This window comes from Dermochelys coriacea, chromosome 25 (assembly GCF_009764565.3).
Source record: "Dermochelys coriacea isolate rDerCor1 chromosome 25, rDerCor1.pri.v4, whole genome shotgun sequence".
In the NCBI taxonomy this organism is placed as follows: Eukaryota; Metazoa; Chordata; order Testudines; family Dermochelyidae; genus Dermochelys; species Dermochelys coriacea.
In genome coordinates, this window is record NC_050092.1 from 2234426 (window position 1) to 2377981 (window position 143556).

The 143556-nt window shown below is 45.3% G+C and overlaps 2 protein-coding genes and 1 long non-coding RNA gene across 7 annotated transcripts; all 3 read left to right on the top strand.

Moving 5' to 3' along the window:
- The first annotated feature begins 11464 nt into the window (after positions 1-11464).
- On the top strand, positions 11465-71142 carry HNRNPM (heterogeneous nuclear ribonucleoprotein M). Of its 3 annotated transcripts, XM_038384495.1 has the most exons (16): positions 11465-11654; positions 30484-30653; positions 40997-41049; positions 41882-41889; positions 41970-42063; positions 48952-49149; positions 50678-50831; positions 53232-53281; positions 54321-54381; positions 60185-60286; positions 61696-61740; positions 62331-62405; positions 63519-63617; positions 67798-68576; positions 68909-68960; positions 70704-71142. In XM_038384495.1, the coding sequence occupies exons 1-16, from the start codon at positions 11563-11565 to the stop codon at positions 70865-70867; spliced, it is 2196 nt and encodes a 731-aa protein (XP_038240423.1). In that variant the 5' UTR covers positions 11465-11562; the 3' UTR covers positions 70868-71142. The 3 variants fall into 3 exon arrangements, with proteins under 3 accessions (XP_038240423.1, XP_043358806.1, XP_038240425.1); XM_043502871.1 differs by lacking the exon at positions 63519-63617 and having other exon boundaries at positions 11499-11654; XM_038384497.2 differs by lacking the exons at positions 11465-11654; positions 40997-41049 and having other exon boundaries at positions 30520-30653.
- LOC122457507 lies at positions 15374-18699 on the top strand. Its single transcript, XR_006277067.1, has 3 exons — positions 15374-16245; positions 16279-16935; positions 17119-18699. It is a non-coding gene; the product is annotated as an uncharacterized LOC122457507 (long non-coding RNA).
- A 5687-nt stretch (positions 71143-76829) lies between the features above and the next one.
- On the top strand, positions 76830-126268 carry TIMM44 (translocase of inner mitochondrial membrane 44). Of its 3 annotated transcripts, none has more exons than XM_038384499.2 (13): positions 76830-76986; positions 81769-81876; positions 82464-82634; positions 89507-89587; positions 90421-90570; positions 97655-97791; positions 98543-98628; positions 101913-102005; positions 102365-102489; positions 104347-104397; positions 106876-106965; positions 118010-118120; positions 124959-126268. In XM_038384499.2, exons 1-13 carry the CDS (start codon positions 76960-76962, stop codon positions 125076-125078), a joined length of 1350 nt encoding a protein of 449 aa, XP_038240427.1. In that variant the 5' UTR covers positions 76830-76959; the 3' UTR covers positions 125079-126268. The 3 variants fall into 3 exon arrangements, with proteins under 3 accessions (XP_038240427.1, XP_043358807.1, XP_038240430.1); XM_043502872.1 differs by lacking the exon at positions 76830-76986 and adding an exon at positions 78469-78566; XM_038384502.2 differs by lacking the exon at positions 76830-76986 and having other exon boundaries at positions 82469-82634.
- Positions 126269-143556: the final 17288 nt, after the last annotated feature.

Sequence of the window (143556 nt, forward strand, 5' to 3'; positions counted from 1 at the left end):
TCTCTGTCAGTGAGAGGCAGCCACCCCATCGCAGGACCCCTCCCCCTGCACTGCCCCATGTGCCAGGACAAAGGCCAGGGACCCTTCCCCAGCCCTGCCCATGTCATGGGTGGAAATTCCTTCTGGAGCTTGGCTGTGAAGAGCAGCCTGCCCCTCACTCATGCATAGGCCTCACTAGCGTTTGCCTCCGAAGTCCAGCTGGGGCCCCCGATGCCGCTGGGGCCTATGCCACTGTCCTTGCATTTGCGCGCCTGGGGATTGGCTTCTGCATGGCAGCCCTGGGCAGAGCCCAGCTAGGCTTCTTTGCCTTTCTAAACCTTGCCAGGGCATCCATGCATTGTTCTTCCCTGCCGAGTTCAAATCCATCCTCCTGTGAATCTCTGAGATCTTCTTAGGTGGCTCATCCCCGCCCCTTCCCCCTGCAGCCCCCTCTGTCAGAGCTTTCAGCCTTTCCTCAGAGCCAGGGCCCCCAGTGCTTTGCCCAGTTGAGCAGCTTTTCTAGCTACTGGCACTGCCGGGGTTGGGAAAGTGTCAGCATCTCCCTGGGGCCCAGTCTTCTTCACTTGCCACCCAGGCTCCTCTGGCCCAGCTTTGCAGCAGGTGCATGGAGCATGCCACCCGCCTGCTTCTGGTGGCCAGAACCTGCACCCCTTTCGGTGTCAGCACCTTGTGCCTGGAGCAGCCATGCAGAGGATGCTCTACGAGCCTGAGATCCAACATGTGTCTCTGTACATTGACTCCTGTTAAACACGCACGTATCCCCCCCACCACACGTTACATGATCAGCGGTGCTAGGCACAAGACTGCCAGTGCTGGGGCCAACAGCAAGGCTTACCCATCCCCCGCCCATGCTCATTACATCTTACCCAGTGCACCACTAGGGAGCCTTTCCTGTCTCCCCTGCACCCTGGAAGGCCTGGTGTAGCTCAGGAGGCCTTTTCCTGTGGCCAGCCTCTGCCTCGCGGTCACTCTCCTTTGCATTTGGGGGGTTCTTGTGGCCCTGCGTGCCCATGTGCTCATTGTCCGCTGCTCCCCGGCCACCGGGGTGGTCCCATTCTCATGGGCGGGGTGAGACATGGCTGGGCTCTTCTCCACTCGTCCTGCTTTGGAAGCAAGATCTAAAAAGCAAAACCAGAGACGTCCTTACCCTGCCTGACCCCAACACCCACTGAAGCTGTTTGCTCCATGGTTTTGCCAATCCAGGCTGAGAACGGCCCATGCCTGCATCTGCACTAGCAGTTTACTGCTAATCCTGGGTAAAGCAGGGTGGGGGAGGGGAGCTTCCCCCATGCAGACCCCAGCTCTGACCCTCTGCCAGTGCTCATACAGTGCCCCAGCCCAGCTGCACATGCCCCCATCCCTGTGTGCCACCCATTCACTGGCTTCCCTGTAATGTGGGTCCCCAGGGTGGTGGGACTAGGCAATTACCGTCACATCCCCCCATCAGCACATGGCCACACACCCAGATGGCTTCTGCCCCAGAGCCAAAGGTCCCTGCCTGGAGGCCCCAGTACTCCGGGATTCTAGTTATAATCCCCAGGGAGGACCCAAGGCAGGTGGCAGGACAGCAACTGGAACCCCCACATTACCAGTTCCTGTGCCCTGGGGAACGCGCCGCTCCCATCAGCAAGCCTTGCTGGCCTGTCAGCCTGAGCCAGAGCTGCAGGAAGGGATCTGCTCCATGCAGCTTCCTGTAACTCCTGAGCACAGACAGCAGGCGCCCAGCAAGGAAGCGGGGAAGGGCTGGCACCTGACCCCAGCAGATAACAAGGCCAGAGGAAACCCTGTCTCCTTCCTGCCTGAGTCAGGACAGTGGGGCGGTTTGCGTAGGGGAGGGGGAGGAAGAGCTGAGCAAGGAGAGCAGCTGGAACAGTCAACCGGTATCAATGGGCCTGACTAACCCAGCACTGCACTGGAGATTGAGACCCACGAGTCTGAGCCACCCAGAGCCCTCCCTCTGCTCCCCCGGCTCATCCCTCTCCCAGGAAAAGCCTGGGGGAAGACATCCTACTAGCCTGGGGCTCACATGCCCAGTCACTGTGCTAGGTGCTGAATGAACGCATGGCAAGACAGGGGCTAGATTCACAAACGGACTTAGGCGCTGTTCAAGTCACCTCCCTCCTACTGCCACCCAGTGTGATTTACAGCCCCAGGTGGGCACCCAGGCTCCCTGTATGATGCCTGGGGAGAGTCAGCGCCTAGGAAAGGGATTCTCTATAATCAGCATGCTGCGCCGGGAGCTGCCTGAGCCAGCCAGTGGGCGATGCCGAGGACAGGGGGAGGCTTAGGGCCCAGATCCCCCAAGGGACCTAGGCACCTCACTCCCACGGATCACAGCCTTAGGAGCTGACAGTCGGACCTGAGAGAAGCACCTCCATCTGCTCAGGAGTCTCAGCCACAAACCCTCTCTGAGTCAGCCCCATCTCTCTCTCCACACCTTCTCCCCCTCCCCCCAAGAGCCCCAGACCCATAGTCCAGGGGCCAGTGCCTGCACCTGGGGTGTGGTGGGACCTGGCTCCAAATCAAGCAGAGCTGATTGAACCAGCCTGGCTGCTCTTCCGGGCTGGCTCTCATTCGGTCTCTCCTGTTGGAGGTGTCCCTCTTGGCATGAATAATGAAACAGTTGTTGGGCTCGGGCTTTGTCGCCCAGTGACTAGGAGCACTCACCTGGGAGCTGGATTCAAGTCCCTGCATTTGAATCCAGCCCACAGTTCCTGTCCTTAGAGCCAAGGGCCCAATTCTGCAAGGCTCATGCAAATTGCTTTATTCACGTGAGGAGTCCCTAAGTCTCTGCAGGGTCAGAACCTGATTTAAGACAGGAGCGGGGGTGGGTAAGCGAGGCAAGCGGGTTAGGATATCCCCCAGCTTGGGATGAACATGACTTGATGAGGCTGAATCATTTGTAAGTTTTATTCCCCCTATTTCTATTTTGTTTTTCATTCCTCTGCCCACTGGGGTTTGGAGATTTGGAGCAGGAAGCACATTCCAGAGACAAGGGCAGGTCCTGCCTCTAGGGTGATCAGGTGTCCCGATTTTATAGGGACAGTCACAATATTTGGGGCTCTCTTTTATATAGGCGCCTATTACCCCCTACCCCGTCCTGATTTTTCACACTTGCTCTCTGGTCACCCTACCTGCCTCCAACCCCATCTCAGTTAAACCAGGGCTTGCTCAAGTCAGTGCGCTGATGCCCCCAGGGCTGTGTGGTCCCACCTGGGAGAGACACGACCCAACCCAAGACAACGCTTTGGGATGCCTTTCCTTCCTCGGGAATTGAATGTGATGGGCCAAACTCAGCCGGGGAGTGAGGTGGACGGGGGCACCATTTGCACCATGACTGAATTTGGCTCAGTAGTTTATTCCCAGGCTGAGCCCATATACCTGCTCTAGGGGTGCCTGATCTATCACAGCCTTGCCAATCCCCAGGGCTCAGAAATCCTGAGTCAGGGCACCCAAAATCATGAGATTTTAAAAATTAATCATTTTGGGGTCTTTGTCTTCAGGTTTTTGAGCCTTTGGCTGTTCTGCAAAAGCTGGAGCATCTTGGGTAATCATGTGACTCCAGAAGCTGGGGCTTTAGAAAATCACTAAAGATCAGGAGCCTCGCAATAAAACCATGACAGGAGGCTGCACAGCTATTGGAAGGTGGTTTTCTGAGCACTATGGCCAGTTCAGACTAACTGCTTCCTCCGGTTCCACAGGTAAAGAGCCATTCTGCAGCCAGGTAACTTTTATTGTTTAACTTTGCAACTTTAGCATTCTTCTTATGTAGTTTTTACTTGTCTGTAGTAGACAATGAGTTGTGTTGCCATTATAATGAATAATAATCGGTTACTTAACTAAAACTGTGTCCATTTTGTAGTACTGTTAATACTGTCATTCTTAAAAGAAATGGAATTACTTAGTAATTTTAAAAGAATTCAATTACTAAGCAAAATATACTTAAGTAATTTAGGTTTCAGAGTAGCAGCCATGTTAGTCTGTCCACAAAAAGAACAGGAGTACTTGTGGCACTGAGAGACTAACAAATTTATTTGAGCATAAGCTTTCGTGGGCTACAGCCCACTTCATCAGATGCATAGAATGGAACATATAGTAAGAAGATATACACACACACACACACACACACACACACACACACACACACACACACACACACACACACACAGAAAACATGAAAAGGTGGAGTAAGAGGCTAATTAAGATGAGCTATTATCAGCAGGAGAAAAAAAAACTTTTGTAGTGATAATCAAGATGGCCCATTTAGACAGTTGACAAGAAGGTGCGAGGATACTTAACATGGGGAAATAGATTCAATGTGTGTAATGACCCAGCCACTCCCAGTCTCTATTCAAACCCAAGTTAATGGTATCCAGTTTGCATATTAATTCAAGCTCAGCAGTTTCTCGCTGGAGTCTGTTTTTGAAGCTTTTCTGTTGCAAAATTGTCACCCTTAAATCTTTTACTGAGTACCCAGAGAGGTTGAAGTGTTCTCCTACCGGTTTTTGAATGTTATGATTCCTGATGTCAGATGTGTGTGCATTTAGTCTTTTGCATAGAGACTGTCCGATTTGACCAATGCACATGGCAGAGAGGCATTGTGGCACATGATGGCATATATCACATTAGTAGATGTGCAGGTGAGCGAGCCCCTGACGGCATGGCTAATGTAATTAGGTCCTATGATGGTGTCACTTGAAAAAAAATGTGGACAGAGTTGGCATTGGGCTTTGTTGCAAGGATAGGTCCTGGGTTAGTGTTTTTGTTGTGTGGTGTGTGGCTGCGGGAGAGTATTTGCTTCAGGTTGGGGGGCTGTCTGTAAGCGAGGACTGGTCTGTCTCCCAAGATCTATGAGAGTGAGGGATCATTTTTCAGGATAGGTTGTAGATCTTTGATGATGCGCTGGAGAGGTTTTAGTTGGGGGCTGAAGGTGATGGCTAGTTGCGTTCTGTTATTTCCTTTGTTGTGCCTGTCCTGTAGTAGGTGAATTCTGGGTACTCTTCTGGCTCTGTCGATCTGTTTCTTCACTTCAGCAGGTGGGTAGTGTAGATTTAAAAATGCTTGATAGAGATCTTGTAAGTGTTTATCTCTGTCTGAGGGATTGGAGCAAATGCGGTTGTATCTTAGAGTTTGGCTGTAGACAATGGATCACGTGGTGTGTCCTGGATGGAAGCTGGGGGCACGTAGGGAAGAATAGCAGTCAGTAGGTTTCCGGAATAGGGTGGTGTTTATGTGTCCTTATTAGCACAGTAGTGTCTAGGAAATGGACCACTTGTGCGGATTGGTCTAGGCTGAGTTTGATGGTGGGATGGAAATTGTTGAAATCATGGTGGAATTCCTCAAGGGCTTCTTTTCCATGGGTCCAGATGATGATGTCATCAATGTAGCGCAAGTAGAGTAGGGGCGTTAGGGGACGAGAGCTAAGGAAGCGTTGTTCTAAGTCAGCCATAAAAATTTAGACATATCTTGGGGCCATGTGGGTACCCATAGCAGTGCCGCTGACTTGAAGGTATATATTGTCCCCAAATGTGAAATAGTTGTGGGTGAGGACAAAGTCACAAAGGTCAGCCACCAGGTTTGCCGTGACATTATCGGGGATACTGTTCCTGATAGCTTGGTCCCCATTGAAAATGGCCTTGTTTGACAAAGTGCAAAGATACTGCCAGATAGGTTGGCTTGTGTTACCTAATCATTAAATGCTATTGCAAATGTCTCTCTAGAAAATGGTTTCTAAAGATAATGAAAGATTGGACAGGTTGATACCGAATGACTGATTTAGCTTGGGAACTCTTGAGAACAAATTAAGTTTACTCAAAAAATGAAAAACAGGCAAAATTGTGTCTAACTCCTTACTCAGCTCACAAAAGTTAGGAAATGCCAGAATTAAGGTGCCTGTGTTTTCATTCGGCCCCGTTGTGGGTGTGCGTTATGATACAACCTTTAATTACATGATCACATGCTATTTTTCCACAGGATCCTGCCTCATTCATTTCCTTAGACATGTTCTCCTGCTTCAATTCCACATGTGGGGAGTGTTGAAGGTTATGTCTCGAGATGGGCCCCTTGTGGTGAGGGCAGGTGTCTTGCTTCCCTCGAATGTCATTCTCTGGGCAGCAGCAGCCCTAGGGTCCCATTCTGGGACATGGGGTACAGCCCTCCGGCTGCATCTCTAAGTGGTCCAACCCCTGAACAGATATGGAGCAGTCCTAATAAGAGGAAAATACTTCCACAGCCCTTAGGAGGTCAGACCCCTTCCTCGTGCCAAGGTTGGGGAAGCTGCAGGCCATCTCATCACCCACTCTTCTGTATTACTAAAGGTTGGACTGGGGTTTAGTTCTGGGGTCCAGCTTCTCAAGCCACCCTTCCATTAGTACCATAGAGCCATTGCCAGGGGCCCTAGCTCTCCTTGCTTCCCAGCACCACCCCAAACTGCACAGAGTGTCACCCACAAGAGCCAGCCCCCGGGCCTGACAAGCCTCACAGATGCGATGGGCTGAAGCTGACCATAGGAGTTCTTTAACCCCTTCTTGGCTGTTGGTGTGGGACGGGTCATCTGCTCCTCCACAGGATGATTTAGAAATTCAGCCTCTGCACGTCATTAAGGACAATTGATATTGTTCTGTCTCTTGCCCTTTCCAAAGATTCAGGCTCTGCAAGCTCATCTCAACACCTTCTGTGGGAGAGGTGATTTTCCTTCTGCCAGACTAGGTACAAATGGAGAAAGGCATAGGCGCCGACTCTGTCAGTGCTCTGGGACTGGAGTACCATCAGGGAAAAATTGGTGGGTGCTCTCCACCCACCGGCAGCCAAGCTCCCCGCCCAAGCTCACCTCCACCTCCGCTTTGCCTCCTCCCCTGAGTGTACAACATCCCCACTTCTCTCCCTAGCTCCTAGTGCTTCCTGCCACAAAACAGCTGTTTTGTGGCAGCAAGTACTGAGAAGGAGGGGGGAGGAGGGGGAAAGAGGTATGCTTGGGGAAGAGGCGGAGCTAGGGCGGGGATTTGGGGAAGGAGTCCAATAGGGGCAGGGAGGAGGCAGAGAATTTGGGGAAGGGTTTGGATGGAGTCGGGGCAGGGCCGGGGGGGGTTGAGCACCCACCGGCACTGGGAAAAGTTGGCAGCTATGGAGAAAGGTGCCCTTGTCTTACAGAGGTGTCTGATTTTGTAACAGTCCTGTTACACAAAACCCTAGATTTTTAATATAAACATTATGAGCCTGATTCTTACTTCCCACAGATTTTACACCACTGTAAACTCATGGACTTCCACAAAGTTATTAACAATTGACACTCTCCAACGCATCATCAAGGATCTACAACCTATCCTGAAGGACGACCCATCACTCTCACAGATCTTGGGAGACAGGCCAGTCCTTGCTTACAGACAGCCCCCCAATCTGAAGCAAATACTCACCAGCAACCACACACCACACAACAGAACCACTAACCCAGGAACCTATCCTTGCAACAAAGCCCGTTGTCAACTCTGTCCACATATCTATTCAGGGGATACCATCATAGGGCCTAATCACATCAGCCACACTATCAGAGGCTCGTTCACCTGCGCATCTACCAATGTGATATATGCCATCATGTGCCAGCAATGCCCCTCTGCCATGTACATTGGCCAAACTGGACAGTCTCTACGTAAAAGAATGAATGGACACAAATCAGACGTCAAGAATTATAACATTCAAAAACTAGTTGGAGAACACTTCAATCTCTCTGGTCACTCGATCACAGACCTAAGAGTGGCTATCCTTCAACAAAAAAGCTTCAAAAACAGACTCCAAGGAGAGACTGCTGAATTGGAATTAATTTGCAAACTGGATACAATTAACTTAGGCTTGAATAGAGACTGGAAATGGATGAGTCATTATACAAAGTAAAACTATTTCCCCATGGTATTTCTCCCCCCCACCCCACCCCCCACTGTTCCTCTGATATTCTTGTTAACTGCTGGAATTAGCCTACCTGCTTGTCACCATGAAAGGTTTTCCTCCTTCCCCCCCCCCCCCCCCCCCCGCTGCTAGTGATGGCTTATCTTAAGTGATCACTCTCCTTACAGTGTGTATGATAAACACATTGTTTCATGTTCTCTGTGTGTGTGTATATAAATCTCTCCTCTGTTTTTTTCCACCAAATGCATCTGATGAAGTCAGCTGTAGCTCACGAAAGCTTATGCTCTAATAAATTTGTTAATCTCTAAGGTGCCACAAGTACTCCTTTTCTTTTTGCGAATACAGACTAACACGGCTGCTACTCTGAAAGCTGCAAGAGGAATCCGGTCCAGCCAGTCTACCCCTGCAAGGGCATGTGAAGCCAGCAGCATGGCTAGATCCTTCGATCCAGAATGGGGATATCATGATGTACCTGGCAAATTGGACAGCTGCTGCAAGGGAAAATGTGGATTTTTATCACTAGCTATTTCAGTACTAACAGGATTCTCAGTCCCTGGCCATAGGACACCTGCTCAAACCAGGCAGGAGAGGCAGATCCAATGACAACTAATGCGATCGCTAGACACACTATATACTCCTGGCTATACGTGAGAAAAAGGAAAGAGATCATTTCAGCTCTGCACTGTGACTCCATGCTGTCAGCATAGTGAGGTCAACACTGAGATCAGCACTGGGCCCACCTTGTACCTTTCTGGAGGACTGCCCAGTGCTCCCATTAGGAACTGAGCCCTTCTGTGCAGTTTCTTGGCTGGGGGGCCAAGAGGGGAGAGAGAAAACCGCCATGAATTAATAGAAAGGGATTCAAGAGACAACGTTGTTCAGCAGGGGGCTCTCCTTCACCCTCTCTCAAACTCCCCTGTTTGTGGTTCCTTGATCGCTTAGCCACTGGCTTTTAAGGCCTTCCCTCCTAGGTCAGGCCTACCCCCTTGTTAATCATACAGGGGGAGGATGATCTCCAGGATAATTAAGGGAACAAAGGCTCAGACTGTCCCCAACCACACAATCGCAATTGACCCCGTAACTGAAATAACCTGGAAGAAAAAGAAAAAGACAAACAGCCAAACAAACTCACTCACCCCAAGGTTAGTACTCGCACCTTATTTGTTCAGCATGGGGATCGCCTTTGCCCTCTCTGAAACTCCCCTGGTTGTAGTCCCGTTTGCTAGCTCCCCTTGGTCACTTAGCCTCTGGCTTTTAAGGCCTTCCCTTCTAAGTCAGCCCGTTATCTTCTATTATAATGCTCAGTTTCAGGCATTTATACAATCTAAAATATGTGCTGACATTTCTGAAGCTTGGTTGAAGCCTAAATTTTTTTTTTTTAAATAGAGCTTAAGCCTTAGTGAAATTGTGTTAGGCTGATTCTGAAAAAACAAATGGACTTTCGCACATGAAGACTTTATCAGGGTCCTTTCTCATGTGCACTCGAGTAACTAAACCCCAGGTGATTTACATGTAAGCAGAGTCTGAATGAGCTCTCCCCTGACATCTAGTGGTGAGCAGTGGAAAAAGACTTCAGGAAGTGATCTCATTTGCATGCACACACCCACCCTGCCTAGGTGCTCAGCATGATGGGATTGCTTGCCTAAACGATCATTTGAGGTTTATGTTGGATTCCCCCCGGTCTCCCTGTTATTGGGGCAGCAGGTTTGTAGAAATTTTGGTGGTGCCCAGAGGGGGCCCCCCTTGCACCTGCATAAGGGTCTGCAAGGGAGTTTGGGTGCGGGGAGGAGGTCTGAGGTGCAGGCCCTGGGCTGGGGCAGGGATTGGGGTGTAGGATGGTTGAGAGGTTGGGCTCTGGGATGGAGTCTGGGTGCTGGGTATAGGCTCTGGGCTGGGGGTGCAGGCTCTGGGATGCAGTTTGGGTGTAGGCTCTGGGTTGAGGCAAGGGGTGGGGGTGCAGGCTCTGGGAGGGAGTTTGGGGAGGGAGGGGGTGCAGGCTCTGGAATGGAGTTTGGGTGTAGGCTCTGGTCTGGGGTAAGGGGTGGGGGTGTAGGAGGGAGTTTGGGTGCAGGAAGGGGTGTGTGGGGGTACAGGCTCTGGGATGGAGTTTAGGTGCTGGGTGCAGGCTCTGGGCTGGGGTAGGGGCTGGAGGTGCTGGAGGGGGTGAGGGGAGCAGGCTCTGGGAGGGAGTTTGGAGGTGGGAGGGGGTATGTGGGAAGGGGGTGCAGGCTCTGGGAGGGAATTTGGGGGCTGAAGGGGGGGTGCGGCGCTTATGGGGAGGGGACTGCCATCACATGTGGTTTTCTTCCTCCCCTGCTGCCCCTCACCATAGCCACACTGGGGTGGGGGATGGGGCTGTCCCTTGCCCAGAGTTGGGCAGGAGTTGTTGCTGTGGGGGGGAGGGGGGCAGATCACAGGGCCAAACACTCACCGAAGCCCCAGCAGCTGCTTGGGTGAGTGAGATCCACTCCAGATGTCTCCCGCTGGAAGCCCCCTCGGCGTCTCTTCTGGGTGGGTGCAGGGGGAGGGGAGGGCTGCCAGCATGTGTGTGCCCCCTCCTGACGTGCAGCAACAGCAGCTGCCTCAGCCTGCCACTGGCACTGCTCTTGTGCTGTGCTGTAGCCTTAAGCAACAGCCCTATTGGGATTCAGGAAGTGGGCCGGCAAGGGAGAGCCATGCTGCTTTCATTCAGGCAGGGATGTTCCAGGTCCCAGCGAGGTATGTGGTGGGGTGAGGCAGGTGGGGGCTGCTCCAGGCAGGGTTGGGGGAGAGACCCAGTTCCAAACATTGGTGGAGCAGAGCCCCCAGCCATGGTGCCTGGGCACCACGGGTCCATACAACTTGCCGCCCCTGGGGGCAGGAGTGATAAAGGATTGTTAACCTTGTTGTGTGAGCTCAGGCCGCAGAACTGTACCTGGCGTATCCTGATGGAGGGACTCACCCTCAACTCAACGGCACTTGCTTGGCAGGGACATGGGTTCCAAGGCCCAGTGAACTGAAAGAGTGAGTGAGTGAATGGACGGTTTAAGGGTTCTTGAACGTCTTTGATCTTTTCTCTCTCCACAGAATACTAAAAAAGCTTGTTGAGACTCAGCTGAGAGTCTTGTTAGGTGCTACAGAGCTGAAGTCACCGCTGCCTAGGTCCAGCTCTTAGGCCCACTTGGGGACAGTGCGCATCAGCAGTGACGCCCCCCCCCCCAACAGCTAAAATCCCCCCAGAGCTGTGTTCAGGGGGAGCCCTGAAGCCATCCTGGCGGGGGGCTGGAGGAGAGGGCCTGGCCCCGCAGCCAGGTGTGCGATGGGGAACTAGCTCTTTGTTTGGCCCCTTGCACAGCTCCAGGCACAGGCCGACCCCCCCCCCAGCACCGCACGACCGCGTCCCTGGCGTGTACCCCACGCATAGTCCGACCCCCGCAGACACCGTCCCACCCCGCACGGCGCCGCCGCCAGGAGCACGAGACGCGCAGGGCCCCAGCGCCGCCCTGGGTCTCGCGCTCCCGCCAGAGCCCGGGAACGGCCCCCCCCCCCCGACGTCAGCGTCCCGAACCACGTGCCCGCAGGGGGGGCGGGGCCGCCAGGGGCGCGGCCCCGCCCCTTTCCCAGCGTGCTCCGGGGCACGGCGCGGGGCGGCCGCTGCTGACACAAAGGGGCTGCGCGGAGGAAATGGCGGCCGTGGGGACTGAGGGCAGCGGCAAAATGGAGGAGACGGCGGCAGCCAACGGGGCGGGTAGCGCCGGGGACGGGCCCCCCAAGAGGTGAGGCGCCGCCGGCGGAACCCCGTCCCCACGGGACTCGGCCCCGGGCGCGTTGTGGGCGGCCGCCTGGCCGGGAGAGCAGGAGGCCGCGGCCCCGCGTGTGGGGGCCGGGGCCTCGGGCCGGCGCGGCTGCGGGCGGGGGCTCGGTGGATGGAAGGAGCCGGTGCTGGAAGCGGCGGCCTGGGGTCTGGCGGAATAGGAGTGTGGGAGCTGGAGCGGTGCGGGGGGGTGGGGGTCTGGCTGGGTGAGGGCATGTGGGGTAGGGTGGCATGGGCGCGGGGGGGTGGGGGTCTGGCTGGGTGTGGGCGCGGGGGGGTGGGGTAGGGTGGCATGGGCGCGGGGGGGATGGGGGTCTGGCTGGGTGAGGGCACGGGGGGTGGGGTAGGGTGGCGGGGGGGTGGGGGTCTGGCTGGGTGTGGGTGCGGGGGGGGTGGGGGTCTGGCTGGGTGAGGGCATGTGGGGTAGGGTGGCATAGGCGCGGGGGGGGTGGGGGTCTGGCTGGGTGTGGGCGCGGGGGGGTGGGGTAGGGTGGCATGGGTGTGGGCGCGGCGGGGGTCTCGCTGGGTGAGGGCACGGGGGGTGGGGTAGGGTGGCGGGGGGGTGGGGGTCTGGCTGGGTGTGGGTCTGGCTGGGTGTGGGTGCGGGGGGGGTGGGGGTCTGGCTGGGTGAGGGCATGTGGGGTAGGGTGGCATAGGCGCGGGGGGGGGTGGGGGTCTGGCTGGGTGTGGGCGCGGGGGGGTGGGGTAGGGTGGCATGGGTGTGGGCGCGGCGGGGGTCTCGCTGGGTGAGGGCACGGGGGGTGGGGTAGGGTGGCATGGGTGCGGGGGGGTGGAGGTCTGGCTGGGTGTGGGTGCGGGGGGGTGGAGGTCTGGCTGGGTGTGGGTGCGGGGGGGTGGGTGGCATAGGCGCGGGGGGGTGGGGGTCTGGTTGGGTGAGGGCATGTGGGGTAGGGTGGCATAGGTGCGGGGGGGTGGGGGTCTGGCTGGGTGTGGGCGCGGGGGGTCTTGCTGGGTGAGGGCACGGGGGGTGGGGTAGGGTGGCATGGGTGCGGGAGGGTGGGGGGCTGGCTGAATGCGTGCGGGGGGGTGGGGTTGGATGGTATTGGCATGCTTTCCCTTCCTCACAAGGTTAGCTTGCTGCATTTTTATTTAAAAAGAAAAGTGTTCATGGGCATTGCTTGGGGCGCTGTCCTCTTAAGCTTTTTACCTTTTCCTGATGCCGGTCCTGCTAGATTACTTGATTATATGGCTATTTTCCCTGTTTTTGGTTAAGTGGCATGGCTGAGGCAGCTAGGGATGTTAAATTGAGACCTGTGTTTCATGCAGTGAAGTAATGTCATTAGGGTCCCATGTTTTTGGTCTCTAAGATCAGGTGGGACCTTAATAAATCCCTGCTCTTCATTATTGAGCCTGTTAAGCAGGTTTGGGACTTCAGATCAGCTTCTTGACATCTGGACATTGCTCCCTGCTTGGAGGGTGAAGCAGAAGAGTCATGGTGCTGACAAATTCTCTTGCTCCCATCTTGATGTAAAGGAGGGTGCAGGTCTTGGTGTCTGTGATGAAGCGGGACTGTTCCTAATGTTTCCTCTGAATATTGTGGGGGTGCCTCAGTTTCCCCTATGCAGTTCTTAAGTATCTAGGTGGTGGGATAAGGGTGTATGGTCCTTGTAGAGCCCTGGAGGACAGGTGTGTGCAGGGGTCTGGACACAGAGAATGGCTGACACCCTGTTTCCTGGCAACTGATGGCCTGGGCCCTTCCCCCCTGAAAGGTGAGAGCTAAAGGGTTGGCGAACAAAGGAATCAGGTGACCTCCTGGCCGGGGAAAGAGACAAAACCCAGAGGAGGAGGGACTGGAGGGGGAGTCAGTTTGGGGCTGGCTGGGGACATGGAGTGAAGTGCAGACGTGGTTGTCTGGCTCACTGCCCCCCAAAATGGACCTGGCTGAGGGGTCCTGTTCTCTGCACCTACAAGCTCTGTGTTAGACCGTGTTCCTGTCATCTAATAAACCTTGTTTTACTGTCTGGCTGAGAGTAACGTCTGACTGCGGAATTGGGGGCAGGACCCTCTGGCTTCCATAGGACCCCGCTTGGGCGGACTGGCTGTGGGAAGCACACGGAGAGACAGAGGATGCTGAAAGCTCCGAGGTCAGACCCAGGAAGGTGGAAGTTGTGTGAGCTGTGTGTCCTGGAGACAGAATTTGTTAGTCTCTAAGGTGCCACAAGTACTCCTTTTCTTTTTGCTTACAGAAAGGAGACTTCCCCAGAGTCCTGACTAGCTTTGTAGGGAGCAGTTCCAGAGCATCACCTGGGGACTCCGTGACAGCGTCCACTGCTAATTTTTCTGTGGTATTGTCTTGGTATCAGGGACTCTGGAAGCTCTGCTAAAGTAACCTCAAAAAGAAAAGGAGTACTTGTGGCACTCCTTTTCTTTTTGTAAATACAGACTAACACGGCTGCTACTCTGAAACCTGCTAGTAACCTCTGATTCTTCCTCTACTAGGAAGACTGAGGAATGCATGCTAATGTGCCTCCATTGATATAAAAAAGATTAGTTATGTCATATTCAGTCAAGCCTAGCTTCTACCAGTTATTTTTTGTAGGTTTCAGCATCAGGAAAACTGAGATGCTGGTTCTCAGTGAATGCCCTATTGCTGTTAGAGATGCAGCTTGTGCCATGGTTTCCTGATGCCTTGAATCAGTCAGGCCTTATTATCCTAGCTTTATTAAGTCAGACCATAATAAGGGTCATTACTCTTAAACACAGAGGCAAAGTAAATACTGTTTATCTCTGGGGTTTAAACTGCATAGATTCTTATACCAAACTCATCACCATACTATCTGAGCATCTTCCAATAGTGCATTTAGCAACACGACTAACATCTGCAATGTGTTGTGTTCTCACATTCTCTCTTGAGGGAGAGAAGTGTGTGCAGTGGTGTCTTGTTTTGGAATTCTTTTTAATATGGATATACACAATTTTTATTTTTGTTAAACAAGGGATGGTAAAAGTGATGTGCCTTGCACTTCGAGTGGAAGTGCGGAGGTATGTGACAGTCCTTAATTCCTGTGAGAGTTTATTCTAGTCTTGGGTCAGCCACTGAGTTCTGTCTCGTGCATAATTACTCCTGAGGGAATTCTGTGCTAAAAAAATTAAAAGTACTGCTCTCAGTATTTTAAAATTTTGTAAAATTCTGTATCTTATTTACCAAAACACAATATAATCACATTTTCAATTATTTAAAATACCCATCAGCAAGTATGTTTGTAACAATACAAACAATAAAAAAGATTCAGGAAATGTCTTTTGATTCCTTACTAGGCATATTAGCACATCTCTATGGTTCCACAATGAGACAGAGTGACAGTCATGCATACCCAGCCCTGCCCCCCTCATCCAGGTGTCGGGCAAGCAGGCCCAGCCTGGCAGGATCCAAATGTGGAGGGGCTTAGTGTGTGTAGGGGGATCGAGGTGTGGGATGAATTCTGTATGAGGCAGTCTTGGCGTGAGTGGCTTGGTGGAGGATCTCTGTGTGAGGTGAATCTGGAAGTATTAGGGCTTGTTGGAGGTGCAGGGGGAATGGAAATTCCTGGGGGGTGGGTCCAAGTGAAGGTGGTTGGGGCTCAGTGGGGAATGGGTGTTGGGGCTTGGCAAGGGGGTCCAGGTACAGTAGGGGGTCTGGGTGCATAGGAGTTGGGCAGATGAGGGGCAGCTCCCCATACAGTGACCCCTTCCCCTGTGGTTGGGAGCAATGGGGTCAGGAAGTGGGATGTGTGTGTGCAGAGCTTTCTGAAGTTGGGGAGGTTCCTGGAGGTGGGTCTGACCTGACCCCAGGAGCAGAGGAAGTCATGTCACCGTCTCTCCTCTCCTCTTCTTCCCCTCCCACCCAACCTCCTGAGGTGGTGATTTACATCTCCCCCGGCTGCTCTTAATGCCCAAACCAGACGTGCCCCCTTCTCCCCCCGACTGCTGCTTGGAAGGTGCATGTGAATCAATTTATCTGCGGGGGACATTAATTCTGCGCTTCTGCAGTGATGAAGAATTCCCGCAGGAGTAATAGGTCACCTTCTCTTATTGTAGAAAGCTCACTTGTTCCTGAGGAGTGAAGTGGTTGAGAATAGTCTTCATCTTAGAACTTTAGAGCAACCTCTTAGATATACTGGGCCCAGGCCATCAAATTCCTTGAGGATAAGGACAGAGACCTTGAACTTGATCTGATATTCTATGAGAAGCCAGTGTAGAGAGCAGAGGACAGGTGTGATGTATTAATGGGAGCCACAGTTTCTGAGGAGATTGCCACAGCATTCTTTATCAGTTGGAGTTCTTGAAGTGTGGAATACTGCATGCCCAGCTATATTGTATTGCTGTAGTCCAGCTGAGAAGTAGCAGGTGTTGTTAATGGAGACTAGATGGTCATGATGGTCCCTTCTGGCCTTAAAGTCTGAGGCCAGTTTGCCTAGTGGCTGCATGCAGATGTTCAATAGGAATGGGGAGAGATCCTTGTGTTTTCTGCCATTGACTCTTGAGTTTTCATCCATCTTTTCATATGGTCCAGGATGTCAGAAAACTAAGAAGAGGGGTGTGTGTGTGTGTGTGTGTGTGTGTGTGTGTGTGAGAGAGAGAGAGAGAGAGAGGAAAGGCTGTTTGGAGGCCAGCATACAATGGTAGCCAAGTCTAGCATATAACTTGTCAGATCCTTGACTCCTTGTCCTGTTGGTGGAGAACAGCTGTCCCTTGGCATGTTTTGGAATTTGGAGTCCGTGAGTTCTTGTGGTTGAAATAAGATCATGGGACTGTCTTGTTGCCTTGGAGCTGGAAGAGCTCTGACCATTGACCCTAGGCTTTCTGGCTTATCATAAATTTATGGCAACCAAAATTTGGTTTGTAAACAGCTGTCATATCAGTCTTAGGGGCTCAGTAAAACAGGAAGATGAGTATGTGGAGGATGAGCCAGAAACAATTCTTTCATCTTTGTCCCCACCAGAAAAGCAGCTAGTGCTTCCCCTTCTAGTGATATGAAGGCCTTTCTGAGGCCTTAGACTTAGAACTCACTGATTCAGTAAAAAAAAAAAAGCCCATAGATTTCTTATATTCTGCAGAACAAGCAATTGGGAATGTGACACCTTTATATGTGGCTCATTACCCCCAGTGTCTTTCCTCTTCCCTCACTCTCCCCTCCCTTTTAGAACCAAGCACACCAAATTCGGTCCTTGAGAAAAGCTTGAATATTTTCCCTTTTATGATTTTTTGGCTCTGATAGTGACTAGAGCCTCTTGGGATGTAAGGTTTCAGAGTAGCAGCCGTGTTAGTCTGTATTTGCAAAAAGAAAAGGAGTACTTGTGGCACCTTAGAGACTAACAAATTTATTTGAGCATAAGCTGAAGTGAGCTGTAGCTCGCGAAAGCTTATGCTCAAATTTGTTAGTCTCTAAGGTGCCACAAGTACTCCTTTTCTTTTTGGGATGTAAGCTTAGATTTTGGCCACTTCGCAGGTGAGACTTGGCAGTTATTGAGCAGCGATGACAAGATGACTGCCTTCAGTGAGACATGTTGCTTTATAAATAAGGACATCCACCACTTTTTGGTTAGAGAAGCAGAATTCTTCCTTACTTCATGTGAGACTGAACTTTTTTCCAGATGGAGGTTCTCTGCCTTTAGGGGCAGGTCGTCAGTTGGATCAAGCTCCGTGCAGCAAAGTTGAGTCAAGATATGAAAGGCACAGTCATTGAATATGTCTCCAACCTTGTCCAGGAGAAGGACTCTACCAATACTCCTTTCTAACCTTTGGTGTCTTCACCACGAGGTTTTTATGAAACAGCTGTCTGTGGCAACGGGCTTTCTTGGATGTTTGAATATTTGTATCCGACTGTAGCTAGCACACGCTGCAAGATGTACCTCAGGCCAGCCAGGTCTACACTCAAAAGTTAAGTCGACCCAGCTACGTTGTTCAGGGGTGTGAAAAATCCACACACTTGAATGACAGTTAAGCCAACCTAACCCTCGGAGTAGATAGTGCTAGGTTGCTGGAAGAATTCTTCCATTGCCTAGTTACCTCCTCTTGGGGAGGTGTGGGAAAGTGTTTACAATGAAGTACTACAATGGCATAGATCCAGTGCTGCAGCTGTGCCACAGTAGCATTTCAAGTGTAGACAAGCCCTCAGAAAAGTGTGTAAAGCATCCTGAGTCCTTAGGGTTTGCCTGAACAAGTTCACTCATTCTACCATAAAAGGCTGAATTCACTGAAGCCTTAAGAGGCTCCATAGCTGAAAAGCTTGTTTAAGAGGATTTTTCATACCATTAGGGAGACAGTGTCCTTTGAGAGGTTCCCATCATAAACCTGTAGCTTTTTTTTCTACAGGTGGTAAACCTTGTGTTCATGTGACACTATTTGCCAGGCTACATCTTGGGAGTCTGCATGGTGTACTGCCTTAACCACTTGGATACCTGGGCCACAGTACCTCAGAATATTAAAGATTCTCTTCTGTTCGGGATGAAAGAGGAACATTGCTATTGGGGTTTCCATCTTATCTACCTCACTGGCTTTTTTGCAGTATTAGTCATGTCTCAGGGTGGTTGGAGGTACTCAAACTCGCCTTGGGGTGTCCGATATGGCTTGTTCTTCCAAGATTTGGGGATTCCTGGGGACAGTTCTTAAAGGAAAATAACTCTTAAATACCATAGTTACTGACCTTTTTAGACTACCCAAATGGATCCCTGCTCATGTTCCCCACTTCAGAGCATCCAGTTAAAGATTCCTGAATCGCTTGAAAGAAAGTAGTTGAAGCCACTTCTTTGAAGTTGGTTGTCCGAACAGACATTGGTTTCTAGGAGAGCTGAGCATGTGTACCATGATTGCACTCACCCAAAGAATTTGGACTTCTATAGTCAATCGTCCTAAAAAACCACACTGAGGTCTTGTCTATGCTACAGAGTTTTGTCAACACAAGTTACGCTGACAACCAAAAACCAGTATAATTACATCGCTTGTGCATGTTCATACAATGCTCCTTCTGTCGGCAGAGCCCGTGCACAGTTGGTGTTCTAGCATTGATGGAGAGCAGTGCACTGTGGGTACCTATCCCACTGTGCTACTTGCCACCTTCTGCAGCAATGAGTTGTGGGAGGTGGAATGGATCATAGTGCATCATGGGTGTGGGCTCAATGTCCCATAATGCTGTTTTTTTTCTGTCCCATTGTTCCATGGGTTTCTGACTGCATTTTGTGGCATTTTTCAACAACCCCCGTTTACTGTGTGCCTGACAACTCTGTCTGAAAGGATGGATCCTGCATTGCTCTCAACTGTTGTGATCACTGTTATGAACCCATTGTGGCTCATCATGCAGTATATGATGAGAACCCAATCTGAAAAGGAATCGGAGGTTCCTGATCTGCTGTGTGCTATGGAAAGAAACACCAGATTACTTTTTGTATTCATGGAGCAGCTGCACATGGACTGTTGCTTTTCGACTGAGTGGTGGTATCGTAGTGTTATGAAGGTCAGTTATGACTAGCAGTGGCTGCAGAGCTTTCAGATGCAGAAAGCCATCTTTCTGGAACTTTGTGCAGAGCTTGTCCCAGCAGTGCGGCTCAAGGACACCAAAATGAGAGCTGCTCTCTTGGTGGAGAAGTGCATGGTGATCATTGTGTGGAAGCTGGCAACTCCAGACTTCTACCAGTCTGTTGTGAATCAGTTTGGTGTTGGAAAGTTGACTGCTGGAGCTGTGTTAATGCAAGTGTGCAGAGCCATTAATCACATCTTGCTATGAAGGACTGTGACTCTCTTGGTAAAATCCATGAAATGATGGATGGCTTTGCAGCAATGGGTTTTCCTAACTGCAGCAGGGTGATAAATGGCATGCATATCCCAATTTTTGCCCCGGACCATCTTGCGATGGAGTACATCAATAGAAATGGGTACTTCTCTATGGTATTGCATATATGTTTTCAGTGACTTTAACGTGGGGTGTCCAGGAAAGTGCACGACGCACGCATCTTCAGGAACACTGGCCTGTACAGAAAGCTCCAAGCAAAGACTCCCTTTCCAGACCAGAAGATCCCAATGGAGGGATGTTGAAATGAACATAATGATCCTGAGACTTAGCGCACCCTATACTACCATGTCTCATGAAGCCTTACATGGGAAACCTGGACAGCCGCAAGGAGCGCTTCGATAATAGGCTGAACAGGTGCAGAATGATTGTAGAATATTCCTTTGGCAGATTAAAAGCACGCTGGTGCTGCCTTTATGGCAGGTTAGACCTAAATGAGGAAAATATTCCTATGGTCATAGCAGCCTGCTGTGTGTTCCATAATGTTTGTGAAGCTAAGGGTGAAAAGAATTCTTTGAGGGGATCAACAAGCATGTGGACCAAGGGGATCCAGTGGATTTAGTGTACTTAAATTTTCAGAAAGCCTTTGACAAAGTCCCTCACGAAAGGTTCTTAAGCAAAGTAAGCTGCCACAGAATAAGAGGGAGGGTGCTGTCATGGATTGGTAACTGGCTAAAAGATAGGAAACAAAGGATAGGTATAAATCCGATAGGTCAGCTCTCAGAATGGAGAGAGGCAAATAGTGGTGTCCCCTGGGGTCTGTTCTGGGACTAATCCTATTCAACATGTTCATAAATGATTGGGGAAAAAGAGATAAACAGTGAGATGGCAAAATTTGCAGGTGATACAAAATTACTAAAGATAGTTAAGACCCAGCAGACTGCGAAGAGCTACAAAAGGCGCTCTCAAAACTGGGTGACTAGGCAACAAAATGGCAGATGAAATTCAATGTTGATAAATGCAAAGTAATGCACATTGGAAGGCATAATCCCAACTATACATATAAAATGATGGGGTCTAAATTAGGTGTTACCACTCAAGAAAGAGATCTTGGAGTCATTGTGGATAATTCTCTGAAAACATCCACTCAATGTGCAGCGGCAATCAAAAAAGCAAATAGAATGCTGGGAATAATTAAGAAAGGGATAGATAATAGGAAAGAAAATATCATGTTACCTCTATATAAATCCATGGTACGCCCACATCTTGAATACTGTGTGCAGATGTGATCGCCCCATCTCAAAAAAGGTAGATAGGAATTGGAAAAGATTCAGAAAAGGGTAACAATTATTAGCAAAAAGAACTTGTGGCACCTTAGAAACAAATTTATTTGCACATAAGCTTTCGTGAACTACAGCTCACTTCATTAGATGCATTCACTGGAAAATACAGTGGGGAGATTTATATACACAGAGAGCATGAAACAATGGGTATTACCACACACACTGTAACCAGAGTGATCACTTAAGCTGAGCTATTACCAGCAGGAGAGCAGGGGGGAAAAAACCTTTTGTAGTGATGATCAAGGTAGGCCATTTCCAGCAGTTGACAAGAAGGTCTGAGGAACGGTTGGGGGGGGGGGGGGGATAAACCTGGGGAAATAGTTTTACTTTGTGTAATGACCCATCCACTCCATCTCTATTCAAGCCTAAGTTTGATTGTATCCAGTTTGCAAATTAATTCCAACTCAGCAGTCTCTCATTGGAGTCTGTTTTTGAAGTTTTTTTTGTTGAAGTATTGTCACTTTTAGGTCTGTAATCGAGTGACCGGAGAGATTAAAGTGTTCTTCAACTGGTTTTTGAACATTATAATTCTTGATGTCTGATTTGTGTCCATTTAGTCTTTTACGTAGAGACTGTCCAGTTTGACCAATGTACATGGCAGAGGGGCATTGCTGGCACATGATGGTATATATCACATTGGTAGATGTGCAGGTGAATGAGCCTCTGATAGTGTGGCTGATGTGATTAGGCCCTATGATGGTGTCCCCTGAATAGATATGTGGAACCTCTCAAAAATTATTAGGGGTATGGAACGGCTTCTGTATGAGGAAAGATTAATAATACTGGGACTTTTGAGCTTGGAAAAGAGACGGGTAAGGGGAGATATGATTGAGGCCTATAAAATCATGACTGGTGTAGAGAATATAGATAAGGAAGTGTTGTTTACTACTTCTCATAACACAAGAACTAGGGGTCACCAAATGAAATTAATAGGCAGCAGGTTTTAAACAAACTAAAAGTATTTCTTCACACAAGTGCACGGTCAATCTGTGGAACTCCTTGCCAGAGGATGTTGTGAAGGCCAAGACCATAACAGGGTTCAAAAAAGAACTAGGTAAAATCATGTAGGATAGGTCCATCAATGGCTATTAGCCAGTATGGGCAAAGATGGAGTCCCTAGCCTCTGACAGGTTTCAGAGTAGCAGCCATGTTAGTCTGTATTTGCAAAAAGAAAAGGAGTACTTGTGGCACCTTAGAGACTAACAAATTTATTTGAGCATAAGCTTTCGTGAGCTACAGCTCACTTCATCGATGAATGCATCCGATGAAGTGAGCTGTAGCTCACGAAAGCTTATGCTCAAATAAATTTGTTAGTCTCTAAGGTGCCACAAGTACTCCTTTTCCCTAGCCTCTGTTTGCCAGAGGCTGAGAATGAGCATCAGGAGATGGCTCACTTGATGATTACCTGTTCTGTTCTTTCCCTCTGGGGCCCCTGGCACTGGCCACTGTCAGAAGACGGGATACTGGGCTCCATGGACCTTTGATCTGACCCAGTAGGGCCATTCTTATGTTAAGCTTGCTCTGGAGTGGTGTGCAGATGCAGCTTGCCTTGGAGTTGATTTTGAGTAGCCAGATACTGGGACTTTTTGAATCACGGAGGCTTTGAGGCACCTTTTTGACAACGAGCTCTATGATGTTTTTCTATTCAGCACTCTGCAATGCTTTAACATGCCACCTTGTATGAAAATTTTGATTCCTGACCGTGATTTGTACTCAGCAAATGATCAAATTGCCACTGTGTATTGATTTTAGTGCCAACTACTGTGTGTAGGAGACAAAGATTGGTTATCTTTCAGAGAGTATATTTTTATTAAATACAAATTAACACATTGTAACAGTGCTGGTTCTGGTGGGACCCAACTGAGAGTGCCCAATTCAGGACCAATTGCTTAAAGCAGGGTAGTTACAGCCCAAGGCTGGGGTTTTGCCACCTCTAAGGCAAACCAAACCAGCCAAACAGAGAAGACTTTGGTTTTACCCCACTGGCTAACCACAAGTCACACAAGCAATTCCCTTACACTCCAGTTTCCCAGTATCGCCACCAGTGCTACTCGTTATGGGGATGAATGGTTATGAAAACCAATACTCCAGTAAAAGAGAAAAGGTTATCTTGATCCCAAAGGACCAAACGCAGGTCAATAAACAAATGAGATCTTACCCACAAATCATGCTGTTGCCAATCCTTTAGAATCAAAAGGTTTATTCATAAAAGGAAAAAGATATAGAAAAGAGCAAGAATTGGTTAAATGGAATCAATTACATACAGTAATGGCAAAGTTCTTAGTTCAGGCTTGTATCAATGATGGCATAAACTGCAGGTTCAAATCAAGTCTCTGGAGTACATCCACAGCTGGGATGGGTCATCAGTCCTTTGTTTAGAGCTCCCATTTGTAGCAAAATCCCTCCAGAGGTAAGAAGCAGGATTGAAGACAAGATAGAGATGAGGCATCAGCCTTTTATAGTCTCTTGCCATGTAGTCGCAAAAAGAAAAGGAGTACTTGTGGCACCTTAGAGACTAATCACAAGTACTCCTTTTCTTTTTGCGAATACAGACTAACACGGCTGCTACTCTGAAACTTGCCATGTAGTCTTTGCTTTCTTTGTCCCAAGGACATGCTATCCAGCACATGACATAGAAAAACCTTAGAGTTTTGTCATAGGCAGGTCCCTGCATGCCTTGCTGAGTCACAAGGTGTCTGCCTTCCCTCAGTGGGTCAATTCAATAGCTGATGGTCCTTAATGGGCCATCAAGCAGGCTAGGCAGAGCTGACACCAACTTGTCTGGGGTGTCACCCAGAAGCATAGCATAAATTTGAAATACAGACAGTATAGAACCAGTATTCATAATGTCAACTACAAAAATGATACACACCTACAGATAGCATAACTATAACCAGCCAATCATAACCTTCCCATAGTCACCTCACATGACAGCCTTTGTAGAATATTTGCTGCAAATATATACCAATGGTTGCAACAGCGATCTATACAGTTACAGATTCTCAGTAACATCTCACACTCTCACACGACTTTGGGGAAGAGGGGTAACTGTGAAGGGCAGTGTAGGCTCTTATAGCTTTGTGTAAGTCCAGCTATTATTTTGGAAGAGGTCTGAAGGGGTGGAATGAATGGGGTACCGAGAGAGCCCAGGAAGTTGCAAGGAATTTGGGGAGGGCATGGAAAGCAGTTCTGTATTGGCTGCAGGGGGACTGAGCACACATAAATTCAGCCTGCAGCATGATTAGGGACTTCAACATCTCCTTTTGCTCTTCCATCACTTTTATCATCTGCTCATGGCCTATTAAAATTCGCTCCTGGCTCTTCTCTGTTCTGCTTGTCTATTTTATAATTTTTTTTTAAAGTCTCTCTCCATGCCCTGCGTTCTTGTTTTTCGCCTTCTGAGGATTAGAGCACCTCTTGAAACACGTCCTCCTTGGTCGCTTCCTTATCTGGCAGAGGCGCTCCACTGGTGCGTAGGGGAGGCCCTAAAGGCCACATCTGCAGAAGCACAATAAACTGAATCATAATGGTTAGTGTATGGACCATTGAATTGTTATAATAAAATGCACCCCCTTTTTCTTTTTTAACATCAGTTTCTCTCTGTCCTTTGGCAAGCACACAGCTTGGTGAACACCCTAAACATGGTGAGTTTGGGCATGGGAGGGAAGCAGGCACTGAAGAGGGGGCAAAGGATTTTGAGGGTTTTTTTTAAGATCACAACAGGCAACTAGGGTCAATATTGTAAATTTTGCCATGATTTGCCACAGGCAGGGGTCATTGAAACTAATATGTCACTCCTGAGGGTAAGTAAGGATGCATCTCCTGCGTGTGTGTGTGTGTGGCTTCGGACCAGGTTCCTGTGCTGCTCACCTGAGTACTGCTTTGGTACCTGTACAAATGACTGCTGATTGGCATGGGAAAGTTTCCTACAACAGAGGAAGGAACAAAGCAGCTCTGCTAAGGACTTTTTGGCAGAGGATTGGTGGGTACCTCCAGGAAAGTGTTTCCTAGAGATCTCTCTCTCTGGAGGATTCCTGTGAAATGTGTGCATTAACACACTGTTTAGTTGCACAGGGGAATGTGAAGCACATGCAAACACAGCTAGTCTTGTACATTTCTATCCCTTCACCCACTTTTAGAATATACAAAGCAAAGGACAGCTCTATGTCATGTAACCAAGTGGAATCAATTAAAAAAGATCACTTACCAGGGCTCTTCTCTCATGCATCATGGACACCAGAGAGAGACTGCTGGGATTGGCTAAACCCCTCCAGAGTTGATAAGGGGTCCTGACTTGCCACGCCACCGGATGAGCCTGTCATGCTCCACATCATCCTTCAACTCGACCTCTATGTCCTTGGGATTGAGTCTGCTGTTCGCTGTCTCCAGCCCTGCCGAAGTATTCGTGGTCCTCTTAACGGTGGACGTGGGGTCGCTGCTGAGAATGGCATTCAACTCCTTAAAGAAGCGGCAAGTCTTTGGCACAGCACCAGAACGATGGTTTGACTCCCTTGCCTTCTGGTATGCTTGCCTCAGCTCCTTTATCTTCGGACGGCACTGATGTATGTCCCGTTCGTAGCCTGTATCCAACATGCCTCGAGAAATCTGCCTGTACGTGTTGAAGTTCCTACAGGTGGAGTGAAGCTGGGACCAGATAGCTTCCTCTCCCCACTGTGACAGCAGATCCAACAACACAAGTGTGCTCCAAGTGTGAGAGTATTTATTTGCTACGTGGAGCTGCCATGGTCATCTGGGAAGATGCGATGTGAGCTGTCCATGTCAAATAAACAGAAGTGGAATTTCAAAAATTCCTGGGCCTTTAAAGGGGGAGAGGCAGAAGCCTGTGTACCTTGGTGCAGGGCAGTGGAGTTTGAACTGTTGACTAGAGAGTCCAGGATGAGCATTGTGGGACACCTCCTGGAGACCATTTACAGTGACATTAACCAAGCATGGTGTCTACACTGACACTTTGTCAATATAACTTTGCTGCAAAAAGTTCTATGCCTCTCGTTGAGGTGCTTTTATTTTCTCAGCAAAGCAGGAGAGGTTTGTCGGCAGAAGGAGCATTGTAGTGTGTACACCTCCACTGTTTTGTCAACAAAAGCTGACTTTTTTTTTTTTGTCATGAAAACCTCTGTAGTGTAGACAAGGCCTATGGGTATAACTACACCTTTAATCTTGAGATATAAATTCCACCTTGAGGAGACATTTCTATGTTAGTTCTGATCAAGCTGTCACGCTAAAAATACCAGTGTAGCCATCGTGGCAGGCAGGACTAGCCGCTGCTCCTATATTTTTAGTGAGCTAGCTTCATTGGCTAACAGATGCATCAAGTTGCAGTTTATACCTCAGACTTGAACTGTAGACGTACCCTTACTCTGAGGGGAGGAGGAATGTTTGCAGTCACAGGTACTAGGATTTGTCTTAGCAAATGAAGCCTTGCAGCTGTAAAACTGAAGCTCTTAAGTTTTTATATGTACAAACTGGATTTGCGTGTAATGGGGGGGGCGGGGAATGAAAGGTACCTGGTCTAGTGTTTGGAGAGTGGCTGAGGAGCTGATGAAGCAGTAGCTATGTCATCTAAAATTGAGCACTCATGGTTTTTAAAAACTGCAACTGATGTTCCAGCTTGTGGCGAACACTCAAAGCTTTTTCATACAAAGTAGGAATGTGGTGTCCAAAAGAAAGTTTTGAGCCCTAGCCAAAGTTTAAAAGAGAATACTACTTTGAAGCTAAATTGCAATCCTTAATGAGGCCAAACCTCCTTCTAAAGTTGTTAGTGGAAAGTATTCTGAGACACACACACACACACATCTCAAACTACGCTTTTTAGTCAAGCACAAACACTAAAGAGAAAATAAGATTTCTTCCATAACTCTGTTTAATCTCTTCCAACCCTCATTTCTACAGTACTCCTGCCTGATTAGGTACGGAGACTAGACAGTGTGCAGCAATTGAAAGGAGTCCTGTGGATCTATGCCTCACTTGCAGTTAAAATTGTAAATGGAGGAAATGTATTGAAATTATTTTACTTCTGATATACACCAGTGAAACTGAGCAGAACTGGATTGGAGAGCATAGTATTAGAGTGCATGTAGTGAAAATGAGGGGTCTGCTCAATGTGGACATTACTTGTTTGTTTCATTGCACAACATCCAACCTGTGCACCAAATGAAATGGGGGTCCTATGGAAAGAATAGTATATATTGGAGACTTCATCAAGTTCACGCCTGTGGGAGAAAAAGCTAGAATTACCTGTACAAACCTTTAATCCTGGGTGCTTAAAGGGACAAATTACTCAATTTTAGAATTAAAATTTATGGAAGATACATGTGAGTCTTTTTTACCAATTTCTGTAGTTCACAACTTGTTTTCTTTCTTTCCATTTTCTCTTTGAACGCTGCTGTCAAATGCACAAAATAGACTGGAAAAAAAAAATCTCATCCTCCTACTTGCATCCAGAATTACTACACATTTTCACATTGGAGTGACTTCTTAAATTGATGTCCTTTTCACTTAAATGACTTTTTGAACTAACACTTGGTGATCAGTGGCAATTGGCCTTATGTTAATATAGCATGGAGGGTGAATTTTAGGCCTAAATGCTCACCTAGTTTACCAGAAAAATGCCAGCTTCAGGCTTACTTTATAATAGCTATTATAGCGGAGCTGCCTCTGCTGTAGTTTTTTTTTTTAAGTGTTACTTTCTGTTTCGAGGTGGACTACTGTAAGCGCTCTAAAATCTTCATGCGGACTCCAATTTTACTTTAGTAGTATTGTCAAGGAAATTCGCATTAATTAGACTAGACTCTAGTACGCAGTGTTGTTGTAACCATATTGGTTGCAGGATATTAGAGAGACAAGGTGGGTGAGATAATATCAGATAACAGAGGTTATTGGACTAATCTCTGCTGGTGGGAGAGACAAGTTTTCCAGCTTAGACAGAGCTCTTCTACAGGTCCCTGTGTAAGCTTGAAATCTTGTCTCTCACCAACAAGTTGGTCCAATAAAAGATATTACCTCACCCACCTTGTCTCTCTAAAGACTCTAGTAAGCAATCAGGGTAACATAATCATCCCGAACAACAGAAATAAGTAATAAAAAAAAAAAAAAAAAAGCAAGTTGTAGGGTCACTTGGCCAAGGTGTTCCTGATTAGTGGGTTTTTGGAAGTGGAGTGGAAAGGAGGGGGTATTGGAGGCAGATTATACCTATTTTCCTCCCTTCAAAAAAGTCTTCAACTCCATGCTATTCCTTACACTGTCCTGCATCCTCTATCCTGCTCTTCAACCTGTGGGTGTCATGCCAATGACTGCTTGGGGAAGAGGCAGAACCAGCGTATGCTGGACATGCAGAACAATGGATAAGGAGATGATGCAGGGACAGTAAAGGGACTAACATTCAGCCAGTGCATTTTGTACCCATGCTAATCAGTTTCAAGGAGCTAGTGGGAGTGGAGGGGGAGAGCAGGGCAATTGTGTGTTGTAGGGATGGGGTGTACTGAAAAATCCCTTTATTAAAAAAAACAAACCAGGGAATTAAGTGCCCCCAAACTTAAGTACAGTTAAGATTGGCCAGTGGTGCCTCCTGCTCTTGTAGAATGAGGAGAGCAGCTAGACTTAAACCTCTGAAAACCAAGAAAGGAAGAGTTACAGTACACAACCTTTGCTCTGCAGTAGCCCCGGGAATGGGAGTGCAAAAGTTAACAAGCTACTAAGGTGAAGATGGTTGGGGCTCAGTGGAGGGGTCGGGGGGGAGAAGGGGGGGGTCTGGATGCTGAGAGCGGGGTTGGGTGCAGCTTGTTGGTGGTCAGGGGTATGAGGGTCTGGATGTGAGGCTCAGGGTGGTGCAGAGGGTAAGGCATCAAGGTAGCAGGTTTGAGTGCAGCGTGTTTCAGTATGGGGTGGTCTGGCTGCCGGGGTGGGGGTCTGGGTGGAGGTCCGGAGCAGTGTTCCCTCTAATTTTTCCCACCCATGTGCAGAATGAATTTTGTCTATCAATATGGAGGTGATGAGACACATCACCTTTATATTGGTGCACATAACAAAATTCATGTGGTGGAGGTGAGGCTGAGGAATGCTTGTTGGAGGGGTCTTGAAACTGGGGCAGGGTTGGGGTACAGGGGGTTAGGTCTCTGGCTGGGGGTGTGGGCTCTAGGATGAGGCTGGGGATGAGGGGTTTGGGATGCAGGAGGGTGCTCTGGGGCCATGGTGAGGAGAGAGGACTCCTCACAGCAGCATCTGGGCTGGGGGGGAGAGGTGTTCCCTGCCCCCATTGTGGGGGGGGCAAGGGCTGCAGTATAGGTGCGCCTCCCCCCCAGCAGGAGGGTGGCCCAGGTTGTGCCTGGGTCTGTGCTGCTTCCCCCCCCCCCCCCAAGTTGAAGAGCGATGTGGGCAGGAAGCCAGGGGAGGATGCTGAGCTTCTTGCAGCTGGTGGTTTCTGCCGGTGGATCTGATATAGCCACAGCAACTCCTTGCAGGGAAAGAGGAAGTTCCGTCCTCTCCTGCCTCAGCCCAGCCGTGACTAGCTGCTGATCCCAGCTCAGGATAGGAGCCACTGGCTGGGGTGTCTCCAGCCCCATCATGATTTACCTCTCCACTGGCTGCCTGAAATGATGTACCTGCGCTGCTAGGAAATGGTGCATGATTGCTCTTGCAACTTTCCTTTGCTTCCCTGTCAGTCATTTTTCTGAGGGGAAGCAAAGAAATCTGCTGGGGACATCAATTCTGGGTACATGCAGTGGTGCAGAATTCCCTCAGGAGTAATGTTAAAAATAGTTTTAAAGAGTGAATAAAAATCACTTTCTTCATACCTGACTCTCCAGATGCCCATGAACTCTTCCAGGACAGATAAAAATTAAACTTTCAATTTTTTAAAAATACTGCTGTTGGTGAGAAATTTTTCTTTCAGGCTCACTCTAAATTAGAGCTGAACAAATAAGACTTTTCAGTTCGGCAGGTGAATCAAAATTTAAAAAAAAAACAAAAATAAACCAGTTTGATTCAAACCAAAACAGTGGTGGTTTTTTTTGTTTTTGTTTTAAATCTCCTCAAACAAAACACAAATTCATTTTGAAGTTACAAAAACAATCTCGTTTCAACTTGCCATTTTCTGGTGGTGTTTTCACCTTTTGTTTTTAAAAATTGACCAAATTTGAAAACGAAATGCTGATTTGAAAGAGAGTCAAAATGTTTCTATATGAAGTATTTTTGGCTGAAACTATTTGAGTTCTGACTGAATTTGCCAAATAGTTTAGGAGTCCTGAAAAAAGCTTTTTTGGCAGAATTTCTACCCAGCTGTACTAAATACATCATAAAATGGTTGCAAATCCAGATGGGTATGTGTGTGTGGTTTTTTTTTTCTTTGTTTTGTTTGTGGAGGGTGGGTCACCTTTAATTATGTCCCAACTTGGGAAAAGAGAGCCATTAGGTTAGGTATGTGTGGCCAGGGGGTAGACGGTTCACAACCTCTGGGACCTACTGATCTGAGCTGCTGCAGGTGTTCAGTAATTAATGTTAATGAGAACCTGCAAGTCATACTTTTATCATTAAACCAAAACTTCTGAACTGAAGTTAATATTAGTTACTAATTGCTATAGTCTCAAGCAACATAGTGATGTATGTGCATGAACTGTTTCCTTATGTATTTAAAGGTATAATGTACTGACTTCATCTAATGCTGTAATTGTTAATATGATGTTTGAATACTTGTATTTTTCTTGCAGTGAAGGTGAACGACCAAGTCAGAATGAAAAAAGAAAAGAGAAAAGTGTCAAAAGAGGGGGAAATCGTTTTGAACCATATGCCAACCCTGCTAAAAGATATCGAGCTTTTATTACAAATATTCCATTTGATGTGAAGTGGCAATCTCTCAAAGACCTGGTCAAAGAGAAAGGTAATGAATGCTTTGGGTGGCAGAGTGGTGTCTGTCATCTTAATCGTGGCTGACTTTGTTCCGAAAATTTTAATTTATTAGTTGATGATGATCTGGATAGTATTGGTGACATGAGTTTTGTAATGGGTCTAGATTAAAGCCTTTTTGGTGTTGCATGATATCTATTCTTAGGCAGCTTTCCACACAGGATAGTTCCTGTGTAGGCATGTTGGCGTGTGGTTAATAGTGCTTCATCAAAGCGTGAAAGGTGCCATTGTCTCATGGAAAACGTCAGACTTCCTACATCAGGACTTGTTTTTGAGATACTATAACATGCTCTGAAGCATGTAATGTTTTTGGGTAATGTAGGTTGTCCATCTACTGCTGATTTAGTATATGTAGTTGTGTCCTAGAATTGAAATTTAATAGTCTGACTTGTGTTTTAGATAATATCTGTATTGTTGTACAATATTCAGGAGAACTTAAATGTATTTAAGGGTGACCTGCAAAGGAAGAAAAATTTGTTTGTGCCTCAGCATTTGCTGCATTACATTTAAAGGAGGCCGTGAAAAAATGTTCATGTCACACTTCCCCTTTTTCACCCCCTCCCAAAACCTTTTTTCATACTGAATGGACTGATTTGTGTATTTCAGAATTCTCTCATTGATAGTCAGCATTCTTACCTCCTCAAAGGTGAAAAAAATCAGAATTACTTTGAACTTTGGCCAATATTCTAAAATGCTTCCACTCAAGTTTTACTTGTTTGCTTTTATTGATATTGGACTTACTCGTTTCCAGTCTTCCTAGAAAAGCAGAGAAGTCAAGATCTGAATTTCTAATGTAGTACAGTAGGGGCTCCCTACTTATGATTTAGAGGTCTCCAATTTTTTAAAGATGCGTAAAAGCATACAGATCATTCTCTCTTGTAGGTCACTTCTTAAATACATAGCAAGAGAATGATCCATAAATTGATATGTCTTGCAAATTAGTAACCAATGTGGCATAAACTAGGTAAGGAATGTTAGGTAATGTGCTCACAGGCTGTGGCCTAAATGAAAGAGAACACAAATTTCCAAAGGGTTCTTAAATGTTTTTTTTCTTTGGAGGAAAACTGGAATTGAATGCATATAACTAAATCTTAAGGATTGTAGGCCATGGGGAACATTCATAATTAAATGTCTTGACATGAAACCATAAAATAGTGGTACCTGACTCTAACAACTGAACTACTATCTGTAATCTTAGTTATATCTCTCCTTTCAGTTGCCTTTGCCTGCCTGTAGCATTGTTACATTAATTATGAATGATCCTATGTTTTAGAACTCTATTATAATTTTTCTTGGATGTGCAAGAAACACTGGGTAACAGGAGTATCTCTATGTGTAGATGTCTTTAAGTACTACGTTGAATTCCGTTCCAAGTGTCTTGTGGTTTTTCTCCAGTTCACGTGGATGGAAAAGTCCGATGTGAGATTGTTTCCTGCCTTGCTGTTCAGCTACTCATTCCTGCAAATGCTCCTAGGGGATCAGTGAAACCTCTTCATTCTGTCTGCAGGGCTTGTCATGTTAAATATCCAGATGCATTGTTCTTGGTTTTTGGGACTGCTCAAACATATTTAACAGTTTAGATTTGCTGTGTAGTTGGGATCCATTCTAACTAGTCATTGATTTTACCCAAATTGGTGTTCTTGTGCTGTGCTTGAACTTGCTGAATTAGTATTTCTTGATGCAAGGCGTAGTAGTTCCAAGAACCAGGAATGTGGCTTTGAAAATTCTGTTAGAACTCTTGGGCTGTATGTGTAAGAATTACAGGCCCAAATGTAATGTTTTGGAAGCATGTGAAACAGCTTTGAACATAAAGGATAAAATGTAGGTGATGTTTTCACTGTCCATCACTCAGCAATCATGTAGAAGATTTTAAAGCTATTCACAACAATGGCATAGCAGGTTGCTGAACGTAGAAGCAATTCACCTCAATCAGCTGTTTTGTGCCAGTAAGTATGGTTTAGGAGACACGAGCTTTGAGGTCTGCTCATCTCTCCAAATTTGGTTTTCAGATGTGTACATCTGAAATCTTTAAAAGGTGGCATATTGCTCTGAAGAGTGATGCCTTGGTTCAGTCATTTCAGTGTATTGTTTGTTGGTGAAACTTAGAATTACAGGTGTGCAGTATCACCATTTTTAATAAAGCTCACAGATGTTCTTGTTTGAAACTCCCTTGTATTGGTTAACAAACTCTGTTGAACTAAATCGATGTCAGTGTCATTGTACATTGGTAAAAAGGTTCTGCAGATGAGTGAGGCTACATATCGCTTTTACTGAAATGCCAGTTTAGTATGTATGTGAAGTCTAAAAGTGAAAAAGGTTGAATGCCAAATAGCTCTCTATCCTGTCCACCAAACAAATGAAAAAGTGGGAGAGAAAAGCTAATGTAGTTTCCCTTTTCATCTGATATTTCAGAGCAGTTAGTGGCTCAGAACTGTTAGCAGTTCAGGTTACTAACTTTCTCATCTGGGGTGTGATGACATGCAACATATTTAACTCACTTTCACATGAAGTATTTGATCTGATTCTACTAAAATACTAAATGTTCTAATAGTTTCCCTGGGAGGAAGTAGTTGGCTAGTACCCTCAATTGCGAGATGGAGCCACAATATGTTAATAAGAACTTAAGAGAAAATAACTAGCTGTTGAAGAAGCAAACTGGCAAGAGCTGTAATTGGAAGTACCCTCAAGTCCTATTTAAGACTGCAGTAGATAATGGTTATGAATCATTGACTACATCTCCAGTAACCCTCACTGCATCTTTTTTCCTAATTGCAAGAAATAACACGCTGAATTTGTATTCGGGGTAGGAAGAGAAGCAATATGTAAAACTGTTTCTTGATACGATGTATTCAATAGATCTATGTAGATGAGCAAACATGCATAAATTTCCAAGAGTGAACATACACAAACTTCATTGTTTAAACAGTCTCCCCACTCACCCCATCAACTCTTCAGATACTCTTGTTGACTTTTCTTTTGCTGACTCAGTATGTACTGATGTCGCTCATGCCCCAGGTTTGTGGGTGGTGTGTGTGGTGTTTTTTGTGTGTGGTTTTTTAACATCTCGAATTGTGTACACTGGTCTCAATTTTGTGTGCTCTGAGTTTCACTTCCTGTTAAACATTTGTATTACAGTAGCACACACAAGCCCTAATCACTATTGGAGGTTCTGCCATAGAGTGCCTACCACACACACACCAGTCTGGTTGGTAGGCCCATGTCTTGTTCTCTCCTTTATTTAAAACAACTTATTAATTTTTAAACTCTAGCCTGTTTTTAACTCCTATCTATCCTTTTGTTGAAATAAATCCATATTCTAAAATGTATTTTCATCAGTTAACCTTGGAAACCAGCATCTTGGCTGTAACATCATACTCTATACCCCTTTAACATACTGTGGTCATTGCACGCTAGGGGACTTGTAGTGTGCAGGGGCAGGGTCCACATAGATAATAAATTTGTGGAACCTGGAGCTCTGTAGATGTATAGTCCGGATTGCCATGCAGTAAAGGTTCATGTAGCACACCTGTAGCCATAGTAACTCTCATTACACTATTAAATACAGTTTTGGGATAGCTAGCTCCAGGAATTTAAAGCAGTTCAAAAGACATAAAATGCCCTCATAACTTGAGAAATAAGTTTGCATAAGTGTTGCATCACAAACCCTAAAAATCAAGGTTTCAGAGTAGCAGCCGTGTTAGTCTGGATTCGCAAAAAGAAAAGGACGACTTGTGGCACCTTAGACGAATAAATTTATTAGAGCATAAGCTTTCGTGAGCGACAGCTCACTTCATCGGATGCATTTGGTGGAAAACAAATTTCCACCAAATGCATCCGATGAAGTGAGCTGTCGCTCACGAAAGCTTATGCTCTAATAAATTTGTTAGTCTCTAAGGTGCCACAAGTACTCCTTTTCTTTTCCTCCTAAAAATCAAGGAAATCACAAGTTAAGGACACAGTTTAATTCAGCACAGTACCAGTTTTAGTGTACTTCCATCATGAAGGTGTTAGGGGTGCTGCTTTCAGTGTCTTTTTTTTTTATTATTTCTAATTTTTATTACTGAATGTATTTGGCAATGCTGATTCTCAGTCAATGAATCTTTTTATGGTAACACATTTCACCTTTCCTTTATCTGATGCTCAAAGCTTTTCGTATGAAACTGGGGGAGAATGAAAAGCTTTGAGCACCATCTAGCAACTGCTTGAGCAATACTTGCACTTCTCTGTTGGAACTCTATAAACAATCTCAGATATGGCCAAACTGATTTGCTTCTGAATGGTATCAAAAGCTATGGTATTGATTACTTGGAAGCTTATTAAATGGGGATCTGATTTAACTGTTGGTCATATCATGGTTATAGTTGACAAATTTTCTGGTAAGGATATGCTCCATGATCTAGGCTTCCATATAAAGTTTTCTAAACCTTTTTAACCTTCATGGCTGAAAAATGAACCAAGTATAACCAAGGTTCTCGTTTTCAGGTTTGCTAAACAACCGTTAGGGCTTGGGTGGATTAGATATCAACCTTTTATAAAAGCAGTGCCTCTGGAATATATAATTCTAACTTCTCTTGTCGGCCTGCTTCAGACCATGACATTTGGTAATCAGTTCCTGAAATAACACCTTATTTCAGCTCTTACTATATTGCATATGTCTGGAATAGTCTAAAAATTAATGGTTGAGATCTAGCAAAACTTGTTAGGAAGACCCTGCAAAAGGCAAATGTGTCTTAAAACAACACTTCTTAAAGGCTTTCTGTACAAAAGTGACCATTTTTAAACTTCAGAAATCAAAGAAAAAAATTCATTACCAAGCCTGGAGACAGCATTCAATCAGTAAGTAAGTAAAGTATAATATGATTTTTAGCCCTGCTTTAACTCCATATGTAGTTTGCATTATGATTTCCAATTAATCACTGTTTTGTAGTGTGCATGTATATCTTGGAAGTCTTAATTAATATCCATTTATGGCATCTGTTTAAAAAGAGCTTCAATGAAATCTTAAATCAAACCATAGTGAGATGAGGGTTGTTTTTATAATGGGACTCGTTATGAGTCAAATGTAATAAGAAAACTTAGTTTTCTTATTAAAGTTTGGATTTATATAGAATAGTGGACAGATTTTTAAAAAAAGGAAAAGGAAGATGAAATCTCCTTTTTTTTTTTTTTTTTTTTTTTTTTGAGAACTGCACCCATTTTGCTCAGAGCAGGCTTTGTGCTTTAATGGTTATTTCTGAGCCATCATCTTGTAGGAAGGGCCAAATTTTGTGGAAACTTAAATTGCCATGATCGTCTTCTATGGCAAAATTCAAATGAATGAACACACTTGTTTAATAAAATCTTCAATTGACTTTAAAATAAAAATGACTATGCATCCTCTTCCTTCTCCCCCAGACTACTTCTTTCCAAACAAAACACAAATGTACAGTAGGTAATAATCCTTTATTGGCAGGGAGATGGAACAGACCTATTAGTTCTCCTGTTATTTCATGTTTAATAAGGTTTTCTCCCTTCCTTTCCAAACTCTTATGTTGAAAACTTATAACAAACAAACTTGGATATTGTGCCCTAACTTAAATCTTTAATATTTTTAAACTTCATATCACATGTCCTTTCAGATGAATCCAAGATGATTGTCAGTTCATGCCTCTGAGCTAGTCTCTCTGTAGACTAAACTTGTAATTTCCTACATGGAAGAACTTTGCAACTTGGAAACTAACTTCAAATAAATTAAATTCTGCCAAAAATGACTATAGCAAATACCCACATACTCACTAAACTTGTTACAATGCAGAATTCCTGGGGCATGTATTTTCAGTTGCTGTAATAACAATTCTTTCTTCCAACTTTGATATTTTGCATTTTCATAACACTTTAGTTCCTTTCATTGAGCTTCCCAGCTTTTCTTCAAAATACGGTATTCAAAAGAGATTCTCTTACTCCAAGTAAAGTCTTTCAAGTACCAAACAGAGGGGTAGTAGAAATATATGTAGATTGTTAGATCACTGAGCTCATACTTTTTGAAAGTGTAGGTTGTTATCCCCTGGTACTAGTCCTTAAGCTTTAGTAACCCTTGCATATCCTTATCTGGTACCTGTATGATATTTCTTAACTCGGTAGTCGTGCATGCAGTGGTTCTTTCCTATGTGAACAACTTTGTGTGTTTTTTTTTAAGAGGTTCTAACAAAGATTAAAATAAACCAAAAAAAACCAAACAACCTTCTGCCAGGTCCCATAGTATATTAGTCTACCATTCAGGCAGAAAAACACTGATCAGATAGCATTGCCTCTGTACAGTAGCTGAAAGGGCAGGTTCCACATCAAGGTTCATGTACCATTCTGTGTTGGTGGCCTAGTGCAGTCTGACTTTCTGGCTACTGGCACAGGAGAGAATTGTGACCCTTCCTTCCCTTATAATAGTGTTTTTTTTTTTTTTTTTTTTTTTTTGCCTTTCCTTTTTCTCTTCACCCACTCCCAACAAGGGAAAAGGAAATACAGTTCTTGGAGCAGGAAATGGTGTGCCGATATGTGGTAAAAATACTTCTGTGACTGACCTCTCACTCTCCTAGTGTACTTTGCAAGTGGTACTTGCCTGCTACTCACTAGCCAGTAATTCTTTTATCCCTGATGCCTGTCTGCTCGTCTAATAAACAGACTTCATGTTAACAAAAATATTGCTTAGTTTTGCATCTAGAATGGGTCTAAGGGGGCCTTTTCTTTACCTTTCAGGTTCTAGGAACCGGATTTTTTTTATGCCATCTCATATAAACCATAGTTTCTCCTGTAAGAACGTCACCTGGACCATATCCCATTACTTACTAAGTGCAGAATGCACCTCTCACATTTCTTCTGTAATCTGGACTTGCTAACTTGGATGTTGGGCTAGCATGTCACTTGTCACATGGTGTCCCTATTCTAAAATTTGGCTGCTCTTAGAAGGAGGCTCAAATAGGATTTTTTTTAAGTGTAATTTTTGATACAGATGACTTTTTAAATGTGAATATATAAAACTTGAACACTGAGAGCTCGGAGCAAAATTGGTACAAACTTTAAGGTTCTCTGTAAGATATGATATAGCCACAAGAGAAGGCTTCAGTAAATTTTGTGGTTCAAAGGTCAGAACTTCCTTTAAAGGCCATTAGGCTGATTACAGGGACAAATGTTAAATCAGCTTCTGACTTTGTTGAGCCTATGATCGAGGGAAAAAAGCTTGTTTGGAGGAGTTTGTGTAGATTATGTATCAGTTGCAGCTGATTTGATAAGTCGTTTAGAGTGCAAAGCAATATCTTGCCAATGGACCAATAGTGCTGCTGAGAGCATTAGGTCACTACCAATTTCTAACCTTGTGACTTTAACTTTTGGCCTTTGTGAAATGGATTGTCTGTGGTGCAGGTTATCTGAGAATTAGTTTTTTTTTTTTTTTTTAAACTACATAAATTGTCAAATTAAATTTTGCATTCTTGTAAAAACACAGTGTGGTTGGACTCTGGCTGCTGCTGTTTAAACAAATGGCTTTCGGAATTTCCTGGTCATGCTGAATATTTATGCCCAAAGTAGTTGGAAGCTATTTTTTAGCTGTATTGGCAGGAGCACTCAAGGACTGTGCTTAGTGTGTACACAAAGCAAGTGGAGGTTGCCCTCCCAGTACAGAGGTGTAGACCATAGAGACTTCAGCTCTAGGTTTACGGTGCTCTTGATCTAAGTGACCTGGCTATTTGGATCCAAATGTTGCAACTGTAGTCTCCAGAGATGGTCCAAATATTGAAGATGAGAATGGTAATGTAGCTTAGAACCTTGGCTATAAACAGACACTTGTTTATAAGTTTCTACTAGGTTCATAGTAATTAATGTAATTCTGGAGTGTATTGACATGAGGTAATCTGCTCTATTTGGCATCGGAGAGGCCACAGTACTCCATCTGAGTCTCCTTCCGGGCACCACACTTTAAAGAAGATGTGGACAAAATATAGAGTCCAGAGAAGAACAACAAAAATGATAAAAGGTTTAGAAAACCTGACCTCTGAGGAAAGTTTAAACAAACAAACTAGAGATGAGTATCAGAAGGGTAGCCATGTTAGTCTGTATCCACAAAAACAACAAGGAGTCCAGTGACACCTTAAAGACTAACAGATTTATTTGAGAATAAGCTTTCATGTGTTTAAAAAAAAAAAATCTGCATATGAAGTGGATTTTTTTACCCACAAAAGCTTATGCCCACATAAATCGGTTAGTCTTTAGTCTTCTTTTCTCAGGACTAAACATCTTCAGTTTAAAGGGGAGACCTGATAAGTCTTCAAATATCTTCAGGGCTGTTATAAAGAGGATGGTTTCAGAGTAGCAGCTGTGTTAGTCTGTATCCACAAAAAGAAAAGGAAGACTTGTGACACCTTAGACTAACAAATTTATTTGAGCATAAGCTTTCGTGAACTACAGCTCACTTCATTGGATGCTTATGCTCAAATTTGTTAGTCTCTAAGGTGCCACAAGTCCTCCTTTTTTTTTTTTTTTTTTTTTTTTTTTTTTTTTTTTTTTTTTTTTTATAAAGAGGATGGTGATCAATTGTTCTTGTCCATTCAAGTTACAACACAATCTGCAGCAAGGAACTTTAGCTTAAATTTTGGGAAATCCTTTCTAATGATAAGAACATCTGAGAAATGGAATAGGCTTCCAAGTAGGTTGTGGAATCCCTCTCATTGGAGGCTTTTAAGAACAGGGTTAGACAAACACCTGTGAGAGATGGTCTAGGTTACTTGGTTCTGCCTCAGCATGGAGAGGCTGGACTAAATTACCTCTTGAGGTCCCTTCCAGCCCTACACTTCTAACATTATCATAGAATCAATAATGGATCAGTATTCATTTAAAATATTTTTTTAGTTCCCTTTCAATTTTGACTTCTGATCCTGTTAGTTTTTGATCAATCCAGATGAAGGAGAGGGTGAAGTAACACCTCTCAAGATTTAGAGATCCTACTAAGGTCTCCTTTGCAGTTGTTTCTGGAAAGGAATCTCAAAACCCTACATTTAGATATTTGAGTAGATACTTCAACATATACCTTTATAAGTGAGCTGTAGCTCATGAAAGCTTATGCTCAAATAAATTTGTTAGTCTCTAAGGTGCCACAAGTACTCCTTTTCTTTTTGCGAATACAAGCTAACACGACTGCTACTCTGAAACCTGTCTTTATAAAAGTGGCACTCATTCAAGTGGGAGAAGAAATTGAACTTTTTCTCTATTGCATCCACTGTCGAGGGAAAACCATTAGAACTTCAACACAGACTAGAATTTCTTGTTCAATCTTCCTCTATTAAATAGCAATTCTTAGAACAGTCTACAGGCCTCCACGTAAACAAATACAGTTGAAACTCTACATGGAAGTCCCTCATTTTAAAGTTAATCTGTAAGTAGTCTTGCTAGGAATTTAAAGACTGTTTGGACATTCATTTTTATATAAATAAGCCAGAAAAGCAAGCCTAAATGGGTTTCTTCAGCTATACTTCTGTATGCCATTTGTTTCAAACTCAGCAGCCAATTTGGTAGTGGTATTTTGGAGGTATACAGTCTGGTTTATAGTGATCATGAATTGGCAATCCTAATCTTTTGCGGAGAAATGCAGATTTAGTTTTCCTACAAATTGTACTCTTTGCTACAGATTCTAAACATTCAGTTAATTACTTGTTTTGGGAATGAAAATTGTAACGACTTTCCTAATGAAGACTATCTTGAAGTTTGTCAAATTTAAACACCTAACCGATCTCAAAAACGAAGTTCGCCGTCTCCTTCAGTTTAATTGGAAGGTTAATAATCTAGCCCAAGTAAACACCTAGTTGAGTCACTGACACTTAAATAGTTGTACATGTTTGGTTTTGGAGACCCTTCTAGCTGCCCCTTGTAGAAATCAGAGTGAAACATGAACTTGTAGCTGGTTAATGTCTGGAATATCTAGATAGAGGCTACATACTATGTCAGTCTCCAGTAGAAATCTGATCCTTTCTGTGGAAAAAGGAAAACTATCATTGCAGACAATTTCCCATGGATTTGGATTGCCACAAGTGATTTGAGTATTAAAGGCTGAGGAAACTGATATTGTGGAAATAGCTTGTTTTTGAGTGGAGGAAAACCAAGAACCCGTTTAATTACTTTTTAAAGACTTTACTGCACACCTGTAATGTCCAGCTTGGTGGTTTAGAGAATATGGAGTGTTTCTGGGCTTTCTTATAAGGCAGAGGCTCCATACAAGGTTGTTGACTGTTCTAAATTCCCATTGTTTTCTTGGCTTTTCTCCCTTGGTATATGTGTCGTCTGGAATCTGATTTGTAGTTGGTGAGGTAACATACGTGGAGCTCTTAATGGACGCTGAAGGAAAGTCAAGGGTAAGTGATTGAGAGAATTTCTTCTGTGGATTTTACTACATGACAAATGTAATTGTATGGTGGCGTGGAACCGCATGAAATCAAGAAGGTAGTGTGTATGGATAGTGGCTATATATCTAGGCAATGCCCAAAGCCCCTTGTGGGATGGGGAGGAGGTGGGAAGGGATGTGCAGAGAGTATCAGCATTGTGCTCAGTCGGTGTTGGCTATGAGTGAATTATGCATGGACCCTAGCAGTATCTACAGTGGTATGTTAACGTAAAACGTGTCTTTGAAAATGTCATTTGTAGTTGTTGAATTCATAAGTTTAGTGTGCAAAAGCAGGTTCTGTAAACATGACACGTCCCATGCCAGTTAATATAAGGCAAATGTCTAAACTTAAGACATGCGTAGCTTTAGTAGGTGTCAAGCTACTTTCCGTTAAGTGAAGGAATGTTTTAGAAAAATCATAATAGGAACTCACTTAAGTGTACTGAAAGGCTATGGACTTAGGATGAAGGAACATGGTGAGGGTTTTGACAGGAAATGTTAAGTGTGTGGTGTTTTCTTGGAGAACCTGGACTTAGTTTTGCTTATTACAACTTCAAAAACTACAGTACAATTCTGATAATGTGTAGGAGTTAGTGTATTATGGAATCCAGGTAACGAAGGTTATATTGGGTAAGCTTGTATTTTTTGTTCTTACTATTTTTTTAAATTATAAACCAAGTAGCTTTTAATTAATTTAAAATCTTTTTAAAGTTAACTTTTGGCATTTTGTGCTTTACTTACTTTCTTCTCTCTCTTTCCCTCCTCCCCTCCTTGTTCCTCGTCCATGAAATCACCTCATCAAGGGATGCGCGTAAGTTTTTCAGTTGTTATGGGGGTGGGAAATGTCAAACTACAAGCAACCGTCTTAATAATCTATCTTGTCTCCTCCAGTGTTGTTGAATTTAAGATGGAAGAAAGCATGAAGAAGGCTGCCGAGGTTCTGAACAAACATAGTCTCAGTGGAAGACCTCTGAAAGTGAAAGAAGTAAGACTTAAATCTGCTCTGTCTTGGTTTTTAAAGTGCTTGTTCTTAATCTAATAAACTTTATGCTTGGCTAATTTGGATATGAAATCACCAAAAGTATATTACATAAAATAAACTAAAACCTCTATATGAAATCAGTTTACCAGCTAAGATCTGGGCTGTCAAAACTTCTAGTTGTAGGTATATGCTTTACTTAACCTAAGGCATTGTTCTGAAGTTCAGGTAAAAAGGAACATGTGTGCGCTGGCCAAATTTAAAATCTGGGTGTTGAATGTGACAAATCAGAACTGATTGACAAAAAGATACCAAGCAAAAGTGGCCATTATTGCTAGTACACTTCCGTGTTTTGACTCGCAAGACATACGTGTACTTTTCTTGACTAAACCCCTCTGAATCTTTCCATAACTCTGTTCCAGAGAATGTTATGGAAATGTTTGTTTGTAAAACATGTGGATCAGAACACCAAATAAGCCTGTTCCTGTAGGTCACTGGAGACTTACTGCCATTTTAAATATAATTTCAGAGTTAGAAAGTAATACTACAGATATTCAGAGTTTTGGTACAATAACTAATATTCAGTTGAGTTATTTGCCAATCGTATAGTTCTAGCATTGCAGAGCCTGAAACTGCATTTGATATTAAATTCATCTGATATAGGAATGTAGCTTCAACATTAGTACTAACTCTTGGGGTAGGAAATCAAGCTGCCCCCTGGATAGCTATACATAGAAATGCTATCTCCACCCTTACGCAGATTGACTACCTCTTTTCCTAACTTTCAGTTACTCTGCTGTCTAAATTTTGCTACTTTGTTCTGGTATAGAATCCTAGGACTGGAAGGGACCTCGAGAGGTCATCTAGTCCAGTCCCCTGCAATCATAGTGGGACTGAGTGTTATCTAGACCATCCCTGACAGGTGTTTGGGGATTTTTAAGAGCAGGTTGGACAATGATGGAGATTCCACAACTTCCCTAGGCAATTTATTCCAGTGCTTAACCACCCTTGCAGGAAGTTTTTCCTAATGTCTAACCTAAACCTCCCTTGCTGCAATTTAAGCCCATTGCTTCTTGTCCTATCCTTAGAGGTTAAAGAGAACAATTTACAAGGAGGAGGGAGAAACCACGTTTTTATGTACTTAAAAACTTATGGTGTCCCCTCTGTCTTCTTCTACAAACTAAACAAACCCAATTTTTTCAATCTTTCCTCATAGATCATGTTTTCTAGACCTTTAATCATTTTTGTTGCTCTTCTCTGGACTTTCTCCAATTAGTCCACATTTTTCCTGAAATGTGGTGCCCAGAACTGGACACACTACTCCAGTTGAGGACTAATCAGCGCAGACTTTTAGAGCAGCAGAATTTCTTCTCGCGTCTTGCTTACAACACTGCTGCTAATACGTCCCAAAATGATGTTAGCTTTTTTTTTTGCAACAATGTTATGCTGTTGACTCAGATTTAGCTTATGGTCCACTGACTCCCAGATCCCTTTTCGCAGTACTTCTTCCTACACAGTCATTTCCCATTTTGTATGTGTGCAACGGATTGTTCCTTCCTGAGTGGAGTACTTTGCATTTGTCCTTATTGAATTTCATCCTATTTACTTCAGACCATTTCTCCAGTTTGTCCAGATCATTTTGAATTTTAATCCTATCCTCCAAAGCAGAATTGACGTTCTGTGGATAAATGGGTGACTGAATTTGCTGCCATCTGACTGCTGTCTGGTCTCACTTCAGTTACCAGTGATCAGTTGTTAGCATATTTTTCTATGTTATCTCGATTGATATTAATTAGGGCCCCTTGCTGGAAGTCTTGTAGGCTGAATGAATGAACTAACCCAGGGGTTGCCAACCTGAGCCTGAGAAGGAGCCAGAATTTTCCAATGTACATTGCCAAAGAGCCACAGTAATGCATCAGCAGCCCCCATCCCCTCCTCCCCCCCCTGATCCCAGCACCTCCTGCCCATGGCAGCCCTGCTGATCAATGCCTTCCTGCACCTCTTGATCAGCTGTTTCGTGGCATGCAGGAGGTGGGGGGGAGGGACGCGATAAGTGAGGGCATGGCAGGCTCAGGGGAGGGGGCAGGAAGGGATGCAGTGGGGCAGTGCCTGTTGCAGAGCCAGGGGTTGAGCAGTGAGCACCCCCCAACACATTGGAAAGTTGCTTGTAGCTCCAGCCCCGGAGTTGGTGCCTATACAAGGAGCTGCATATTAACTTCTGAAGAGCCACAGGTTGGCCACCCCTGAACTAACCTTTAATTACTAGAGGGTTCTTTGCCATTTGATGGCTGAAGCTGTGTGAAGCTTCTTGCTCTTAGGCTAAATGGAGGACTTCAGTTCGCATGTAGCTATTGCTGTCACCAAACTACTGTAAGTGGACCATATGGTTAAGCAATGGAATAAGAAACTTAAATTCAGGCCACTCGACTTCCATGACAGGCTTAGTATATTCTCCAGTCATTTTGACCATTCCAATTTAATTATCTTCAGCAGTAGGGATTTAGCAATGTCCCTTAGGAGACCATTCAAAACAGGTTAACTGATATCCTGGCTTGGAAATGGTTTCCTGACCCTCGCGTAAACTTACTTATTAAAGGGATCATGCCAGATAATCATAGCCTATTAACACATTTTAACTCATTTATGTTACAAATATTTTCTCATTAAAACTGAGTTCTGTATTTGTTGGAACACTCTCCTTTGTCAATTTCACTTTTCTCCTACTCTAGTGCAATGCTTCAGCGTTCAAATTACCGGTTGCTACAAGGAAATGTCTATTGGAATTTTTTAAAAAAACCTCCATAATCAAAATTTTTTAATTAGTATTAGCTTTTTAAAACCTACATTCTATGCAACCTAAAGTGGTCCAGGGATCACTGGTAGTCCAATGAAAGATATTACCTCACCCACCTTTTTTCTGTCCTCTCTTTACATTTAGTTATTATCTAGGTAGCTTGGAGTCCAGACTACTATTGATATGTGAACTTGGACAAATCACTTAATTGTTTCTGCCTTAATTTCAAATTTGTAAAATGGTGCTAATGATACTCATCCTCTGAAACATTTTGAGATCCTCAAATGAAAAGTGTTCTTTCCCTCCTTGAAGTCTGACTGTACAAGTATTCTCTAATAGGTAGCCAAGTCATTAAGGAGACAAACAAGCTTTTCTGTAGTTAACATTTGAAGCTCTTTGTGGTAAGTCTTTTAACCACCTTTCTCCAATAATGCTAAAACCAAAGTAAAAAGAAAAGGCATACTTGTGGCACCTTAGACTAAAATTTATTTGAGCATAAGCTTTCGTGAGCTACAGCTCACTTCATCTGATGCACTTAAGGTGAGCTATTCCCAGCAGGAGAGCATGGGGGTGGGGAGGAAGAACCTTCTGTAGTGATGATCAAGGTGGGCTATTTCCAGCAGTTGACAAGAACGTCTGAGGAACAGTGGATGTTGATCAGATGTTCCGCAGTTTCTTTGAGAGCGTGTGGCACAAGCTGTCAGCATAGTCTGTGTGGTATGTAGATTGTAATGCCCCATAACCTCAGGTGTGCAGAACACAATGCCATCCACAGCCTCAGAAACAACTCTGACATCATAGTCAAAAAGGCTGACCAAGGAGGTGCTGTCATCGTCATGATGAATAGGTTGGAATGTGAACTAGAGGCTGCTAGGCAGCTCTCCAGCACCACTTTCTACAAGCCATTACCCTCTGATCTCACTGAGGGTTACCAAAAGAAACTACAGCATTTGCTCAAACTCCCTGAAAAAAGCACAAGAACAAATCCGCACAGACACATCCCTGGAACCCCGACCTGTGGTATTCTATCTGCTACCCAAGATCCATAATCCTGGAAATCCTGGAGGCCCCATCATCTCAGGCATTGGCACCCTGACAGCAGGATTGGCTACGTAGACTCCCTCCTCAGGCTCTACGCTACCAGTACTCCCAGCTATCTTCGAGACACCACTGACTTTCTGAGGAAACTACAATCCATTGGTGATCTTCCTGAAAACACCATCCTGGCCACTATGGATGTAGAAGCCCTCTACACCAACATGCCACACAAAGATAGACTACAAGACGTCAGGAACGGTATCCCCGATAATGTCACTGCTAACCTGGTGGCTGAACTTTGACTTTGTTCTCACCCACAACTATTTCACATTTGGGGACAATGTATACCTTCAAATCAGCGGCACTGCGATGGGTACCCGCATGGCCCCACAGTATGCCAACATTTTTATGACTGAGAACAACGCTTCCTCAGCTCTCGTCCCCTAATGCCCCTACTCTGCTTGCACTACATTGATGACATCTTCATCATCTGGACCCATGGAAAAGAAACCCTTGAGGAATTCCACCAGGATTTCAACAATTTCCATCCGGCCATCAACCTCAGCCTGGACCAGTCCACACAAGAGATCCACTTCCTGGACACTATGGCACTAATAAGCAATGGTCACATAAACACCATCCTATACCGGAAACCTACTGACCGCTATTCCTACCTACGTGCCTCCAGCTTTCATCCAGACCACACCACACGATCCATTGTCTACAGCCAAGCTCTATGATACAACTGCATTTGCTCCAACCCTTCAGACAGAGACAAACACCTACAAGATCTCTATCAAGCATTCTTACAACTACAATACCCACCTGCTGAAGAGAAGAAACAGACTGACAGAGCCAGAGGAGTACCCAGAATTCACCTACTACAGGACAGGCCCAACCAAAAAAAAAAAAACTTCAAAAACAGACTCCAACGAGAGACTGCTGAATTGGAATTAATTTGCAAACTGGATACAATTAACTTAGGCTTGAATAGAGACTGGGAGTGGATGGGTCATTACACAAAGTAAAACTATTTCCCCATGTTTATCCCCCCTACACCCCCCCACCGTTCCTCAGACGTTCTTGTCAACTGCTGGAAATGGCCCACCTTGATTATCACTACAAAAGGTTTTTCCACCCCTGCTCTCCTGCTGGTAATAGCTCACCTTAAGCGATCACTCTCCTTACAGTGTGTATGGTAACACCCATTGTTTGTTCTCTATGTATATAAATCTCCCCACTGTATTTTTTCCACTGAATGCATCCGATGAAGTGAGCTGTAGCTCACGAAAGCTTATGCTCAAATTTTAGTCTCTAAGGTGCCACAAGTCGTCCTTTTCTTTTTGCGAATACAGACCAACATGGCTGCTACTCTAAAACCAAAGTAGTCCACCTGAAACTGTACACACCATATTTGTCTGAGTCAGATTTTTATGCTGAACAGGCAAGGTATCTTATAGCTCTGAGGATTCCAAATCTCAGCAAAGAATCATTTTATTAAATTTCACAATGTGCTTCTGGCTCTTCATATCTCAGGAACAGATTTATCTACATCTCTGTAATATTTTACAAGCTGAAGAGCCCTTTCAAAACTAGTGAAAGACAGATAATACCATGAATAGTAAAGCACAGTTGACTTAGTCACCCCAGTTTACATGCTTTTCAGAGTGTGGATGGTTGGAGTGACTGGCAGTGAATCTAAAGGAGTAGGTGTGGCTAGTCTTGAACAAGAGCGAGAAGGGAAAGCCATTTGAGGAACACGGGGTCCTGAATGGTCAAAGCCGTATGTGGAGCTAGAAGGTTGTCTGGGAGACCCTGGGATTGGTCCCTGCATGGCTTGTAAGGTTTGTCGAAAGAGCTGTTACTGAGGAATCTCTTTAAGACTTTTTTAAAAACTAAATCTTAATTCAGTTAAAGTTGCAAGAATTTATCCACTTTGCCAGAAACCCTAGATAGTTGTGATTGTCAAACTAATGCTTGTCTGGAAATTCCAGGCTAAGGAACCAGTTTACAAAAATACCCTGTATAATTGAAAAGTATGGGAACAAACTTCTAAAGTTATCCAAAGAATCCTGTTTATTTCCTATGTATTGGATCATATAGGATCACCAGCTCCCTACTTCAAACTTGATGCCTCTGTAACTTTGGGTTACTTGTGCACTAGTTCTCTTGTTCCATATTGCATCACAAGCTTGGATATTCAACTTGCTGTCCACAGTCTCCTGTATAGAGCTTCTTCATTGTGGCTTTCCCCATGTTAATTCTTTTCTGGATTTTTTTTCAGATAGAAGCTTTCTTTGGCTTGTCTACACAAGGTGCTCAGTCAGCTGTTCAACAATATTGGAGTAGCGGCTCCCGTGGCTAAAACTAATGTAGACAGGGCCTCTATTCTGTACTGAATCTTAATTTCCTGCCTCTCTTGGTCCCTGTTATCCATCTACACTGGTGTTTACTCTCTCAATTTAGTATCCTTTGCACATGTAGCTTGCGGTTAACACGTTCTAGATTCTTTAAGCATTTATAATTTGTATCCCAAGTACCTGAGTAGGTAGGTTTTCCCTCCTTGCTATCTGGAATGTGCTGTCATTTATTGCCCTTCATGCTCCTTCAGACAGCTTTCAGTGAAATCCATATTCAATTCAGTTTGAGCTTTTCAAGTATGATTCATGAGTCACTATCAGATTGTTCCTCTTACCTATTAACTTTTTTCAAAAACAAGCAGTGAAATGGTGCCTGATACAGGCTTATGAACTATTTTTTACGAAAAAAGAAAAGGAGTACTTGTGGCACCTTAGAGACTAACACATTTATTTAACAATGCTCAAATAAAATTGTTACTCTAAGGTGCCACAAGTACTCCTTTTCTTTTTGCGAATACAGACCAACACGGTTGCTACTCTGAAACCTATTTTTTACTGATAACGTTATTATTGAATCATGGGAGTCTTGCCATTACTCCCAGTAACACTGGGGGATTTAAAGTGTTGGCTCTGTAGTGTCCATACTGAGTTTAGTGAGTTTTGCCATCTTGTTGTACATGTTACTCTTACTTTTTTTTGCAGGATCCTGATGGTGAGCATGCCAGAAGAGCAATGCAGAAGGCCATGGCAGCAGCTGGTGGCATGGGTATTGGCCCAGGACCAGGTGGCCCTGGAATGATCAATATACCACCCAGCATCCTCAATAATCCCAACATACCCAATGAGATTATCCATGCTTTACAGGCTGGGAGACTTGGAAGTACAGTATTTGTTGCAAATGTAAGTACAGTGTGGTGTCTGGGCAGAAAATTTGGGATTTAACTGGATTAGGTACTGCTCTCCAAATGAGGAGATATCTGCCAGGGATCAGCCTCTATTCTGGCAAATTTACTTATATTGTATAATCAGACTAGATGATCGTGATGGTCCTTTCTGACCGTAGTCTATTAATAGTGTCCTACTCTGTAACTAATCCTGTCATCTTCAGTTGGACTACCTGCTGAGGAAAGTACTACTTGACATGATGGGTGAGGTATCTTTTATTTTATTGGACCAACTTCTGTTGGTGAGAGATGCACCTTTTTGAAATTTTTGAGTTTACACAGAGCTCTTGAGGTCTGGGAAACTGTCACAGCTAAATACAAGGAGGAACAGATTATTTAAAATACCTTGAAATGTGTTAACTAGTTATCATTCAAGGTGAAGTCATCCGTTAACACCTGTCTAGTCATATGGTGGCGGGGAGAGGGAGGGTGCACAGTGTCTGTTAATGGAATATAGATTGTTGTAATAATCCATAAAACCAGTGTCTCTATTCAGCCCCTGATTTTTGTCTAGCAAATTTATGAATTTAAGCTCCTAGGCTCGTCTTTTTGAAAGTGTTTTGCTGGTTTCCTTTGAGGATGTGGACTAATAGGTCAGATATCGAGTGATTGCTTTGTGAAAAGAGTTTGCCTACAGGTAACATGGTGTTTTTGTCTTTTTTTTAATCATTTTCCTGTGCGAGTTCATTTGAGAACATGGTGATTTGGTTTGGTTTCACCCACATAGATGTTCAGGCATTTAGTGCATTTATTGGGGCCACTTGACCTTGAATGATCCCTAGAAATGTGTTAACTACTTATTCTAAATCTGTTCCTCCTTGTATTTAGCTGTGACATTGAGTACATTTCCCATATCTGAAGAAGAGCTCTGTCTATGCTGGAAAGCTTATCTCCCTCACCAACAAAAGTTGGTCCAATAACAGATCTCGCCTCGCTCACCATGTCTCTCTCTCGTATCCTGTGACCAACACGGCTACAACAACGCTGGCTACATACTTGACATGAGATGGGGTGACCGTATCATGCCTCAGATGAAACACATAGTGACATACAGCCAAAAAAGTGCACATTCCACATTACACCTCAGTACTGCACCTGCACTGAATCTCCTGACTACTACATTACTAAGTACAAATTAAAAGACATTTAGCTGTATTAAATAAAAATTGCTTTATTGTGGATTACTTTTGCTATGCCCTTACAAAACTCAAAGGGTATTCTGTCACTAATGCTGATCAGTGGGATTCTTCTAGAGTTAAGGTACTCGCTATGCGTAAACGACTTGTATTCACTTTGCTCTGGTTTGAAACTTTCGTAGCTGACTATCTTTGAGTTAACACTTTCTGCCATTTTTGCAAAGATTATTGACTTTATTCTCAAATCTATGGTATCCTAGTTCAGGAAGCTTTCAGTAAACAATATTTGGGGCTACTTGTTGGGTGAAACTTTCTGTAATGTTTCTAAGCAATATGTTTTTCTTTCAGTTGGATTACAAAGTTGGCTGGAAGAAACTGAAGGAAGTGTTCAGCATGGCTGGCGTGGTTGTTCGAGCTGACATACTAGAAGACAAAGATGGCAAAAGTCGTGGGATTGGCACTGTTACTTTTGAACAATCTATTGAAGCTGTTCAGGCTATATGTATCCTTTCTTCAACAGTGAAGCAAATACACTTAAAATGAGGCTTTTCTAGGTACTAGACAAGACTTCCAGTCCATCATGTCCTATCTGATTTCTCATGTGAAAGCAATTGGCAGACTAGTAGAATTGGCATTAGTTAAGAAACTCTAAAAATATAGTGCTTCTGTCTCTCGTATTGAAATTAAACACCATCTTGCCTCGTGGTAATATATTGGTACCCTGTCATAGACACTGAGGAAATCAGTGAAGAAACCTGGGTGTAAAGGAAACCTTACATTTCCTAGCTTAAGTAAACTGTTGACTTGAGGAAACAAGAATGTTTTGGAAAGGGGCTCCATTTTGGAACAACATACTGCACGTCTTTGGCTGGAAATATACACAGCTGCCTCTTAGTTGTGCCTAATAATTAAACGCAATATAGATTTGCTAGAGGGATTTATTTTAAATCCCTTTACAGATGACTAGTGAGGGAGATTAGGGGAGAAAGGTTTGTGGCATTCCCTGTTTTATGATATATGAAGGTCTGGAGCTTTTTAAACCTATCTGCTTTTTACACTGTAAACTCTGGTCCTGTCTACTCTTGCTTTCTTGGAAGACAGCTAATAAATGTGGTGATCACAGATGCCAAGCAAGTGATCCTGATGCAGAGGGGAAACAAATTTTTATTCATATTTTTTTCTGTGAGCACTTGTAACAAACGAAGAAAGAGAATTTTACAATTCAACTTTTCAGTTAAAGGCTGAGCATTCCAAGTACTGTCTTCCAAAGCAGGGAGACAAGATTTGATAGCTTTGATGGTTTTTAAGATGGCTTACAATGGAAGGGTGGATTAGAGAATGGGGTGTATGTCAGGAATGAGGCTCATATAAGACTAAGTGCTATACCATCTTATAGTAGAGGTACATGTGTCAAACTGGACATGTCTGGGGTTGAGTTTCAGGACTAAGGGCAAAGTTGGTAAAGTTTCTAGAGTACAGAGTTGTTGATTGGAGAAATTTAAACTGTCTTCTGACTGTCAAATGCATAGTTTTTGATGTATAATGTCTTAATGAATTTTTGGTTAGGATTAAATGTTATCTTAATACTTCCCAACCAAAAAACACTGATTAAGATACCTTTGAAGCTTCAACTGATGGATTTTAAGTTCCAGGGAGGGAGACCAAGGATGGCCATTCTGGGTCAGACCAATGCTTCAGAGGGAATGGATGGGAGCAGGGCAGTTATTGAATGATCCATCTCCTGTCGTCCAGTCCCAGCTTCTGACGGTTAGAAGTTTAGAGACACCCAGAGAGCAGTGGTGTGCTCCTTAACATCTTGGCTTATAGCCATTGATGGACCTATCCTCCATGAACCCAGTTATACTTTTGGCCTTCACAACCTCCCCCGGCAAGGAGTTCCACAGATTGTGCTGTGTGAAGAAGTATTTCCTTAGGTGTTAAACCTGCTGCCTATTAATGTCACTGGGTGACTCCTGGGTTCTTGAGTTGTGCGAAAGGGTAAATAACACTTCCTTATTGCCTTTTTCTACAACATTCATGATTTTATAGACATCTATTGTTTCTCCCATTAGTTGACTCTTTTTTCTAAACTGAACAGTCAGTCTTTTTAATCTGTCGTCATATGGTAACTCTTCTGTACCTCTAATCACTTTTGCCCTTCTCGGTACTCTTCCAATTCTAATATTTTTTTGAGATGGGATGGTCAGAACTGCATGCAGTATTCAAGGTGTGGGCGTATTATGGGGAGATATGCATTATGGTATTTTCTGTCTTATTTATCCATTTCCTAATTGTTCCTAACAATAACCATTTTGACTGCTGCTGCACATTAAGCAGGTGTTTTCAGAGAACTATCCACAAAAACTCCAAGATCTTTGAGTCATAAAAGCTAATGTAGACCCCATCATTTTGTATGTTTTCCAGTGTGCATTACTTTGTCCTTATCAACATTGAATTAATCTGCCATTTATTGCCAGTCACCCAGTCTAGTAAGATCACTTCATAACTCTCCACAGTCAGCATTGGACTTGAGTAATTTTGTATTGTCTGCAAACTTTGCCACCTCAGTTTATCCCTTTTTCCAGGTCAGTTATGAATATGTTGAACAGCACTTGTCCCACTACAGATCCTTGGGGGGATTCTGGTATTTATCTCTCTCCTCTGTGAAAACTGAGTATTTATTCCTACCCTTTGTGTCCTATCTCTTAACCAGATACTGATATGAGTTACCAGTTACTTATTCCATAACTGCCTATTTTGCTTAAGAGCCTCCCTGCAGTGCAGTGGGGCTGATACACTGCCAGACATTTGAAGCTGTACTGCTGTTACTTTAAGTTGTCCTTTTTAGCAGGAAGATTTTTGGACTAACATTTTGAAAAACCATCCTTAACTTAAGTATTAGCAATGTTCAATGGGCAGCTGCTTTTTGACAGACCAATGCATGTAAAAATGGTAAGTATATTCACGGTCCTCTTACTGCATAATGTGATATCAGTACTTGTGTTGGATATCTCATGGCTAGCATTCAAACTGTGGTCCATGGAACGCTCACAAGTTGAGAACCAAGCAATGTGTTAATCTGGTGTGGTAGAAGAAGGCAAGGAGAGAAATGGAGATTCAACTGATGAAACAATCCTCACAGATTTAGTTTGTAGGATGAAACATGAGAGGTCATCAGACTGGTTAAGCACTCGGAACTCTTCACCATCATGGTGCTGCTTCAAACGCAGCCCAAGCATATAGGAGACACAAGCTGCTTCCATTAGAATGGTGGTGTGGCAGCATAACAGGCAAAGGATCAAATGAATCTGGATAGTGAACTGGTTTCATCACTCAAAGTTGGAGTAACATTTTGTTTACTGATACATGTGTCCTATGGGTAGGCTCTCTGTCTGTAGAGCACTCTTGAGGACAGCTACAATTGCTTTAACAGAACACTTCAGTGCAGGTTAAAATAATTTGATTTACACCATCGGAAAGCACCCAAACAATTTTAAATACATTTCATCTTGTTAGTATAGCTAGGTTTCAGAGTAGCAGCCGTGTTAGTCTGTATTCGCAAAAAGAAAAGGAGTACTTGTGGCACCTTAGAGACTAAAATTTATTTGAGCATAAGCTTTTGTGAGCTACAGCTCACTTCATTGCTTATGCTCAAATAAATGTTAGTCTCTAAGATGCCACAAGTACTCCTTTTCTTTTTAGTATAGCTAAACGCAGATTTCCAAGTTTTCCCTACTACTATTTCTCAAGCTGCATTGAGGAGGCTAAAGTGGCAGTGCCTTGCCCATAGAGAATTCTTTTCTAGAGTAATCCCCCAAAACGTAACTTAAGGAAATGGCTATATTTATGAATTACCTACTTGGCAGTAAGTCCATAATACAGTTATGGATATTGTTTCTCAGGAGTTGTCATAGCTTTGAGTGCCGGTTCCATTAAAAGATGCTGCCAGAAATCATGTGTGTGGAGTTTAACGCTATTTAACTGTTTTCAGGATGAGCGAGCCTTTCCAAAGGGAGACTTCTTCCCTCCAGAACGACCCCAACAGCTTCCTCGTAAGTTTCTTTAAAATTAACACCTTGAATTTTTAGCTTTCAGGAGTTCCGTTTGCTGTACTACAGGAATGGTGCAGTAAAGTCTCCTTGGCAAAGAGTGCTATAAAACTGATGTTGCTAGATGAGGTGGGGAGGGGCTTTTATTCTAGATGCTCCCTAACATTCAAGGCACCAGAAGGGGTTAGCCCAGGGGTCTCAAATTCAAATGACCACATGAGGACTAGTGCATTGGCCAGAGGGCCGCACCACTGATGCCTCTGCCCCCAGAGGGTGCAGGAGGTGTGCAGGGTGCAGCAGGAGGCTCAGGAAAGGAGGTTGGGATGCGGCAGGGGGTTGGGCTGCAGGAGGACTTTGGGGTGTGGCAGGGGGCTGGGCTGCAGGAGGGGTGTGACGGGGCGGGCTCCCTCCCAGTGTGCACTGGGGACAGGGCAGGCTCCCTGCCTGCCCGCCCTGCCCCTGTGCCGCTCCAGGAAGCGGCCAGAACCCCGGGGGGAGAGGGAGAGGGGAGGGCTGTGTGTGTTGCCCTGGCTGCTCCTCCAGGTACCTCCCCTGAAGCTCCCATTGGCCACGGTTCCCTGTTCCCAGCCAATGGGAGCTGTGGGGAGCAGTGCCTGAAAGCAAGGGCAACACACAGAGCCCTGGGGGGGGCTGCCCACCCCAGGTTCCGGCCACTTCCCAAAGCGGCACTGGGGCAGGGCGGGCAGGCAGGCAGGGAGCTGCTCTGGGTAAGCACTTGTGGGGGGCACAGGGAGCTGGCGGGCTGCAGAAAATAACCCCGCAGGCCAAATGTTTGAGACCCCTGCGTTAGCCTCTGTGGTTTGGGGACCCCTCAATCAGTTCTGGGTCAAGGGAAAGTCAAGATGGTGTCTGGAAACATCATGCTTCCTTAAAGGAAGGAGGCTGGCTTTGTGCTTTGGACTCTAGCATTTAAGTATCCACAGGAATGCATCTACAATCCCTAGTAAGTGCATCTGTACGTGAGAAGGAACATAAGAATGGCCCTACTGGGTCAGACCAAAGGTCCATACAGCCCAGTATCCTGTCTACCGACAGTGGCCAATGCCAGGTGCCCCAGAGGGAGTGAACCTAACAGGTAATGATCTAGTGATCTCTCTCCTGCCATCCATCTTCACCCTCTGACAAACAGAGGCTAGGGACACCATTCCTTATCCATCCTGGCTAATAGCCATTAATGGACTTAACTTCCATGAATTTATGCATTTCTCTTTTAAACCCTGTTATAGTACTCACCTTCACAACCTCCTCAGGCAAGGAGTTCCCCAGGTTGACTGTGCGCTGAGTGAAGAAGAATTTCATTTTATTTTGTTTTTAAACCCTGCTACCCATTAACTTCATTTAGTGACCCCTAGTTCTTGTATTATGGAAACAAGTAAATAACTTTTTTCCTTATTCACTTTCTCCACACCACTCATGATTTTATAGATCTCTATCATATCCCCCCTTTGTCTCCTCTTTTCCAAGCTGAAAAGTCCTAGCCTCTTTAATCTTTCCTCATATGGGACCCGTTCCAAACCCCTAATCATTTTAGTTGCCCTTTTCTGAACCTTTTCTAATGCCAATATATCTTTTTTGAGATGAGGGGACTACATCTGTACACAGTATTAAAGATGTGGGTGTACCATGGATTTATAAGGGCAATAAGATACTCTCCGTCTTATTAAAAAAGGGATAGAGAATGATTCCAAACATCCCATTCGCTTTTTTGACTGCAACTGCATGATGCTTGGATGTCTTCAGAGAACTACCCACAATGACTCCAAGATCTTTCTCCTGATTAGTTGTAGCTAAATTAGCCCCCATCATATTGTATGTATAGTTGGGGTTATTTTTTCCAATGTGCATTACTTGGCATTTATCCACATTAAATTTCATTTGCCATTTTGTTGCCCAATCACTTAGTTTGAGATCTTTTTGAAGTTCTTCGGTCTGCTTTGGTCTTAACTACCTTGAGCAGTTTAGTATCTGCAAACTTTGCCACCTCACTGTTTACCCCGTCTCCTGATTTTTATGAATAAGTTGAATAGGATTGGTCCTAGGACTGACCCTTGGGGAACACCACTAGTTACTCCTCTCCATTCTGAAAACTTACCATTTATTCCTACTCTTTGTTCCCTGTCTTTTAACCAGTTCTCAGTCCATGAAAGGCTCTTCCCTCTTATCCCATGACAACTTAATTTATGTAAGAGCCTTTAGTGGAGGGATCTTGTCAAAGGCTTTCTGGAAATCTTAGTACATTATGTCCACTGGATCCCCCGGTCTACGTGTTTGTTGACCCCCCCCCTCAAAGAACTCTAATAGATTGGTAAGACATGATCTCCCTTGAAAGAAACCATGTTGACTTTTGCGCAACAATTTGTTCTTCTATGTGTCTGACAATTTTATTCTTTACTATTGTTTCAACTAATTTGCCTGGTACTGATGTTAGACTTACCGGTCTGTAATTGCCAGGATCCCCTCTAGAGCTCTTCTTAAATCCTGGTGTTACATTAGCTATCTTCCAGTCATTGGGTACAGTAGCTGATTTAAAGGACAGGTTACAAACCATAGTTGCGCCAATTTCACATTTGAGTTCTTTCAGAACTCTTGGGTGAATGCCATCTGGTCCTGGTGATTTGTTACTGTTAAGTTTCTCAATTAATTTCAAAACCACCTGTGACAATCAATCTGTGACAATTCCTCAGATTTGTCATCTACAAAAGTCGGCTCCCGTTTGGGAATTTCCCTAACATCCCAGCCAGCAGGAAGGGCCGGGGGAAGAAGGGGAAGGGCCCCACTAAGAAGACTAGGCCCTCCATGGTAGGGACTGCCTCCACTGCCACGGCCCTGCCACCGGCCGCGGCGTCCCTACTCACTGCTTCCTCCACCAGCTCTGCAGGTGTCCCTCCTCCGGCCCCCAGGGCGTATGTCCAGGTGGCGGCAGTCCCCTCGCCTGCTGCTACGTCATCTCTCCCGCCCACTGCCTCTGCTACCATCTGTAGCGGCCAGGGTCCCTTTCCCACCATGACCAGGAAGCACGGCATCCGTTGCCTCCTAGTGCCCGCCTTGCCACATGTGGAGACCTACGTGAGGGCGGTGGGGCCCATGGCCATTGTGGCAGCCTCCTAATAAAAATAACCAAAAAAACGAACCCTCAGCTGTGAAGACTGAAGCAAAGAATTCATTTAGTTTCTCTGCGATGACTTTATCGTCCTTAAGCGCTCCTTTTGTATCTCGATTGTCCAAGGACCCCGCTGGTTGTTTAGCAGGCTTCCTGCTTCCGATGTACTTAAACATTTTGGTATTACCTTTTGAGTTTTTGGCTAGCTGTTCTTCAAACTCCTTTTTGGCTAATTACGTTTTTACATTTAATTTGGCAGTGTTTATGCTCCTTTCTATTTACCTCACTAGGATTTGACTTCCACTTTTTAAAAGATACCTTTTTTTATCTCTCACTGCTTCTTTTACATGGTGGTTTAGCCACGGTGGCTTTTTTAGTACTTTTACTGTGGTTTTTAATTTGGGGTATACATTTAAGTTGAGCCTCTATTATGGTATCTTTGAAAAGTGTCCATGCAACTTGCAGAGATTTCACTCTAGTCACTGTACCTTTTTAATTTCTGCTTAACTAACCTCCTATTTTTTCATAGTTCCCCTTTTTGAAATTAAATGCCACAGTGTTGTGCTGTTGAGATTTTACATTTTGGTCACTATTTCCAAGCAGTCCTGTTATAGTTACCTCTTGGACCAGATCCGGAGCTCCACTCAGGACTAGATGGAGAGTTGCCTCTCCCCTGGTGGGTTCCTGTACCAGCTGCTCCAAGAAGCAGTCATTTAAAGTATCAAGAAACTTTGTCTCTGCATTTCGTCCTGAGATGACATGCCATCAGTCAATATGGGGATAATTGAAATCCCCCACTATTATTGAGTTCTTTATTTTGATAGCCTCTCTAATCTCCCTTAGCATTTCATCGTCACTATCACTGTCCTGGTCAGGTGGTCAATCATAGATCCCTACAGTTACATTCTTAGTAGAGCATGGAATTACTATCCATAGAGATTCTATGGAACATGTGGATTCATTTAAGATTATTTCATTTGATTCTACATTTTCTTTCACATATAGTGCCACTCCCCCCGTCCCCGCATGACCTGTTCTATCCTTCTGATATATTTTGTACCCCAGAATGATTGTCCCGTTGATTGTTCTCACTCCACCAGGTTTCTGTGGTGCCTTTTATATCAATATCCTCCTTTAACACAAGGCACTCTAGTTCACCCATCTTATTATTTAGACTTCTAGCATTTGTGTACAAGCACTTTAAAACCTTGTCACTGTTTATTTGTCTGCCCTTTTCTGATGCATCAGATTCTTTGTGAATGTTTCTCATCTGATCTGGCCTATACTTTATCCTCTTCCATCCTCTTCTCCAAACTAAAACCTAGAGAATCTCTCTCAATAGACTCTCCTCTAAGAGACGTCTCTGTCCAATCCACGTGCACCTCTTCAGCAATCGCGGCCCGCCCCCCCCATCTCTTAGTTTAAAGACTGCTCTGCAACCTTTGTAATGTGAAGTGCCAGCAGTCTGGATCCACTTTGGGTTAAGTGGAGCCCATCCTTCCTGTATAGGCTCCCCCTATCCCAAAAGTTTCCCCAGTTCCTAATAAATCTAAACCCCTCCTCTCTACACCATCGTCTCATCCACACATTGACACTCTGAAGCTCTGCCTGCCTTCCTGGCCCTGCTCATGGAACTAGAAGCATTTCTGAGAATGTCACCATAAAGGTCCTGGATTTCAGTCTCTTTCCTAGCAGACTAAATTTGGCCTCTAGGACGTCTCTCCTACCCTTCCCTACATCATTGGTACCTACATGTACCACGACCACTGGCGGCTCCTCCCCAGCACTACACATAAGTCTATCTAGATGCCTCGAGATCCATAATCTTCGCACCAGACAGGCAAGTCACCATTCAGTTCTCCTGGTCATCACAAACCCAGCTATGTATGTTTCTAATGATCAAATCTCCCATTACTAACATCTGCCTTTTCCTAATGACTGGAGTTCCCTCCCCAGGAGAGGTAACCTCAGTGTGAGAGGATACCCCAACATCATCTGGAAGGAGGGGCCCAACTATGGGAAGGTTTCCCTCTGGTCCCATTGACTGCTCTCCTTCTCTGGGCCTTTCATCCTCTTTAACAATGCAGGGGCTGTCTGACCGGGACAAACATACAGTGTCCCGGAAAGCCTTATCAGCGTACCTCTCTCTCCCTCCCTTAGCTCCTCCAGTTCTGCCACCCTGGCCTCCAAAGCCCGTACATGGTCTCTGAGGGCCAGGAGCTCCTTGCACTGAGTGCACACATACGCCACCCGCCCACCCACGGGGGTGTTGGCTTTCCTTTCCTTGGCTATCGAATGATCAAGAACAATACTCTAAAAAAGGATGAGGTGTTCCCCACTGGATTCCCACTGATCTCAAATTGAGGGGTGTTAACTTTTATATTGATTCATTTCTTATCCTCCATCATCCACAAGTTTGACTTTCAGCTCTTGCATCAGGGCTGACCTTGGAAAGTACCTAAATGGGTGGAGGGAGGGAGATGCTTGAGGAAGTAGAGAGGTGGTATCACACCACCTATCATCTCTTTCAGATCCACTGCAGAGCTTTGAGAGTTCCCATGTAAGTGCTAGAAATACAGACCCAAGAGTGGGAATCCACCGAGATCTTCAGAACAAAATAGTAATTTTGTGACTTTAAGAACAAAGCTTTCTGTGCCAAAAAATAAAGGTTACTTTTGTCTCTAGATGGGCTTGGTGGTATTGGCATGGGATTAGGACCAGGAGGTCAGCCTATTGATGCAAATCATTTAAACAAAGGCATGGGAATGCCCAACATGGGACCTGGAGGTAAGAAAATCATACCTCTTACTGTGTGTTTGCCTCATAAAGTTTTTTCCTAGCTTCTCATATGACCTAGGGTTGCTGTCTTTCCAGTAAAGAGATGTGCTTCAAAAAATATGCTCCAAAACCTGCTTCAAAAAATCCGAACTGCTAAAGTAAGTACTTCTCCTCCTTGATGATCCAAACGAGAGTGGATTCATGTACCACCTTAAATTGTATTGGTTCATGTACCACCTTAAATTCTAAATGAATATCTGGAACATCAAGCTCACATCACCAGTGGTACATATGCCACACTTTGGGAGCCCCTTGTCTAGTACACATCTCATTTTCTGGTTCTTGTGCACTAGGAGCAAACACTACAAGGGGATGTTAAACTTTCAAAGTAGTCTTCTATTGAAAAACCTGTTAATGAGTTTGGAAAGCCTTTTGGTTTCAAAAATCTACATTTAGACCTCTAACTGCTTGATACAGTGTTCCTTCTTATCAGTGTTCCTCTGTGGTAATATTCTGAGGTGGGATTGCTTGTTCTTGGGTCAGGCTTCCTTTTTATGTCCAATAGGGAAGTGGCACTTCACCTGAGGCTATAATGAACTATAGCAGGGGTTCTCAAACTTCATTGCACCATGACCCTTTTCTGACTACAAAAATTACTGTGTGACCCCAGGAGGAAGGACCAAAGTCTGAGCCCTGCCACCTTGGGCAGGGGGGCCAAAGCCCAAGGGCTTCAGCCCAAGACGTGGGGCTCAGGTTACAAGCCCCCTTGCCTAGCATTGAAGCCCTCAGGCTTCGGCTTTGGCCTCAAGCAGTGGCGCTCCAGCTTTGGCTTCAGCCCCAGGCCGTAGCAAATCTAAGCCAGCCCTGATGACCCCATTAAAATGGGTTTGTGACCCTCTTTGGAGTGCTGACTCTCAGTTTGAGAACCACTGAACTATAGTTTGCTTCTTGTCAAAATAGAACACTGAACTTCCAAGTCAGATACCTGAAGGTGTTGCATTTCAAAGTATTGTCATAATTCATAAGTGATCTGTGGCTTCCTGCTAGATACCAAACATCAGTAACTGATAATTTGACCTCCATTTAGAATCCATAATTAAGTTGCTTGGAAAGTGAATACTGGATTCATTACATGCTACTGTGAAAGAATCAGTTGAGAAGTTGCATATCTAATAACTTCCAATTTGTGTATGCTTATGATTTTTCTGCTTTTGTCCTTTTAGAAAGGATTCCATGTCATCTTGTCCCCCAAAGAGCTCTTATTAGTAAATCCACTCATTCGCTACTTTTCTCGTATAAGCTTTTAAACCAAAACCATGTCCCCATTCCTGCAAAGTAACTTGAGAAGCCAAAACATCAGATTGATTGTATGCATGTATAATTCCATCTGTAAATAAAGCTTTCTTTTTTATTTTGAGGAATGGGAATGGAAGGCATGGGCTTTGGAATGAATAAAATGGGAGGTAAGCTACTGTACGTGCAGTTCTGAAGTGCAAATAGCTTTTTTTATGTCTGTCTCTTTGGCATTAGCTAAAATTCACATAGGCTGACATCTGCCTGAAAATATCTTAATTTAGAAAGAATAATGCCAGGTAAGCATTTGTTAACTTGGAAACAGTCACTGAGTCAGTAGGGACCCTTGTTTTTAAAGCAGTTACGATGTGCTAGTGGGTATTGTGCTCCTGGAGGGATGAGCTCTTCAGATGAAATATAAACCAAGATGTTAACCACTTGTGACTCTTAATGACTGCTGCTGGATATTTACAAAAGCATGGGCTTGTGGCCATATTCCATCTTGAGACTAAACTGAACAGTTCAGTTGCAATGAATTTCTTCATTAATGCTAATTTTAACTTTGTAAACATTCCCTTATGCCTCCAAGGTGTACCATTTTGAGATGGCATTTTACATGTCTGCTTTTCGTAGAATATTCCTAGCAATATTACCAAAGAGTAAATAGGTGGAATAATGCCTTCTGATTCAGTGTGGTGACTTATTTGAAATGTAATTTTTAATGTTACCTTTATCTTAGAGATACTATGATTTGTTTCAGGGATGGAGGGTCCTTTTGGTGGCATAGACAACCTGGGTCGCTTTCCATCTGGAATGAATATGGGCAGAATGAGTGGTGAGGCACTGATTCCTACATTATAGATCCCCAGCCTCAGTAAATGTCTTGTCATGGAACTCTTTTCAAATTTGGATGGTCTGATTGAATTAGTAATGGTTGGCCGTCCTGTTAGAGTATTGTATGCTTTAAGGCTACTTACAAAAGAAAGGAAAAGAACGCATTTCCTTTATATTGTGTAAAGAGAACCTGAAAGCTTTTTTTTGTGCTCGTTTTTACCACTAGCCATAACAGCAGTGTCAAGTTTAACTTTTGCTGTAGGTCTCCCTGGAAAAAAACTAGTTTTCTCAATCTTTTCTTGTAGGAATGGGAGTGATGCATCTTCAACAAAGTTCTCATTTTCCACTTCTTAAATATTTCAGTTAAAGATGCCAACAGTTCCAAGCAGCTTGACTAAAAATTCCTTTCCCCCTCAGTTGCTCAGGTTTCACTTGATAGCCCTTTTTACTCAGCTCCCTAGTCTTGAGGGATGGATAAGACCTTACACCTTCACATGTAAATAAAATTAGGAAAACCCTTGTTTTAAAAACTCATTCAGCCTTTCTTCATCCTGAAGAAGCAAAAATGATCACCAATCTTTCCCTTGCAGATTCACATTTAAAAATAAATGTGTTTGCTCTTATGGGATATAAAACAGCCTAAAATTTCAAGAGCTTTTCCTGACCACTTTCTAACACTGAAATATTAAATCCTAACTTTGAGAAAATCTTGGCTAGCTCTTGGGAGGACCTGGATAGAGTGATATTACAGTTGTACCTGACAAGGTTTGGCTCCCACATCATCATAAGTAGGTTGATAGGAGGGTTGATCTGTTAAGGGATAGAGCAGGAGCTTGGGTTAGTCCTATGTAATCCATAGATACAGGTCCTCGAAACACCTTGCCAAGATCCACTAGGAAAAGGAAATGCGAGGATCTGAAATTTCAAAGTGTGTGTGTGAGTAAAATCAAAAAAAATACTCCACGTGTGTGGGGTGTGGGTAGATCTGTATCTCTAAGAAGCAGTACATGGCAAAAATTGTTTCACAGTTCACCTGCTAAAATATTACAAGAGACGTTCTCTTCAGGTTGTCTTAAGATGTCCTGGAAATATACTAAATTAATACTTTCTGCAGAGATGGATCGTGCCATGGGTGGAGGATTTGACAGAGACTTTGGAAGAAATGAGATGGGAATGTCTCGTAGTTTTGGAGACACCCTGGACAGGGGAATAGGTAAGCAAACAAAGGCTGTATTTGTGCTATGTGCTATTCATCTGAATTGTGCGTACAATAGTTACAAGTAATGTTCGGAATAATCACTTATGCTGTGGCATGAGAATCTAGTTACAACTTTGACTAAAATTTAGTGTACTCCCTAAAATGTATTTGAAATCATGCCTTTTGAGAAATTAAGTATTTTCATGAGCTGTATGGGAGGTATCCCAGACTGAGTGGTTCTTCAAGTGAGTACATGTTAGCCTGACTCAAGTGCTCTCTGCTGCTGCGTACCATTGTATGCTGGTATAAAGAGCTGCTCTAGTTCCTCCTTACCACCTAAGACAGCTCTCATTACCTCTTCACCGTGCTACTTTTGGCCTGTCAGCAGCTTGTTGGGCTTTCAGAAAAGATACGACAGTGGTAGCTGCTTTCCTGAGGAGGCTCCAAGTACAAGTCTACCCTTACCTGGATGACTGGCTAGTCAGAGGCTGGTCCAAGGCTCAGGTACTGTCCAGTCTCTCTTTCAGTCAACTGGTAAAACCCTGGGTTTACTGATCAACTTAGAAAAAGCTACTTTGCCCAGATCAGAGGATAGAGTTCATAGGAGCAGTGCTGGACTCTACTCAGGCCAGAGCTTTCCTTCCCGATATAAGGTTCCAAACAGTTCAATCTCTTGTTGTAGATCTCGGTGCTTACCCACAACAGCTCAGAACTGTATGAGGCGCTGGGGCATATGGCTTTGTGCACATATGTAGTCCAGCATGCCAGCCTATATCTCATGATTCTTCAGAGTTGGCTGACCTCTGTTTGTTCATCAAATCTTCAGCATTGCAGCTCTGCTAAATGTGCCCTCTTGAGCATTGACTTCTCTAGACTGGTGAAGAGACCCAGTCAGTGTTTATGTAGGCATTGTCTTTGTCTGCCCTCAGTCTTTGTTGATGGACATGTCTCATCTGTTCCCCTCCATATGCAGGGTTTATGGCCCCCAAGGGGACCTCGCCCTACATATCAGCATCAGGGACTTATGAGCTGTGTGCCTTTCCTGTCAGGCTTTCCTATGTTAGTCGGGGAAAGGTCTGTTCTCTGATAACACAGTGGCAATGTTTTACCTCAACAGGCAGCACTGTGTCAAGCAGTTCAGAAATGGAATATTGGAGTGCAAGTTCAATCTTTCTTGAAGCCTCTTGTCTTCTAGAGCACAGAATGAGTGGGCAGAGTGCCAAAGTGGATCGTTTGAGTCTCCACGTGGGGTCTCTGACCAGATGCATTTTCCAGAGTGGAGGAATCCCCACATAGGTCTATTTGCAACCAAAGCCCAACAGGAAATGCTATCTACCAGGTGGCAGTCCCATTTCCATCAGACACTTTCCTGATACCCTGGAAAAGCCCTTCTATGCTTTTCCCCCAATTCCACTCTTACACAGTGTTGCTAAAGATCAAATGGGATCATGCTGTCTATGTTAATAGCCCCAGAGTGGCCCAGGCAGCACTGGTTCCCCACTCCCCTGGATCTGTCACTGGAGGTTCTGATTTTGTTTTCATTAGACCTAGACTTAATCTCACAAGATCACAGTCAGCTATTGCATCCAAACCTATGGGCAGGTATTTAACAGCCTGGACGCTCTATGGCTAAATCCTGGACGAGTCTGAACTTGCTCCAAGCAAATGACTTGTTGAATAGTAGAAAGTCCTCCACCATGTCGAAGTGGAAGTGTTTTTCCATCTGGTCTTTTGCCAATGCAGTCCTCAATTCATTATCTCCTGGATAACTTACTGCACCTAACACATCAGGGTTTGGCAGTTAGTTCTATCACTTAGTAGCAATATCAGCTTTCCATCCTCACATGGACAACCGTTCTATATTTTCTAATGATATTTTTTTGAGGGGTTAGACAGTGCCTCTTCTAGTCCATTTAATGCTCATTGTTATGGCTCTAATCAAATCTACATTTTTTTAAATAAACACATTCCCCTTATTTTGAGAGATACAGAGCTGGTATGTGGAAATCATTTCACACTTTCACAATACATTATGCATTGGATATGGCATCCAATCCCAGTGTGGTAGAGTGGTACTCCAAACCTGTGCAAGTAGAACTCAACATCGCTTCATCCAATTTACTGTGTTGGTTGCCAAGCTGTCCCAAGAGTAAGAATATGCAGAGGACACTTGGAGAAATGAAGATTGGTTACCTGTAACTGGAGTTCTTCGAGATGGATTCTGCATATTCACACCCCCACACCCTTTCCCTGTTCCTATGGAGTCCAAATTAAATTCCTTAGTTTTTCTGCTGTCAGAGAACTCTGGTTATAAGTAACCAACCTTCATTTTAAACAAGTCTATGTTTAAAATCTACCTGCTAACCACATCAATGAAAGGATGTGAACCGCTCTTATTCACTTATGTACTGCCTTTACCTTAGCTTATGTTAGCTGAAGTTTTATAGTTTTTAGAATAAGTTTAGTTTAGATTTAGACTAGATCGTAAATTTAAGGGCAGCTTTATTGTTTCGTATACATGATCCCAGTGTGAAGAAACACTAGTTCAAGCAGTGCACATTTTGCACAGTGCTCTTCCTGGCATCTCATGCACGTATCGGATGCCTAAAATGATTCAGGGAGAACCATTCCCTGGCACGTTGTGCTGTCTGTACCACATTCCCACCTCGGGCCCAGAAAGAAAGACCAAATAAATGTCAGGCCCTTTTATTACTGTTAAAATTTTGTGGTGTACTATGTCAGCACTGTTTGCAAAAATGTCAGATTGCATCAGCGTAATCATTCTTCAGAAACATTGGGAAGTTGTAAAGGAGCCTAAGCCTAAACATACCCTTTTTTCCCTTTGTCACAGTGGGGTTCAAATTTGTCTTAAGATATAAATGAGCATGCAACATTTAAATACCGAGAGCTTATTCCTTCATAATAAAACACACCTGCTAGATGAGACTACTCCCTAGGCATGAGCTGAAGATGTTAGCTGTCAGCAGTACAAATACCATATGTTCTTTGCTAAGCTACAATTGCTCAATAGATGGCAGCATGTTCACACAGTTGCATATAGTGCCTAATCCTGCTCAGACTGTTGCCAAAAGTCAAACAGTTAAGTTAATCACAGCTTGCTTTCTAGCCAGTGCACATCTTTTCAAGGAGATGAGGGAAAGTTTTTTGGTGTGGCATAGCTGATTTTTGGGGCTAGATGTGCTCAAAAACTTTAGACATGGGTGATAACTGAAATGACTCCTGTAGTTTGCAGAATACTTGTCACTAGTGTTGCCTTAACAATAAACCTGACACTCTTCAGGCCAAACAGATTTTCCAAGCCTAAATTACTGGTGACAAAACTAGGACTTGGTTGCAACCCTAATATACACTTGGCAGACATACATACAGAACTTTAAAAAGTAATTTACCTATAAACTCAACTAATGAGACCCTGTATTCCACAGCAAGTGACATCCAAATTGTATGGAAAGGCCTTCTGGTTTCTGAAACAGATGCACCTTCTGTAGCAGATTTAGGAGCATTCAGAAATGGAGGAATACACAGAAATGATATGATCAGTACACACTAAAATCAAAGAAATAATTAAGTTTGCTTCTCTCCACATTAAAAAGCTAAATATACTGCAGGCTTTTGCCTTGGCAGTGAATGCTTGCACTGTATTACATGGAATCTGTTGGTTTTGGCACCCAGGAGAAAGCTAAAACTCTTGGTTTGCATCTCTTCTGGCTGGCAGGAGCAGAGTCTAATCCGATCCTTTTGGGAGAAGGGTCTTGAACTCATTCTACTCTCAGCAACTAGCTACCTCACTGCCCAACCCCAATATCTGCCACTGTATGAGCAGGCTTATGTTTTGACAGCTGAAATGACACTTAAATTGTTGCTGTGAGCTGTGAACACAAGTCCAACAACTGTTTCTCTTGAATTTGCAAACTGTTTCAAACACTGCATCTCTTTACATTTGGTTGACATTTGAAAGCTTTATGCATAAGGGCTAGAAACTTGACTTCTAATAAAAAAAACCTAGGTTCTCAAGCACAGTTCTGCTTCAGAATCTGCAACTACAGAATACACGGGATACTAACAAATTTAGTAACAAATTGTAGTTTCAAACATCAAGAATATCCAGGTGCATCAAATTTAATATCCTCGTCACATGATCACAAATAATGAATCTCAATGTATTGTGTTCTAGGTGGAAGTGCTAGCATTCCTGGAATTGAGAGGATGGCACCCGGCATCGATCGTCTGGGTGCGGGAATAGAAAGAATACCTTCTGGGATGGGACATGGGATGGAGAGAGTAGGGTCTGAAATAGATAGAATGGGTCTTGTTTTGGATCGCATGGGTTCTAATGTAGATCGAATGGCCCCAGGAATTGATCGAATGGCCCCTCTGGGCATAGACCACATAGCTTCTAGCATTGACAGAATGGGCCCAACCATTGAGCGAATGGGTTCTGGTATAGAAAGAATGGGTTCTGGAATAGGTTTTGGTATTGATAGAATGGGTACTGCTATTGATCGTGTTAGTACAACTATGGACAGAATGGGATCAGGAGTAGATCGCATGGGTTCTGGCATGGATAGGATGGGTCTAAGTATGGATCGTATGGTACCTGCTGGAATGGGAACCGGAATGGGGCAAGTTATAGATAGAATGCCAACTGGACTAGATCGCATGGGTGCCACTAGTATGGAGAGAATGGGATTGGATCGCATGGGTGCCACTAGTATGGAGAGAATGGGATTGGATCGCATGGGTGCCACTAATATGGAGAGAATGGGGCCTACCATGGGCCAGGGAATGGGGGCAGGTATAGATCGGATGGGACTTGCAATGGGAAGCAGTTTTGAAAGAACAATGGACATGGATCGTGGAAACTTCGCAGGCAGTTTTGCAGGCACTCTTGGAGGAACCGGAGGACCTGCAGCTGGGGTGGCCAGAAAAGCCTGCCAGATATTTGTGAGAAATGTGAGTAACGCTTTCCTAATCTAGATAACTGCACAGAACTCTTGTGTTGGTACTTAGTACTAGCATTTCTTCATCCTCTTAAGTTGTTGCACATTTTGATGGCTTCAGTTAGACTATCTTAAGTATTTGTGTAGTCTCAATCAAATGTATTAATGCGGCACAGGGAAAAGTTATGTAGGGTCTGAGTAGAATAATTTAATTTAATTGATACAAACTGGACACACAATCTTCTGCACCTGTAAATGCTGTGTGTTTTGTATTTCGGTGTTAGCAATTAATTATTGATCAACCATGGAATAGATTCTCAGTGAATGACTGCTTTCTTTCTCCAGCTTCCTTTTGATTTCACATGGAAAATGCTGAAGGACAAATTTAATGAGTGTGGTAAGTTACTTTATGCTACTGAAGAACCTCCAAAACAACTTACTGTAAGAGAAAATCATTATGTAACATGACAAATTCTTTCTGAATCATAACTTCAATTGCTGCCTGTACTACTTAACCAAAACTTTTCATACAAACCTAGGAAAATATTAGATATTAGCAAAAACTTGTATTTTGAATAAATGCTTGTTACAGTCATCAACTGTATCAAGTTTTTATCCTCTTCTATAATTCTGCCTTCTAGTGGCAATACTCTCCATTGAGAGTATTCTCTCAAAAGTAACATGCAGTAATTGTACGTCTTTCTTTCAATAGTTGGAGACAGCCTGGGTAAATCAGGCTTACTAGTAATCCTCTCCCTACCAGTAACTGTAGATAATTGTTTCTTACAGGAGTTTAATAGATCAGACAATTCTAAGTACTCTTCCAATGGAAAACTTTTTAGTGTAAATATGCCCAAAACCTACTCAATACTAAAATAGTGTTTTCTCTGACATTGAGCCATGGGCCCAGAATTCCACTTTCTGGTTATAGATTAATACCAAAATTTCATGACTCGTCTTCACTTTAAAACTCTAGTCCTGTGTCTTACCAGATTCATCCAATAAAAGATTAAAGGAATTTGGTAAGATTTCAACTTAATCTTTAAATCATCTCCAGTAATGTAATGCTAAAGTGAAAGGAGGAAATTGCTTCATTTACAAGAGTTAATTATGTACATCATGGGGTCTCAACATGAAGAGGGTGGCAGGTCTCCAGTAGGTCCAGAAGGGCTTGTCTTTTGGACTAGATGGGAGGCAGATTCAGAAATTCTTCCTCTTATGTAGTCACAGTATGGAAAAGATTAACTGCTGGCACAGATGATATATGCCTTCCATGTAGAAATATATTTCAGAACACAAATTAAGTTTAGAACCATTCAGTTAATTGACACGTATTTTCCCTGCTGTGCTGGAAGGATTTCTGGATGTGGGTAGATTGATCCAACAGATTAATCTTAAAATGATGTAGCTCATGTATTTTGCTGGAATGGCTTTGTAGGGATATCGTGGAAGGGGGATGCCAGATATGAAGCTGTTTGACGAGTTTTACTTATCTATAGTTAGTCCCATATGCTGACTCCTTGTTCATTCCAACGGAATAACTACAATACTTCACTGTGGCCTTCACTACAAATAGAGGTGCATCTATGCACCCTTCCTGTGAACTCCTTAAAAAGGGGGGCAAGTCTTGTCTGGCTCTCTGAAAACTGAGTCAAGCTGCATCTTCCTAAAACTGGGAAATACTTGAATGTGGTAATCAGTGGAAAGAGAAACAGATTCCAATCAAATATCTTAAGTGAGGCAAATGTTCAATTTTGAGAACAATCCTTTATATAAAAGTATAGTCATTCATACCTGAAATGTTTCTGCTGCATTTGACTCTAAAATATGTTCTAAATGTACATCTTTTTCCACTGAATGCATCCGATGAAGTGAGCTGTAGCTCACAAAAGCTTATGCTCTAATAAATTTGTTAGTCTCTAAGGTGCCACAAGTACTCCTTTTCTTTTTGCGAATACAGACTAACACGGCTGCTGCTCTGAAACTTACCACTGTATTTGGAATGCTCTATTGGAGACGTTTCAGAGTCTTTTAATCACAGGATCATTTCATGTAGGAACCTGGTTAGGTATTGAGCTTCATGTAGTGATTTCATTACACTAAACACCCCTGCCCCCCACCCTTTTTTTTTTTCTTGCAGGTCATGTGCTGTATGCAGACATCAAGATGGAGAATGGGAAATCCAAAGGATGTGGTGTCGTTAGATTTGAGTCCCCAGAAGTGGCTGAAAGAGCTTGCCGAATGATGAATGGGATACAGCTTCGTGGCAGGGAAATTGATGTGCGAATTGATAGAAATGCTTAAATTAGTTGCCTTTTTAAACACTGATACCAGATGTTTTGAATTTGTATTTTTCTTGTTAACCATTTTAATTTGACTGGATGTAAAGACATTACAACAATTCGGTTGCTTTCTGGAGTAATTTTAATTACTTTTTTTAACAAATGGATTTCCATTTTACTGTTTTGCATTGAAACTGCAATGTGCACAATCTTTTTTGTAGTTGTGGCATCTTATTGACATTACAGATGTATGCGGTATGACTTTGATAATAAATGCCAGTTACTGAAAGCTTTCAATCATGGATGCATCAATTACTGGCAGCAAATCTTATGCTTAAGTCTTATTATAAATAGAATAAGTAGAATAGTAAGTAGAGTAACCTAAAATGCATGTGCTGTGAAATATAGCTCATGTCTGGAAGCACCTAGGAATGTCTTAAACCATCTTCTAAAACTTTCAAAGATGTGTGAGCACAACTTGAGAAAATTTAAATAATCCTGATTCTTGCACACTAGCCTCAATAGCTGAATGGCTTTGAAAACAGGTGGCCCCACCTCAGTGGATTTCACTCTTAGTCTCATGCTGGCAGCAGGAACCCAAGTGGAAACTGCCATAGTTTCAAAAGACATCTTGTAACAGTGTGATCTGTCCAAGAACTGCATTGTAGAGAACAGGGTTTCTTGCCATTACCTAGGCTTATTTAAGGGAGTAGACCATGTTGTAGCATGCTGTCGTTCCAGCCATACCCAGAGCAGAAAAGAAACCATTTTTAATTTCTATCTAAGATATTAACTAAGTAGTGAAGTGTGATAGTAGCACAGGAAGTACTTCTAGCGAAATGCAGCAAATTAGCTGTCTCCCAGTATGTGAAGATGAAAACATGTCTGAGATGAGGTGGGGAGAAATAAATAAATTGAGAGACTGATTCTCACGCGAGTAGTTCTTTGGCTCACATTCACAAAGGGATTTAGGTGCCAGTTTTAGGCACCATTGTGATCCACAAACCCCCTGTTCAGCAGCTGCCTAACTTTGTAAATGCCTAAACTCACTCAGCACCTAAATTTGTCAAAAGTTCCTGCCTCCGCACATGCGTACTGCTGCTTTACTCAAGGTGCCCAAGTGCCTGTCTTATACCTAATCCCAGTGCGATCCACAAACTGGGGAAAGATAGGCAGAGGAATGCCTATCTTCCCTATAGGACCCAATCTGTTTAGGTATGCTGAGAACATGCCAACCAGCTCAGGCCCTGATCAAAATCTTGCCTCCCTAATCTTTCAGTTCAGTGGTTAGCGCACTCACCTGGGAAGTGGGAGATCCAGGGTCCAGTTCCCTGTTCCAATGACCTAACTTTTACAAGGCGGAACAGCTTCAACTGGGAGACCCCCATCAGAATGTCCCACAGGCTAATGGTTAGGGCACTCTCTTGAGATGTAAAATTTGAACAGGGCTCTCCTCTCCCTGTCAGGCAGAGGGGGAAACAGAACCTGGGTCTCCACATCCTGGATGGATGAACTAAACCCTGGGAAAAAAAGTTAAGGGAGGCACTACTACCACCTCTGGCATAAACTCTTTAGCTATCTAATGCTAGGACAGGGTTCTCCACCATGAATTGCAAGCAGTGATAAGTGCCTCTCTGCAGCACAAACTTGGCATCTGTTAGAGGGGTGAGGTCTAGGACACACCCTTCTCATAAGCCCTCAAACTGACTATCTTAAATGGCGCCCCAACTAGTATGCAAGCTGTTGTGGATTCCATTCTTAGGTTCCTATCTCACTCCAATTGTACAGGGAGCCTCAGGGCCACCCAGAGGATTGGGGGGGGAGACCTTCCAGTGGTGTAGCCAGATGGAGCAAACGGGGAGCAGACAAAAAAAAGTGCCAGTTGCTTGTACTCACCTGGCAGCACTCTGTCTCCAGCGGCAGGCCCTTCACTCGCTCCAGGTCTTTGGCAGCACTGAAGGACCTGCTGCCAAAATGCTGCTGAAGACCTGGAGCGCCGCCAGGTGAGTAAAAATTAAAGTCTCCACTTGCGCTCAGTAGAAGAGCGTCCGCTGCCCTGCTCTTCCCCCCCCCCCCCCAGCTACGCTACTGGCCCCTTCCCTGTCTCAGACTTCAGACATTCTCATAGGGGCCCAGGGCAAATTGCCCCACTTGCCCCCCCAGGCAGCTCTGGGGAGCCTAGGTGCCTAATTCAGGCTTGGTGGATCCCACTGTTTATGCCTGGGGAAATTCAGTGCCACAGAGCCTACACAGAATTTGTCCCCTGCAGATTTCTTTGCTGCCCTGCAGAAAAAATGGTTTCTGATGGGAAAGCAAAGGGAAACCACAAGAGCGCTCATACAACCCTCTTCAGCAGTATGTTTCAGGTGCCCAGGACAGCTGGCAGAGAGATAAATCACTGTGGAGCAAGAGACAGGACTGGGGAAGACCTGCCTGGTGGCTCCTACCCTGTGCTGAGCTGAGCTGCTAGTCTGGGTTGGGGAAGATGGGACTTCCTCTTCTCCTGTGTGGCATCTGGGGCCGGGTAAGACTCATCCTGGCTGCAGCAAGCTCTGCAAGCCCCCCAGCTGCCTCCCTTCCTGCACCCATGACTCTTCAGCTGCAGGAGAGGAACGTCTGTACAGGGAACTGCTCCCACATCTGTCCAACCCCTGTGTATCCAGATTCCCCCTGCTGAGCATCACCTCCCCCCATCCTCCCCTTGCACCTGGACCACCCTGACAAGCCACCTGAATCCATGCCCCACGAGCCCCAACCAGTTGCACCTGGATTCCCATCCCACTGAGTCCCAGTCCCCCAGCATCTGGGACCCCCCCACATACACACATAGACCCTCCTCCCACTGAGCCCCAACTACCTTCACCTGGACCCCCTTGCAGAGTCCCATTACCACTGCACCCAAAATTTTCCAACAAGCCCCTGTGCATCCAGATTTCCCCCCCCCTCACTGAGCCACCCTCACCCAGATTGCCCCACACAGAACCCTCTCAGCCCACACCTGGATTCCCCCATACTAAGCCCCTCCACACTTGAATCCTGCCCATCCACACCTGGTGTACCTGGTATGGAGGGGTAGGCCTGCACTGTGGCAGGTTGGGTGCAGCCACACTGCTGCGTCTGTGTCCTGGGAGGGTAGGGGGGAGCTGCACAGTGATCTCCTACCTTTGTGCAGCCAGGGGCCTGTGTTCCCCAATGTCATTCTGGAGCCTCCATATTTATTTGACAATTTGCAGAATTTTAAAATATTGTGGGCAGAATTAAAAAAATTGACACAATTTTTAATTTTTTAGCACAGAGTGCCCTCAGGAGTACACTGTTCCAGTGATATTAGGCATCTAAAAGTAGGGCACTGCAATGTTCCAGTCCCTTTGTGGATCCACCCCTAGCAAAGCTTATATGAAGGATTGTAAACTATGGCAAGTAGAATATAAAAAAGAATTTAGAAGGAACCTGAAGAGCAATTAGATTCTGTGCAAAATATATCAGAATAAGAAGTAGGCAAAATACTCTGGGTTTGCTGGACTGCCAATGGCATAAAGGGAAAAATTAAGGAAGTCAGTTCTTTGCATCAGTCATTACCACAAAGTATGATAGGCTAGATATTTTCTCTACGCCATCTCTAGGTTAGTTGAGACCAGAGAAGTGTCTCGAACTGACTTCAGCGGAGTAGCATGATGGCATATGAAATTCATTGTTTATAAAAACATAGTAATGCACATTGGAAATAATACTCTGAACTTCTGAGATATATTACTGGGTTCAAAATTTAAATACTGAAGAAAAAGACTTGTCTATCATTGCTCAAAATGAAACAACAGTTAAAGTGAATTACATTAGGCTACATAAGGTATGCAATGGAAAAATACTACCCTCTATTAAAGCTATGCCATTATATAAATAAAACACTATCTGAAAATGGAAATAGGGATATAGAGATGAGCAAGGAAAATGATTAAAGGTCTAGAAAGGCTTTCATGTCACGAGGAAATGAAAAAGTTGGAATTGTGCAGAAAGGAGTAAGACGGAGCATGAGAGAACACTACAAAACGCTGAATAGTATAATAGAAAAAAGAAACAAACATGACAAGCTGAGAGGGGAAGATTGGGACGATAAATTTGAGATGGAACTGGGACTAGCTAGGTGAGGAGAATGGGACTGGGATGAGGAGTCGGTTGTGGGAAAGACAGGTTGGAGGGAAGGGGGGGGGGTCAAGCTTTGGGGAAACGGGTAGATGAGTCCGGCCACTAGAGCACACTCCCCTCTAGACCTGGGAATGGAATCCAAGATTCCCGAGTCTAATCATTGCTCTGCTGTCAGCAAATATCTGTGAAACCCTTTGACAAAGTGTCTCATCCTCTAGCACTGGTCCACATAGACGATAACAACCTACTATTATCATTTACGATGTTAGCTCAAGTGGTGGATCCAAGGATTACAACTCTACTGATGAATCCTGTGGGTGTCAGTATCATGTCACATGACAGAAATTGTTTTTTCACAGGTTTCAGAGTAGCAGCCGTGTTAGTCTGTATTCGCAAAAAGAAAAGGAGTACTTGTGGCACCTTAAAGACTAACAAATTTATTAGAGCATAAGCTTTCGTGAGCTACAGCTCACTTCATCGGATGCATTGAGCTGTAGCTCACGAAAGCTTATGCTCTAATAAATTTGTTAGTCTTTAAGGTGCCACAAGTACTCCTTTTCTTATTGTTTTTTCAGTTTGCTTTTTTAAAAATGTAGGAGACTCCACACAAAAAGCTATATTAAAACCATTATTAGTGGTGCAAAGTTAAATGCTATGAAATGTCAGAATTAGGGTTCTCTGTGAGACCTTAATTTGGCCCCCTTGGTGCATGCATTATGGTTTAGTCTGCAAATGCATGGTCACACACTATTTTTTCCATCGGACCCCTGCCTCATTCATTGCACAGAATGGACCTGCTCTTGGGATAGAGCAGGTTTGAGTAGTGCAGGAGGCAATAAACTGTGGGAAGGGAAAGGTTGGTCAAGTCAGCAGAATGCTGCCCTGAAGAACTGGATTCTGTCCCTGCAGTTGATGCTGGGTGAGTCACCAGGCTTTTCACAGATGGTCACTAATTGCATCATCCTCATTTTTTGGGTGCCAGACTTGAGACCCTGGAGTCTATTTTTCTGGCCAAGCTGAGCACTCACAGTGGTAGCTGAAATCAAGGGGAGCTCTGCTTTGAACATATAAAATGATATGCACTCTGAATAAAAGGGTCCTAGGCATCTCAAATTGAACACCCTGAATTAGTGGAAAGTTGACCATAATCTCTGTGCCTCAGTTCCCATCTTTAAAATGGGAAGAATACCACCCCTTCATCTGACAGGGGTGTTGTGAAAAGAAATTACGGTTGGCAAAGCACTTCGATATTACAGTGGTGAGCGTCACAGAGGAAATTAATAAGTGTGTCTTCAGAGCAAAGTCCAGTACCTCAGGCCTGGGGCCAAACACGGAAAAGAAGAAAACAATATATTTAATAACAGTTCATGCCGTGAGCACCTTCCGTCCACTAACAGAACAAAGGGAAGCAGCATTTTCCTTCTGCATGGTACAGCCTCAAAGCCATGTTAAGGCAACGTTCAGTTGTAAGCTTTTGAAAGAAGCATGATGTTTTGTTCAGAGCTAGGACCCTCCTCCACCCCCGAGCTGTCGGCAACCCGGAGGTTCTGCTGTACAGCCCTTACCATGCAGCATGCGCTCACGGAGGCAGAGTTAAGGTTGCCTAATTCCGGCATACTTGACTTTGCAAGGGCACTAACGCTGCGTTCCTGCGGCTCGTGGGCGGGATCCTGGACCGGTTCGGATCCCCGCGGCCCTGCAGTAGGTGGGCACCGGCCAGCCGGGATCGAAGGATGCAGCTCACCCGGCCCGGGGATCCGCTGGCCCCGCCGCTCGGCGTCGCTCGGCCGCGCCCTGAGCTCCCGGGGGCGGCTTGCGAAACTCGCCGCCCCGAGCTTCCCCCTGGCCCTAGCGCCGCCCCCTCCTGCGGCCCGACTTCCGGCCGGCCCGGCGCCCCGCCCCCCCCCGGCGCGAGCGGGTGACGCCTTCACGCGGCGCGGCGCCAGGACGCACACGCGCCTGACTCCCAAGATGGCGGCGGCGGCCCGGGCTTGCCGGGTGAGTGGCGGTGCCCCGGGGTCTCCTCGCAGGGCTGCTCGTCCGGCTCGGGCCGGAGGCCGGTAGCGGCTGTTACTCGCCCCAGGCCCCGGCCGCGGCCCGCGCTGGAGGCGGGAGCCCTGCGGCTCATGGGGCTGGGCCCGTCCAGCGCGCCGAGGGCAGGGGGGAGAGTCGGGAGCAAGAAGCCCCGAGTGCCAGGCGGTGCCCTGGGTGCTGAGAGCCGCGGCAGGGCCAGGGGTTCTCCGGTCTGTTCTGTTCTCGGGCTGTTTCCCCGGGAGCGGCTGGGCCCGGGCGGACTCCTCTGGGGCGGGAAAGGCAAAAAGCGAAGGTGCGAGGACGTTGCAGCCCCAGCGGATCAGCACTGTGCCCTGGGCGGCCCTGCTTCCCCTGCCTCGGCATTCTTGGCTGTCGGCCAACTGCCTCAGTTTACCTTTGTTTCTCCACTTGGGTTGCTGTGTACACGTGTCGTCTCATGGAAGAAATTAATGCAACTTTTCGTGTTGTTAGACTGATTTTTGATGATCTTTGATAAAAATGTTACATTCCAAACGTGAGGCGCTTCCTGTGCTCAGTTAGTTAGTGAATGAATGAAACAAATTTCACGTTTCTCTTAGCAAATTGCTCTGGAGAGTTTGACATTGCATTCAAGAGACTCATGACCTTTTGGTGACCCCAGATACAAAGAGCTGATCGGACTTTTCACCCTGTTTCAGATCAGCCCAATGGGTCATATAATGCAGTAGCCAGGCTGTCGCAGGGCATGTCTATACTTCAAATGCCACAGTGGCACAGCTGCACCTCTGCGGCAGTGCTGATTCTGTATAGACCTACACCAACTGGAGGGGGTTTTCTGTTGGCGTAGCTAATCCTCTTCCTCCAGAGGCGGTAGCTAGGTCAAGTGAAGAATTCTTCTGTCAATCTAGCGCTGTCTACATTGGGGATTAGGTTGGTTTAACTACTCTGTTGTCTGCACAGAGGAGGGGCCCAGGCCATTAGTTGCCAGGAGACAGGGTGTTGGCCATTCTCTGTGCAAACAGCATTACACTGGCCCTCTAGGGCTCTGCAACGGTCATGCACGCTTATCCCACCACCTAGATACTTAAGAAATGCCTAAGGGAAACTGAGGCACTCACGCAGTATTCAACGAAAACATTAAGAACATTCTCACTTCATCACAGGGGGGTTGCACTGAGAGGCTTGCTATGTGATCTGTTTAATGTAACTGGATATTTTAATTATCTATATAAATATCTGATGCTTTTTAAAACCTGCTGAGCTCTTCAACCTGCTGATCTCTGAGCTGATCCCAGTGTGCAGCTTAAATGGGATGATGAAACTAAAAGGTTAATTATGTGGGATAGGGAGGTGCTTTTTTAGCATCCAGGCCAGGTGTGACAAACTTGTAAGTGACTTTAAAAATAATGTCTCTATTTATACTTCAAGTGCTTCTCTTCCATTCCCTGTGACTCAGGAAGCAAGAGGTGTTTGTTCCTGGCCTCCTCCAACAGAGAGCTCACAGTGGTGGGATGTTGTTTCTGGCCTGCCTACTTATCTCCTGAGGGCCTCATCCTTTCTTTTGGGTAGGAGACAGTGGTTGACCCTGCCTTCCTCCAGGCTGACTGTATTGAGACTCTGGTGCTTGGAGTCAGGAGACCCACAGTATTCTTTCCAGCAAGTTAAAGAAGTATGGGCTGGATGAATGGACTAAAGGTGGATAGAAAGTTGGCTAGATTGTCGGGCTCAGTGGGTAGTGATCAATGGCTCCATGTCTAGTTGGCAGCCAATGTCAAGTGGAGTGCCCCAATGGTCGGTCCTGGGGCCGGTTTTGTTCAATGTCTTCATAAATGATTTGGAGGATGTTGTGGATTGCACCCTCAGCAAGTTTGCAGATGACGCTAAACTGGGAGGAGAGGTAGATATGCTGGAGGGTAGGGATAGCATACAGAGGGACCTAGACAAATTAGAGGATTGGGCCAAAATGTGCGGAGTCCTGCACTTAGGACGGAAGAATCCCATGCACTGCTACAGACAAGGGACCGACTGGCTAGGCAGCAGTTCTGCAGAAAAGGACCTAGGGGTTACAGTGGATGAGAAGCTGGATATGAGTCAACAGTGTGCCCCTTTTTGCCAAGAAGGCCAATGGCATTTTGGGCTGTATAAGTAGGGGCATTGCCAGCAGATCGAGGGACATGATCGTTCCCCTCTTTGACATTAGTGAGGCCTCATCTGGAGTACTGTGTCCAGTTTTGAGCCCCACACTGCAAGGAGGATGTGAAAAAATTGGAAAGCATCCAGCGGAGGGCAACAAAAATGATTAGGGGGCTGGAACACATGACTTATGAGGAGAGGCTGTGGGAACTGGGATTGTTTAGTCTGCGGAAGAGAAGAATGAGGGAGGATTTGATAGCTGCTTTCAACTACCTGAAAGGGGGTTCCAAAGAGGATGGATCTAGACTGTTCTCAGTGGTAGCGGATGACAGAACAAGGAGTAATGGTCTCAAGTTGCAGTGGGGGAGGTTTAGGTTGGATATTAGGAAAAACTTTTTCACTAGGAGGGTGGTGAAACACTGGAATGCGTTACCTAGGGAGGTGGTGAAATCTCCTTCCTAGAAGTTTTTAAGGTCAGGCTTGACAAAGCCCTGGCTGGGATGATTTAGTTGGGGATTGGTCCTGCTTTGAGCAGGGGGTTGGACTAGATGACCTCCTGAGGTCCCTTCCAACCCTGATATTCTATGATTCTATGACCTGGGTTCCGTTCCCGGCTCTGACAGACTCACTATTCTGTACTTGAATGTAGTAGAGATCATGTGGCTTGTTTAACTGCTGTGAAATCTCTGTATAGAAAGCATGTTGTTTCCTCCAACCCAAGTTCATAGCTGCTCAAAATTTTTTGTTCCCTGTGGTCAGGCTGCCTCGTCTCCTGCCACTAGCATAAAGCTGTAGAAGGCTCCTTCTTGCATTTTGTCAGCGGGGGAAAGGCTGGTTTCTGAAATCAGGAATTTGGCTTGTGTCTGCCTAAGAAGGGGATTACTCCTGGTGGAATTTTGTGCCAAATAATTAAAAATTCCACACAAGATTTTAAAATTGTGCATATTTTATTTGTTAAAATAACACAATATAACCATGCCAGTTTTAATTATTTTGGTAATTTATTTCAAAATACCTGTCAGCAAGTATGTCTGTAACCTTACAGACAACAAAAAAAGATTCAGGAAATGTTTTTCGACAAATAGATTCCTTACTGGACATATTAATACAGATCTTTGAGTAATAATTCACGTAAACTACAAAACAGAAACTTATTTCCCACACCCCTCAGAAGCAGTGCAAAGGCTTGGGGGAGTCAGAGTAACACAGGAGCTGAGGGAGAGGGAAGTAATTGCTGGGCAGTGGCCTGGGAGTGAACTGGAGGGTGTTGGGTGTGGGTGGGAGAAATATATGGAACAGGTATTTAAGAGAGGTATTGCTAGGGAGATGGGGAGCTTCCGCCATACATACCCTGGCTGACATCTAGCCTTTCCCATTCAGTTAGGCACATCTGCCCCTCTCCTCGTGTATCTGCATACCTCCCTTCCCCATCCCCATGTGTTCCTGCACCCCCATTTGGGTGTTGGGTGTGGATGGCATATCTGCACATCTCAATATGGCCCTGCACCTCCACCCTCCTGTCCCTATGTGGCCCCGCACCCCCACTCCCATTCAGCCCCTGGCTCAGTGTTGTCCCCCCACTAGCACCTGTGCCCTTGCCCCAGTCTGTCCCCCCTCTAGCCCTTCTGAACCCCAGTCTGTGACCCCCAGGAGCCTTATGTGTCCTGCTATGTCCATTTCCCCCACAACCCCCATGCCTCCTCACCTGATCCCGTAGGCAGTGTGCTGTGAGGAAGGCGTCCTCTGTCCCCTCCCTCTCCACTGCTGTTTGCTCTGGCCCATGAGCCAGCTGCCATCTCTTCTGGTGCCACATAAACCTATGGTGGGCAAAAGGTGTAATTGCAACGTGACCCCTCTTGTGGCTTCCCTTCACCTCCATGTCAGAATAAATTATACTGCAGGGGAAAAAAAATGTGCTGGGGCCATTTATTCTGCACTTGCACAATGAGGCAGAATTTCCCCAGGAATGGGGGATGTAGGACTGAAGCTGCAAGCAGCAATACGCTATCTCATTGCATTTCAACAGAAACAATTTTCCTTTAAAAAATTGTTTCTAGCCCTATAAAGTGAAAAGAAATACTCCAAATATCATTTAAACCAGCAATGACTGAATTTGCAAATAGAAAGTTATTCTGAGGTGTGAACTTCCCTGTTCATCCTGTTTGAATGTTAGCTCTGAAGGTTACAGATGGCAAATTAAATTGCACCATGAGTTTTTAACTGCTAATTATAGCAGAAACATCTAGCTCCTCTGGGATGGTGGGTGGCACTTAGCTTGAGCAGTACCATGTCCACCCAAAATAATGACAAATAGGCCCACCCATATTGGGGTAAAGCTTACGGTCTGGCCCTCATGTGTTTTGTACAAGTGAATGATAGGGAAGTGGCAGTGCTTTGTTAATTCATAAAAAAAAGTTGTGATGCACTGGTTTGTTCTATGTATCCAAGCTCTGGTGAAGTAGTATTTTCAGTATAGCTCCCAGCTTCTGTTCCCCAAAGATAAGCCAGAAATGCCCCTATATGCTGTGGTGTTTACTTCCCTTTTTCCACTGACTCTTTGGGCACTGAGCGTGGCCCAAGCAGGTTTAATTATTTCTTTATTCTTTGGTAACAAAGTTTTGTTTCTGTTCACAGAAATGCCTTGTCGGTGGCTCGAGGCTTATATCTGGAAGATACCCAGCTCCAGTACTCCCTAGTGGCATTGTTTATAGAATGGGCAGGCCTGTTTTAGAGCTCCATCAGGTATGTTAATTGGCAGGGTTTTATGCACGCATTAGACTGAAAGTATGTTTTAGTAATGATCCGAGTATTGGGGTCTACTAGACATTGATATGCTTCGGACAAGTGGCCACCCTAGATTATATACTTCAGTATGGTTTTCAAAGATGTGACCAAAAAATTTTTGGATCTGTCAGATACCAACTTTCCCTCCATATATTTGATTGCCAGCAATGAGCCCAGTTGATAAAATCCAGTAGTGAGGCTCCAGTCGTGTGTGTAGCCACCAAAAGCAGAAATCCTCAACAGCAGAAATTGGCTGGTTATCGAAACCTATCAGCTCAGTTAGAGCAGTGTGACTCCTTTGCCTCTTGAAGGAGGAATTTTTTTGCTTGGCTGCAAAACATTTCTCTCTAGCACTCTGTGCAGTGTGTGAAATTTGATTGATATTCTGAAGGCACAGTGCTCCTTGGCTATGGTATTTTGGCCATCTTCAAGATGCCTAATTTCCACATCCTTTTGCATGGCAGACATGAAGTGTAAATCTACCTGGCTCTGATACTTAATGTCTCTTTAGATTATATAGACTGTAATAATTATTTTCTTTTTAGTCTAGATATTACTCTTCTGGAGGCAGAAAAGGCTTTATATCAGGGTTTGTGGACAACATCAAAAAGGAATTAGCAAAAAATAAAGAGATGAAAGAAAGTATTAAAAAATTCCGGGATGAAGCTAAAAAGCTAGAAGAATCTGACGCGCTCCAGGAAGCAAGGAGGAAATATGTAAGTCTTCCTCATGAATTATTTTGTTGTCTAACACCTTCATTGGCCAGTCAGTCTCTTACAATTCAGAGTATTGTAACCTAAGCTTCTGTGCAAATGAGCTGTTGGGTTTGCTGTATTCAGGAAAGGTCTGGGCTGACTGATGGAAACACTGGTAGGTGCAGTGAACTAGTGTAAAGAGTTAAAAGAAAAGGAGTACTTGTGGCACCTTAGAGACTAAAAAATTTATTTGTTAGTCTCTAAGGTGCCACAAGTACTCCTTTTCTTTTTGCGACTACAGACTAACCCGGCTGCTACTCTGAAACCTGTAAAGAGTTAAGTTTTTCTACAGTTTTTGGTGGAATTTCTTTCCAACAGACATTTTAATAGAAATCACAAATAATAAGCAGGTAAAAAGTCACTTATCTATAGACATGGAGATAAAATTAAGGATTTTTCACTTTCATTAGACATAATCGCATTCATAATGGTTTATAAAACAGCTTTACTAGAAAGAAAGTGCTTTCATTGCGCTAATGAGGAACTGAAGTCTGTTACCACAGCATTGCACATTCTTTCAGTGGCCAGATTCAGTATGGTGAAGGAACCAGGGAAGTGTGAAAGTGGGAATTAGTAATATTGAATTGCTTGAATTGCTTCACATTTATATTATTGCCTCTTAACATTTGTTTCTTCTTCAAGTGATGGTCCCTATTATGTACTCCAAATATGAGTGTGCATGTGTGCCATGCCCTGGAGCCAGATGTTTTTCCTAGCAGTGTCCATTGACCTGCACGTGTGTTGTGTGTCCCCTTGTGCTCCCAGCCGAGGTTAGCCAGGAGCCGTGCATGTCGACGCCTCCTGTTCCCTCTTACTGCTGCATGGCCTGAATTAGATCCTCTGTTCCTTTGTGGTCTTAGTCTTTTAGCTAAGAGAGTACCTGCTTCATTTGTTTATAGTTCTTGTTTGTTTTTTTCTTGTAGATAGCTAGTTGTATATAGTAATTAGTGTTAGTCTACCCTAATTGGGGTAGACTCCCTCTGCCCCGCTGGGGTGTATGTCCTGTGTTCTGGGGTTTAAAAACTGATTCTTTTCCATGCTCGTTCTCCATGAGCAACAAGCACCAGTGGTGTCTTTACTGCCTCGGGGAGGCTCACATCGTTGCTCGTTGCATGATTTGCAAGTCTTTCCCATCCTGGATTCGGGAAGCGCAGTAATTTTGCTTCAGAAAATACTGGATGGGGGAAGCCATGAGACTGCACCCACTCGGATCCAGAACGATCAGTGCAGCGTCCATCACTGGTGGTTAGCACTTCTTCCAGCACGTCTCATGCTCTGGATACGGCAGTCAAGGACAAACCCGGATGTGAGGGTGGGAAGCACTGTCATGGGCATAGGAGCAAGTCGCTATTGAGGACTACTTCTAAGTGCAACATTTCCTCCCCGAGCCGGGCCAGGTCAGGTGAGGTGTCATGCCCCGACACTGTGGCACCAGCACCCAAGCTTCCCTGCATCGAGGGTAAAACAAAGCACAAGAAGGATCCAACGATACGGGTGGTCGCCCCGGTACCAACCCCGTTGGAGCCGTCCCTAGGACACACATCACCTGTCCTGCTGCCACCTCCACGTCCTTTGGTCCAGCTGGCCCCATGAACACTGCCTTGGTCTTCCAGCATCTCCAAGGGCACTCCCTGGACTCCTGGTTGTGTGGAGCCCCTTCTGTCGCCGGAGGAACTTACCCACCCTCTCCCCTTCTCTCAGGTTCCCCACTCACCTGGGAGTTTCCTACTCTGGCGGACAACCCGCTCCTGTTCCTTCTGGACTGCTGCCTGTTGACTCTGCACTGTGGCTGGCCCACTCTGTTGGTTCCATCACTACCCGAGCCATCTTCAGACTAGGAAGACTTTTCTGAGCTGGAGCCCTCCTTTTCCCTTTTGTCCAGGCAGAGCTCGGACTTGCATCCCTGGCTTAGCCTCTGGCTTACGGCCCAGCAGCGACGGTTTGGTTCCGGTACCTCTGGGGCCTGCCGCACCCAACCCCTTAGCCACACTAAGCACTCTGGGACCCATATCGCCAGTGATACCCACTCTCCCAAGCCTCATACCACTCAGCCCAGCCTCCTTCACTGTTGGGCTCTGAGGAAGAGGCAGATGTAGAGCCAGTTCCTCATCGCCGGATGAGTTGCTCATCCCTCCTTCCTATCTCGCTCTGATGATCGCAGGCAATACCAAGACATGTTATGGAGGGTGGCAGCAGACCGTGACAAACAGCTGGAGGAGGTTCAGGATCAGCAACACCAGCTCCTGGACATCCTCCAGCCTCGGGGACCATCAAGGGTGCCACTCCCCATTAATGATGCCATTGTTCATCCCCCAGCCCTGTGTCGCAAGCAGGAGCTCCAGCAGTTCTGCCCTCAGCCATATGCTCCCTACCCAGCCTACTACCAGCAGCACCAGAAACCTCCATGCATGTGCCTCTGGTCCCGCTGGCAGTGACACACAGCCTCTGCCACAGCCACTTCCTCGTCCCTTGCCCACCAACGGCCTAAACAGTTTTGACGTGTTGCTCAAGAACTGTGAACCCTTCCTATTGCCACCCACAGTGCCCCATGTCATCTTTGTGGGCCGTCTTGCCCTGTTTGCCCACAATTGGGGCAAGATCACCATGGATCATTGAGTCCTGGAGATTATCCATCATGGTTACTCCATAGAATTTCTTTCTTTTCCCCAATTGCCTCCCACCCCACAGGCTGGACGCCTCCATGAGGCCCTTCTCCAGCAAGAGGCAGATGCTCTTCTTGCAAAGGGCACCATATAGTGCATGGCACCTCCCTACCAGAGGAGAGGCTTCTACTCCGCATATTTCCTCATCCTGAAGAAGGGTGGAAGGCTCTGCCCCATTCTCGATCTTCAGCGACTAAACATCTTTATCTGGAAATCCAAGTTCTTCTTTGAGTGATTGCTCACGTGCATTCCACATTAGGTGTGTGTGTGCACTATCGCTAGAAATTTTTCCTGCAATGGTATTGATTGGATCAGCTCTAGCACTCTCTGGTGCGGCACACTCATGTGCTGGTGGCCCCGCACCTTCTCAGTTCCTTCTTACCGCCTGTGACGGTTGCTGGAACAGCTCCTTTTGCTTCAGCAAAGCATTTATTCAGTGGTTACTCTCTAGTTTAGTTATATTCTTAGTTTTAGTAGTAGTGTATATAGTGTAGGTAGTATTAATGTATATAGTTAGACCCTCTGTCTTCCTTCCTTTGCTCCTGGGGCTCAACATGTCTTGGTCTCTCGGTTTCAAGCCCTGTGCCTCCTAAGGCAAGCAACCCACACTCCAGTTGTCTGAAGCCTCTAGGAGAGGCTCATGTACAAGAGTATTGCCAGATCTGTTGGGACTTGAAGCCTCATACAAAGGACTGGGAGGCTAGACTAAGGTCAATCCTAATGGAAGGCGCGTTTAGACCGGCGTTGGAATCAAGCTGGTTGTACTCAGCACCGAGCACCTCAGCTTCGCTGCGAAGCAAAGCACCCCTTTGGCACTGTGTGTTTCTCAGTCCTTTTCTCCATCTCCAGTACCGAGAAAGAAACATAAGCAACAATCCAAGGAGGGACGTTCCCTAATACCAAAGAAGGACAAACAAGGAGAGTGCCGTGGATACCCCCAGTGTGATAGCGGCACTGTCGACTCCACCCTGCTCATGGGTTCAGTTGAGTCCAGTGCAGGACCAGCCATCGATGCTGGGGAGTCGTCATAGCACCAGCAGGCTTGTGGTGCCTTACACCTTTGCAGTGGCCAGGGACTTACTGACTCTTCCGTTACCGCCAACCCCGATGGGTCAGCTATCTTCTCCAATGAGTGTGCCAAGCAGAAGGGAGTATGGGGCCCGAGCTTATACTCTGCACCAGGGCCTTCGATACCAAGCAGAGGCTGACGAGGACTTCCCTTATCTGGCACCAATCTCTGGACCCTAGGCACTGACTGGCAGAAGTTTGGGGTACTGCCCCCACCATGGTCTTTTCAGAAGGACTCTTCCTCGGAGTCAGAGGTGGAAACCTACACTCAGTCTAAGAGCCCCCACCACTACCCATCCTACATCCCTCTGGATCTTGGTGTGGGCTCCCCTCCAGACACCTGGCCTGGATGAGAGCAGCTGATGCAGGTCCAGTGGCCGTACTGGAATCAGTGGGGCTTTCCAGTGGGATCATGTCCAGTCATTCCTCTCAGTAGTGTTTGAGGGGAGTGCTCCTCCACTGCACCATCCAGCACCCAACCCAAGTGCAGGTACTAAGCCTGGTACCGACATGCAAGACTTGACCCAGGGGTATGTAATCAGGGGTGAAGAAGAGGAAGGCCTCTTCCTCCTCCTCCCCACGCAGATGAAGCTGTCTTGGGACCAAGTGGTTTGGTCTAAAGGATGACTTTAGAGCCCACCAGGAGCTTCTAAAAATGGTGGCTGCTAACCTGGGTCTGGAGGTACTTAAGAAGTCCTCGCCTACTCTCATTGATGATTTGGCTGCGGCAGCCCCGTCAAAGGTTGCTCTGTCTCTCAAGGCCGTTATGGGTCCAGTCAGGTCGCTATGGCAGACCCCATATTCTCTCCCTCACACTTCAAAGAAGGCAGAGAAGTACTATGTGCTTGCCAAGGGGTATGAATATCTGTGCTCTCACCCTCCTCCTGGGACCCTTGTGGTCATCCTCCTCTCGGATCCCCCAATGAGAGGGCCAGGCAGGCACTACCCCCAAGCAAAAGGATTTGAAAAAGCTAGACCTTTGCAGAAGAAAAATATATTGAATGGGTGGGTTATAGCTTTGTATTTCCAACCAACAAGCCTTGCTGGGGAGGTATGATTACAATATTTGGAAAAAGAAAAGGAGTACTTGTGGCACCTTAGAGACTAACAAATTTATTAGAGCATAAGCTTTCGTGAGCTACAGCTCACTTCATCGGATGCACGAAAACTTATGCTCTAATAAATTTGTTAGTCTCTAAGGTGCCACAAGTACTCCTTTTCTTTTTGCGAATACAGACTAACACGGCTGCTACTCTGAAACCTACAATATTTGGGACTCCATGGCAAAGTTTAAAGACTTGCTGCTTCAGGACTTCAGGCAAGAGTTTTCTGCCTTGATAGAGGAAGGGAAAACCATAGACAGGGCCTCACTCTAAGCCAGGAGTTGGATCTCAAACTCAAATCACCACGGCCACATGAGGACTCGTACATTGGCCCGAGGGCCGCATCACTGAAACTTTTTCATACGACGATACAAAAGTATAGTAAAAAATGAAGAGTTATATAGTATGCTATTAAAAGTAATGTATTAACTTTTTTAAAACTGTAATGTGAAGAAGGGTTTTAATAAAATATAAACACTCAGTAATGCACCTCCCTCAAATGACAAACATGCATTTACTTTTATATTTACTTTGGTTTAAAGCCCCTTGCTCTGCCCCCGGCCCCACCCCCACTCCACCCCTTCCTTGAGGCCCTGCCCTGCCCCCATTCCAACCCTTTCCCCAAATCCCCGGCTCCGTTTTCTCCCCTGAGTGCGCTGCATCCCCACTCTTCCCCCTCCCTCCTGGAAAGTCCTAAGTGCCACCAAACAGCTGTTTTGGCAGCAGGCAGCACTGGGAGGTAGGTGGAGGAGCGGGAACGTGGCATGCTCCGGGTGGGGGAGTGCACGGGATGGGGGGAGCTTGGGTAGTCAGCGCATATGGCGGGGCACAGGAAATAACTCTGCGGGCCACGTGTTTGAGACCCCTGCTCTAAGTAGCCCTGGACAGAACTGATGCGGCGGCTAGAACAATGTCTTCTGCAGTGATCATGAGGCGATGCTCCTGGCTTCAGCCCTGAGGGTTTCCTCCCGAGGTCCAACAGTCAATCCAGGATCTCCCATTCAAGGGTACCTCCCTCTTCTTGGAGCAAACAGACACAAAGCTCCATGGTGTGAAGGACTCCATGGCAACCCCAGATCCCTGGGCCTCTACTCACCATCGAAGGAAGCATTTCAGGCTGCAGCAACTGGCCTGCTTCTCAGCCCCACTGCCTCAACAGGACCTGTTCAAGAAATGGAGCAGGGGTTACAAGTGTAGACAACTGCTCTCCTCCACCTCAACCGCACCACCAGGGTCTCTCGCGTACCTGGAAGGTCCAAAGAGAACTTTTGAAGATACACCCAAGGCCATTATCAGTTCCCACATTTCATTTTCAGACCGACTCGCCCACTTCAGCCTGCTGTGGTCCCTCGTAACCTTGGACTGCTGGGTGCTGAGTATGGTGGAGGAAAGTTACACCCTTCAGTTTTCTTCCGTCCCTCCTCCCACCCCCATCTTCAGGGACCCTTCTCATGAGCAACTTCTATTCAAGAGGTGCTAGCCCTCCTGTAAGTAGGGGCAGTGTATGAAGTACCTAAGAGGGAAGGGGTTTTACTCCCGATATTTCCTAATCCCGAAGGCCAAAGGTGGTCTTGGATCCATCCTGGACCTGTGTTGCCTCAACAATTATCTCAAGAAACTGAGGTTCTGCATGGTTTCCCTGGCCTCCATCATTCCCTCCCTGAATCATTATCTCTCTTTCATATTTAAGGCAGCTCTTGGTTTACATTGCATTGATTTGGGCACAAATTTTAAACATCTAAAAATAGAACATTGTATTCTGATTTTCCATGTGACTGATCCCCATTTCTGTTCCTTTCTCTTCATATAGTTAGAAGAATCCATGTATCCTATTGAGGACAGAGTTTAACTGCGGGTGTTCTTCTGTCCTACAGTAGTATGTCACCCAGAGAGTGCTATATGCTGGACTATTGATGCAGTGCTATAAAATCCTCATGTGGTTATAATTCTGATGGATGTACTGATTCCTGTTAACATAAAATTTTTGTTTGTGCTGCAGAAAACCATTGAATCTGAAACGGTTAAGACCTCTGAAGTGATTAAAAAGAAGCTTGGAGAAATAACAGGATCAGTCAAAGAGGTACAGTATAACCTTGCAAAAATCCATCAGTTTACTTGTGGTTTGCACTTTGTGTTGCATTAATGTCCTTTATCTCTTCCTTCTAGTTGAAGGAGGGTCACTATTGTTGCCCTTACAGGCCAGGGCCACTAAAGAGACCTGCAGTGGTAACTGCTGGAGAATTTTTTGGTGTGACTAGTGTGATGGCAGATGTGCAGGCCGTATCAGCACCCCATGTTTCTTCCTTGCTGCAGGGTAGATGAGTGTGTACATGAGGGTCTGACTATCTGATAGCTGCAGAAGAGAAAATGCCTCAAGGCTTTGTCTCCATTGGGGCATAGGCAAGTCAGATACCAGCACCAAAGTGGAAGAGCCCATTTGGGAACATGGTTAGGAGCAATGTTCTGCTTAAGCTGTGCACATGTGGCTGCGCAGCAGCCTGGGACTGGCCGCACATCTCGCGTGACTGGCACCTGGGTCCCCATCCTACTGGAATGGAAGGCGGCTGCCTTAATTTTTGGATAATAGTAACTTTTTGCTGGAACCGAAAGGTTGCTGTTAAGCGACATTCATTGTGTATAAATAATTGCTAGTCCAACATATGTAGTTCTATAGCTTTCCAAAAATATCTTCATTGCCAATGATCACAGCACAGATCTAGGATTACTGCTAATGCTACAGCAGAAGTCAGGTTCCCTGTAACTGCTTAAGAAAAATCAAATATTGGTCCTACAGACCTTGACCATGCTACTAACTTGCTGATTTTCCCTGGTAGTCACTTGGGAAGTCTCTAAAGGCCAAAAAGAGGTGGTGGTCCATGTTTCTCACATCATTTTCCTTCAATATTATTACAGAGTTTGGACGAAGTAAGTAAGAGTGATATTGGTCGGAAGATAAAAGAAGGTGTGGAAGAAGCTGCCAAAACAGCAAAGCAGTCTGCAGAATCAGTGACTAAAGGAGGGGAGAAACTGGGCAAGACAGCAGCATTTAAAGCAATCTCCCAGGTACACATGCAGGTGACATGTCTCCTTTGGTGCCCTACCATGCAGGCACCACGTTCACTAATAAGAGAGCTGTTTTTTGGGAGGGGGGAAATCCCTCCCAAACTGTAAGTGTCAAGTTTCAGATGGGTAGCCACGTTAGTGTGTATCAGCAAAACCAACGAGGAGTCCTTGTGGCACCTTAGAGACTAACACATTTATTTGGGCATAAGCTTTTGTGGGCTCAAACCCATTTCATCAGATGCATGGAGTGGAAAATACAGGAGCAGGTATAAATACATGAAAAGATGTGAGTTGCCTTATTAAGTGTAAGGTCAGTCTAACGAGACAATTCAATTAACAGCAGGATACCAAGGGAGGAAAAATAAATTTTGAAGTGGTAATGAGTGGCCCATTTCAGACAGTTGACAAGGTGTGAGTAACAGTAGGGGGAAATTAGTATTGGGGAAATTAGGTTTAGGTTTTGTAATGACCCAACCACTCCCAGTCTAAAGACTGGGAAATTAGTGAATGTAGTTTCGAGAGCAAAACTCTTCCAACGTACAGGAGGTACTTAGAAGGTGCTCGAATAAACCGATATGTTAAAGAGCTGTAAATCAACAGGCTTGGATGGTATACATCTGAGAGCCCTGAACGATCTTAAGCATCAAGTCTCCTGCTTCCTGCTGTGGGGTGGGGGTCCACGCTGAGTGTGACTCCTTGTCAGACGCTTGTACGCTCTGCAAGGATTAACGCACCTCAGCAAGTATTTTCAGTGACAACAAGCAGTGTTTTTAAAACAGAGTAGGCTTTATTAGTCAACTGGAACACAGCATTGGATGTCCTTAAGTTAGCATAAAGAAATGAAGGTTAGAACATAGTCCATCTGGCCAAACCAGCACAGACCCCAGCCAAGCTGTAGTGGATTCCATCTCAAGGCCTGCCTCTCCCTGACCTCCTTGTCCGTTCCAGGTGAGAGCAGTCAGCTTCTTCCAGAAGCCCACACTTTATCTCCTGCTGGTCATCTCCCAGTCTTTTGTCTCCAGGCAAAGCCATGCTAAGTTCACAACCCCGTCTGCTGGAGCTTCCCAGTGTTGATTGTTGAGTCATTGGGGCTTTTCGTTGTCCCTGTGGGCCCTCTGTTGATCTGGATCAGTTTCATTACAGCTCAGACAACAAAGCAACACCCACGTCTCATGTCCTGTGCTGTTCTGAGAGCAAACTTAAACCCTTTTTCCCCCCTGCGGGGTAGCAATGCAAAGGATAGGGCAACTGAGGCACACACCAGCTCCATAAAAATATTACAGAAAAGCCCCACTTTGTTACACCTACCGCTGAACCTTACTTCGGCACCAGATAGGGACCCTTTTTTTCCTAGAAGGGATATAAATACTCCTATGTTATGGCATAAATGTAAGTGGTGCATTCTCTGTAACCTGAAGTCTTTAAATAATGATTTGAGGAGTTCAGTAACTCAGCCAGAGGTCTATTTCAGGAGTGGGTGAGTGAGGTTCTGTGTCCTGCAATGGGCAGGAGACTAGACTAGATGATCATGGTGGTCCCTTCTGGCCTTAAGGTCTGAATCTGAGTCTATAAGCTAAGCTCTAACTGACTGGGTTAGAAGAACTTTCTCATTGCAGATGTATTGCAAATAAAAAAGCATTTGACCCTAGTGGCTGTTGGACAGGGTACTAGGCGAGCTGGATCATTGATCTCATCAGTCATGCCAATTCTTATGTTTGTGTTCCTAATAAGATGTCATCTGCAAAAGGTCAGCTTCAGCTGCAGTAGCAGATATTATACAGTGACATATATGTATAATGAAGCCTGTTAGCTACATCTGCTGCAGTAAGATAACTCCCTTTTCAGACCTGGCTGCTGTTTTTCTGCAAAGCAGGCTGCCAGGCCATCCCTTCCAGGCAAGCAGTCATTTTGCAGGATTTGCTAGTCTTACTGTATACTGAATTTTCTATAGGTTACAAATAATTTTCCCCATACTCTAACATGTTTTTATTTGTTGTTGGATTTAAGGTACCTGACTCAAACGCCTTTTTATGGTCAGAATTGTTCTTTTTAACTTGGCTTTATTTTCTATATGCAAAATGCAGGATTTTTTTTTTGCTTTAGAACAGCAAAATGACTCTTGTACACCAAGAGAATAAATAGAAATTTTAATAGCACAACCTTAGGTTTGATCTGCCTTTTTCTTTCATATTTAGCAGACTTGCATTCCTTTGGATAATCTATCACTCAGTATCATTCATGAGGAATTAGAAGTATTGTTGTGGCCACTACATGCTCCCTCATCTTTCCTTTGTAGTCAGTGAGTGATTTACACATGGTTAATAATGGAATAAAAATCTTTCAAAGTCTAGTCCTTACTTCATATCACAATCTATAACTCCAATTCTGTAAACGCTTAAACGTGTGTAACTTTACTCAAGTGAGCAGTTCCATTAACTCCAGTGGGATTGTTCACCTGGGAAACGTTATGCACGTTTACAAAATCAGAGCCTATTCTGTAAAACGTCATGGAAACTTGACTTACCACATGACCTATTATGGTGTGGTGCTAAACCAGAAACAATCTTATTTTTCAGAATTTTTAAATATTATTTTAGGCAAGAAAACAGAGCATCATAGAGCTACACAAATCCTTGTGGCTTGGGTAAGATACACATCCTGCTGCTGGTAAATAATACCTATATAACTTATGACAGGCTGGCTGCCTAATGCGTTAAAATAAAGTGCTCTCTTTACCAGAGCAAATACAATAGTAGGAGGTTGCACAGCTTGTGATGTAACTGTTTGTTCTCCATAGATATAGTCACTGGAGAGATCTGGAACCTCCAGTGTTTAATAAAAAGAAAAGGAGTACTTGTGGAACCTTAGAGACTAACAAATTTATTTGAGCATAGCTTTCATCAGCTACAGCTCATTTCATCGGATGCATGCAGTGGAAAATACAGTGGGGAGATTTTATATACCCAGAGAACATGAAACAATGAGTGTTACCATATACACTGTAACTAGAGTGATCAGGTAAGGTGAGCTATTACCAGCAGGAGAGAAGAAAAACCCCACCTTTTGTAGTGATGATCAAGGTGAGCCATTTCCAGCAGTTGACAAGAAAGTGTGAGGAACAGTAGGGGGGGAAAATAAACATGGTGAAATAGTTTTATTTTGTGTAATGACACATCCACTCCCAGTCTTTATTCAAGCCTAATTTAATGGTGTCCAGTTTGCAAATTAATTCCAATTCAGCAGTGTCTCGTCGGAGGCTGTTTTTGAAGTTTTTTTTTTTTGTTGAATTGCAACTTCTAGGTCTGTAATCAAGTGCTATAATCAAGACATGTTATAGTCCTAGCCTTAAAAACCTCTGAGGCAAGGATTTCCACAGGTTGTCTGTGCGCTGTGGTTATTTGTTTTAAACCTGCTGCCCATTAATTTCATTTGGTGGCCCCTAGTTCTTATGTTATGTGCTAAGGAGACTACCCAGCTAGTGAGGACTGCTGTCACATCCCCGGGGGAGGAGGATATAGCTCTGTCACAGGGAGGACACTGGCTGCTGGTTCCTTCTGGCAGCAGGCTGTGCTCCATTCCGACGCCCAACCCACCTACCATGGTGATGGAGAACCGTTATGCTCCCCTGGCAGTGAGAAATCACCCCCCAAAAGAGGAGAAGCCATGTACCCTCAAGGCTGGGAGGATCACCTCCATGAATTTATCCAGTTCTCTTTTAAACCCTGTTATAGTCCTAGCCTTCAAAACCTCCTGAGGCAAGGAGTTCCACAGGTTGTCTGTGCACTGTGTTTATTTGTTTTAAATCCTGCTACCCATTAATTTCATTTGGTGGCCCCTAGTTCTTGTATTATGGGAACAAGTAAATAACTTTTCCTTATTCACTTCCTCCACACCACTCATGATTTTATATACCTCTAGCATATCCCCCCTTAGTCTCCTCTTTTCCAAGCTGAAAAGTTCTAGCCTCTTTAATCTCTCCTCATATGGGACCTGTTCCAAACCCCTAATCGTTTTAGTTGCCATTTTCTGAACCTTTTCTAATGCCAGTATATCTTTTTTTGAGATGAGGGGACCACTGTACCGTACGCAGTATTCAAGATGTGGGCGTACCATGGATTTATATAAGGGCAATAAGATATGCTCCATCTTATTCTCTATCCCTTTTTTAATGTTTCCTAACATCCTGTTTAGTTTTTTGACTGCCACTGCACACTGCCTGGACGTCTTCAAAGAACTATCCATGATGACTCCAAGATCTTTCTCCTTATTAGCTGTAACTAAATTAGCCCCCATCATATTGTGTGTGTATATAGTTGGGTTTTTTTCCAATGTGAATTATTTAACACTTATCCACATTAAATTTCATTTGCCATTTTGTTACCCAATCACTTAGTTTGGATCACAAACATTCTCTAAACATAACATATACATTTAAACAATCTCTAACCTTGATGTCCCGATCTGTGCGATTAGGATCTTAGGATAAAGTCTCCTCCCTTGGTGTTCACACCTCAACTACTAGAAGAGGGCGTCATCCTCCCTGATTACACTAACCATGTTATCCCTAGCCTGATTCTTGCTTGTATATTTATACCTGCCTCTGGAAATTTCCACTACATGCATCTGATGAAGTGAGTATTCACCCACGAAAGCTTATGCTCCAATATGTCTGTTAGACTATAAGGTGCCACAGGACTCTTTGCCGCTTTTATTTCTAGTTATTACTCAACAAATATATGCAGCCATGTGCTCAGTGTTACATCATAGGCAACTGAAGAGCAAGTGAGGGCTGGGGAATCAAACTCACAATTTATATTGGCTTCTGACATCTCCAGAAAGGTCAGTACCAAATAGTTCATGGAGCACAGTTTGATAGGAAATATTTTCAGTCCAAAAATGTAGACCAGTTCTAATCACTAAAGCACCATAAGCTTTTCTAAGGCCAAACTTCCCTTTATACCGCTCTGGCAATGTGAAGGATCCTTAAAATTTTTATACCTGTTTTATACTCCTGGGGGAATTCACAGAGACAATGGGAATAATTCACTAAGCAGGCAGGCTGCTACATTCTGCTCTGCCTGAGGGGATGGAGCCTGCACCATGTTTACCTCCTCAGAAACACCCCCAAGTCCTGCCTCTCCAAGCATACTGCAATAGTGAGCAAGAAGTCTCTCACACACACACACACGCTGCTGGGGAGGGGCATGTGACAGGTCTTGCGGCTTCCCCATCAGAAGTCATTTTTCTGCAGGGAAGCAAAGAAATCTGTGGAGGACATTAATTCTGGGCACACGCAGTGACACAGAATTCCTCCAGGAGTAACAGTGGCAAGGTGGAGGAGAGAGGGGATAGAAAAGGTGAGGGTAATACAGCTTTTGCCAATATCTTTGGAACACTGCATGGCTGGTCACTTATGAATGGGTGCTTTCGCTGGTAGGTCTACCATGGCACTTGCTGCTTGGATCCTTGTTCACAATCTGGATATTGTCTGGTTGGGTTCTCCTGAGACAGGGTAGGGTTGTGGTCATGTCATCTCGCTGTGCCAATGTAGTGCAGTTGGTTTTAGGATTTGATGAAAAACTGAGAGTGAGTTATAGAACAGGAGGGAGGAAGGAAGGGGGAACAGAAAACAACCCAAAAGAAAGGGAGACAGAACAGGATCTTGCATGCCTTTACGGTGCTGGCAATTAGGTATGTCCACTGATGGGCTGAAGTCTGGATGTCAGAATAATATAATGATTTTCTCAAAAACAAAGTTCCTTGAACAAGAGGCCTTCATCTCAGGAAGACAGTCTTTCTGTTTGGTCCCCTTCTGTCTTGGGGCCAAGGAAGGTGAAATGAGCTGGGTTGGGAGAGCACTTTAAAGTCTCTTTAAAAGCCACCAAAAAGGAATAAGTGGGTGGCATAGTTCATCCCCTCATTTTTATTTTTATTTTTATTTTTATTTTTACTAATTAGGCCTAACATCCACCCTACATTTTCTGTTTTTACCAAGCAAGATTTTAACGGTTCTTGAACCATATTAGCATGCCCTTTTCGTTTGGATTAATTTAATTTTTTGTCTGTTTTATTGCACTTATTTATAACATTTATTATTGAAAACAACTTAACCTATTTTTTATGGTTAATTTTCAAACAGGCAAAAAGTGGTGATGTTGTGACATTTTATGAACTTGCACATACTTCTTACATTTGAGCTTACAACTGGGGTAAATTTTAAGGTCCAGTAAAAACAACAGGCCTCTCCTTGGTAGAGGCTGCCCAAAGATTATTTGTGTCTCAGTCTAGAAAGTCCCTTCCCTCAACCAAGAGAGAGAACATATCCACTGCTTCTTCCTCTGGCTTAGCTACACTATTGAGACATATCCACACAAACCCATGTGGTCCAGAGGCCTGACTTGAATTCAGCCCCAGAACCCGTTTTCTCACCAATGGTGATGCAGTTTTGCTGTGAATAATTTGGCTACCTGTTTTTTGGCTTACAGATGCACTTTTCAGGTGACCCAGAGCTTTTTCTCTTGCTTGGGTCTGGGATTGAGAACTGGATTTGGCTGACCTTGAAAATATGCTCTCCTATAATTTTGTCTGCCTCTCCCTGTTCTTAATAGCAGATACATTTGTCATTTCATTCCTGATCTCCTGCATTTTCTGCAGTCCTGTAGCTCTTTTCTTCCTAACTGGAATCGTAGAATTCAGGATTTAGGAATTTATTCTTCCTTAAAGCCAGGCAAGTCAGCACTATCTTTCAGTAAGAATTCTCACCTGAATTGCCAGGATTTCCACTCCTCCCCTCTTCAGAGACTTCTTTACCAAGTGTCTGTTAGTTTGGTTAGTTCCCCAGGTTCCTTTCCACTGTTTTATTCTCAGCCTGATCCACACTGCTGTTTTATTGTATGTCTGCTGTTAACTTCCCAAATGCAGGGCCACATTTAACCTTGTTTTAAGCGAGTGCATCTCCACTGAAGTTGATGGTGTATTTGCTTACAACAGAGCTGAACGTGGCTCACAGACTCTACCTTCTTTTCGACTGAGGTGCAAGAATGGACTTGTTGCAGAAATCTAACAGGAATGTTTTTCCTTTCAGGGAGTAGAAACAGTGAAGAAGGAAATAGATGAAAGCGTTCTAGGGCAGACGGGTCCTTACAGACGTCCTGAGCGACTTAGGAAAAGAACGGAATTCGATGGAGAGAAGGTCAAAGAGAGAATATTTGAAGCTAATGAGTATGTATTGAATAAAGAGAGACTGTTGCCAAATATGATATGCTGAACATTATCTGATGAATGTTTTCAAACTTGGGCCACAGATTGGGAGGTGGAGTCTAGAGGTTAGGTCATGCTGCAGGGATAAGGGATGGTTTGAGGGAATGATCTTCTCTGAGTATTGGGCTGAAGAAGCAGGGCAGGGATAGAAGATCAGTGGCACTCCATTTCTATGGGGAAGAGGGCTGGTGCAGTTATTGATTGTAGAGTCTCCCTAATCAAGACTGCAGCCAGTTTCTGTTGGAAAGCCATATTTTATTCCTCTTATAACTTTGGTTTGACCTGAAGATTGGCAAGTTTATTCTGAAGGCAAAATACAATATTTCTGCACAGTTGGAAGAAAATGCATCAGATGTTTGAGTTACTGGGCATTAACAAAGAATATATTGTCCTGACTTGAAATTTTGATTTGTGTATTACAGTATTTTTTCTTCCCCACCTCAGACATTTGAGCAGGTCTCTATGATATTTCCTACGTCTCACTGTCAACATAAGCTTAATGGGATCAAATCTGAACTTCTGATCTTTCCTTCCAACCCCTCTCCATTCCACCCATTCACTCAGGCTCACACAATGTGTGACCCAGGTGTCAGCTGCAGTCTGCACGGATGCTGGACAGTGAATAGTCATCACTATCTTTGTTCTTGTCTCCAGTCTCATTTAAGAGCTCGGTTCTTGATTCATGAAATACTTGCCTTTTGCTCTTCCCTAGGGAGGCAATGGGTGTGGTGCTGCACAAGGATTCCAAATGGTATCAGCAGTGGAAAGATTTCAAGGACAACAATGTGGTCTTCAATAGTAAGTGTTCCCAAGGCTTAAGGAACAGAACTTCATTTCCAGTTATCTCTGCTCTCTTACCATCTGGGCAACTAGTCTCAACAGAATACAAATCATGGCCATTTTTGTCATTGCTGTTATTGTGAGGCGGTGTGAGATGGAAAGTAGGTGTAGCTGCTGACACTGCAGTTATTCCAGGCTGCTCCATCTGTGTTGGGACACACCCTCACAGTCTTTAGCAGAAAGCTATTTTTCCACTGCTCCTTGTTCTTGAAATCTGAATTGCCCACTGCGTGTTTCCATCTTATAGATGGCTGTGACCGACAGCCGTAAGAGTACTGAACTCTAAACATGGTCCTTATAGCCAGGATGCATCTGATTAGGAGGAGAGGCCAGAGCACTGTATACAACCTGTGAGTGGCATTAAGCCTGTGACTCGTGTAAGAGTGTGGGCAGACTGTGGGCTTCTTTCTGACACAAAGCATATGCCACAGGGTCTTGCCTGCAGCAAGCCAAGTTCTTTTTTTTTAATTGGTCCCATCTCTGGGATTGTGGGCATGTCACCTCTTTTTTGGACTGTTTGTAATCCCAGTTTCCCATCAGCACCATTAGCTGTCAGTATTGCATCCTGTGCTTATTGGGTAATACATGATAAGTAAAAATGCCCTTCTGCCATGTACATTGGTCAAACTGGACAGTCTCTACGTAAAAGAATAAATGGACACAAATCAGACGTCAAGAATTATAACATTCAAAAACCAGTCGGAGAACACTTCAGTCTCTCCGGTCACTCGATTACAAATCTGAGGGTGGCTATCCTTCAACAAAAAAAACTTCAAAACCAGACTCCAAGGAGAGACTGCTGAATTGGAATTAATTTGCAAACTGGATACAATTAACTTAGGCTTGAATAGAGACTGGGAATGGATGAGTCATTACACAAAGTAAAACTATTTCCCCATGGTATTTCTCCCCCCCCACCCCACCCCCCACTGTTCCTCAGATATTCTTGTTAACTGCTGGAAATAGCCTACCTTGCTTGTCACCATGAAAGGTTTTCCTCCTTCCCCTCCCTGCTGCTGGTGATGGCTCATCTTAAGTGATCACTGTCCTTACAGTGTGTATGATAAAACCCATTGTTTCATGTTCTCTGTGTGTGTGTGTGTGTGTGTGTGTATAAATCTCCCCTCTGTATTTTCCACCAAATGCATCCGATGAAGTGAGCTGTAGCTCACAAAAGCTTATGCTCTAATAAATTTGTTAGTCTCTAAGGTGCCACAAGTACTCCTTTTCTTTTTGCGAATACAGACTAACAGGGCTGCTACTCTGAAACCTGACATAAGTAGTTTGGCTTGTTAGTAAGGCTGAAAGGAGTAAAGCGAGCACGCTGAAGACATATTTCAATGAATCAGAAATAACTTGACCAAAGAAAGCTGCCTGGTGTCCAGTTTGCCCTTGTGTTCTCCAAGATAAATCACAAAATCCTTTAACCTCTCCATTGCTTTGATTGTTAAGAATTTTTTCCTAATATTTACCCTGAATAGTTCCTTTTCTTTTTGCTCACTTGCTCCTTGTCCCACTCTTCTGAGACAGGATTCCCTTGAAAGTACTCGTTGGTCACCCTGACATCCCCCAGAATAATCTCTGCTAGACAATACATTTTAGCTCCTTCAGACTCCCCTCATGTTACATAGGTTTTGCAATGATTAATTGCTTCTTTAGAATCATAGTTAGAAGCGGCTGCAAGGGTCATCTAGTCTAACCCCCACCAAGATGCAGGGTTGTTGTCCTTTTCTCTAGTTTTTATATGTTCTTCCTGAACTTTGGGACCCAGAGCTTCACACAGTAGTGCAGGTGGGGTTGTACCAAGGCTATGTAGAGCAGAGCTAGTTGTTGTTCCCTTTGTATATTCTATACGGTATATGTGAATATATCAGATAGTAAAACTAGTTTTTAGAAGGAGTAAGATTCAGAGCTTAAGCCAATCATTGACTGATATGCTTTGGGAAGAAACTTACACTGTGGGAAGGTTTTCCCATAACTACCCAATGCAGCTTCTTCTGGAACTAGCTGCTGTCAGAGATAGAATACTGGCAATTTTAATCTGTTTTTGCAATTGGATTATACTGTCAATTCCCTACTTTTTAAACACACGCTTCTATATCTGTCTTGGAGATGCTGCTTTGCAGGATCTCATCTCCTCCTTCTGTCCACTAATGCCCACCCTTCTGATCTCTGGTTTCCTAAGAACAGCTACAAAGGCTGTAGCAGAGGGGTGGATATTGCCCATTCATCCCAGGAGATTTATTTCTGTTTTACACCTTATCTTTGTCCTCAAGGTTTGGGAGTGCATTGCTGCTTAGAGCCTTGTTGTCCTTGCTCTACAGGAGAACCTCAGAGTTATGAACACCTCCGGAATGGAGGTTGTTCGTAACTCTGAAATGTTCGTAACCCTGAACAAAATGCTGTAGTTCTTTCAAAAGTTTACAACGGAACATTGACTTAATTCAGCTTTGGAACCTTACTGTCCAGAAGAAAAATGCTGCTTTCCTTTTCTTTTCAGTAGTTTACATTTAACACAGCACTGTACTATTTGCTTTTTTTATTTTTTCCTTTTTTCTCTTTTGGTCTTTGCTGTTGCCTGATTGTGCACTTCCAGTTCCAAATGGGGTGTGTGGTTGACTGATCAGTTCATAACTCTGGTGTTCGTAACTCCTGAGGTTCTACTGTGCTTTCCCAGACATAAATCAGCAAGGTTTTCTCTTGGATCAGGAACCTGCTGAAAGATAGTGGCCTAATGTTAGTACCCTGCACTGCCACTGACCTGGTTTTGGATTACATTCCTGGATGTTTGCTTTCTGGGCGCAGGTGGTGTGTTATGGGGAGGGATGGAAGGCCTTACACCAATGCTCCATCCTGCTGGGATGATTCAGGAGCACTATTTGCTGAGTTGGCAGATACTTTAAGTTCTCCTAGGCCAGAAGAATGGCAGCTGTATGATCTTTGGGCTCTGACGCTCATGCAGAGGAGAAACCGATCTGTAAAACTATGGGGAAAAAAAATTAATGGTTAAGATAATTTATCTCTAATTGCGGGAAAGTAAATGACAAAAAAAAAAAATTTTGTCAATGAAGTATTGAAATAAATTAAATCATAAGACCGATCTGGAAAGGACTTCATAAGTAAAGTCCAAACCCCTCAGTCAGACCTGTCCACTCTTCCACTTGAACATGCTAATTCCAATTTAAGATGCACAAAAGAGTGAAATGGCAAGGCAATGATGCTGATCTCCTTTCTTCTTTCAGGGTTCTTTGAAATGAAGATGAAGTATGATGAAAGTGATAACGCCTTCATTCGGGCATCCAGAGCTGTTACAGACAAAGTCACTGATTTAATAGGTAGCATTTCATCTTTGTTGAGAAGAGTCTCTTGAGGGTTACATGACACACAGCTGAGACTCAGGATTAACAATAGGAGTATTAGTGCTGCTGCCCGCAGTGTGTTACTAGCCTTTGGGAAGGAATTTTGGGCTTACATATATGCAAAATATCAAGATCATAAGTCTTGTGGAATGTTGTAGTAACCAGCTGCTGGATCAGAAGTGGGCAGTTATGACAGATGGGGATGAAATTAAAACCCCAAACACAAAGTTTAGCTCTGACTTGGCAGAACTGATTTTTGTGACGGCTGTGTGTCTCCTTATCTTTTGGCAACACTTGTGCCAAGAAAGGCTCATTGAATTGAATTGCCTTGTCAGGTGGGCTGTTCTCGAAGACAGAAATGTCAGAGGTTTTGACAGAAATTCTCAAAGTGGACCCAGCTTTTGACAAGGATCGGTTTTTAAAGCAATGTGAGAACGACATAATCCCCAATGTCCTGGAGGTGAGTTAGAGGGGCAGGGACATGATGCACTTATTTTTGCCCTTAAAATCTCACAAAAGGCTTCCAACTTAGACTATTTGATTTTGCTAAAGATAAAACTCAGTGCTGGGTGGCTGGCTTTTTGCCTCTCAAACTCCGGGTTCCAGCCCAGCTTAATTAACTGGAAGAAATGACTTTGTGTAAGGTGTGATGGATCTCAGGTCAGGAGAACCACTCCACTCAATCTAGCAGGTTTTAGACCTTGACTAGACTGGAAAACTGCCTCTACCCCTGAGTGATGAATGCTTAAGAGCTCCAGAGGGACCTAACATGTTTAGATGAATGGGTAGTATTGTATGCAGTGTGGTTGTAGCTGTGTTGGTTCCAGGAGATTAGAGACAAGGTGGGTGAGATAATCTTTTACTGGGCCAACTTCTGTTGGTGAAAGAAACAAGCTTTCAATCTTACGCAGAGCTCTTCTGCAAGTCTGGATCTGAACTGGACCAGACCTGAAAAAGAGCTCTGCATAAGCTCTAAAACTTGTCTTTCACCAACAGAAGTTTATCCAATAAAAGGTATTTCCTCGCTCTGGTTAGTATAATGACAGACAATATGTAGTGTTGACAAGCGGGGTGGCAAAATGAATTACAGGCTTGAAAGGACTTTGTAAGGAGAAGTTGAAAAGATTGGGACTGTTTAGTTTAGAGAAGGAAAACGAGAGTGATATATAAACACATGGATGCTAGAGTAAATAAGAATGCTATTTATTTCTCATGATGTAAGAAGAGGGAGATGTGCAATTATAGTGCAAGAGGTGTATTTAAAACTGATCAAAGGAAATACTCCTTAATACATTTCACAGTTTGTCTGGAGCTCGTGGCCATAAGAGCTCGTTGAGCCAGTTGCTTAGGATGATTCAAAAGGGGATTTGATGTTTATGCGTAAGCAGGACATCCGCAGTGAGGTGTCATTATATTTTGAAAGCAGATGTTGTGTGGTCACATCTGTGTGTAATAACTGATCAGTTGTCTCTCTCAAACTGGCTAAATACAGGGCTGTATCTGTAGTGTAGACTGAGCCTAAAACTAAGGAATACAGGAATTGTCATACAGGATTGGACCGCCTTTTTTCCTGCTTCTAACAGTGGCCGATGCTAAATGCTTCAAGGAAGGTACAGAACCCTTAGATGGACGCTTGTAAAATAGACTGCCCGTGGGGAAGGGTCTTTTTAACCCCAGGCAGTAAGTTCACTGATGACTTGAAGCTTGAAGATTTATTATGTCTATTTCATTGAAAGGTATCCTGCCTAATGGAACTCTCGATGTTGTTATGCCTATACATGTCCAGTTCTCTCTTGAATCCAACTAATTTCTTGGCTTCAATAATATCTTATAGGAGTAGGTGCCACAAGTTAATTATGCAATATTTTTTTTTAAATCCTTGCGTTAGTTGGAAATGCATTATTGCCTTTCAGTTTAACTGAATGTGCCATTGTTGACCTTTTGCCATGTTGAAAATTGACCATTTGTTCCTGCTGTTTGCACCTGCTTCTGAGTTCCTGCTAAAATACATCTCCCAAAACTTGGAAAATTGCTGGAAGGTATTAACACAGTTTGGTGCATGTTACCTACTTAAGCCTAAATCTGTGGTTATCTCAAGCGGTATGTATTTATAGGTACTTCTGTACTGCTCATCACCTTAATGTCTGAAATTTCATCTCTCACAATGTTGAGTCACGTTAGGAGAAAGGTGTCATGGCATAATGTAGGATTTAAAGAAGGTCACTTTTCAAGAGTTGGTAGTTTGACAGATGCTCTAGGACAGATGTTTTAAAAGTTCTGTTGTTTGTATTGCTTATATATTACTTCCTTTTTTTAGGCTATGATATCTGGAGACCTGGATGTCCTCAAAGATTGGTGCTATGAAGCAGTAAGTATAAATATTAATAATGGGTCTTAAAAGGCAGGGGATTCTCCTCTGGAGCCCTCTGGTGTTAATTTTGGGCCTGAAATGTCCCAAGATTAGGTTCAGCATAGCCCTAACTGTGGCCAAACAGCCACCATCCCCATTTATAAAAAGAAAAGGAGTACTTGTGGCACCTTAGAGACTAACAAATTTATTTGAGCATAAGCTTTCGTGAGCTACAGCTCACTTCATCGGATGCATTTGGTGGAACATCCGATGAAGTGAGCTGTAGCTCACGAAAGCTTATGCTCAAATAAATTTGTTAGTCTCTAAGGTGCCACAAGTACTCCTTTTCTTTTTGCGAATACAGACTAACACGGCTGCTACTCTGAAACCTGTCATCCCCATTATAATATTGCTGTGTGCCTTGTCCTTCCTTTCCCCAGTCCCTCGCTCATGTTTGTCCCCATCATTTGGTCTTCTGAGAAACATCTACCTTGCTCTTGTGAACTATAAAATAGTAAATAGATGTTTTCCCAGGTATCTACTATGATAGAATTTCAGTATTGAGTCCACTTCTTTAAACACAAATGTATGTAAACTGCATCTGATCTGTAACTTCAGCAATAGCTCCATCACATTTTTTTAAGTTTGTGGAAGCAACCTTTGTCTGAAGATTCATTTATCTTGGCCTTTAAATGCTGTCTGTTTCTGCTGCCCGTCCTGCTCCAGAATAGTTGGGCTGTTGACAACACACAGAAAACTATATCCTTTTGTTAAAAAGGAAATGTAATTGCTCAACATTTTTAATGTTTTAAAGTTGCATCCATTTCCACCACAAGAGGACTGGAATTTCACATAACCAGATAAGCTTGTGCAGGGAATCTTTCGCATTTTGAACTGGGCAGATCCTTTTCATGGGGCTTTAGTCTTTTTTGATTGTTTGTGTCTTTAGTCTGAATAAAGACCCACTGTACCTTGGTATAACAGAGTGGGATGTTTAAAGCCTTCTGGAAGCATTTCAGCACTGATTTATACGTACTTTAGTTTACTCTGTAGAACAACCCTCTTGAAAAGTTTGTAGAGGAGGCAGCAGGCTTACCCCCATGCTTGAATTACTGAGAGGCAAGGGTTTCCTACGTGTTTTATTTTAAACTTAAAAATAAAACTAGCCAAGTTGAGAGTCAGCTGCAAAACCAGCTGAGGAAATTAATAGAGTGTCCCATCGATGGGAGAATCTAGGACATCACAGGGTGGGGAGGTCTCAAATGCAATTGTGCAAATCGCTATTTGTAGCAAACTAGCACCATGTGCTAATGTTAGAGAGAACAAGGGAAATAGCCATTCCCAGAGATGGTCTCAAACTCTCACGAGCTATAACAGGAAGAGAACAAATTACTCCCTCTAAAACTTTTCTGACTCTGCCTTGTTTGAGAACCCAGTGGTTAGCACAACTAACTTTTTTGTACTGGTGACCCCTTTCACATAGAAAGCCTCTGAGTGTGACCGGCCTTATAAATTAAAAACACTTTTTAAAATATATTTAACACCATTATAAATGCTGGAGCAAAGCGGGGTTTGGGGTGGCAGCTCACAGTTCGTGACCCACATGTAATAACCTCGCCACCCCCTGAGGGGTCCCAACCCCCAGTTTGAGAACCCTGTGCTAATGGTGAAAGTCCAATATAATAAATTTAGTGCAGACTTGTGTGTATAATAACTCTAATAAACAACTGGCCAATGTTCAAATCAGGTTTGAGAATAACTAAATACAACCCACTAGCTCTCGGGGTGCAGTTCTTGGTTCAGTAAAGTTTCCCTGTCTAATCTCCCTTCAGAACTCTCTGCTTTGACTCCTGTTAGTCTAACCTCCTTACCAGTAAGCTTCTGCAGGATATTTGCACTTCTAGGATTTGTGATGAAGATCAGAAGCTTTTCAAGGCACGGACTGTGCCTTCCTTTTTGTTTGACCTATGCCTAATATATTGCTGGAAGCAAATAGCAATTCAACATCCATGACAACAGGTTTTGATGCATAAATAATAATAAAGCATGTGTGTCTAAAAAGGAGCCAGGAAAAACTAGGCTAATTTCCAAATTCTGTGTACTGGGGAAATGGTTAGAAAGTTCACTTGCTTTCCAGACTGTTTCCATGTTTGCTGTCAGATCAGAACTAGCTAGCTGGGTATGTGTATGTTCTATGTCATTAATTGTATGGTTACTGTTATGTCCAGCTGCATGACAGAGGGAGTCCCAGACAGGGCAGGATTGTGAGACCCCCTCTCCCCCCCCCAGAGCATTTACCATATTCATGCAAATATCAGGTGGTTTCATTAATTAGCACATTTGCAAAGAACTGAGATTGTTCAGTGTGTTCACTTTGGTTTATTTGTTTTGAAATGTTCACTGTAAGGAATCCTCCCTCTTCCTTTCCTTTGTCACTGATTTCCTAGGATATGAAAAGTTCAAACATGTAACCAAAGTTTATATTGCTTTATTTAGACTTACAGTCAGCTTGCTTATCCAATCCAACAAGCCAAAGCAATGGGTCTCCTGTTCCACTCCAGAATTCTTGACATTGACAACATTGATGTAAGTTTCCCATTTTCTGTTCCTCCTCGGAGGATGGATCAAATCCTGAGCTCCAACTCAGACTTGCCGTCTCACATGGGCAAATTCCTATTAATATTGGTATTATGGCAGTAAGTAGAGGCCCCAGCTGAGATCAGTGCTCCGCTGTGCTAGGTGCTGTACATACACATCGCAAGAGACAGTTCCTACCTGAAGAGTTTATGATCTAAATCGACATAACAGACAAAGGATAGGAAGAGAATCAGTACCACAGCACAGTACTTCTCATGAACTTCATTAGTAGCTTGCCTGTGAAAGGACCTCAGAATGTGCCCCGATATCATTGCTTTACAGTTTACTAAATTGCCTAGAAGAGACTCCATTCCTGTTGCTCCCTTTTTTTACAGTTCTGTGGGATTTGGGGATGGTTTAAGGCTGCTGGATTATGCTATGTTTTACAGCACTGCTGTCTTATTGTTTTAGGGTTTCCATTTCTCTCAGAAAATGCTGTATGCAGTAAAATTGCTGCATCTTTATTTACATCTAAAATGTAGTTTTATGATGCATGGGCACTTGTGATTCCCTGAGCGTGTAGAGTGTTTTTTCTGCTTCTCTTCAGCAAGTATTTCACACATTGTGTTGTGACTCACCCCTTCCAAGGCTGCTCTAGGATTTGCCATTAATCTTGCTAACATCAAGATGCAGAACCAGGGAGAAATATAGCAACCAACAGAGGTTGTGGGAGAGGATCATTGAATTTGCTTCTTAGCAGCAGTATCCTGCTCTGTTAGCAGTTCCACTATATGAATCACATCCCAGAGGGAGCTCTGTTCTGATGCTTGTCGTTTTTCAGCTTAGGCACTGGCCCAGTGAGACAGAATTGCAGGAATATTTTCCTGTTGTGATCAAATTCTGGTTACAGACTTCAGAGTCCTTGTTCCATTGCTGCAAAGGCACCTTGGTGTAAATCTATACCCAGGCAATTTAGAAAGACTAATGATTAAGGCAGATATCATTCACCTTGTGCATGTGTGCAGATGGCTAGGTTGGTGCTCGTTGTGGTTGATAATTCTTGGTGAACATTTCAGTGGATCAGGTTCATGCAGTGCAGGAAAACCTGCCTGAGAGAAATGACTGTAATTCCCAGAGACTTTTGTTGGGGAGGGAGGTTTATGGTTGTGAGTGAAGCTATTTTCTTACTAGATACAGTATCGGATATGGAATCAGTGGTTAAATATATTTATGGATTGATCCCCTCCTTCCAAACTAAAGCAGATATTTTCATCTGATTAGATGGAGAACATAAAGTTGTTAATGATACAGAAATTGCAGCAGTGTTCAGTAAATATTTCTGTTCTGTATTTGGAAAGAAGCAGGATGCACTCGTATAATCTGAGGATGATGAAGTACTTTCTAGTCGATTAGTAACTGAGGAGTATGTTAGACAGCATCTACAAGGTGAGGGATAAACATTTTAAACTAACAGGCCCAGATAACCAGCACCCAAGAGTCCTAAAACTGCTGGCTGAGGAGATCTGTGGCCCACTGATGTTAGATTTTAATAAATCTTGGGATACTGGGGAACTTCCAGAAGACTGGAAGAGTGCTAATGCTGTGGCAATATTCAAAAAGACAAGCAGGATGACTCAAGTAAGTGTAGGCTGGTTAGCCTGACGTCAATCCCAGACAAAATAGAGAAGCTGATATGGGGATTCAATGAATCAAGAATTAAAGGATAGCAATATAATTCATACTAGTCAGCATGGTTTTATGGAAAATAGGTCTTATCTCATCAGAGAACGAAATCAGGTTTCACAAGTTTGATAGCTGTGTAGATGTAATATACTTTTGTACACACAACATTCTGATTAAAAAAATACTAGTATACCGTACTAAAATAAAACACCCCTCACTTTCTTCTCACCACCAGTGGCTGGAATCAGAACTCTGTGGTTTTCACCACAAAATTCTTCACAATTCCTTCTGTTACTGAGGGTTTTCTCTGTATGTAGTTGTATAGTTAGTATTCTACTTAGTTGCCCTGGGTGATACCCTCACCAAGGTTCAGACACTGCCCGTTTTGGAGAGCAGGGGGAGAAAGGAGGCAATCCCCATCCGTGATCCCCCACACAATGTGCTTGCTCTATTTGGGTGAGGGTCACACCAAGGAGCAGTGTTCAATTTGTAAATTGTTCACTAAAAGAACTCGGATGGCTAGAGACCTTCGTCTGAAGCACCACCTCCTCGAGCAGGCCGTGAGGCCTGGTTCGGCTCCAAGGCCCACAGTGGATTGGAGGTCGCCCTCTCGCTCAGTGACGGATGCTGTCGCATTCCTGGGCTGGCGTCTCTCCGAAGAAGTGGAGAATCTGTTTGACTCGTCAGGTGCGCTGGTGGAAGAGGTCTCATAAGACCAATCAGAACCTCTCCAGGTCTTATGGAGATTCTTACTCTTCATCTAAAAGTAGCATGGACTGACACTGTGCTATTGCTGGCAAGCAGGATGGAACATGTCCTTCAAACTGCTCCGTGGTACAGTCAGAGTTCCTGCACGAGAATACTCACAAACTACTGGATATCCTCTAGCCATCTGCCCCGGGGAGGGTAGGCCCCTGTATTCACGATGCACTCCTAGAGCCCGCAAAAGTTCTTTGGAGTACTTTGGCTTCTATGCTGCCTGGTGCACAGTGTTCAGAGAAATGCTATTTTGTACGTGTGCAGGATTTTGAAAGCTTTTATTCTCTCCCAATCCGTGATTCCCTGGTTGTGACTGCCAGGAATGATAGGGCCCAGCAGGGCAGATGTAAGTCTGCATCCAAAGACAGGGAGTCCAAGAGGGTGGACTTAATGGATTGGAAAATCCATACTTCCTCTTCCCTGCAAATGTGTATTGTGAACCAGCAGGCACTGCTGTCCAAGTACAATTTTATTAATTTGATAGTTTTGTCTAAATTTGTAGCCTAGTTACCTGAAGCCTTTAGGGAGGAATTTTGAGCGTCAATAATTGAGGCCTGTTCGGTGGCCAAGACATCCTTGCAATCAGCTGAGGACATGACAGATACGTTGGCCAGAGTTATGGCCTGAGTGGTAACCTTGAGAAGGGCATTCAGGCATTGTTTCTGATGTGCAACAGACTATGGAGGACCTACCTGTCAGTGGTCGAGTGCTTTTTTTGCATAAGACTGATGAAACCTGGCACTTGTTTGAAGACTCAAGGCTACTCGATGCTCTCTTGGGATGTATACTCCAGCAGTGCAGACACATCATTTTGACAGCTGTCAGCAGCAGCAACAGTAGCACTTGCAATGCTCCTTTGGGCAATCCTTCCCTATCCTGACATTGTGAGATTACCCCAGAAAGAGTCATAGATCCCAAAGGCAGAGGCCTTCAGGTCCTGGGTTCAGCCAGTTGACTTGTCCTCCCGCAGTGTTTACCAAGTGCCTGTTTTGACTTGTTTGTCCAGGGCAGCAATCCAGTCATGACCTCTATAGCCCTGTCCTCCCCATTCAGGGACAGGCTGGCTCCTTTTCATGATATTTGGGGCTCAATAACTACCAACAGCTGGTTCCTAAGCACCATCAGATTGGGTCGCCATCCAGTTCCTTTCCATCTCCCCTTCCCAGTCTCCTACCCTGTCCTCTACGGGGACCCCTATCACAAAACATTGCTCCTCGAACAGGTTCAGTCTCTGATAGTGTTGGGAACTGTAGAGGAGGTCCCTATGCAGTGCTGGGACCAAAGGTTTTATTCCTGGTATTTTCTGGTTCCCAGATCCAGAAGAGGAGTGAGCCTGATTCTCAGTCTTTGCAACCTCAACAAATATATCAGATATGTGAGATTCCTGATGGTCACCTTATAAACCACCCTCCCTACATTACGTCCGAACAACTGGTTTGCTGCTCTGAACCTTCAGGACGCTTATTTTCATGTGGCAATTCTTCCGAGCCACATAAGGTTTCTCTTGTTTGTCATGGTGCACTGACATCTTTAGTATTCTATACTCCCCTTTGGTCTGTCCTCTGTTCCCTGTGTGGTTGTAGTGACAGCGTACCTTAGGAAGAGGGGAACTCAGATCCTTGTATCTAAACTCGTATCTAAACAATTGGTTACTGAGGGTTAAGTCCAGGGAATAAGTTCTCTCTCACATAGACTTCAAACTATGTTTAGTCAATCACATGGGTCTCATTCTCAACAGATGTAAGTCAGTGTTGATCTCCACTCAAAGAATCAAGTTCCTAGGGGCCTTAATAGATTCTACGAGTTTGATAGCGCTTCTGCCTTCAGACTGTTCTCAGGCAGTTCATCCTCTGTCTGGAGCTGCACTCTGAGCCTGCAGCTCAAATGTGCCTAAGGCTGTTGGATCACATGGCTACTTGCATGCAGGTAGCCCAATTTGCCAGGTTCCATCTTTGCTCTCCAAATGTGGCCGAGGACAATTTCTCATCAAACCCAGCACTCTGTGGACAGATTGGTCCTGCGCCCTCCACTGATCCCTGGACTCCTTACATTGCTTTGGACTATCCATCACTGTGTGCCAGCGCATTCCCTTTGGTCAGTCACTGCTCACCAGGACCATTGTCACAGACGCCTCCTTGCTAGGCTGGGGAGTGCATTTGTGGTCACAGAGTTCGGAGTCTATGGTCAGAACAGGAAGCTACGTTTCATATCAACACTCTAGAACTTTGAGCCATTTACAAGGCATGTTGCCTTCCAATATTGAATTGGGCTCAGTGGATCACATTATTATGGACAATCCCACTCTGACATATTATATGAACAGAAAAGGAAGAATACACTTTAAAGTGCTGGGTCAGGTAGCAATTGGACTTTGCAGTTTTGCATCAGAGAGAACATTACTACTGTGGCTGATCACTTACCTGCAGCCTGGAATCAATTCACAGATCACCTCAGGAGCAATTTCTCCCTGAGTCACGAATGGTCTCTGAAGTCCAGTGGCCTTCAGTCCATCTTTACAGTTTGGAGCGTTCCTATGATAAATCTGTTTGCTACGAGAGACGAGAAGAAATGTCTCTCTTGCTTTCAGCGAGGCCTTAGTCCAGGCTCTGGCCAATGCCCTTCACCTAAATTGGGAATCCGCAATCTTGTATGCTTTCCCTCTGATTCCAATCATCCAGCAGGTAATCATCAAACTCAAGTTGGACCATGCCAAGGTCATCCTCATTGCTCCAGCATGGCCGAGGCAGGGTTGGTTTTCTGACTTGGCATTATCAATTCAGCATTGCATGTCTCTCCCACTTCATCCCCACCTACTGACCCAGCACCACAGTCAGATCTCATATTCTGCACTCAGCTCTCTGCATCTCACTGCATGGCAGCTCCATGTTTAAATAAGGAGGAGGAAAAATACTCGGAGGCTGTTCAACAAGTGTTACTTAATAGTAGGAAACACTCTACTAGATTGGTCTGTTTGGCCAAATGGAAATGTTTTTGGTGTGGTCATGTGCTCACAGGGTTCATCTGAGGTTGACAGGGATGCAGGACATCTTGGAGTACTTGTTGCATCTTCAGGCTTCAGCTCTTGCACTCAGTTCATTGAAAGGCCACCTGGCTGCAATTTTGGCATTTCATCTGCTCGTTCAGGGGAGGCTGATATTTTCAAATGCCGTAATAGCAAGGTTCTTGAATGGAGTCCTTCATCACCACCTGCCAGTGAAAGAACACTTTGTTGGACCTCAGTACAGTCTTAATGGCTCTGATGGGATTGAGCCTTTTGCATCATTATCTTTTCCTCTTCTGTGTCAAAAACTGCATTCCTGGTGGCCCTAATATCTGCAAGGTGTGAGAGTTGCTGGTTTAAATGGAGAGAGCCTCCTTATACACTGTTCTCTAAAGATAAGGTGACGGTGCAACCGCTCCTGAAGTTTTTATCTAAAGTGGTGTTACACTGCCTGGTTCAGGTGAAACTGTATCTACCTGTGTTCTGTCCTAAGATGCATCCAGCCCTGGAGGAGCAGCATATTCATTTGCTGGATATCGGATGCCTTTTGCCTGAACAGGACTAAACCCTTTTGTGATTAGCCTTGTCTGTTTGTGTCGTTTGCAGACCAGATGAAGGGACAAGCAGTCTCTTCGCAGATCTCCTGATGGATTACTTCCTGTATCAAGACTGCATATGAAATAGCATGAGCTATGCCCCCTCAAAGGTATTTTACGTGACCTTTCAGTACTGGATATTTGCAGGGCTGCCATTTGGTCATCTGCGCATATGTTTACCATCCATTATGCCATTACCGTGGCATCCAGAGCAGATGCGAACTTTGGAGGAGCAGTCCTGCAGTCCTTGTTTAAGTAGACCAGGGGTTCTCAAACTGAGAGTCATGACCTCTCGGGGTCGCAAGGCGGTTACATGGGGGTCATGAGCTATCACCTCCGTGTGGCTGACAGCTCCCAGCCACCATTAAATTACCCTCCCCCCATTTTTAATGTATAAGGGGGGTCACACTCAGAGGCTTACTGTGTGAAAGGGGTTACCGATAAAAAAAAGTTTGAAAACCACTGAAGCAGACTCTGGGCCCCGCTTCCTGCAGGTACTGCTTGTGAGTCACCTAAGTGGAATACACGTCTGCATCTCCTCAAAGAGGAAGAAATGGTTACTTACTGTAACAGGTTCTTCAAGATGTGATGTAGATGTGAGTTCCATAACCCACCCTCTATCCACTCTGCACTGGAGTCTGTGCTCCTGACATTGGGTGTGAAGGAACTGAGGGACGTTGGGGTGGTGCTGCCTCATGTAGTCAGGAGAGGGAATACAGCCAGGAGGCGCAAACACCACCCCCCTATAGGTACTGTTAGGCAGAATTTTCCAGTGCACATCCAAGTGGAACACACACCTGCATTACATCTCGAAGGACCACAGTTACAGTCAGTAACCATTTTGGCATTATGAGACCAATGTTGGAATATTGCGACCAGTTTTAGTGTCCATCTTTTTAAAAGGATGTTAAAAATTGGAGAGGGTACAGGAAAAAAACACAAATTATTTGAGGACTGGAGAACATACCTTACTGGGAGAAACTTAGACCTCAATTTGTTTAGCGTATCAAAATACCACAGATGTATCCAAGACTCTTCAGGCAAGTCAGTTTCCCTAGCAATGGAGGCCAGCTGGTGGAAGAAACTTGGTAGTTTCCTCCTATTTCCTGAACCACTAAACTGCTGCACAGTTTGTGATAGCCAGTAACCTCTTGAGAGGACTATGATGGGAGCGGCACAGGGAGCTAAGGCTTGAGGCTCCTGGGCTTTGAGCTGTGTGGGATTCTAGGACTGGAATAGCAGGGTGGGACAGTTGAAGCCCACTGGCAGAGCTGCATGTGGGAAACTATCGGCCCTCATAATGCCTCAATGTTACAAAAAGTGCCAGTGCCTCACATTCCTTTTAAAAACGGGAAGAAATGGAGCTCATGGTGTTCCTTTTGCTAGTACTCATAATGCCATTGGTTGTAATCCTAGCAGCGGGAAACTGATGCCATAGTACTACATGGCAGATTGGTTTAAACCCCAGATGTGCTTTGAAAGAATGTTCAGGTTACTGTAACTTGATTTCAGATGAGCATATTTTCTGTGAACCAGATATCATCCATCATCATCAATCATCATCACCACCACCACCACCACCACCGCATTGGTTGTTGGGGCACCATCATTGATGAGCAATGGCAATTCTTATAAAAACTGTTCCCCTCCCTCTCCTTCCAAGGGCCATATTGCCATAGTAATCTGAGGGCCTCCTGGGATACCGGACTGTCCCCTTCCCTTACAGCAACTCCTCTGAAATAACAGGAAACCTTTCCTGCCCTTTCTGTAGCACGAGCAATTAAATATGATGCCAACCAAGCAGGAATCTGCCCATTACAGCTGCAATTCCCTTGATTATCTCCAGCAATAAATAACAATGCATTCTAATCAAATGAACTTTATTGAAGTAATAAACATTATCACTTTATTCTAAACATCTCACTTAATTTAGGAATGTCCAGTATTAAGTCTGTGTCCAAGAGACATGACTTCATGGTGTGCTGAATAATAACTCCTGGGTGGGAAGTTTAGATTTTTTTTTTCTCCTCCCCCTTCTATTGCTAAAAAGCACTGTGTCACGGTAGCAGGACTGGAGTTCTGGCTGAAGAGGCACTTTGTTATTCGTCGTTTTCAGCCATTTACAACTTCCTTGAAATATTACCCTGGGGTCGTCTTTGTTTGTTTGTTCGTTTGATCTTAGCCCAAAGGCGAATGGGCAATTCTCCTGCGACCTTTGAGCAAAAAGGTATTGTCAGACATTCTTCTGATACTTTTTTATACTTTCAGAACAGACTATTTTGTTGGCAGAGTTCTATGTTGGCATGTACAGTGTTTTCAATCGGAATGGCATCTTTGCTACGGTTGGGAAAGAACATTCAGAATGAAAATAGCAAACTGTACAGTTTGTCACTTCCAAAACTGAACTGTTGTGTGTGCAATATGATTTTCCAGATAGTGTTTTATATCTGCATAGTGAAGTAATGTTCCACCTGTATTTGAATATGCAATTCCCATGTACATGTGAGAAGAGTGAAACTTAAGACCAACACTTTCAAACAAACATTTAAATACATATTTGAGGTACAGTACCTAGAAAACATTCTAATTTTCAAAGATGCTGAGCACCCACAGCTTCCTTTGACTTCAGTGGGATTTTTTGGTGCTTAGCACCTCTCAAATGAAGGCCTTTTGTTTAAGTGCCTTAATATGGATTTAGATGTGCAACTTTAGGAACACATTTCAAAACGTTGGCTTAGAAGCATGTAACGTAACAAATTGACTGGAGACAGTTTTCTTTTTGCTAAAAACACTAAAAATTAAATACAAAAAGCCATACTAGTACAGAATTATTATTAAAATGTAGATGTTACATACACAGATATAATGAAATTCAGTGCACACACTGCGGCTTATATTAAGGCAGAAAAGATATCCATCACCATCTGCATTAGCAGAAAATGGCTGTCCAGTTGAATTCCTGAACTGGGACATGGCCGTAAAGTCTGGCTTTAGACACGTGGGATAAAAGTGCTCAGAGCTGAATGTTTGTCATTGAGTGTTCTAGTTCCCTGGCTGAGCTGGTAGGGAGGTGCCAATATGATTTATTTCTGGGCTAGAAACTTAGGGCTGGTCTGTGCTACAGCCTCCCTCCTGCCGGCATAAGTGTCCTACTACACCAACATCCTAACTCCACCTCCGTGAGAGGTGTAAGGCTTATGTAGGTTACTTACATTGGCTGTTGTCTGTCTTGTCACCTGCCATGAAATTGAGAAGAAAGCTGGGCAGGTAGAGCGAGAAGCACTGGATGGGTCGTACCTCTCTTTCCCCCCCCCCCCCCCCCCAGCGGGGAATGGAGAGGCGAGAAGCCCTGGGTGGCCTGCTGGGAGCCTGTAGGGCAGCTGGACTCCTGGCAGGGAGCTGACAGCAGAGCTGAGACCAGGCTATCTGCTCCCCACACTGCCCCTCTTAGGTCAGTGGAAGCGCTCCTGATAAGGACATGCACCACCAACCCAAGGAAGGTCGTGTGGATGTACCCCACTGACAGAATTACTATGGTGGCTGTAAGTCGACCTAATATAGGTCGACTTGCCTTTCTAGTGTAGACATACTCTTTGGCTCAAGTGCAACTAGGAAAGCTTCACTTGCCAGGCAGGTGAAGTGCTGAGCTTAGTCTTGGCAGAGCAAGAGACTCTCCTTTTCTAACGCTGTTACTCCATAGAGAATGACAGGTGGGGCTGTGGCAGAGTTCTCTGCCCTCTTGCCTACGTGAAGTCAGTCAGTGGCTGTTTTAAGGGGAAAGACATGTACAATGAGTAACTTGCCTGCCCTCGGTGCCACATGCAGGTGGGAAATGGCTTCCAGAAACTTGCTTTAACTTTTTTTTTATAAGTGCTCAAATCCAGGAAACGTTGCCATAGTTCATTTGAACACGCATCTTAGCTCTGTCCTTTGTGTGCGTTATAATGCAGTCTTTAATTAAATGATCAAATACTACTGCTTAAAAGCAATCTGTGACTTTTTCTACTATCTTAAAGACACATTACTTCTGAGGTAATACAATCAAGGATTTAAAGACCATGGGTAAAATTTTCAGTAGCTCCTAAGTCACTTAAGCACATTTGAACAATTGACCCTATATCAAAATAGATTCCTGCCAGAGGGGAGCATTGTGATTGCTTCTCAGCTTTGCATTCTTAATAAAGCAACTTTAATTTTGCATTGTCTTTGGCATTTAATTTCCTAAGTTTTTAGAGAGGTAAGAGATGTCAGTGGAATAAAGAGGACAGGAAAAGGGGGGGGAAAAAGGCATAGGCCTTCATGGCTTCTATTCCACTTAAAAGTTCCTTTACCCAGTGCATTGGGACTTACCTCGTTTCGGGATATTTACTTACTAGGTGAGAAGTGTCAAAGTTGGAGTTGGATTTGAGTTATTTCCCTGGAAAAAGTATACTGCTATTTTTTAAGAGCAGGACTTTTTTATCATCCTCTCATAACTCAAATAGCTGAATAGATCTTTATTTGAGCATAAGCTTTCGTGAGCTACAGCTCACTTCATCGGATGCATCCAATGAAGTGAGCTATAGCTCACGAAAGCTTATGTTCAAATAAATTTGTTAGTCTCTAAGGTGCCACAAATACTCCTTTTCTTTTTGCAAATACAGACTAACACGGCTGCTACTCTGAAACCTGAATAGACCTTGTTCACATTTTCCAAAAAGTTCAGCCCCCAGGCAAATAAGAATGGAAAATTTCTGCCCAAAAGGGACCGTTTTCCCCAAAAGTGGTAGTATAAATATTTTAAAACATGGTTATAAAGAGGAAACATTTTGCAGCAATGTGCTAGTACAGTTGACTCAAGCAATTGTACTAGCACAACTGGTATAATTCAGCATAGTAGCCAGAATCAGCCTTGAAAGGGATTACAGGCTAGTGATTTACTATGCAAGTCATAGTGGTCATCTTAAATTCTCCTGATGTTAACATGCAGAAAGACATTTCCACTTTCTAACAGAAAATTTTTCTCTTGTTACAGCTTGCTATGGGGAAGCTGATGGAGCAGGGACCTGTATTAATTATCACTTTCCAGGCTCAACTTGTTATGGTGATTAAAAATCAGAAAGGAGAGGTGGTAGAAGGAGATCCGGTAAGTGATACTGTCAAGGCTGATTCCCCACTCTGAGTGCAGAAGGTGGGGGGCCGCAAGGATTCTAACAATTAATACTGGCCACTCCAGGCTTGTATTAAACTCCTAATGTTACAGCTTTTCTTTGACCTTGGATGGGTAGATGCTGCCACCACCCGAGAGCAAAAACCCCTTTGAGAACTCAGGAAGGCACCCTTGGGAATTCCTTCCTCTGGGGTACCGTCAAGCCCCTCTCTCTCTCTCACACTCACATGCACGCGCACACACACAGGGGAAGAGCTGAGAAAGAAAGAAAATGAAATCGGCTGCTGCCATCAGCTAATTAAACAACATGCACAAACCTCTTAGGACACACACATCCAATTCTGTTCTTAAAAAAGGTAAATTGTATTAAAACAAAAAGAAAGAAAATACATCTGGAAACTCAGGCTATTGCTAGATTTAAAAAGAGCAAATACAAGGATTAAGCCTCAAGAATAATTCCTAAGGTCCAGCTTAAAGGTTACAAGCAAAACAAAAGCACCTGGGGTTAGCACAGAGGTGTCCCCAAGCCATAAAGAAATAAAAGGAGATAAACCCGATCGAGTCTTCCAAGACATTTCCTGATCTTCTTACATATCTGGGATTTCAAATGAGTAGTTTTAGGTATGATACCGATGATTTTTCATACCTGGCCCCAAGCTTTTTACAGCATAGTTTCAGTACTGTCTCTGCTTCTCTCTGAAAACAACAGACAGACAGACAAAAGGGGAGTCTTGTTTCAATTTTAAAAAGTTCTAGCCTTCCCATTGGCTCTTTTGGTCAGGTGCCCACTTACTTCCTTTTACCTATGCATTGCAGTGATACTTTTTAGCCCTTTACAGGTAAAGCAAGTAGAGAAGAGCTACTAAGAGGGATTTTATAGCTAACTGGCTGGCTGGGTCCATAAAAGGAAGCTACCCTTCCCCACCCCACCTTTCATTTATTACAGATGCCCTGTACTGTGTGTGAAAAACAAAGTGGTTTGCAGTCAGTTCTAGTGAGATTGTGTGCATTCACTTTTAATCCCATCATCACTGTGTAACACACACATCTGCCATGGAGCCTGGCTAATGTGCATTTAACTAATCCATACTCTCCATAATTCACCCCCGCAAACACATGCCCTCTCTACTTCTGAGCAGAGATGAAATAGTGCTCTAGCAAGAGGTCTGACATTATGGAACCCTCATTACTTCAATATGTTTGCTAAAACATCACTAATTAAAACTAAGCTTGTCAAATAAATGAACAAGTACATTTTGTGATGGAGAACTGGGCTTTCTTTAGGATGATCATTTACTAATAGATGAAGTTTAATGCTTCACAGTGAGTCTCCAAATCACCAGTGCGAAGTAACCAAGGTCCTGCACTCAAAGCACACATGAAGACTTTGCCCTGTAAGCATGTCCAACTTCTTGTGTGTCCCAGAACTCAGATGCTTTCACTGCTGTTAACGGAGATCTAGAAAATGGAGCAATTGATTTAAAAAAAATCCACCAACAGAAAAAACTGGAGGGGAATACTTGGAAAAACAAAATATCTGATGGTAGGAACCTTAGCAGCCATCTTAAGAAGTGCTCAGAATGAGGAAGGTGTAGTGAGATGGTGTACAGCTAATGGGATTTGAATCTTTACAGTGGGAAATGGTGATTGGGTCCAGTAAATTACACTTCAATCCCAGGTGAAATCATGGAACCAAATCATGAAATGGCAGAGCATCCAAATGCATCTAGCAGAGTGGGTCCCTGCCGACTAGGCACACCTGCTCCCTTCCTGTGCCTGGCCTGGCTCAGCCACTCAGAGCTCTGTCCTTGTCAGATGCAGGGGATGGCAGGTACACTGCCTGAGATCATTGTGCTGGTGCATTTGAAATGACAAGGGATCCTGGGCAGCAGTTAGGAGAAGCAAAAGCTGGAGTTAGGGGTTAGAGAAGGTTGTGAAACCTGGGGAGATGAGTTCCATGGTCAGCACACTGCCCGGAGGATTACACAGCATCACTCACAGCTTGCAGTTTGATTCCATTGCTTTAAAGTCTAATGACAGACCTGCTAGACAAAGGGAATTTAGTGGGTGGAAAGTCCCAGCAGTGGCTCAAGCCAAAATGGAAATAAGCAGGGCTGTTACTGTCTGTCCAGGATTCAGCACAGAGAGGAATGGGCTGCTACCTTTACAGATCTCCCTGCTTGGGACTGTCATCTTGCTGTGGGGTTTGAACAATCAATCTCACTTTACTGTCACATACATTCTGTCACTTCATGGCTCAAATGTAGGACCTTTCTGAGCAAAAAAAAAAAAAAAAAAAAATTTCACTTATTAAAAACCTTTTGGGAAAAACAACAGGGATAGAAGTAAAAACAGTAACCTCCCTCCATCCCCATCCCATGTTAGGGTCAGCCTTACGTAACATGCCTCAGTTAATCAGCTAATCATTTCTTAATGTGGCTGCTTTACATAGATAGCAGAACTTCATATGCTTGGTCTGTTCTTCATGCACTTGTCTTTTGTGTGCACCTGGGTTGTCTTGGATCAGCTGTTTCTGATCTTTCTGGACTTTGTGGAAGTGTCTGGTAGGGGAGTTTCATGTGACTCTCTTCGTAAGAGAGAAACCATGAGAGACAAAGGTTTCTGACCATCAGAGGAGTGAAGTTTTGGAATAGCCTTCCAAGGGAAGCGGTGGGGGCAAAAGATCTATCTGGTTTTAAGATTCTACTCGATAAGTGTATGGAGGAGATGGTATGATGGGATAATGTGATTTTGGTAAGTAACTGATCTTTAAATATTCAGGGTAAATAGGACTAATCCCCTCAGATGGGATATTAGATGGATGGGATCTGAGTTACCCAGGAAAGAATTTTCTGTAGTATCTGGCTGGTGAATCTTGCCCATATGCTCAGGGTTTAGCTGATTGCCATATTTGGGGTCGGGAAGGAATTTTCCTCCAGGGCAGATTGGAAGAGGCCCTGGAGGCTTTTCGCCTTCCTCTGTAGCATGGGGCATGGGTGACTTGAGGGAGGCTTCTCTGCTCCTTGAAGTCTTTAAACCATGATTTGAGGACTTCAATAGCCCAGACATAGGTGAGGTTTTTCTTAGGAGTGGGTGGGTGAGATTCTGTGGCCTGCGCTTTGCAGGAGGTTGGACTAGATGATCAGAATGGTCCCTTCTGACCTTGGTATCTATGAATCTATAAACCATAAGGAAAGAGTAATTATGAATAATAACGGCATCTGGTTGGGGCCCTATAGGGCCATCTGAAAGGAGCAGTGAAAACCCATTGGTTAAGTAGGAGAATAGTGCCAGGCTAGGTGGTGCTGTGAGCACCTGGGAGGAGGGAGAGTTGAAAAGGGAGTGGCAGTATTGTGGTAGCTGTTCTGACTGCTGCACCACACACGCTCTCAGCTACCTGTGGTGGTAGCTCTATACTGCAGCTGTAAGTAATATCTAGCTCTCACCATTTGGTCTCGAAGCGCTTTGCAAAGGATGTCAGTATCGTTATCCCCATTTTTAAGATGGGGGAAACTGAGGCACTGAGGAGGGGGAACGACAAATCAGGGCATACTAGGACCTTCATTTCCAAGTTGGGCTGTTCCCTGTTTTTATATTTAATTTGTTTATTTGTATGTTTTGGATGCATGTTTTCTTGCCTTTTTCTGTCCTTGATGAGAGGGACCTCTGGGTGTGAGGAGCCCAGAGATACTGGACACTTGGGCAGAAATTAGCAAAATGGAATTGAAATGGGAGAAATGAAAATCAATAAATTGCAAGAGGGGTGGAGAATAATCTCAAACCCAGGGAGTTTAGGTTCTGGATCCACTGTAATTGTACTAAGGTTCTGGCTCAAACCATGTAAACTGTTCTCCTCGCCTCATGCTGGACACTGCACATGGCTCAGTCCTGTGTTGGGACCTCTGAAAGCTACTCTGGGGATGCTTGACTGACCATGCCCTGTCCTGGAATCTGTGTGTGAATCACTTCTTGCAGTGGTTTCATTTGTCCGTGTAAACTCTAGAAAGTGTCACTGTCATTCACTTAAGCACCGTCCTGCAGATATGTTCTGTCAGGCTCATTTTGGGAGTTAATGACACATGGGTTTAAGAGCTTGTGAAATTTTCTGGAAATCCCTGTGTGGCTGAGTGGCAGGCTCTCCAGACGGCTCTCGCTTTAAGTAGTTTAATGATGTATAATAGGTGACGCTGCGAGGAGCCTGGAGCTGGCAGTTTCCAGGAGCCTTCCATTAAAATTAATACGTGTTTAATAAATAATGGCTTTTCTCAGCCATTCTCCTGAGCCCAGACTGTAGGTTTACAGAAAAAAGGACTAATTTTAATGATGGGCCCATCTGGACTGACTTGCAGCCTGATTTGCAGCCCACCCTGCAGAGGGAAGAGATATCTATTTAGTGATTTCTCACATTAAATTAGCCCATTGGTAAAAGATGTGTATTGATGGGATAATTATCAAAGGGGATATCAAAGCCCCTTTTCTGTCTGGTTCCTTGAGAACAGTAATAAATCAGGGAGATGCATTAAAATCTTGGAAAGGAAAGGAAACTTTAGTTTTAATCCAGTGTCAGCTGCAGGCCGGCTGGGAGCCATGATTCAGTTTTACTGTTGCGCTTCTCCTGCAGTGCCTTGAAGTCATGAGCAAATAACCTTCTAGGTAACAGGGAGCCTCAAGCTGTAACTCGCTAAATAGAAATCGTGCTTGTTCCTGCTGCAGTGTTGCCCTCTTTGTACTCACCCACTACAGTGCTGCAAACTCACCCTCAGTGGGATACGTAGGAGGTTTGAGAACATATGAAATGATTATGCTAGTTGTTCTAGCAAATACGCCACTTTAAAAAGAGAGCAGGGGACAGATGCCTGTAGAGTTTTGCACAGTTGATCTGGGGAAATAGGCCTTTAACCATCCTGCAAAGCATTTTTGAAAGGTCCAAGGAATCCTCTTTAAAATTAATGCTGAGAGATTGTGGTACAGGATGCTATGCCTGTCACAGCATCCCATGGGAATAAGGGACAAATTTTAATCTTAAATACATAACTACAGTTTAGAAATCCACTTCTGGGAGTCCACAGATGTTTGCAGTCCCAGTTTCTTTGAATATATGCAGCAACATCCACTGCATATCCAAGTTTAGGATGTAGCCCTATTAATAAAAATGTAAAATCAGTCACCCAGAACTCCCACAGTGCAGGTAACGGGTTGTTTTCTTTGTTCCATGATGTCTCATTCCCCAATAAGAAAGCCATCTTCCCTGTGTTTTGATGTCACAAGATCCCTGTAGTTGTCCGCCACATTTCCAATAAAACAACCTATTTTTCAGGAGCCTAAACCTTTCCAGATAAATCACAGCTTTGGTGCCAATTTTCTCCTTTCTTAGTTTGCCTCTTTCATTACAGAATGTAATGAAATGGAGTTTGACTGTCACAAACAGGTAGAAAATGCAAATTAAGGTTTCAGTGGCAATTAACTCAGCCCCATTACCCATCTTGCATGTTTATACACTTAACAGCATAGATTTCTTCAGGAAAATAATACAGTAGAATCTGAGTTATGAACACCAGAGTTACGAACTGACCAGTCAACCACACACCTCATTTGGAACCGGAAATATGCAATCGGGCAGCAGCAGAGACTAAAAAACCCCCCAAAATACAGTATAGTACTGAGTTAAATGTAAACTACAAACAGAAGGGAAGCAGCATTTTTCTTCTGCATGGTAAAGTTTCAAAGCTGTATTAAGTCAATGTTCAATTGTAAACTTTTGAAAGAAGAACTATAACGTTTTCTTCAGAATTATGAGTGTTTCAGAGTTACAAACAGCCTCCATTCCCGAGGTGTTCATAACTCTGCAGTTCTATTGTATACGTATTGACCCAGGATAACAGGACTAGAGTGAGTACTACATGTGTGCAGGGCTTTGACCTGAAAGGAAATGTAATGGTTGCATTTCCTGCAGTTTTGTGACTTTTCATAGTGCAGGTTAAAGTTGTGTTAAGAGGTTTTTGTATTGTATTTCCTCAGTTACTAAAGAGAGAAGGAAGGGCAAGGGAGACGTGGGAAAAAGATAAAAGGCTAATAATGACAGAAGAGCAGGGCAAACATGCTTCCTAATGGGCACCAGCCAGCCCAAGGGTATAGGAGATTGTGTACTTAGATGTTTGCATGCACACAAGTCCATATTCAAATACTCTCAGCTTTATGAAATCAGAGGTACTAACTGCAGGAGATTCCATGCAGAGTTCAGCTGCTCCTCGGTTATGTGTGTTAAACTGGTTGTCAGAACAGGAAAATGTGTGTGTGTGTGTGTGTGTTGTTGCCATATAACTCAAATGGCTACCTGGCTCAAATTTTCAAGCATCATAACCCTTTGGGGCAAAAGCTAAGTAGGGAAAATTCAGCCCAAAAGGTTAAGTTTTTGAAACACTGCACAAGAGAAAGTGAGCTTATGATATATGGCATTTTGGAAACCTTAACTAAAGCAGATAAAAAAAAGAAAAAAGATAAAAATTAAATGAGTGTAGGACTTGTATAGCAGCGATGTGGTTCTGTGTTTGTAGGGGGGACTCCTAGCCTGGCAGCGGTGCTGTTCTCTGTGAGGAATTTGTAGCCCAGCAGTGGTGCCGAGTTCTCTGTGAGGGGTTGGGTGTTTCGTAGCCCATAGCCGTGCTGTGTTCTCTATGTGTGGGCAGGGGGAAGAAACTCATAGCCCAGCAGTGGTGCCGTGTTCTCTGTGAGACGGGGAGGGGAGTGACTCGTAGCGGTGCTGTATTCTCTGCAGTGTGTAGTTTCAATTCTAACAAGTGAATTTTTGTTTCAGGACAAAGTTCTGCGGATGCTGTATGTGTGGGCGCTCTGCAGAGACCAGGATGAACTCAACCCGTATGCTGCCTGGAGGTTATTGGACATTTCTGCTTCAAGCACAGAGCAGATCCTCTAAGAATACCATCCAAGAGCTTCCTATACCTCTCACTTGCACCAGTGCCATGTCTGAACTTGCACCAACCTACAGTATAAGGAGGGAGCTGTGGGGAACAGTCTGTTGGTTCCTTTTCAGAAGAGGCAGCTATTGGGTGTGCCATCACTTCACCAGTCCCTGATGTGACCTGCCTGGGACTGACATGGCTGCTCTGGGCACGGCGCTAGGTTTACGCTGTAAGAATGTGCAGTAGATTTAAGTGTGACTGATTTAAGACACTAGCAGCTGATGTCGGTTCCTTTTTAAATCTTAGCTGGAGGAGGCTGGCCTCTTTCCTCCCCATGTTCCCTAGTGCTTCCTGACATGGACTCAGGTGGGTACTGGGCAGTAGCAAAGTGACGTATATTGTTTGCAATGTCAGCATCTATAATAACCCAAAAGTAGCCTCCCCAGCTCTTTGAAAGGCTCTCGAAGTTCTTTCAGGACATTCCAGTCTCAGCTGCTCTCTTACTAGGTTGCATCGATCAACCTTCTGTTGATACAGTGTCATGCACTTTACCAAACCAAATGCAACCATGCCTCCACACATGCGCCTTCCAGAGAGTCCTGCGGGGCCATATCAACACAGGGCCAGGCAGGTTTGCAGACCTGGCTGTAGCAGTGAGGCGTGCTCCCAGTGGTGTTGCACACAGTTCTCTTCTGATGCAGGTAGGACCCACTGCTTAGAGAGTCTTTGTGTTTGAATCTCCCCAGATCCAGGGGTGGTCACATGAGCTGTACTTGCCTGGGCAGAGTGCCAGTTGTGACTGAGAGAAAGAGGGGGAGCTGTAGAATACTGACTAGGGACAAGAGAGATGGACACAAGCAGTTGGCATTATCTGCTGTAGATGGGACAGAGAGCAAATAAGGTGCAAAAACAACTTGGGACATAGCACCCCCACCACCACACCCAGTTATTTATTGCTAAGACTGAGTGAAGAGGGTATGATTCACTTACCTACTCTATATAAATTGAAGGGTACAATCTCCTGCCGCAGGTGGAGGTGCACATCTGTCCTCTCACTGGGACCTGTGTGATGACTGCAGAGCTTGGAGAAGGTTTACTGGCACAGAATCCAAACTGGTGCTGGGTAAATGGAGGTTTAGCTAAGATGTTTTCATGTTCATAGATTCTTCTGCTGCCTCCTTCAATAAAGAGTGAAGATTCTTGTCAGGGTGTGACTTCTTTGGGTAGAGGATAACTTACCCAATAGGAGATTCAAAGGAATGTTGAGTCTGGGTTTTTTTAATTCTCCATGCGCACAAAGCAGAAGAGCTGTTTTTTGCTTTGTAATTAAAGAAAATCATTCTGCCTGTTCCTCCCCCTCCCCCCCCAGTGAGCATCCAGAGCAGTTCTTTGGGTGAATCTAAATGGAATCAAATGTCTAGCCCAGGCGTCATTATCATTCCTGTAGCAGCTGTTACAGACAGTCCGATGTATGTAGCAAGTTCAACAGCACCTGTTATCTTGCACAACTCTGCCATACCGGAGTCTCCTGCTCTCAGGACGGGGGAATGTGTGCGCTTTACTGGCCATGGACGTGCTCTCAGTCCAGCCGGTTCCACCCCGGTGCTCTTACCAGTGGAGTCATTTGAGTTTTTTTAAATTGTCTTGAATTTATGTATCAGTGCTGTGACAAAACTCTGTCCTTTCCTTTGTCACATATTCCCCCCCACGCTCAACACCATAGAGTTGGGTAACTTGGGACGCCAGGCAGTATGCTCGTGACAGACCATCAGTGTTGCCATGGTGGCATCCAGCCCTGTGCCATATGCGGAACTGGAATGGTTGGAGGGATAAGAACCACCTGATGACCCTTGCATTCTTTTCCTTATTCCGCTGCATTCACTGGAGGGGTGCATGGTCTGTCACAAGAGTAAATCGCTGGCCTAAGAGGTAATAACGCACTGTCTCCATAGTCCCTTTGACAGCAAGGCATTCCCTCTCGACTACTGCATATTTCTGTTCTCTTGGGAGAAGCTCTCTGCTTAGGTAGAGGATTGAGTGTTCCTCTTCTCCCACCATTTGCAACAGAACTGCTCCCAACCCCACCTTGGAAGCCTCTGTTTGTAAAACAAATTCCCTGTTAAAGTGCGGGGCTATGAGTACAGGGTCATTACAGAGGGCCATCTGAAGGTCTGTAAATGCCCCTTCTGCTGTCGGTCCACTTTACCATGTCTGGACCTCGGGCCTTCACCAGGTCCATTAGGGTACTTGCCCTAGTGGTAAAAGTGGGGAATAAACCGTTGGTAGTAGCCTACCATGCCTAGGAACGCACAGACCTACTTCTTTCAGGTCAGCCGGGGCCAGTTTTGAATTGCCTCTAGCTTATTCGTTTGGGACTTCACTATGCCCCTTCCCACAATATATCCCAGGTACCTAGCCTCTGCTAGCCCGATGGCACATTTAGCGGGATTAGCAGTGAGGCCAGCCCGCCTTAAGGTGCACAGTACTGCATCAACTTTCTCCAAGTGGGTTCCCCAGTCTGGTGTATGGATGATGACATCATCTAGGTACATAGCTGCATAACTATATGGGGGTGCAGCAGCTTATCCATGAGGCTCTGGAATGTGGTTGGGGCCCCATGTAGCCCAAAAGGGAGGGTGGTGTACTGGAATAGCCCATCTGGGGTGGAGAATGCTGTCTTTTCTTTAGCTTCTTTGGTCAGAGGTATCTGCCAGTACCCTTTTGTCAGATGCAGTGTAGTCAAGAATTGGGTACTACCCAGTCGGTCAACCAGTTCATCAATGCATGGTGTGGGGTATGCATCAAACTGGGATATTTCATTCAGTCGGTGAAAGTCATTACAGAATCTCATGGTACCGTCAGCTTTAGGCACTAGAACAATTGGACTGGACCACTGACTGTAAGATTCTTCAATCACCCCTAATTCTAACATTTTCTTTACTATGACCGTGATTTCCTCTCTTCTGGCTGCTGGGATTCGGTAGGGTCTCAATGTTACCTTGGCTCCGGAGATCGTGCGGATAAGGTGATAGGTCTCAGTCGTTTGCCCTGGTTTTGTAGAGAACACATCTCTGTTGCGATTAATCATGTCGGCTGCCTCGATCTTTTGGATCAGTGTCAAGTCGGATGATATCCTCACTTGCTCGTGTAAGTTATCCTCCTGGGGAAGGGTCTCCTGCATGACTAAGCATGTCTCTCGATCGTGCCAAGGTTTTATAAGATTGATGTGGTAAATTTGCTCCGATTTCCGGCGGCCTGGCTGCCGTACCTTATAGTTTCCCTCTCCCACGGCTTCGATTATTTCATAGGGTCCCTGCCACTGGGCCAACAGTTTACTTTCTGCTGTGGGCACCAGTACCATCACCCAATCCCCTGGTTGGAACCATCGAAGCTTCGCTTGGTGGCTATAATGGGTTCGTTGGGTCTCCTGTGCTCTCTCCAAGTGTTCCCGTACAATGGGCGTAACTCGGGCTATCCGATCTCTCATTTGCAGTACATGCTCAAATATGTTCCTTCCGGGATTTGGCTCCTCTTCCCAGGCTTCTCTGGCTATATCCAATATGCCCTGAGGGGGTGCCCATATAGTAGTTCGAATGGAGAGAAATCCGTGGAGGCTTGCGGAACCTCCCAGATGGCGAACATGAGGTAAGGCAATAGGGTATCCCAATCTTTCCCATCCCGGCTCACCACTTTTCTGATCGTGGCCTTGAGGGTCCTATTGAACCTTTCCACAAGGCCATCTGTTTGCGGATGGTATACAGAGGTCCGTTGGGCTTGTACATGGAGCAATGAACAGAGATCTTTCATCAACTTGGACATGAAAGGTGTCCCTTGATCAGTCAATATCTCCTTGGGTAGTCCAACCTGGCAAAGATCTGTACTAGCTCCTTAGCTATTGTCTTGGAAGCTGTGTTGCACAGGGGAACAGCTTCCAGATACCGGGTTGCATAGTCCAGTACAACAAGCACATGCTGGTGGCCCTGAACTGTCTTCTCTAGGGGCCCTACCAGATCCATAGCTATCCGTTCAAAAGGAACCTCTATTATTGGAAGAGGTACCAAAGGAGCCCGCAAGTGCAGGCGAAGGCTATGTAACTGACACTCGGGACGAGGTGCAGTATCGACAGACATCTTCATGTACTCCTGGCCAGAAGAACCTCCGCAGGATCTGTGCCTGGGTTTTCTCTGCCCCTAGGTGTCCTCCAAACAGGTGACTGTGGGCAAGTCTCAATATGGCTTTTTGATGTTTTCGTAGCACCAGAAGTTGTTGTATCTCTTGCTCCCGCATTTGCACCACGCGATACAGGAGATCTTTCTTCACTATAAAGTAAGGTCCGGGACCCCGGACCTTCCCATCCACGGGTATCCCATCGATCTCTGCCACTTCTTTCCTGGCGTTATCATACCTGGGGTCCTCCGCTTGGTCCTGCCCAAAAGTGTGTCTCCCGGGACTAACCTGCCCAAGCTCCCAGGGGGCAACTTCTGCTTCTTCCAACTGTTCACCGCCGTCATGGCTGGGGACAACTTCTGGCTCACCTTCTGGGGTGGAAGTTTCTCTGTTGGCTGCTTGCATCCATCTGCCTACTAGGGAGGTCTTCTGGCCCTGGGTCAGGATCCGGGTTCCCAAGGCCTTCGCGGCTTTCCTCTCCTTTTTTGTCTTCCAGGTATTTTGGGGGGCTGAGAACAGATCCTGAGAAATCTCAGCGAACAGCGGGGGTTGATATTCTCCCAGTGACGAGTCGCTGTCCTCAGGGTCCCCACCTCCCTCCAGCCTCTCCGGGGGGAGTAAATATCAAACCCTGGATAGTCCCTCCCACTGACTACAGGCTATGGGAGTTTAGGAACTACACCCACAGTCACCTCCATGGGATTTCCCTGAACCTCTGTCTCCACTGGGATAGTGAGGTAATGGCTCACGGCCCCATGCACGCACGTTACTGCTACGCGTTTGACTTGTAGCAACTCACAATTTTTTACCAGTTTACCCGATATGAGGGTGATAGCACTCCCAGAGTCCACAAGTGCTGTAGTCTCTGCTCCATTTATCCTCACTGGCCTGGTGTAATTATGCGGGGCTAATGCGACCCCCACGAGGTGGATAAGGGAGCATGGGACCTCCCAATCCCCCAAGTTACATTGCATAGGCTCCTCGGGGCTGGGACACTGGGCTGCTATGTATCTCCACTCCCCACATGCATAACATCTATAATTGCTTTTAATCACTCCCCTATCCCGGGGGTTAGGGGGTTTAGTCCCAGGGCTCCCCCCACTCAGGCCAATCCCTTCCTTCTGGGATCCCTGCTGGTTTTCAGTCCCCCCCCCCCCGTTCTTCCACTTAGAACTCCCCAGGGGTTTGGTTGCCCAACCTTCCAGGGTTGGGGTCGGGTGCTTGCTTCGAAAGGGGCCTTCCTTGGGTAGTCGGGTTAGTCCCCTTGCTGTCATCTGTCTTTCTACCACTGTGATCATCTCATTGTACGTGGATGGATTGGTCTGGCCTACCCATTTGCGGAGATCCAGCGGCAGTCCCCGCATGTAATGGTCTATGACTAGGGTTTCCAAAATCTCCTCCGGCCTGCACACCTCGAGCTGTAATCACTTCCGTGCAAGGTGTATGAGGTCAAATAGCTGGGACCTCGGGGGTTTATTTTCCTGGTATTTCCCACTCATGGAACCTCTGGGCTCTTACCGCTGCCATTACCCCTGCTTGTGCTAAGATCTCTGCCTTCAGACGGGTATGGTCGGTGGCATCTGTGGCAGGCAAGTCAAAGTAGGCCGCCTGGGCCTCTCCACTCAAAAAAGGGGGGAGGATGCTGGCCCACTGCTCCTGGGGCCACGCCTCATGCTGAGCAGTCCTTTCGAATGAGAAGAGATATGTCTCTCCGTCATCTCCTGACATCATCTTTGGCAGACAACCTGTGGCCCTCATGGTTTGCATTCCGTCGGACCCCTGGGCCTGGGTGGTAAGGATCTTCAGCTGTCCACCACCTCTCTCAAGAGAGCAGGATCTTGGGTCGCCTGGCTCATCAATAATTGATTAGTTTCCTGCTGTAGCTGCATAGACTCCTGTTGTGCCATTGCCTGAACCCGGGTGGCCTCCTGCTGGGCTGCCGTGGCTTGTTCCAGGGCTCTGAGCACCTCCTCCATTGTGGTACAAAGCAAACAAACAAAAACCAAACCAAAACAAAAAAATCCAAACCCCCATGCACTTTTTAAAAAACAAACAAACAAAAAACCTCTTCTGCTATGCTGTGGACGAGATCCCACCTGTAACACCAGTTGTGACAAAGCTCTGTCCTTGTCTCTGTCACAGTGCCTAATATCTGAACAAAATAAATATCACACTGCAGAACACGGTAAGGGGCCGGGTGAGTCCCTCTGTCTGACCAGCTCCAGCAGTGAGAGGACAGATGGTGGGCTTAGGTCTTGTTCAGTGTTTGAGGAAGAAGATGTTGCTGTGAAAGATCACCTTCATCAGCAAACTGATTGGAACTCGCATCTCGGCCAGGGGGCTGGCCCTGCATGCAAATGCTGCTTTATTCACTGCTGGGAGAGCAGAGGTGAAGCGAACGTTGTCTTTTAGCACTGGCACAGCTGTAAAAACAGCTCGGAGAAGTCTGATTGCCTGGTGCATGCACAAATTCTGGGCCTGAGCCCCCCAAAATCAGAATCAGCTTCCCCCGCTTTCTTGTTGGAGGGTGATCAGTAATCTGCCAGGAAACCCTAGCAATCTTACTCTGCACTGGGCCTGGGTTTCAATCACCTACAAAGCAGAGGATTTGCCCTCGTTGCCATGTGACAACAGCATACCTGAGTGTGTGTTCTGGATGTGGTGCTGTGCTCTTCCAATGACACAGACATAGCACATGCTTTAGTCAGTCAATCACAGCTTGGATTTACAATACCAAACCTGATGATCTGGTGCAGTCTGTAACCAATCTAGAGAATTAAAACTACCCAGCCCTGGATTAGACAGCTGCCTGAGGTGAGCACTGTCTGCCCGGGGATTTGGCTGTTGGAAAAAGACTGAATTCCCTGAGAAATGTTGCACGTTCCTTGCTCAGCTTGACCCATGAGCCTCTCCCTTGGTGTAATCAGCATGGGTGGAGAGCAAGCCTATGGTTACCTGCCGGGGACTTGCACAGAAGGCTGGACCCTAACTCACCATTACTCAGTGCCTCAGCCAGCGTAACAGAGGGAGGCTGCGAAGGGAACCCATTTGTCCTGAGTACTGGGCTTCTGTGTTAATTGAGGGAAACCCCCTACCTCACAGGCCAACACTGGGTGCTACTGGGTGCTGCTCTTGTGGGCTCCCAAGCTACTGTTCTGCAGTCTTTCTGTGGGTTGTTTAAACCCACTCGGGGAAGCACCTTCTCATGGGAGCCAGGCTCCCCCTCTCCCCTACTGAGCAGCTGCCTGCGTGTTCTTGCTCTCCCACGTCTTGCAGTGTGCTTGTCTCTAGGCAAGTAGTTCCCAAAATAAAACCAGACAACCCCCGAATAAACCCCTAACCTCAGAAACACTGTGGTCGCGTCCTGGCTTTGCTCTAATGCGGGCTTCGCTAGGCTACTGGGAGGCAGCAGCTCTGCAGGTTGGCCAGGGCCATTTTCAGTTCTCAGGAGCCTGGGTGCTCTCAGCACTTTGGGACCAAAACCATCTTGGGCTTTGAAGATCAAGGTCAAAGCCTTGAGCTGCCCCCAGCATGCTGCTCTACACCCTTCCTTGAATCAACAGCAGGACCAAAGCATTTGGTCCTGGACAATGACTGTTCACAGGGGGTATGTCCATACAGCAACTAGACATATGACGCAGGCTCGTGGGGCTCAGGGTACAGGGCTGTTTCATCACTGTGTAGACTGCCCAGCTCAAGCTCTGGCTCCCACCCCACAGGGTCCTAGAGCCTGGGCTACAGCCCAAGCTGGGCAGTCAACACAGAGTGAAAGAGCCTTGCAGCCCAAGTCAGCTGGTATCTATTTGCTATGTAGATGTGCCCATGGTGTCCTAGGTCCTGTGCAGGGCAAGGGGACCTGCTCTGGCTCAGGGCAAACCAGCCCAGGCAGCTAGGAGATGACTATGCTTTTTCTTATGGGGAAGAAAATGTCAATAAAACATCTCAGAATTCTCAAGTTGAATCAGACGCTGATGCAATTCCCTGGCTGCATTTTGTTCCCTTCATTCTCTTTAATAGCGGGGGCGGGGGTGATGGACGGGGTTCACACAGGCAGTCACTCCGTGCTTTGTTTCCCTACAACCACCTTTTGTGCTTTTTTCCTGTGCTACCCCTTTTGGGTGTAAAAATCCCTACAGTCACGAGCCAGCTGCCTTCATCGAATCAGAGAAATCAGAGCTGAGAGGGAGCTCAAGTGGTCATCAAATCTAGCCCTGAAGCAGGACCAAGTAACCCTAGACCATCCCTGGCAGGTGTTTGTCCAACCTGCTTTCAAAAACCTCTGGTAATAGGGATTCCACAACCTCCCTGGGAAGCAGACTCTAGAGACTTTACTGCCCTGAGTTTTTCCTAATATCTCACCAAAATCTCCCTTGCTGTGATTAAGCCCCTTACTACTTGTCCTACCATCAGAGGACGTGAAGAATGACTGCCTGCTATCAAAACAGCCCTTAACGGATTTGAAAACTGTTACCAAGTTCTCCTTCAGTCGTCTTTTCTCAAGACTAAACATGCCCAGGTTTGTAACGTTTTTTCATAGCTCAGGTTTCCTAAACCTTTTATCATTTTTCTTGCTTTCCTCTGGACTCTCTTCAGTTTGTTCACATCTCTTCTAACATGAGGCATCCAGAACTGGACACAGTACTCCGGCTGAGGCCTCACCAGGGCTGAGCAGAGCTGTACAGATACCTCCTGCGTCTTACATATGACACTCCTGTTACCCCCCCAGACTACTAGCTTTTCCCCCAACTACACTAGATTCAGATCTCTCCTTAAAGCTCTACTCTGCCATGGTGCCTATGGACCAAGCCAGTGGCTGGGGCGCTGACCAGGGCATCTCGTGTAAATCAGTCGTTTCACTGTTAGCCTGTGTTTCCCGCCTCTGTCTTACAGACATCTGCTGTGTCTCATCTTAGAAGAGAAATCTCTGAGGGCAGGGACTGCCTTGGGTATGGGTGTGTACAGTGCCTAGCCCCCTGGGGTCCTGATCGCTACTGGGGCTCACTAGCTACTTTCCCAATAAGTGACAGAGGACTTGTCTACACTTGAAACACTGCAGCAGTGTGGCTGTAGTGCTCTCGTGAAGAGGTTACCTGCACCACTGGGAGGGGTTCTCCTGTCACTGTAGGTGCTCCACCTCCCCGAGAGGCAGTAGCTAGATTGACAGGAGAATTCCCCTTGGCGCTGGCAGTTAGGTCAGTTTAACTCCGCCACTCAGGGCTGTGGATTTTTCAGATCCCTTAGACCTAGTTATATCAGCCTAATTTCCTAGTGTAGGCCAGAGCCAGGCCCAGGACTCTGCATTAACGGCAAAGTGCGGCCTGGTAATGTTAAATTAACAGTAAACATCCCTCTAAGCTGGGCTAGAGCATTTACAGAGCTGGGCTGCCACAGAGTAGGAAGAGAAAATGGAAGATTAGAGTGTAAACTCCAGGAAGTGGAAGCAGAGCTTAAATTTGGAACCTGGAAAGAGGCACTGAACTGTTTGACGTGAAATGATAAAAGCCAATAGGAGCCCTTAGCTGAGTTACTAGAGTTAGACAGAGGACAATGGGGAAGAGGATCTGTAGAATATAGCTCTGTGTAATATGTCCCAATAGCCCCTGTCTGCTGGGAAAACAACACAGCCCTCTGTGCATGGATCTTGTCTTCAGGGTAGCAGAGAGGGACCAGAGGAGCTAGCTTTGGGACGCAATGAGGACTGGGACTGACACAATACAAGAGGTGGAGGCAATTATCCAGTTAAGCCAATGATCAAGCCATTGTGTCTTGCTGAGAGTTTATCTGAGGAGCATTCTGAACCTTTTCTTCATGAAGGGCGAGTTCTTAGGCAATTAACCAATCAAGAAATTCTGCACTAAATATGTACCTTAAAACTCTGGTGGGTTGGTCCTGGAGATCCCTGCCTGGCTTTTCTGTAACAGCTAGCCCTGGTGCCCAGTGGGGGGCTGCTCTCGCTGCTGCCGAGTTATGCAGGAATCAGTTGGACACATAGTCGAGCTGCGGGTTATAGTTAAAGAGAACATAGATGGGGGAGGAAATGCTCCACTCCATAGCACAGGGACACCCAGCTTCAGAAAAGGGTGGAAGGAAGTCACCTGCCCTAGAGTACGTAGGCCTGACTGCGTGGCTCAGACCATGCATCCACTTAGTACTGCTGGGGCTCTTGAATGCTTCTGCCATAAAAACAATGAAAATAATATTTGAAATACCAGCTGCAATTTCCTGCCTTTTACAACATTTTAACTAAAACTTGCAAAACTAATGAATGTTGACTTGTTTACAGCCCCTGCCCTTCCCATGGGCTGGTCTCTTGGCGCTGCCTGTCTGCAGCAGGCAGCCAGAGAGCCCCAAGCCTTTGCACTGAATATCCTGTAGTAGAAATGTCCTGTGATCCTCTAGCTGGGCACACCCCTGGCAGTGTGAAGCTTGGTCTGTCCGCATTAAGGGCTCTGTGGCTCTGGTACCGCTGCAGTTTCTTGATAGTTGTTCCAAAATATTTGCAAAATGTTTTCATGTCCCTAATCAAGGTGCTAAAGGAGCACTCAAGGAAAACAAGGCTGTAGTGGAGAAGGTAAATGAATTATTTCTGTTGGTGTTCACTGCAGAGGACGAAGGGAGATTCTTACACCTGAGACATACTTGTTAGGTGACAAGTCTGAGGAACTGTCCCAGATTGAAGTGTTGACAGAGGAGGTTTTGGAGAAAATTGACAAATTAAACAGTGATAAATCACCAGGACCAGATGGTATCACTCAAGAGCTGTAAAGGAACTCAAATGTGAAATTGCAGAACTACTAACTGTGGTATGTAACATATCACCTTAAATCAGCCTCTAGACCAGAGGACTGGAAGGTAGCCAATGTAACACCAATTTTTTAAAAAGGCTCCACAGATTATCTTGGGAATTACAGGCCTAACTTCAGTACCAGGCAAATTGATTGACACTATAATGAACAGAATTATCAGACACATAGATGAATCTGATTTGTTGGGGAAGAATCAAGATGGCTTTTGTAAAGGGAAATCATGCCTCACCAATCTACTAGAATTCTTTGATGGGGTCAACAAACGTGGACAGGGGGAATCCAGTGAATATAGTGCACTTGGACTTTCAGAAAGCCTTTGACAAGGTCCCTCACCAAAGGCTCTTAAGCAAAGTAAACTGTCATGGGATAAAAGGGAAGGTCCTTTCATGGATCGGTAACTGGTTAAAAGATAGAAAACAAAGGGTAGGAATAAATAGTCAGTTTTCAGAATGGAGAGCAGTAAATAGCAGGGTCCCCTAAGGTTCTGTACTGGAACTAGTACTATTCAACTTATTCATAAACAGGACCCTATAAAACTCATAACTGTGAAAAACACAGCACAGACCATGAAATCAGACCTCCCCCGTGAAATCTAGCTATTGGAGGAGAGAGGCAGCGTAAATGATGGGGTCTGAATTAGCTGTTGCCACTCAAGAAAGATCTTGAAGTCATCATGGATAGTTCTCTGAAAACATCCACTCAATGTGCATCAGCAAGCAAAAAAAAAACTAAGAGAATGTTAGGAACCATTAGGAAATAAGACAGAAAATATCATAATGACTCTATATAAATCTATGGTATGCCCACCAATGTTCCCTCTAATTTTTGACAGGCTGCGTGCGCAAAAAATTTCTTCTGTGCAAATTTTTGAAGCAGAGTTCAAATTTGTGCGCCATGAGGCAAATGCACCCAAGCAAGTAAAATGCTTACACATTTAAAAAGTTTTAATTTGCAATTTGTGATAATAGTTTTACACCATATTATTTTATAAATGTCATTTTTAAATACTTAGAAAAAGGAAATGTAACCTCCTTTCCCTTTCTCCCCCTTGCCAGCTAGTAGAATCTGGCTGTGGTGATAGATGGAGGGCGAACAATGTCAAAAGTCGCCCGTAAATGATATTTTGGCCTGGCTCCGATGTAGTATCATTTTTTGCATGCGTGGGGTTTCGCCGTGTGTGCGGGGTTTAAGATCTGTGAGGGAACAGTGATGCCCACACCATGAATACTCCATGCAGTTGTTTACCTGGTCTCAAAACAGACATATTAGAATTGGAAAAAGTAAAGAGAAGAGCAACAAAAATGATGAGGGGGATGGAACAGCTTCCGTGTGAGGAGAGATTTAAAAGACTGGGACTTTTCAGCTTGGAAAAGAGATGATTAAAGGGGGGGATCTGATCGAGGTCTATAAAATCATGAGTGGTGTGGAGAAAGTGAATAAGGAAGTATTATTTACTCCTCATAACACAAGAACTAGGGGTCACCCAATGACATGAATAGACAGCAGGTTTAAAACAAAAAAAGGAAGCATTTCTTCACACAACGCACAGTCAACCTGTGGAACTCCTTGCCAGGAGACCTTGTGAAGGCCAAAAGTATAAATAGAGTCAGAAAAGAATCAGATACATTCACAGAGAATAGGTCCAACAATGGCTAATAGCCAAGATGGCCAGGGATGTGACCCCATACTCTGGGTGTCCCTAATCCTCTGACTGCCAGCCCCTGGGACTGGATGACGGGATGGATCACCCAAGCATCTGGCACTGGGCACTGTCAGTGACAGGCTACTGGCCTAGATGGACCATTGGTGTGATCCTGTTCTTATGTTATGCCTTTGGGATGATGCACAGCCCTCTGTCTGCTGGATTAGATTGACAGGTTATGTGACCAGTCACAACCTCAGAGCGGGGCACCTCATGTAGCAGCAGGGGGGACTAGTTTGTTTCACTCACATTATTGGCTGAGGTCTCTGTTCAAAACGCCAGGGCTGCAGTCAGACGTCAGAGTGAGACGGCAGTGTCCACACTGCATTACAAGACATTCCTAGAACGCTCTCGGTTCCTCTCCAATGCCATTGCCCTAAGGAGCTGAATCTTCCAGAGCTCGTCTCCAGCCTGCTGCAGGATATGTCCTTGGGCCAGGTTGGCTCTGGATTCCCGCAGAGATTTTGCTTCCTTTGTTGCTGGATGCTGCTCAGGAGTCACTGTTGGAGCAAGGGCAGCAGAGACGCTGGTTTCTCAGGGACACAGATCTAGGTGATACAACCCGAGCATCACTAGGGGAGGCGCTTGGGACAGAACAGCACAGGCTGTATTCTTAGAACAAGGATACATGCGGAGGAACCCATGCAGTGACACTCATGCCTGCGGGGGCTGAACCCTGATGCTCTGAATCCAAAAGCACAAGTGGCTCTGGCTCGAGCAAAGGGCATAAGCACCTATTTATAAAAAGAAAAGGAGTACTTGTGGCACCTTAGAGACTAACAAATTTATTAGAGCATAAGCTTTCGTGAGCTACAGCTCACTTCATCGGATGCATTATCCAATGAAGTGAGCTGTAGCTCACGAAAGCTTATGCTCTAATAAATTTGTTAGTCTCTAAGGTGCCACAAGTACTCCTTTTCTTTTTGTGAATACAGACTAACACGGCTGCTACTCTGGCACCTATTTATGTGAGGCCTGATTTGGTGGGGGCTCCACCCATGCAAGGTTCATGCTGCACCAATAGCAGGCAACGGAGGTGTGGGCTACACAGGGCAGGGGGCCAGAACCGGGGATGCACCATAAATCCCCTTCAGCTGCTTCCCTTGCGTGGCTTACCTCATTGTGAGCCTGCCCTGAATGCCCAGGTGGTACCGGCTACCCTCCCCTTACGCTTGACCCATTTGCTGGCTGGGCTGCACCCCCGAGCTCGTCACTGGCTGAGAACTGTGGCTTCCTTTGACTGCAGTTCAAGACAGGACTGAACACAACATGTGGGTGGGACCTCAGGCGGTCACCTTCCTTCCCCAGGGGTCGAATGTGATGTGTAAAATGTATATTGTAGGTGTTGGGACATGTGAAAAGGTGCCTGCTTGTCTGGCAAGGAAAGCGAACAGCCTGGTGAAAAGCTGAGCCAGCAACCTGATCAGGTAGACACCTGGGTCAGCAGTTCAATCAGGCAGACATTGTGGTCAGCAATCCAATCAGGTGAACAACTGCGTTAGCAAACTGATCTTAGGGTTAGGCAGAAAAGTGTTTATACAATATATAATTAGGGCCCTACCAAATTCATGATCCGTTTTGGTCAATTTCACAGCCAGAGAGTTTTAAAATTAGTCAGTTACACATGTTGTACCCCTGAGGGTCCCAACCCAAAAGCAGGGCCAGATTAACCTTTTGTGGGCCCGGTGCCAAACATATTTGTGGGCCCCCCTGGGGGTAATGGAACATGGTGCAGGGAGGTTGGTCCCCAGAGCGAGGGGCCAGCCAAGGGCAATGGGGCATGGCTGATCAGCTGTTCAGCGGCGGGCAAGAGGTGCTGGAGGGGAGGGGAAGGAGCAGGGGCAGGAAGAGGCAGAGCGAGGCTGGGGGTGCTCGGAGGAGGGTATGGAATGGGATAGAAAGAGGTGGGGCTGGGGTGGGGTCTCGGGGGAAAGGTTGGAGAAGAGCAGGGCCTGTTGCCCCCGGGGAAATCAGAAAGTCGGCACCTCTGCAATCCCCCCCAACTTTCTATGGCCAGAGACACCCCCCCGACCCACTATGCCCAGGGCCCCCCTCCAGGTCCCCCCCCAAACGCACAGCACACTGCACAACACCACCCCTGTCCAGAGCCCCCCTTACCCACAGCCCCACCACAACTGCCCATCACCCCACACAGAACCCCCACTCCCTAGTTGCCCCAACATATACATCTTCCCCGCCCCCTCACAGCCCAGCATCCTCCCAGACCCCCAAGAAACCCATTCCCCACGCCCTGCCTCCCGGCCGCACTCACCGGCCCTGCTGGGAGGTGACTGACTGCTGGGCTGAGCCGGCAGCGCAGCCAGGGCCAGTCCCAGGGCCGGGAATTGCTCCGGACCCTCGGGAGTGACGCAATCAGCCAGGCCAAGGCCTGTCCCAGCCGGGCCCGCTCAGGACCCACTTGCCTGGAGGGGCCCAGCCAAGCCCCCCGCCCTCACTGCCCCCCCCCAGCTGGCCTAGACTGCTCAGGATTCTGCACCAGTCCCGGGTGTCTCAGCTCCGGGGAGATGGGTGGGGCCCCACAAGTGGTGGGAAGCAGAGGCTGCAGGGAGTTGGAGGTGCACTGGGGTATGGCTGGGGGCAGAGAGGAGTCGGTGGGTGAGGCCAGGGGGTGGAGGGGAGCATTGGCTGGCCAGCCAAGAGAAGCAAGTGACGGGTATGGGGAGCCAGCGGGCTGGCGGGGTCTCGGTTGGGGTACAGTGCAAGCAGAGCAGGCCTGGGCCCCTTCTGAGCATGGGCCCGGCTCCATGGAGCCACTGGCGCTGCCCAAAAGGGGGTGGGGGGGTTGAAAAGCTGTTGTGGGGGGTTGTGGGATTGCCACCCTCACTTCTGCACTGCCTTCAGAGCTGGACACTGAAGGCAGCAGCCCCAGAGCTTCTTGCAGCAGGGGGAGGTACCTGGAGGTGGGTCTGATCTCCCCTGCCCCGCAGCAGCCATGCAGTCCTGTCCCTCCCCAGCCCGGTTGGGACTATAGCAGCTGGAGCTCAATACCCAGTAGGAGCTCCTCGTTGGAGTGTCCTGCTGCCCCCCCTTGCCCTGCCCCTCCCATAGCTAGATTTCATGGGGAAGGTCTGACCCACTCTGGGCCTTATAGATGATAAATAACTTTGTAACAATGTATTTAAGGTGATCACGTGAGTGTGGGTGTGCACTTGTATTTAACCCTACGTGGGGCCCTGTTTTGGTGGACTGATCACTCACTCAAGCAGCATGCAAATGACATACTTCTTCAGTTCCAGAATCTGTTTGTGAATCTAGATGTTCTGGGTAGCGGGGAAAAGAGCCGGGCAACACCCCGGGCTCTGCACTGCCTGCATATTGCAGCGGCAGCCCGAGACCTGTCAGGAGCAGCCCCTGCAGTGCTGTGTGCACACATGCAGACAGTGGTGGATTATCCAATGGGCCCAAGCCCATTGGGGGCCTCTGGAAAAAATGGGTGCTGCAACAGAAATCCACTGTGGGGTGGCAGAAGTCCAGAGCCCTGGTAAAAGATATGGGATGGGCAGGGAAAGCCCCAGTGCCACAGTCCTGGTTCCCAGGAGAAGCGCCGGGTGGTGGGTGGGAGAAGCCCACCGCCCGGATCCCGGCTGCGGCCCCAGAACTGGAGGAGTTTCGCTCCCGCTGCAGTCCTGGGGCCATGCGGGGGGACAGAGCTTCTTTGGTCTTGGGGCCACAGTGTGTGGGGGGGAAATGGGGTGGGGCTGCAGGTGGAAGGGGCAGAATGTAGGTGGAAGGGATGGGGCGGGGCCCCCCACTTGCTCTGGCCTAGGGCTGGGCATCCAGGCTCCCGGGAGTGAATGGGGGAGACGGGCGCCTCACATGGGGAGCCACAACACCAAGTGTGCTAGGCGGGGAGCCCCCTAAACAAGCCCCGGGAGATGCTGACGGGGGCGCTGAGCCCCATCCCCTCCCAGCGTCAGGCTGCAGGGCTCTGCTGGCGAGTCACAGCCAGGGACCTGTATGAGGAGGCTGGCAGACTAGGCGCTGCGTGGCGATGAGTGAGATGCTGATTTCCCCACAGCCTGGCAGAGCTCAGTGCTCAGAGCCTTCACCCCCGATGTGGGAGACCTCCGCTCAGTTCCTCGCAGCTGCTGGGGGTGAGAGGGGGTTTCTGCTGATCAGGAGGGGCTCGAACCACGGAGCTCCAGGCTGTGCTGAGGCCAGGGTCCCGCCATCTCTCCTGCTGCACCTGTCCCACTCTGGATCCAGGCTGAGAAAGTCGCAGGAGTAGGTGCCTGGCCTCTGCTCCCATCTCAGTGCCTCCCTCGGGCCTGTTACAAGGGGGAGGCTCCCCCTCCCTGCCCCTCGAGCATTTAAATCCAGGCACTTTGGGGGCCGGGGAAGAAAGAAAATGCCCAATGGGCTGTACCCCCCCCCCCCCCACACACACTTGTTTAAAGGCCAGTCAGAGCAAAGACTCCTCCAGCTCCTTCTGGCTCGGGTCAGTGCGAACATCCTCAGGCCGTGGCCAAGCCAGCTTAGGTCCTGCAGGAAGCTGGAGACAGACTCCCGGGCAGGTTCATCCAGGCCACGAACTGGGGGGCTGTTGCCCAGAGCACCTTCCCCAGCAGCCTCTCCATTCCCTGCCCCATTTCACTAGCCGTCATTCACACCCAGCTCCCAGAGCACCCCAGGAGGCTCCCAGGCTCTCGGGGGAGGTGCGGAGCCCAGTGCATGCCCATGGCCTCTGCAGCCAGGCTGGGGACGGGTTAGTGCTTAATTCATTTCAGGGCTTCCCGTCTTGACTGAGTGCCATCCCCCTGCCTTCTGGTCGTTTGACTGGGAGCTGGAGGCCACATTCGGCCTGGCGGATTCAGCTGCTCTACAGATGTGCCCGAAGCCGGCCAGCCGGTGCGTGCAGCAAACATGACACAGCGAGACAGCTGGCAACGTGCTTGTGCCAATTCGTAAAGCCACTCGCTCAGTGCCAAGCCAAGCGGTGGCTCCTCGGGGTCAGGCCCCAGGAAGGGGTATGTTTGCAATGGTGAGAGCTACCTGAACACGCTCGATTCAGCGTGCGGCAGTGTGGGCTGGCTGGGCCCTGGGGAACCGCTGCAAGCTGCGCCCCAGGCCTGGGACAGTTCTGCCGAGCTGTGACCATCGCTATGGCTGGGGCGCAGATGAGCAGCAGCTGATGGCTCCACGGCTGCCAGGAGGGTCACTGGGGCTCCAGCTCTCGCAGCAGCCCTCTCCTGCCATCAGGCCCCGGCCCATCCCTGTCACCCCACTCGCTCTAACGGAGGGTCTGGGACAGCTGGACTGCTCCTTGGCTAACCTGAGCTGGGTTCCCTGACTGGCAGGAGACACCCCGGCTGTCCCAGTGATGAGGGTTGGACTGGGGGATCCCCCTGAGGCTGCTCACCCCCACCCCAGCCTTGTGCTCTTACTGCCCGTCACGGGGACGCCCTCGGGAAGCCCCAGTGGTTTTGCTTCTCGCCCTAGAAAGGGCCCTGCTGCCTCAGGACCCCCACTTGCCCAGGGAGCTAATGGGGAACTCTTGCCCCCCAACGAGATTTCTCACCAATACTGGGGCCACCAAGGAGACCCCTGACACCTGGGGAACTCCCAAGACCCCAGGCATCACTCTAGGGGGCATCCCTCCCCCCCAGAGCAGGGCTAGAAAAGAACTGCCTTGAGCTGCCCTCACTAGCTCCCCAGCTGGAGCAGGGCATGAGGCAGCCTCAGAAGCCCTCACTCCCTCCAGAGCAGGGCTGAGACCAGCCATGGCTGCTGCTCTCCTCACGCATCCCTTGCAGCGCCGGGTCCTTCGAGTGGCCTGGCAGCTCTGCTGGTTGTTCC

Excerpts from the sequence above, each read along its gene's own strand:
- HNRNPM (XM_038384495.1), top strand. The coding sequence starts at position 11,563 with ATGGCGGCCGTGGGGACTGAGGGCAGCGGCAAAATGGAGGAGACGGCG. Across the intron at positions 49,150-50,677 it reads GTACAGTATTTGTTGCAAAT|TTGGATTACAAAGTTGGCTG; the intron begins GTAAGTACAGTG and ends TTTTTCTTTCAG. Across the intron at positions 54,382-60,184 it reads ACGACCCCAACAGCTTCCTC|ATGGGCTTGGTGGTATTGGC; the intron begins GTAAGTTTCTTT and ends TTTTGTCTCTAG.
- TIMM44 (XM_038384499.2), top strand. The coding sequence starts at position 76,960 with ATGGCGGCGGCGGCCCGGGCTTGCCGG. Across the intron at positions 90,571-97,654 it reads CATTTAAAGCAATCTCCCAG|GGAGTAGAAACAGTGAAGAA; the intron begins GTACACATGCAG and ends TTTTCCTTTCAG. Across the intron at positions 97,792-98,542 it reads AGAATATTTGAAGCTAATGA|GGAGGCAATGGGTGTGGTGC; the intron begins GTATGTATTGAA and ends GCTCTTCCCTAG.